This window comes from Triturus cristatus, chromosome 7 (assembly GCF_964204655.1).
Source record: "Triturus cristatus chromosome 7, aTriCri1.1, whole genome shotgun sequence".
In the NCBI taxonomy this organism is placed as follows: domain Eukaryota; kingdom Metazoa; phylum Chordata; class Amphibia; order Caudata; family Salamandridae; genus Triturus; species Triturus cristatus.
The window spans coordinates 1055662147-1055806325 of NC_140590.1; the positions used below are offsets into that span (position 1 = coordinate 1055662147).

General features: G+C 45.8%; 1 protein-coding gene across 1 annotated transcript; it reads left to right on the forward strand.

The window, feature by feature from the left end:
* Positions 1 to 4362: 4362 nt before the first annotated feature.
* On the forward strand, positions 4363 to 116756 carry YIPF5 (Yip1 domain family member 5). The gene is made up of 6 exons (XM_085618124.1): positions 4363 to 4497; positions 16135 to 16242; positions 55969 to 56141; positions 62566 to 62711; positions 100480 to 100661; positions 114826 to 116756. Exons 2-6 carry the CDS (start codon positions 16142 to 16144, stop codon positions 114986 to 114988), a joined length of 765 nt encoding a protein of 254 aa, XP_085474250.1. The 5' UTR covers positions 4363 to 4497; positions 16135 to 16141; the 3' UTR covers positions 114989 to 116756.
* The last annotated feature ends 27423 nt before the right edge of the window (positions 116757 to 144179 follow it).

The window sequence follows — 144179 nt, forward strand, 5'->3', positions numbered from 1 at the left end:
CCGGGTCTGTGGGGCTGCTTGGTGGTGCTGGGCTTGGCGGCCTTTTGTCCCGCTGGGCGCTCGTCTGGGCTATTCATGCCCTGTTGGGTCCTGCGGCTGTTCTGGTCATCCTTGTGCGTGTTGTTTCTGGTGGCATGGTTGCTTCGGCCCCCTTTCCCTTCAGTGGCTTGACCTTTGGGCTTGGGGTCTCTGTGGTTTGCCTACTTTCCGGCTTTGGTTTTGTTTGTCCTTGCCTTGTCCCCTTCGGGGCTGGCTTCCTTCTGCTTGACGGTTTTGGGGGTTGGGCTCAGTGGGGCCTGGGTGCCCTGCTTGTACTTTTCCTGTGGTTGGCTCCCTCATTGGTGTCGTTGGTGCCTTCTCCTTCTGGGTTCCTGATTCTTCCGGGCCTTGGTTGTGTCCCTGTTGGTCTGTCCCTGGCTTTGCTGGTGGGTCTGGCTGTTTCGTGTCCTCTTCTGCTGGTAGCCTCCTTGGGATGGTTGGGTGCATTGCTGACTGTGTACTCCTGCCTGTTTTTCCTGTGGTTCTCCTGTTTGCCTCGCTTGGGATGCTGCTTTTTGATGTGGTGTCCTGGGTGTTCTTTGGGGGTTCGGAAGGCCGGGTTTCTAGCTTTGTTATGCTCCATAAGTAAGGAATGGGATGAGGACTGGAGGAACCTGTGGGTAATGCCCCTTTACTGACAGGTAATCTTCTTTACTCCTGGTCCCGTTGTCCTCATCCCATTCCTTACGCCACTCCCTCCCGGATGGCTGGCATGCCTGTTGGTGGCTTGGCAGTTCAGGCGGAATGCAGGGTAAGTACTGGTTAAGTACTCCCAGTGGAAGAGGGGGTGGGGTTGGGGTCCCAGCATTCCTCTGTTCTTTTTTCTGTCAGGGAGATGGTTATCTCCATTAGTCAGGAATGGGACGAGAACAACGGAACCCGGAGTAATGAAGAATACCGGTAAGTAATAGGGCATTCCTGTGCAGTGTTGCCAGATTTTTAGACCCGTCCCAAGCCCAATGCAGCTCAAATACAAGCCCAAAATAAGCCCAATCAGACCAGTTCCAGCCCAAAAACCAGCCCAAATTAGCAAGTGTCCAATTAAGCGCAAATCGACATCAGAACCAATTTTAACGACAAATATACATTCTATTCAATATACAGATGGTGGGAGGGTGTTAACTGGGCACCTGCCTTAATGCTACTCATTTTTAAGACCAGTTCTCTCTGTGACTTTGTCATGTGAAACAGGCACTTCTCAGAATACAATAGTCGAAAACAGAGGCAACAATAAAAAATGTCCAGCGAACTGGTGATTAATGATCCTGCTGGAGAGCAGCCCTTTGCCTGTTTGTAGTTTTGAAATGCAGATAGGCTGTATTTTATTTGGATAGCTCAGTGGGTTACTGCCTTTGTCACAGAGATTCTTGTGTTACTTGCAGTTCAGAAATTACAATCCTAACATAGGACAGTGACTTATGAACTGTCATCAAAGAGCTGCATACAAACATGGATGGTATAGTTAGACCTTTTTTTGTGTTACTATATAGTTAGAAATTCCCCAGTCTTTCATTATTTTAATGTTGCTCAAATGAGTTTGGGCCGATATACATTTTTATTAGTAAAGCCAACCCCCAACCACTGGGTATGCTTTAAATCCAGAGTTTGTGCTTTCCCAGCCCAAACCCTGTTAAAATATACTGCTCAACATTATGGATGACATTTAATTTCTTCACCTTGTAATCCTCATTGACTTATGTGACATTCCCTATAGACTGAATGACATACTTGTATGATTCATTGTCTCTATATATTGTGTGTGTGATGTAAAGTACTGTGAGTGACACCCTAAACTGATATGAATAGCGCTATACAACAAATGAAATGCATATGATAGGGGGCTACAGAGACATGAAGGCACTGTTGGAGGTTAGTAGCAATGGTATCTGCTGAAAAAGAGGTAATTGATGAGGCGCCAAAAAAGACTTTCGCACTAGCGCTAAACACGATTGTGTCATGATGTCTCACTGTCACTTACCTGGTCGCTGGTGAGTCACGCGGTCACTGGTGGTGGGTGGCTGGCAGACTGGACTGGAAACTAACGCTGCCTGGCAGGCTGGCAGCAGGCACGTGGCAGTGGCTGGGCCTGGGCCCGTGGCTGGGCCTGGGCGCTGGCGGGCCTGGGGGCTGGAGTGACTGCTGGGGCTGGAGTGACTGGGGCTGGAGTGACTAGGGGCTGGGCTGGAGTGACTGGGGCTGGAGCTGGAGCGAGGTGGGCCTGGGCTCGGGCGGCTGGGCCTGGGCCTGGGCCTGCTGATGACTGCACTAGTCGGAGCCGGAGGAGTCTCGGTCTCTCTGACTCGTCGTTGTCTCTCCAGTCCTACTCCTCCTAAGTCACACACAGTAGACGTGACGTCACGTCTTCACTGCCTGCGCGCTGCGCTGTGTGACTGCTGCCTGTGCTGCACTCCGCACTTGTCGTCGTCGTCATCAGCAGCATCAGCAAGCATGAAGCAAGCAGACACTGTCACTCTCATAGATCGCCGCCGCGCCGCCGAAAAGACCGTGCTCCTCCGGTCAGCCCTCGCATTATATGGGAACCGCGGGGGCTGACCTAAAATTAATTCCCAGGGACGTCATTGGTAGCGTTTTCGCGCGCTACAGCATGACGGCCCTAGAGACCCCCCACATTGGCTAATTATTTGCCACGGCCCACGAGGGGTACGGTAAAGTTAGGTGGTGCCTGCAGCCTGCGTGGTCTAGCTGAGGCCAGGGGCGCCTCTCGGTGTGACGTCACATAGTGTGTGTGCACTGTGCTGCTGTGCAGACTTGGCAGGCAGCAGGTGCCGCGCCCGGCAGGCAGCAAGTGCAACAATGTAACAACTAGTCAAGTCAACTTTGCCAATGGCAATGGCAACTGCAACATTGACCAATGACTTGTTGCGTTGCCGACCGTTGCCTGGCTTGGTTCGTTGTTGCTTGACTTGAGTTGCTACCTGCTGTGGCTGGCTGCTGGCTGGCCTGAAGAAGACGTCACGTGCTGCCTCTCTCTGGGTAGGGGGGTGGGCGGCCGCGGGATTCGGGAATGATGATTGCTAAATGCTAATGCTGACTGTTGCTGGCCTGGGGCTGGGCCGCTGGGCGGGGCCCGGGAGGATTAAACAACTTTGATTGAATTGAATGACCGCCGCCGGCGCCACCGCGCGGCGCGCAGTTTAGGTAGAGGCAGGAGCAGGAGCGATCTCATGCATGTTGTGGCGATGGTGGGCGTGGGCGCCCGCCCCAGGCCAGTATTTCCCGCACAACTACATAAATCCAGCCCAAAAAGTAGCCCCCCGCCAGGCATGGGTTTTTCCCGCACAACTGGGGAAAAAGTCTCCCAATTGTGCGGGAAATAGCCCAATCTGGCAACCTTGTTCCTGTGCGTGTGCCAGGCAAAGTAGAAACAGCCTCTCATAAAATCAGAACGTAGCTGCCCAGCTGCACTGGATCATCCTCACGTGTCTCAAAGTGGCCGGTGGGGCCACCAGAGGGAGTACAATTTGATTCTGGCTGAAATAATATTGACTTTGCTGGTAACCATACCAATGAGTTTCAAGGCCTGCAGACAGGCTAGATTGCTTTAGCAACAGTACAGCAATGTGCAGATTAAGTGCTGTGTGCAAGGCTGCTTTTAGGAGGGCATTGTGATCAACAAAGGTGTCAGAGAGCTCTGCATGTGTACTACGCATTTTAGTGCAGTGATGCGGACACCAGCAGAATGCGATCGTCTAAAGTCTGATGCTTGGTACTTGGCAGGGCGGCTCCGTGACACACTATGCCAATCTACACTAATCTATGACACACTGTGTCACTCCACTCTACTCCACAACAACCTACACCACTCTACGATACTGCTCTACGCCACTTTCAGCCATACTGAACAGCAGCCACACTGGAGTACAACATGGCTAACACATTAGCAAAGCTATTACCCCTTGTATAGGCGAGACCTACTTGCTTTGCTAATGCTTGTTTACCTTTGGATATAACCACTGTCACTGAAATTGTTCTACGCATCACTATCAATGGAAATGTTTAGTCCTACTTCTATGTTTAGAAAACAAGCAAAGACGACGTTAGATTTCAAAGTCTGGTCCCCTCCCACCTTTAATGCAACAGTTTTTTGCTGCAGCCCTACATTGAAGCCACATTAGTTGCGTGCCTACAAAGCGCGCGCCAGAAGGATATGTACGCGGCGTCGCGGCGCCGTCCGCCCCCGCTTACGATCTATAAGTGCTTCCCGTGACCCGTCCCTATTCTCAAACGGCCAAAGGTTCTACTACCAAGATGGTCGATATTTTAGCCTACGGGTTGCTGTAGTTACAGTTCTAGTCCCGCACCCTTGCCTAAGGCAGCTGTGTAGGTCCGCTGTGACCCGGAAGTGGAGAGCTCTCGCTCCCTGACACGTAGCAACGAGAAAGTGAGCGGCTGCTCAAAGGATTGTTAGGGCTGTGGCGTGCGTGCGGTGTCTGGCCGGTAATGTGTTTTCATTTCTCTTAGCTAATATGTTTGTGTTATGCAAAACTTCATCACGCGACGTCATACACTAAGCCCCATCACCCTTGTCTGCGCATACCGGTCGCACACACTTAATTCTCCAGCCCTCTTGAGACCTATGCTATTCCCGTTGACGCACATCGTAAATATCTACTTTGTCAATTTACGCTGTTCACAATGCTTTCTACTGCCTCAAATCATAACCTACCCGCACACGATCTCAATATTCGAAACGTACCACAACTCCTTTGCTGTTTATCAACGTAGAGCCCACACCACTACATATAATCAGTGTATTAATTCATACAGTTGTCTGTAGGGATACCTACGAAGATCTCTTGAAAAACATAGAATGTGACTGCTTGGTGCACTGGAGTGTGGACATTGCAGCTCCCAATACGCAGCACGTTAACAAGCAGGAGAATGGTTCTTATTCCTCACAAATGGCTGTTGATTGTGTCTTAAAGAGGCTTTATTGAAGGAGACCAAAGGCAGAGGAGTAAATTGTTCATGAAGCATATTTGGACATGCTTTGGAGTTTAAGGAATTTGGTTCAGGATACGACTTCGTTTTTTTGTGGTCACCTCTATTTCTTAGAACACGTTTTCACCTTGTTCCAGCGCCACGTTCTTTTTATTTTTTATTTAAAACATTTCGAATTAAATTCAATTACGTTTTTGATGTAGGGTTACGTTTTCAGATGCAGGGGAGAACTCGCCCTCAGTGGAAAAATCACGAGATGGTTCGTCAAATACGTGGCCTAGATTTGTCATGTATTTTGGTTATGTAGGCTAGAAATGGCCTTAAGTGTTTTGCAGGGAAATGTGCAAAGAAGGACCAGTGAATAACTGGGAAAGTCGCCGCGAGGTATACTAAACGCTATTCTTAGGTTATAGCTGGCAGGTTTTCAGACTGCTTATGTCTGCTATTCCGGTTTTTAGAGTGTGCTTATGTGTAACATTTTAATGCCCTGTGTGAGACGCTTTGAGGGACATTTTATCCCAAGTGTAGCTATGCAGTTAAAGCAACGTAATTGTATACAGTACAGACATGACACTCTTGTACAATGTAACAATCTAAAAGGCAGCCTCAAAACATTTGTAACACAAAGACTAACCTTTCTTCTCGTTTCGAATGTGCTCATTCTGGAATTTCTACCAGATAATCTACTTTTAAAACTAGGAAGTGCAGTGATTGTAACGGTGCTCAAAACGACGAAGCCAGATTTAGTGCCATTGTGACTGCAGGCCAGGCTTCACAGGACGTATGTCGTGGCTAGCTAGAGCCAGCCCGAGCAGTGTAGGACAAAATAGGCCTGGGGTGGCTGTGCAGATAGTGTGACCTGATAAACTTATCATCCAACTCGACAGGGCATAGTTCAAGATCCATGCTGTGCGTCCAGGGCAACAAGGATGAAGCCAGACTGTAGAGCCAGAGAAAAGCTCAGTAGCCAGTGCGATAGTAGGCCAGTATGTGCAGCCAGGGCGAAAGGTGGGGATTGGGGATGTGGTGGGGGGCAAATTCATTTGCCTGTTTGATAGGACAGACTGTGCAACCAGTATGGCAAAAGGGCTTAGGCCAGGCTCTTCTCACTATGCGATGGGAGAAAGTGTTAGTATGTCATAGAGTTCAAGAGAAGCCATGTATTGCCTTGACTGTGCCTCCGTGTCATAGAGGCCAGCTTTTCATCTAGCGTGGTCAGTAGGATTCACAAAGACATCCTCTGTAACCAGGGTTACAGGAGAGATTGCTGCAGAGGGGAGGTCCTGCGCAAATATAAGTCAAGAAAGAAGCGCATACCAATAGGTGTCACCTATACTGCGATCTTCAATACCCGGTTGTGAGGATAATGGTATGGTTAACACAGGGAATTACGGCGCCTACAGTGTGTCTATTCGTCAATTATTACATAAATGAAACTGTGCAGCAGGTAAGGGAGAAACTCCTAAAACCATCCAATGAGGACTACGAGGTCCAAAATGTAAAGCAGTCAAATCCTGTGCACATGCGTTCGTGTGGTTTGGAAAATCTGATCCAAAGTAGAGAGGCAAAAAAAAGTCTAGTCTCAATACAAACGTTCTTTTGTTCCTTTTTTTTAATTTCGGAAACTTCACAGAGCCCAGCCAAAACGTGTTTCGTCTTTGGGGTGTAAACCCTAGACTTCTTCAGGGCTGGAAATGACAGAAACAGGACTTGTAACATATGAGTGTATTTCATAAAGCATATCACAATTGGTGCACACTGTAAAACCATGTAACCCAGAGGTGTCGCACCACAGCTTCAGGGTGCTAAGTGATAGATCTCCCACAAGGGTGGGAGATCTCATTTGGAAGAACATGGGAACAAAACATGAAGTGACCCCAGGGGTGTGGAGAAAGTGATTGGTGAGTGGACGGCAAGGCTAAGTTAAAAAAAAAAAAACAGGATGTGGTGTCCTATACTGAGTGTTAAAGATGTAAGTCAAAACAGAGGACATGTTGGCCCACGAGGGAGAGGTAAAATGAGACTCCCACACGGGTGGGACATATTGTCAAGTGAGTGCAGTAGTGCATGTACGCACATCTTATATTTACAGTGATCGAGGAGCACACCCAGGACGAGAGCACACCTGTATGGCTATCCAAGTTGTGCAGTTCTACGCCTGTAATGCCAGTAAATAAACTGTGTCACTCTACAGTATTATAAGCGGAGAACTCCAATTAAATCAACTATTTAGATTAGGGTGCTAAATAGTAGCATCTCATCTAGTATCCGGTTATAATTCCTACCCAGCTAGGTCTTACCAAAACATGCGTCTCATGTTCCAAAAGAATGTCAATCTATTGGGATAATAAATCCCAATAATATCACAGATAAACAATGTATTCAGGCCACCAACAATCAGCCACCATGCTGTTATTCTCCTGCAGTAAGCTTCTTACCTCATGAAAGTTTAAAATTCTCAAGTCATATGAAATATGTAGATTTTTGAGGCATAATCCAAATACAGTATGTGTCTTATATGCCTGTTAAAGACCAAAAGACCCCAATTTTAACTTAAATAAACCGGTAAACAGGGGCTACACATAAAGTAAAAGATTGCAACAGTAGGATTTCACTCTCAAACACTGCGAGATGTCCATGTGCCCTATATGATGTCCACTCCATGAATATGACATGCATCAACTTAAAACTAACATGGACTGTTTTGATGTTTTAGGTTCACCGATCATTTCATTTTTATACTAGTAATATTGACTGTGCATTGTTAACCATGTGAATGATTATATGTGCTGGTCATCCTGAGAGGACTTAGTGTTTGAAGCTTACTGCGTGAGAATAACAGCATGGTGGCTGATTGTTGGTGGCCTGAATACATTGTTTATCTGTGATATTATTGGGATTTACTACCCAATAGATTGACATTCTTTTGGAACACGAGACGCATGTTTTGGAAAGACCTAGCCGGGTCGGAATTATAACCGGATACTAGGTGAGATGTTACTATTTGGCACCCTAATCTAAATAGTTGATCTAATTGGAGTTCTCCGCTTATACTACTGTAGAGTGACACAGTTTATTTACTAGGACTTACAACAGTGGAGCGCACTCCTATGTTACTAATAGTGTCCGCGTGGTAAGAAGGGGTAGGTGGTGCAGTAGGGTGGGTCCTCCTGAGAGTGGGGATAAAATGCATATTACGCGTTCACAACCCACGAGATGATCACACACGTACAGCTTTGTTTCTAACACTGTTTAAGGCACTACGTTCTCTCAAGTCCGAAGGCTTTACCCAGAAGCAACGTACAGGTTGTCTGTTAAACCACCCCTGAAGAAGGGCAGTCCGCCCGAAATGCATTGGGCATAGACAAACCTTCGTTTATTACAAACTCTGTTATGAAGTAGTAACAAATGTAAAAGAATGAACGAACAAAAGAAGAAATAAATGAATAATACTGAATAAAAGTTAAAAATAAAAAAAACTGTGATAAGAGTTGACTTTATAAACCGTTTCTCCGAGTGCACTAGGGAGCCGCTACCACTGTGAACAGTTTATTTACTGGCATTGCAGACGTAGAACTGCACAACTTGGATAGCCATCCAGGTAGGCTCTTTTCTTGGGTGTGCTCCTAGCCTATCACTGTAAATATAAGATGTGAGTGCATGCACTACCGCACTCACCTAACAATATGTCCCACCCGTGGGGAGTCTAATTTTACCTCTCTCTCGTAGGCCACCATTTCCTCTGTTTTGACCTACATCTTTAACACTCAGTATATGACACCACATCCTGTTTTTTTAACTTGGCCCTGCTGTCCACTCACGAATCACTTTCGCCACACCCCTGGCGTCACTTCATGTTTAGTTCCCACTTTCTTCCAAATGAGCTCTCCCACCCTTGTGGGACATCTATCACTTAGCACCCTGAAGCTGTTTTGCGACACCTCTGGGTCACACGGTTCCACAGTGTGCACTAATTGTGATGGGCTTTATGAAATACACTCATATGTTATGAGTCCTGTTTCTGTCATTTCCAGCCCTGAAGAAGTCTAGGGTTTACACCCCAAAGACGAAACACGTGTTGGCTGGACACTGTGATGTTTCCGAAATAAAAAGAGGGAACAAAAGAACGTTTGCATTGAGACTAGACTTTTTTGGGCTTTCTACTTTGGATCAGATTTTCCAAACCACACGAACACGTGTGCACAGGATTTGACTGCAGGATAATAAAGGATTGCTGAATGACGAGAGAGTTGCATATAGTGAGGGATTGGAGGATTTTACACAAAAGAGGTTGATGGCGAGAAGAGAGTTGTGTGATAATTTGTAGGGTGGCTTTGGGGGCGTACTCACATCTTCATTCCTTGCTGTACTTAAAAGGGATCTGCTCAAATGAAAGATGTCATAGAGTATGTAAATGGAGTTGAATTTATTGTTAATCTGGCAATCTGAAGGATTGTGGCATACCTACGAAGAAAGCGTGGTCATTAACATCCTGGTGCACAAACATACGGGGACATTCTCATGATGTTTTAGGCCTGTTTCAAAAAGGATTTGTGTTAAATAGTTCTGTCTCACTACATGCTCCTAAATGGGGAAGCAGGAAAGGTTCACTAAGCAAATAATGTAAACTTCCTCTGAGAAAGTGGAACAGAAGGCTTTGCGAGAGAATGGATGAATGAGTCTTAATATAGCAGACAGGAGGACTTGTTGGATGCGGTGTATGAATGGGTAGTTCTGTAATTTCTTTATAGGTGAAGATGGTCAAACGGCTGTAAAAAAAAAAATATTGTTAGGAGCCTCAAGCAGTGATTAGAGGATTTTAGAAATGTGTAATAGGTAGGGGAGAAAGGAAGAGATTATGTGAACCTGTGAACAGTGCTTGGATGGTATGAGATTAAAGAACTACCTTGCCAATGGATGCAATCTTGGAATTATATTAATTTGTCAACTCGTATATCTAGTTGTATGAGAACAGCAGAGATTTGACTGGAACATGGTCTTTATGTCAAGAAGAAGGGACTCAGGCAAATTAGCTTTTTGACATAGTTAATGTATTGGTGCTTGATGGCAGCATTGTGCCAGTCACATGTGTGAACTTGTAATGGTGGGATTTGTTCTCGAGCTAGCAAATTTTGCTGAGTTGGAATGTTCACAAGAAGATAATCAGTGTCCGTGTTAAGTTATATTAGGGCTGTTTTTAAAATTAACCTTGGCAAGTGGGTTGGCATCTTAGTCCTGGAGATTGTATCCTAATCACATACAAACGTTAGAATAGATCAGTTATTATTATGGAAATAGGCATGTTCTAAGCATTTGCCACCAATGTTGTATATGCACAACCGTCCTTCATTCCTTGGGTGGGATGATCAGTGGTCTCTTATTGGGAAATTGATGATTTCTGTATAAAATGTATTCTTTGATTATCCCTATCAAAACTATGAGCCTAACCTCTGAGGTGCAGTGGGATATGAATATTACTGTATGCCAGTGGTAGTCAGGTCTAAGAATGAAAAGGGAAATGGTCATATGATCTTTGCACTTCAATATCAGCTGTGAACATGCCATAGGAGAGAGGAGTTGGCCTAACGGCTAGGGCGGTCGACCTTGAATCTGGGGAACTGGGTTCGAGTCTCTGCAATGACGCTGAACATCCTGTGATTCTGGGCAAATCACTTAATCTCCCCGTGCCTAACAAAAATAAATGAATGTGTCCTCATGTAACGCAACTGGTGCTATGTAAAGCGCTCTGATACCTGATTCGGGTCAAGATCGCGCTATATAAAACTCTGTTAAAAAAATAAAAAATAATAATAATTTGTATACTCTGAAAAGTCTGAATCAGATATTTTGGGCCATACCGACTAGTGCTGTTTTTGAACTTAAGGCAAGATATGACACCTGGTATAAAGGGTTGGACTAATCGCTCAAACATAGGTATTTAAATATCTTTCTGACCATACTCAAATGAAAAACATTTGATCCAAACATGCTAGTCACCGATGCAGCCTTTGAAATTAAAAAATTCAAGCCACTCCATTTTTCTTACCTTATCAACTTGTATGGTGAGACTCTCAATTCTCTCTGCCACATATCACTAGGCCACAGTATACCACCCTGTTCACCACTATGATTTCAGACATGTCTGGGTTAATTTTTACTGAGTTGGCCCCTATTTATTAATACATTTTTTTTAAAAATCACAGGATCCAAAATGTGGTTTACTCACCATGTCTAAAAAACATATCTAGTCCAATCTAGAACTGTAACTTGAAGCCTACTTTTCCTGGGCCTATTAAAAGTTTGACAGTCAACACAGAGCAAACGTGCTTCAGGATTTCTGATGCCTCTTCCATTCATATATATATATATCATCCATATTACCTGTCAGCATATTCTGAAATATGTGGAATTTAATCATGGCTGGACAACACCAAGAAAAACATCTGGTGAAAAAAAATCTTTGGGAAAAATCTATGAGACCAGATGACCAGTGTAGTTGGTCAAGGGTTGTCTTCTGTATTGCTCCTGATTTCACTAATACTAACATTTTCTTATTCAGGCCCCATGCCACCAAGTGTCAATTGTTTCCTTCACGTCCCTTTTGGAAAAAATGAACATTCGACCTTCAGACTGAAAATGTATTAGGAAAATTACTTATTTACTTCACATCTACATGTTGTTTCAAAATATGTTCTGGAAGGCTACCTTCCTAGAACTGGTTGGAACTGATGAAAGTGAGGCTTACTGCAGTTGTGTGCATGAGATTGAGTCAGGGGTTTGTACATTAATTCTACAACATCCGAGTAAGGATTTTTTGGCTTGCCACCCGCCTTCAGGACAAGCAGTAGAGGAGAGAGAACAGGTATCCTAAAAGACCCAACATGCAGCATTGCCACCTACTCTTGATTCGATTTCTTCAGTTCTGCAAGCTCTCCCCCTTTTCATTAGAATCACATATCGCCCTCCTTTTCCCGCACAGACAAATTAATACCCCTAATGGAAGTGGTATATGTCTTGCCTGCTCTTTTCTTGCACACTCAAAGACAACCTTACCAGATCTTAGTCCATCATATTTGTAACTTTTAAAAGGTTAGTATTGCAATATCACACAACATGTTGAAAGAGGAAATGACTAATGTTATGTTGCAGTGGTGTGAAATGAGTATGCAAATAATAAGGAATGTAATTGCTTTAGTAGACCTGAGTACATTTCATATTTTGTGCATTGCTTTAGTGTTACCTGGTCATAGGATAATTGAGCACTCTGCAAAGTGCTTACATTTTAAAATAGAAGTATAAAATATTGATAGAGTGAACACATGCGTAGTTTTTACCGCGCCTTCTGATCATATTATTTTGGCTCCAATAGCACATGCAAAGCTCACCTACTTGTAAACTTGAAATATTTGGCTAATTATAAATAGAGCTTCTGTTTTCCGTTTTTACTGATTTTTACAGATAACTACACACAGAAAACATTGTGTTTCCTGCCTGTATTAATTTTTTTTAAATTGAAAAATACAGATATGACTTCTTTTGAATGACTCCCCATGCCAAGATTAATAAATTTCAGGCCAATAGCTGTACATATTGGAAGCATGGGGAGTGAGAACCCGGAATGAGATTTGCTTAACTTCCTGCATATCTCAACAGGTATGTGTGCTATAATGCTAATTGGTTTTCATGTAGGTTTATTATTTATTATATTTTGGCTGTGTATTGTGCTAAAACCAGATAGGCATCAAAGTTTGATTGCACGTTTATCCGTTAAATAAATGAGGAAATATACGAGATATCACTTCTTCTGTTGTCAAAACGTAAATTAAATCTGGATAAGTACTAATAAGATGGCTAAAAAATAAATCTGGATAAATACAGACGGAAATGTTTAAAAAATAAATACCATGAAACCGGGAGCCCTAATTATAAAGCATGTGGAAATTCAATGTTGACAAGCAAGGCCATGTAATACACATGGGTGTAGCTTCAGGGGGATGTTTGGTGGGTTACACCCTCATAATATATTTTTATTTTTTCTGGTAAATTGTTGGGTACAGGTGCTTTCAGTCAGGGATGGTGAGGTGTCTGTTAGATTTTACCTGGGATTTTTACATACACAAAGACAAAAAAACACACACTTTGCCCTTCACTGTTTTTAAAAGTCTTCAAAAATGTTGGTAAGTTTACAAAATATTGTGTTTTCGTGAACTTAGGTCCCCTACCAATCTGCATTTCTCTCCCATTCTACTGCCCCCTAATGTCCTCTCATGCACCCTGCCTTCTTATAATATATTGTAACCTCATATGCCAGAGTGATTGTCGGAATATCTGAAGCTCACACCTCCCCAATCGTACTGCCCAAGCTACACCCCTGGTAATACAAAGTGAGAAAAACGCATTTGCCAAAGATTGCATAATGTAGTCAAGTGTAAAAGGTCGGACTGTGACCTATCTTTTCAATCATAAGTGTACTCTGAGTTTATATACAGTTACGATTTAATTTTAGTTGAATGCTTTGGAATAAATATTTCCCTCTACAAAACTAATCCCAACACCTTCCCCACAAAGTGAGGTACGGAAAATAGCCAGGGCATAATTAGAACACTAGCATGTCCAGAAATATTGACAGTAAGAATTTTTGCTCAGTGAGCATGGTGACAAAAATACTTGCATAAATAGAACTGTGTTTTTTGTTTGTTTCCCGGATGGGAAAAAACAGGGTGCTAGGGAAAGGGAATTTGCAATCACTCAGCAGAGTGTTGGCTGAGCAAACGGTCACATGTATTTGCTCATGCAATATTGAAAAGGTTGCTAAGGGTACAATTTCTGGACCTGCAAACTCAGTGGAAGAACATATCTTTGTGGATGCCCTTTTGTGACCTTCTTTCAGAACTGGGCCCCTAATATACTTTCATGTCACCCATGTCTTGCCCATAATGGGTTTACATATATTCTCCATTATTTACCTTTTTAGGTTTTTCCTCTGAGATAGACTTAGTCTGTCCTCTCAGACGGTTGTTTTTCCTAACAAACATACACCATATCTCTAGTCAGAGTAGATTTTGATAAGAGGACTTCATCCATTGGTTTGTTGAATGGTCACTCACATTTTGCTTCTGCCCACCATATCGTAGGGTAGTGGGTCCTATCACTTAACTCATTGGATCCCTTCACCTTGAGTGACTGCATAAAGCCTGTGCACATTGTTCAGTTCCACATAAAATACTTCCTTTAAATACCAAAAGGTTATTTTGCCTGCACTTTGGGTGCCCAGTTAGATAGCGATTTTATTTTTTCGTCTTCTTTTTAAAGTTGTAAAACTTTTAAGGAGCATTGAGGCTCCCTGCGTTTTGGCTGCTTGCTTATGTGGTAATTTATTCTAGTCTACTTCGCAAATAACATTAATAATGAAATGCATGGCACAACTGAAAGCCTTGTTATGAAAACTCATCACTAGTAAAATGGGCTCATAAGTTAATGTATTTTACATGTAAAAGTTTTTATGCACGAATGTTGCAGCCAGATTTTGTTTTCTTTTTTTCTTTTTGTGGTATATGCTTCCAATAAAATGAAAAATAAAAACATTGCACAGCTTGCCACGGCCAGGTCTATTGTCTTTTCCAGTGCTTGTGTTAAATATTGACATTGCCCAAACCAGTTTTTACTAACGGGTGCCTCAAGAGAAATGGTATTTAAAGTTGCACAGTAGTTTAGCTAAACATTTGTTTCAAGTTGCAGCTTTTTTGTTAACCTTTAAATGTATTTGAGGGTCAATAATAATTTACCATTTTAGAACTTTTTATTGCAAGACCTGCTTTTGAGTGGAAGGATCATGTTTATACGTTTTACTTTTATTTCCTTACAACCTACTGCTCTTCGGTTTACTCTTCAAATTTCCTGCACTACCAGATGTGAACGTGTGTAGAGCAGCAGTTAGGTAGATTTGTTCAAATAGCTATAGCAATCGGAATTAAACGAATCACCGGCTTGCTATTGTAAGAACTTTAGTTAGAAATCTTAATTTACTGGTGCTGTCATCCCATGTAGAATAGGTTTGCTGTTCCTTCACGCAGCGCTCCTGAAATAGACAACAGGCTCTGCACAAGAGGTAGAAATCATGATGCCAGATGTTGTATGTTAGAAAGTTGCTTCTTCCTTGTTTATAAATGAACATGTTATGTTACGTTAAAGGCTGGTTGCTTGTGAGTGCATAGTGTGTGATAGCTGTAGTATGTTTTAATAATTTATTCTAATAGAATCATAGGGATAACATTTGAAGGCGTTTTTTTCTGAAATGTTGGCACCTATTGCAGAGTTCCAGTAAAAGCAAGAGAAATCTGCCAGCAGCTCGTGAATTACTGTGGATGTTTTAAAGTGGCGTTCTAAGGCATTATCAGAGTGGTCAGGGACATTCAGCACAAATTAGATAATCGCAGAGTACTAACTACGGGTCATATTTGCATTACCTGCACTTACAATAGCACATAATTTACAACAAAATGATAAGTTGTAGGATAGGCAGTCTAGTATTGCACCAATCTAGTGCGCCAGTCTGTGCAAGCTTTGACGGATGGCATGGCTAAAAATAGTTATTTTTAAGAAAATGTATTTGAATAGAGAATATTCTTTGAATATGTTGCTTGTCCTAATCCTAGAAGTGCACATTTGGAAATGTGTTCCTTTTGCACATCTTTTCCTAAGGTAACGGCTTGAATCCTACACTCCAACGGGCACTGACTGAGACATTTGCAATCTGTGCGGGGTCTGGTGTAAATCTCTGAACACACCAGCAGTTGCAAACTGCACACCCTCGCATTAGCTTAAACTAAACGTTTTGGTTTGTACTGTTTTTGTGCTCGAGTCTCATTCTACAAGCTAGTTAATATAGATGCGAATAGAACGCAAAACTAGTCTTAAAATGGCCTAAACACGTTTCGTGGATTCCATTTTTTTTAAACAAACCTGCATTTTGCCCATGCATTTTTAACCAGTGTATTTTTACTGCCTTTGTATGTTGTCCCTATGAGCACTATTCCCATGAAGATACATTGGGAAATTCAGCACTATAGCAATCTCCTAAACTGTTTTACAACATGCCGGTACAACTAATATTGTGTTTTTCATTTCTTATAGGTTTGCAATGTCTGGCTTTGACAGCTTTAACCCAGAATTTTTCCAGACAAGCTATAGCATTGACGATCAGGCGCAATACCATGAGAACCACGCTGCAGAATACAATAAGTATGTTTTTTAATTATTTTAATCTGTTGATTTACTTAGTCCAAAGCCATAGCTTGCCCAGTCAAATGTTCTGACATCTATATCCAAAGCAGGTACCGATACAATGTATGCTACAAATCATCTACTTCGAGTTTTTATGTTTACTTTATTACATAGATTTGCTGCAGAGCAATATGGAGCATGAGCGCAGACAACAGCCTTAAGCCATATAGTGTGCCTAGTCCACTGTAAAGTTATAAGCTTGTTATGCATGGCTCTCATAGAGAGCCTCTGTTGTTTATTAGTTTCTTATAGTCATGCCTTCTTACTACAACAAATCCAAAAAGAACTATTGATGGACAGAATGTAGAACAATGTCATACATTCACCCCAGTACAGAGATCTGGGCCTAAATCCATCGTTTTTTTGCTCGCCATTCCAGTTTGGACCCAGCCATACGCAAATCAGTCTTGACCCTGTGCCCAATGGGAACAGTCCAGCCCGAACTGCCAGGCCAGGTCCTCCCTGGACTGGAAACAATCATCCTAGGACCGGTTTCGGGGTTTCACCCCTCTTCAGCCAGGATAGCTTGATTCCAGTGACATGGAGAGCACGGGACTCGCGTCTGAGCATACCCGTCCCACTCGGGGTGACAAATGCAAAAATAACAGTTGATGGACAGAAGGCAATGTCATACATTCACCCCAGTACAGCGATATGGAATCACTGGAATCAAGCTATCCTGGCTGAAGAGGGGTGAAACCCCGAAACCGGCTTGGCAGTTCGGGCTGGACTGGACTGTTCCCATGAGGCACAGGGTCAAGGCTGGGTTCAAACTGGAACAGCATGGTGAGCAAAAAAACGATGGATTTAGGCCCAGATCGCTGTACTGGGGTGAATGTATGACATTGTTCTGCATTCTGTCCATCAACTGTTGTTTTTGCATTCTTACTACAACAGCACAACTGGTGATTTCATAACTGATTATAAATTGTTGTGATATCATAAAGGCTTTTCAAGCCAGGTGACCGGGCTTTCTGAGAGCCTCTTAGCATAGCTCTGCTTTTCTGCTTTGACTGTACACAGAAAACACAGCTGTAGGAGTGGTAAGGCATGGAAGGTAGTGGGTTTTGGCTAAATATAGCAGGTAAAATATTTGTTTCATGTTTGCATCAGGAAGGAGAGGGCAAGTTATGTATATCTCTACCATTATCCTCTACCCCTGCGCAGGGCAGGGGCAGACGGTTTTGGGGGCCATACATAACATAAAATTATGGATGGGCAAAAAGTGAATTACAGGGATGTTCCTCATCTCCGGGTTCTGAGTGACATCATAGACAACTTGAAGTTTGCTCTCGTTGTCTATTTGACGTCACTGAGAACCAACTCCTCTGTGAAAAACATCCCCGTAATTCACAGATACCCATCTATAATTCTATGTTATGTATGGCTCTAGTAGAGAATCACTGACTTGAATACTTGTATTCAAATCCAATAACACACATCTATGATGTAGCAACAGTTGATAACAAAAGGAGTTTCCAACTTTTGCCAAGCCATGAAGGAATTCAGGCTACTCTGACTGGACCATCTATGAACTTGTCAGAATATATACATATATATATCTATCTATCTATCAATCAAAAAAATACCCCTTCAGGCATAGAGTAACAAATAAATTATGCAAAAAAGATGCCTGAAAGGGTATCTTTTTGACTTCTACTCGGTGCTCCCTTGTGTCTGGACAAAGCTATACCTCTCTGAAGAGCGAAAAACTGTGTCAGGGGTTGCTTTTACTCATTTCAGGTTGGCTTGGTTGGTATTTTACCAATTCAAAGCTGTAATACTGTGCCTGGAGTGGTAAATGGCTTTTTTCATTTTACAGCTTGGCAAGGAGAGCACTGTGCTAGTCCTATGCTTAAAGACTTTGCTGTAGAAATGGCAAAAGACGTTGTCCTTTTCTATCTCGGCGTGGATGGCACTGTGCTAATCCTATGCTTAAAGACTTTGATAGAAAAGACATTTGAGGTGAGCAGATCTAGAGTGTCGTTGGTGTTGAGAGTGCTCTATACAGGAGCTGATTTCCACCTAAACCTGAGGACTACCCAGAGTTCTCTGCTTTTTTTTTTTTTGCATATATATATATATTTGTAGAAAAGGTTGTCTCTCGAGATGAAACGCACTCTCCGGTAGGTAAAATCCACTTTAATGAAAGTTGCAGCGATATCAACAGCCAAGACACAGGATAACTTCAAACAATGGCCTGACGCGTTTCGGGCTTCTGCCCTTGTTTACAGGCCGATTCAGAGCAAACAGCGGCACATTACAGTCACCTGTTTTATTCAAATCAAAGTTCTGCCCCCAGGGGGCCTCCTTTGTAGACGAAAAGCATTCTGGTAATGGTGGTTCTGTTTCGCCCTTGTGGGTTTGCCGCCGTGCCCAATTATTTATTACAGTTCATTACCCCAGTGGGCTGATGCCGATGTCAAACTCCTGAACTCGCTGCATATGTACTGGCCTTCATTATGGACCTGCCGTTCTAATATCGGTTCCAAACGAATCTCACCATAGATCCGCTTCTGCTGGCGGCGGTGCGTTTCCACGGCTGGACTGGCCGTGTAATGTTTGTAGAAAAGGTTGTCCATCGAGATGAAACGCACTCTCCGGTAGGTAAAAACCACTTTAATGAAAGTTGCAGCGATATCAACAGCCAAGACACAGGATCACTTCAAACAATGGCCAGAGCTGTTTGCTCTGAATCGGCCTGTGAACAAGGGCGGAAGCCCGAAACGCATCAGGCCATTGTTTGAAGTGATCCTGTGTCTTGGCTGTTGATATCGCTGCAACCTTCATCAAAGTGGTTTTTACCTACCGGAGAGTGCGTTTTATCTTGAGGGACAAATATATATATATATATATATATATATATATATATATATATATCAGTTTGGGCACAGAACGGAGGCCATTTTATATACTAGGCTCCCTCGTTACTCCCAGCACGAGCATATGATTTTGGGGCCATACATTACATAAAATTATAGATGTGTAAAAAAAAAAAAAGATTGCATGGATGTTTTTCAGCTCGGAGTGACCTCATACACAACTCAAGCTTCACTCTCATTGTCTATTTGATGTCACTCAGAACTCCTCTGTGAAAACATCCCTGTAATTCACTGTTAACCAGCTATAATTCTGTATGTGAAACCATGCCTTGTTGTTGCTAATGTCTATCCTCAAACATTTTAATGTGGCTCAGCTGCATAAAGCCAGATCTAAACACAACTGCCTTGGAGTCTCAAATACAGTTCTCTAGTCCTAGTTGCAATGAATGAATTTCTATCAGATAACATGAAAAACTGAAGAAAAAGTTGTGTGAAAAGAGAATATGTATCCCTCCTTGCTCAAGTACCCCAAATGTCACTGCAGTTTGTCATCAGCTGTGGTGTCCGGATTCTCAGCAAAGCACACAGCCACCTTTGAATTTGTGAGATGAAATACTGTATAACATAAGTTGAATCAATGAGGCAACTAACCATTTAGAAGACATGTTACTTTAAGGCTTTCATGATTTCCTGTGAACCTCACCTAATCTCTGAGAGGTTTTACTGTAATTTGTATATGTGAAATTAGCTGTTTTGCTTAGAAGTAGTGAGTAATAGGAGTCGTTCTCCAAAGTGAGTTCCAGTAATAGTTCTATGCACAACAAGGTGGCAAAGCCATCAATTTCCATTATAGGGCAGAATGTGCTCACTGATGAGACTCAATTTCTTTGCTCCTTTGAATTCGGTGGTCCACAACATTTTATCACACCAGCTAAAATTCCTCATGCCAAAGAGGGGAGAACCATATTGTGGTTTAGGTAATCTCTTTGGAAATTAATCACTTTACGACATATATATATATTCGCTGAAAAAACCATAGGTTTCACACATGTTATAGTTAGCTGGACATTTTACTGATAAAAAACCTATGAAATTCCCCCGTTATAGTTAGTGCAGGCAACTATAACTCACGCGACCGCAATCCTCTGCTGATGCTAATACTGTATTTAGACACTTATTTGCCCATGTCTTCTTCCATTAAATTTTAGCTATACATATATTACAAATATTTTTTTTTCATAAAGACACATATGTCATCAGCAGAGGATTGCGGTCGCGTGAGTTATAGTTGCCTGCACTAACTATAACGGGGGAATTTCATAGGTTTTTTATCAGTAAAATGTCCAGCTAACTATAACATGTGTGAAACCTATGGTTTTTTCAGTGAATTTGCAAGGTTTTTTAAATGCTAATTCCTAACTATAACGTGTGTGAAACCTATGGTTTTTTCAGTGAATTTGTACGTTTTTTTAAATGCTAAGTTACTTTACGCCATTCGTGGCGTGCGCGCCCACTTAACGCAGTTCGTTCTGTGCGCGCACGGTGCGCTTCGCGCACCGTGCGCGCACAGTGAGCACGTGGTGCGCTTCGCGCACCGCGCACCCACTTTACGCAGTTAGTGCCGTGCACGCACGTTGGGCACGCGGTGCGCGTAGCGCACCGCGTGCCCACGTTACGCTGGATGGGCCATGTACGCACGATGCACTTCGCACACATGGAGGGCATATTATGCGCTTCGTTGTGCAAGGTAAACTTTTACATTTTTATTACTATTTGATATGCCATGCTCAAGTGGTGCCCTTCGGGCACCATTTGCACACGGGGTGTGGAGCGTATGGTTAATTTTTTTTTTTTTTTAAATTTTTTACCGTACACGTACGGTAAGCGTAATCGGCGATTTTCCCCCCCCAAAAAAATGGCTTTTTGGCCTTGGGGGTGCTTTAGGGACACCTTCATCAAGGCTAGGTGGTTAGGAGCAGTCTAAACAGCCCCTTTACATGTTGTTTGCCTTTGTTTTTCCTCCCCTCCTCAGAGTGCGAGAGAGAAAATGGCGGCCGCCGCTTCCTGGTTTCGACCGATTCGAATGTTTACTAAGATCTAACAGCCAATCAGAATCGCGCTCGCGCACGTCACCGTACGCGTACGGTAAGCTTACCGTAAGCGCACGGTAAGCGCAACGTAAGCTGGCTCAGATATATATATTGATTTAAATGCTATTTTCTCAGGATCTACTGAACAGATTTACACCAGACCTACAAAAGGCACTTCCTTGACCTGAGGACTACCTCTCTGCCAAATTTCAAGTAACTCTGTTCGGCCGTTCGGGCTGTAGCTGTGTCTAAAGGTCCTATGGAAAAATGCATGGGAAAACGCGTTTTGGGACCCCCCTTTTTTCTCAGCCCCCGCTTGACGAATCCCCCCGAGACTTTCAGGGTAGGAGCGGAGCGTAGCGCCCCACCTATTTTGAAAATTTCGCGAGGATTCGTCGACCGGCGCCAAAGTTATTCAAAATAGAATGTTGCGGTTTTCCTATGGAAACAGGGTCCTAACTATAACTATCTACTACCGCCTGGCGGTCGCCAGTAGATAGTTATAGTTAGGACCCTGTTTCCATAGGAAAACCGCAGCATTCTATTTTGAATAACGTTGGCGCCGGTCGACGAATCCTCGCGAAATTTTCAAAATAGGTGGGGCGCTGCGCTCCGCTCCTACCCTGAAAGTCTCGGGGGGGATTCGTCAAGCGGGGGCTGAGATAAAAGGGGGGTCCCAAAACGCGTTTTTCCCATGTATTTTTCCATAGGACCTTTAGACACAGCTACAGCCCGAACGGCCGAACAGAGTTACTTGAAATTTGGCAGAGAGGTAGTCCTCAGGTCAAGGAAGTGCCTTTTGTAGGTCTGGTGTAAATCTGTTCAGTAGATTCTGAGAAAATAGCCTTTAAATCAATATATATATCTGAGCCAGCTTACGGTGCGCTTACCGTACGCGTACGGTGGCGTGCGCGAGCGCGATTCTGATTGGCCCTTAGATCTTAGTAAACATTCGAATCGGTCGAAACCAGGAAGCGGCGGCCGCCATTTTCTCTCTCGCACTCTGAGGGGGGCAGCATAAACAAAGTCAAAAAACATCTAAAGGGGTAGTATATTTAGTTCTTAACCACCCAGCATCGATATAGGTGTCCCCCAAAAACCCCCAAGGCCAAAAAAACAATTTTAGTTTTTTTCGAAAAATCGCCGATTACGCTTACCGTACGCGTACGGTTAAAATTATTAAAAAAAAAAAATTATCCCCACTTTCCCCACCCCGTGTGCAAATAATTGTGAATTGTATATTAAAATTTCAAGGAAACTAAAAATTAATACCTTTCACAACGAAGCACATAATATGTCCCCCATGTGCGCAGGGTGCGCGAAGCGCAACGTGCGTACATGGGCCATCCCGCGTAACGTGGGCACGCGGTGCGTGCAGCGCACCGCGTGACCACCGTGTGTGCACGGCACTAACTGCGTAAAATCGCCGATTACGCTTACCGTACGCGTACAGTTAAAAATATTTAAAAAAAAAAAAAATTATCCACACTTTCCCCACCCCGTGTGCAAACGGTGCCCGAAGGGCACCATTTGTGCATGGCATATATTGTTATCAAGGAAACTAAAAATGAATACCTTTCACAACGAAGCACATAATATGTCCCCCATGTGCGCACGGTGCGCGAAGCGCATCGTGCGTACATGGCCCATCCCGCGTAACGTGGGCACGCGGTGCGCGCAGCGCACCGCGTGACCACCATGCGTGCACGGCACTAACTGCGTAAAGTTGGTGCGCGGTGCGCGAAGCGCACCGCGTGCTCACTGTGCGCGCACGGTGCGCGAAGCGCACCGTGCGCGCACGGAACGAACTGCGTTAACTGGGCGCGCACGCCACAAATGGCGTAAAGTAACTTAGCATTTAAAAAAACGTACAAATTCACTGAAAAAACCATAGGTTTCACACACGTTATAGTTAGGAATTAGCATTTAAAAAACCTTGCAAATTCACTGAAAAAACCATAGGTTTCACACAAGTTATAGTTAGCTGTACATTTCACTCGTAAAAAACCAATGAAATTCCCCCGTTATAGTTAGTGCAGGCAACTATAACTCACGCGACCGCAATCCTCTGCTGATGACATATGTGTCTTTATGAAAAAAAAATATTTGTAATATATGTATAGCTAAAATTTAATGGAAGAAGACTTGGGCAAATAAGTGTCTAAATACAGTATTAGCATCAGCAGAGGATTGCGGTCGCGTGAGTTATAGTTGCCTGCACTAACTATAACGGGGGAATTTCATTGGTTTTTTACGAGTGAAATGTACAGCTAACTATAACTTGTGTGAAACCTATGGTTTTTTCAGTGAATATATATATATATATATATATATATATATATATATATATATATATAATATAATATACTATATAATATAATATAATATATAATATAATATAATATAATATATAATATAATATAATATATAATATAATATAATATAATATAATATAATTTATATTTATTTTACCTACTGGCAGGCGCCAGTAGGTAGTTATAGTTAGGACCTATTTTCCATAGGAAATCCGCAACATTCTATTTGGAATAACGTTGGCGTCGATTGATGAATCTTCGCGAAATTTTCCAAACTTTTGGCCAGCTCCGGTCCACTCCTATCCTGAAAATTTCACGGTGATTCGTCAAGCGGGGGCCGAGAAAAAGGGGGGTCCCAAAACACGTTTTCCCCATGCATTTTCCCATAGGACCTTTTGACGCAGCTACAGCCCGAAGTGCTGAACGGAATTACACCAAATTTGGCAAAGAAGTAGTCCTCAGTTCAGACTCGTGCCTTTTGCTTAAATGGTGTAAATCCGTTCAGTAGTTCCTGAGAAAATCAAAAGTAAAATCACATATATATCTGGGCGGAGCCTAACCACACATCTCATCGTGAGATCTGATTGGCTGTCAGCACTTCATCCAAGAAGTGTTGACAGCCATCTTGGGACCAATATACATGATAGCACCTCATTAAAAAGCATAGCAGTTAATAGAAGGTTTTAAGACTTTAGTTACATTATAAATCATTTGTTGATGGTACCATACCCATTTTAGGAATTGTGGTGTGTTCTAAGGTGATTTTACCATGTGAAAAAGCCTTCTGCTGTGATATCATGAATCATGTTATGAGAGAGAACTATCTTCTCATGCTTTTCCCACAGAGGTTTGGAAGGTGATCTATAAGCTAAACTGAGAGCATATTTTCTGTAAATTCACATTATCTTTCTCAGTCATGTGAGAATGAAGTCTGACATTCTCAGTAAAACATGTACATCCAACAAGGGCAGAGACTGTCAGTTGATTCCTTTGTGTTCTATTGCAGCTTCTCAGAGTGTTCTAAATAACAACTAGAGCGCTAACAGTCCTACTTATGACAAACGTATGGCACACCTGAAGCCATCTTGGTTGGAATAAAGTGGTAACTCTCTTAAAACATTTAATTTAAAAAGGAACAAAATGAGGGGGTTCATTTTGGCATAGAAAGTATGATTAGTGCTGCAGAAAGAAAAATTAGGGCACATTTTGAGTGACTTCTCAAATCCTCTTCTATTTCATTAAAACATTCTGACATGCAGACTGAAACATGCACTTTCAATACCAGCAGCAGACTTCCCTTGTGAGCAGTAGCTTTACTACAGTTATCTAATAAGCAACTAGAGTGCTAACATTCTGAATTTATGGCAAATGTGTGACACATCTGAATGCCTTCTTGATGGAATCAAAGTAAAAAACTGAAAGTATTTCCTACTGAGGAGACTAGTAAATGAGGACATTAGGTAACATCATAACAACTAAGTCTCCCAAAATGGCCACCAGAGACAAGAGCCCAAATGTCACCCAGATGTAGCCCAAGTATAGCCCAATGACAGAATGTCCCAGAGTGTTCTAACGAACAACTAGAGCGCTAACAGTCTTACTTTGACAGAAGTATGGCACACCTGAAGCCATCTTGATTGGAATAAAGTGGTAACACTTAAAACATTTAATTTACAAAGGAACAAAATGAGAGGGTTCATTTTGCCATAGAAAGTATGATTAGTGCTGCAGAAAGAAAAATGAGGGCACATTTTGACTTCTCAAATCCTCTTCTATTTCATAAAAAAATTCTGACATGCAGACTGAAACATGCACTTTGAATACCAGCAGCAGACTTCCCTGGTGAGCAGTAGCTTTACTACAGTGATCTAATGAGCAACTAGAGTGCTAACATTCAGAATCTATGGCAAATGTGTGACACATATGAATGCCTTCTTGATGGAACCAAAGTAAAAACCTGAAAGTATTTCCTACTGAGGAGACTGCAGCAAATGAGGAAATTAGGAAACTTCATAACAAATAAATCTCCCAAGATGGCCACCAGAGACAAAAGAGCCCAAATGTAGCCCAAATATCACCCAGATGTAGCCCAAGTATAGCCCAATGACAGAAGTGTGCAAAACACGTATTTTTTGTGTATTTGCAGTTTTATATAGTTCAGACTTGTCAGGTATTGGAGTGCTTTACATGAGCGTTGGTTACATCACACAAGATCAAATTAATTTTGGTTGTAGACATGGGGAGATTAAGTGATTTGACCAGAATCACAGAATGTTGAGCTGAAGCAGAAACTCCAACCTGGTTCCCCAGTTGCAATGTCTGCAGCTCTGGAAGTAACACCACATCCTCTCCCCTAGGTGCAACATTTTTTTTTTTTTTAAAACAATTTTTATTAACATTAATTTTGCACCTTTCCTTATACAGAGTTCATGTTCACAACACAGGTTGTATTCATCTCTGTCAACATTAACATGGGTGATAGCACTTTGTAACGGCCATATCTGTACATACAACACAGGTAACCTCCTGCAAGCATTCCCATACGTGGACCCCATCCCCTCTAATAGTGAAGTGTACCTTCTGCATTATTCGCTGAGGTCGGACTCTGATCCTGACAACAGGGGTTCCCATATGTGACCCCTGAATGTGTTCCATTTTCCCCATATCCTCTGCCATCGCCGTGGGCAACCCCTATTACCACATACCACCTTCTCCGCTACCATGGCGCCATCTAAGTCATGACACCACCATGCGTGCGAGGGGATTGCTTGCAGTGCCGTGCAATATTCCTCTTTGCCAATACCAGTCCTATGGTCACCCAGGTTTGTTCAGCGTGGTTTAGGTCTGTATCATCCCATATATTCAATAAATACATCCGAGGCTCAGGGGGAACCTCACGACCGGTTACTCGGGAGACCGTTGCCATAACCTCCCTCCAATATCCGACAATGGCAGGGCAGTCCCAAATCGTATGAAAAAAGGTACCCTGGAGGCCGCATCCCCGCAGGCAAAGCGGATCAACCGCTCTCCCCATTTTATGTAGCGTGGATCTAGTGTAGTATATCCTGTGCAGTATTTTAAGCTGCACCAATTTTAGTTTGGACAAAACCGCCACCTCCCGCGGGGACGCAGTCGCCTCTTGCCATTCGTGCTCATCCATGTCCCCTATGTCTACCTCCCATTTCCGTTTAAGAAGTTCTGTGGGGTCTTTTTGATGGTTCACTAACTTACGATATGTCAATGATATAGCTTTCTTGGTCAGATAGTCTGTGAGTAAACGATCCTCGAGTGGGGAGGACTCAGGTGGGGTGGTCCCTCTAGGTATGGCATTCCTCAAGGCATGTTGAATTTGCAGAAATGTGAAACTTTCCGCCCGTTGCAGCTGATATTCTATCTGCAGTTGCTCAAACGGGACCATCTCACCCCACTTCCAGAGGTCACCGACCCTGGAGATGCCTATCAGGTCCCACCACGCAAATTCCTTACTTAAATGCATCCTGCCTATCGCGGGAGAGACCCATAGCGGTTTCTGTCGAGTGATCACCCCCTCCCAACCAAGCCTGCGCTGCACCGTGTGCCATATATGTTGGGTGTGTTTTGTGGGGCCCGTTAGGGTATTTTTTAGGCATTTATCGTACAAGGCACGAAGTACTCCTGTCACCCCCATCTTATGCCTATCCATGCGCAGGGCCGGGTCATCCTGCGGCGCATGCAGCCACTGATTGATTACCGTGAGCTGGGAGGCCCAGTAATACAAGCGTATGTTGGGTAGGGCAATTCCCCCGTTGTACCAACTCGTCATCAGTTTGCAGAGAGCTATGCGGTGGGGCCCGCCCTCCCACAGCAGACTGCCCACCTCCGCCTCCACCAATTTAAAGTAGGAGTCTGGGATCGGCATGGGCGTGTTTTGTAGCACATATAGGAAGCGCGGGAGGGCCATCATCTTGAACAGGGCTGCTCTTCCCAGCAAAGTTAGCGGAAGAGAATGCCAGTGTTTGACATCGCTCCGGAATCTTCGGAGGGGCGGAAGTAGGTTGCGTTCAAAGAATAGGGCTGGGTCAGGCGTGATGTTAATGCTGAGGTATCGGAAACCATTCTCCGCCACCGATAGTGTTACTCCTCTAGGGAGTTGTGGTATGGGTCCATGTAGGACGTAAAGTACTGACTTTGCCCAATTGATCAAATAACCGGATAATCTACTGTACGATTCACAGATGTCCAGCAGGCTACTGATAGACCATTTTGGCCGCGTCAGGTATACCAAGATATCATCTGCATAGAGCGAGACACGGTCGTCCCAGCTCTCAGTCCACTTCAGTCCTGTGATGACCGGATCCTGCCTAATCCATGCCGCCAAGGGCTCCAGCACTAGGGCGAACAGCAGTGGGGAGAGAGGACACCCCTGCCTAGTTCCTCGCCCCAGCGGAAAGTCCTCCGATAGCCGTCCGTTCACCGCTACCTGTGCCAGAGGCGCGCTATATAACAAACGCACCCAAGCACAAAATTTGGGCCCAAAACGCGCAAGCACTGCAAAGAGGAAGGGCCATTCCACGCGGTCAAACGCCATACTGGCATCCAGCGATATGATAACCGCATCCTCCTGAATGCAGGGCCCTCCGGCTAGTATGCCATGCAACCGTCTAATATTCATCGCTGTGTTGGTCAGGGTGTATGAGCGTCTGCAAATGAGGCTGTAGACGGGTCGCTAACACCTTCGCTAGAATTTTTGCTTCTACGTTAAGGAGTGAGATAGGTCTGTAGGAGGTGCAGTCATGAGGAGGCTTCCCGGGTTTTAATATCGCCACCAGTGTCGCGACTCTCTGGTCACGGGGGAGTATGCCCTCTTTTAAGCTGGCTTCATACATTTTCAGCAGGTGGGGAACCACCGTGTTTGTCTCTCTCTTGTATAACTCTATCGGAATCCCATTCGGCCCCAAGGCTTTCCCGGACTGGAGGCCCTGAACGGCTAGGGCGATCTCTTCTGCGGAGAGGTCAGCCTCTAATGCATCCACATCCTCCTCAGTCAATCATGGAAGACGTATGTCCCGCAGGGATGCTAGGTTGTCGTCAACGGAGGTCGTTACCACAGGGGTGTACACTTTTTTTCGTAGTGGGTTGCAAAGGCCCTCACTATTTCGTCAGGATTCGTCACAACCTCACCCGTGGCCAGCCGTATCTGCGCTACCCATCTGCTGACCCTCTCTTTTTTATCTAGCCACGCTAGTAGTTTCCCTGCCTTGTCTCCCACTTCATATATTGTATGTTGCGTTTTCGTAAGACGCAACCGGGCTGCCTCCCATAAGTGGTCCCTGTATGTTTGTTAAGCGAGGTTCAGTGCCTGGACGCTCGTGTCGGTGGGCTCTCGGGCATGCTCCCTTTCTGCCTCGGTCACCGCCTCCTCAAGCTCTAACACCTGTTGCGCCGAGTTACGTTTGTGGGCTGTAAGGGCCGCGATGGCCTGTCCACGCAGCACTGCCTTGTAGGCCTCCCAGAGGATAATGGGTGAGGCAACCGACTGCGTGTTGTCTTGGAAGTAATGTTTCGTGGTTTTATGTAGGGTCTTGCGTACGTTAGGAATTTTTAGATAGCCGGGGTGTATCAGAAAAGTGCGTCTCCGCCCTAGCAGGCCTGAGGAGCACGACAGCAACACCGGGGAGTGATCAGATATACCCCTGGGGAGGTGTTTGACCTCCTGTAGTTTCTCAATGCATGCCGGGGAAGTAAGGAGGTAGTCGATACGTGAAAGACTGTTGTGCGCGCTGGAGTGATGTGTGTATTGACGCTCCGTGGGGTGGTGTATGCGCCAGGTGTCCTGCAATCCCATCGCGTCTATGAAGTCACGCAAGGGCGAGGAAGCTGCGCTCCGCTCCCTCTGGGGGTGCCTGTCCCACTCATCGTCTACTGTGGTATTGAAGTCGCCTCCTAGTATCAGTTCTCCAGGGGGTAGGCCTAGCAGAAAACTCCCCAGAGCCGGGAAAGCAAGCGAGTGCAATGCCGGAGGGATGTATACTGTGACAAAATTAAAGCTGCGCCCCTCCGACTGCCCGCCCATCGCAGCAAAGCGTCCCTGGTCATCTGCCCACTTCCCTTTCACCACCAGGGGGCAACTTTTCCGGATGAGGATCCCAGCGCCCCTGGAGCCAGCGGTAAACTCTGAATGTGCTATCATTGTAAAACACCATCTATCGAGTGCCTTAACGGCCGTTCCACTAAGTGGGTCTCTTGTAGGAGAACCACTGACAGAGTATGCCTCTTAAGGTATTGTAGTACTAACCCCCGTTTGATTTTATTGCCCAGGCCATTCACATTCCACGACAGCACCGTCAATGGGCCACCCGGGGTCTGGCAATCAGCCCGCTGCAGAACCGTAGTTGTCATCAGAATGGTTGCTAATCATGTGTGAGTCGACCCGTGTCAGGATCAAATCCTGTAGTGTATCTACCCTGTTTGTTATAGTCTTAGTCGATGAACGTGTCTTGCGTATGTAAGTTCCCATGACCCACTGAAGGTGACTGACGAACCAAAAAACTAAAGAAGAAAACATAAAAGTCCAACAACTCCGTAATGAAAACCCTCGCCCCCCAACTACCCCCCTCCCTGCCAGACGGATCCCGAACTACCCGCCACCCCAACATAGCAGAGTGCTTTAATCCCATCAACAGTACTTGCGTGTAGAGGGAAGGAAGTCCGTGAGCCGGCACCGCTCCCCCAGCCTTCACACTGTCTCGTAACCATTCAAACTCTGCACCATCCGATTCCCTTTGTTACTCGTAGGCACTGGAAGCATCTCTCGTAAAGAAGGAGCCCCATAATGAACAGTCCCCGTGCCACTCATTTTGTCCCCTTTTGCGGTTGTTGCATCTCCTCCTCCTCATGTCGTCGGTCGCATGGCAGGCGCCAACAGTTCAGTCATCCGAGTCTGGACCCGTAGGGCCTGGCTCCGTCCCCTCCTGCCGACACGGCTGGGAATTCCCGTTCAATTCTGTGTCTTGTCGCTGCCGCCTCCTCGATCTGTTGGTACCACCCACAGGCTGCCAGCCCTCGAGCCAGTCGTGGGCCTCCTCTGGCGTTTCAAAGAACCATGTCTTGCCCTGCGCCACCACTCTCAATTTAGCCGGAAACCGCATCGAGTATGAAAGTTCCTTGCGGCGAAGTTCTTTTTTTACCTCTATAAAACTTCTGCGCTGCTTGGCCACCGCCGCTGTATAGTCCGGGGAAAAAGGAGATCAGGGAATTTTGAATGCGCAAGGGCGGCGCCACCCGCGCTGCCTGCAGTATAGCGTCGCGGTCCCTAAAATTGAAGATACGGGCCACGATTGGCCTAGGGGGCACTCCGGGCTGGGGCCTACCTCCCGGCACTGTGCGCCCGCTCCACCGAGAAAAGGGTGGACAGTCCGCGGGGCTGAAGCTTGGATTGTATGAGTTCTTCAACATAGAGGTCCATGGCGGGGCCCCCTTGGTTCTCGGGAACCCTGGTAATTCAGATGTTGTTCCGTCGGGAGCGCCCCTCCTGATCGTCCAATTTTGACGCCATGAGCCTGTTATCCGCCTCCAAACAACCGACCCTCTGAAGCAGTGAGGCAGTGTCCGCAGTGAGGGATTTTGTCACCTTTTCCACTTCTTTCACCCTGTCGGTCATTTTTGAAAAATCCGCTCGCAGGAGGGAAACATCTGTGGAGATCGACCCCACCGTGGTCTGCACGTTAGTAAGGGCCACCATGATATCCTCCAAGGTCACCTTGGGTGCTGCTCCGGAGTCTAAGGCCTCCCCCGACAGCTCTCCGCGTTCCGGCGGGCCCCTCGAGTCTTTGGCGAACGCGTATTTGTCGAGTTTTGCCTGCGCGGTCGTCCGTTGGCCCTTACCCCCCATCGCCTCCCAATCCGCCCAGTCCAGACAGGTAACTCCACCGCCTGAACTGACGCCAAGCGCGGCCTGTCGGTTTTCCCTGTCGGACGGGCAACAGCCGGGCGAAGGGGTCCGACGACACCGCCGTCTCTCACCCGCAGCGACAGGCAGGGTATAGTGGTCTCCCAGCACCACCGCGAGCGGGGCCACGGGTGGTGCAGCGTATAGATGGCCTGCCTGCCCACTCGTTCCACGGGGCCCACGCAGGCCGACGGCCATCGGTTCTGGGCCTCCTGAGCCTCCTCCAATCCAGCGAGGCTGCCGGTAAGACCCCTCCGGGCCCAACAGCGCCGACAGCCCTCGAGGGCCCCCCCAGAGCCGATCCACAAGGGGCGTCTAGATCGGGCAACCGGCGCGGCACAGTCCCGAGGGGCCACAACGTTAACGAGGCTGCAGGTGCGCCCCCCCCCTCCAGAGCCCGCCGCGCAGGAACCTCTCCTGCCGTGCACACTCCCGGGGGAACTCACTGTGTGGCCCGGTCCCAGCACGCGTCTGCCCACGAGTTCAGCAAACGCCGGAATCGACGCAGGACTCCTCCGCTGCACCCCAGCCTTCCTCGCCGATCAGGTGCGAGCAGCCAATGCCTCGACGTTGGGCCGCTGACCCGCCTTCTTCTCTCCGCTCCCGCTGTCACTCACAGGGATCCAGGGGGTTCGCGTCGCACCCCGCCGTGGGGCTGCACCACCAACGGCCAGGTCGGATTACAAATTGAGGTCCCGGCTGCAGGCTCGCACCTAGGCCGCCGCCTGTCCCTCGGCGCCAGCAGCGTTTCCCGGCACAGGGCGGCCTCCGGGTCGGATCATTCGGTGCCTCTCACCCTCCGGTATGGCTACACGTCAGTGGGGCCGGATAAATGCTCGGATGGTAGCTCGGATCATCGGGGGAACTTACACCGCTCCTGGAGCTTCGCTAGTTCGCGGCCATCGCTGGTGCCGCCAGGCCACGCCCCCTCGCTAGGTGCAACATTTAATCAAGTGGTCAACTGGATAAAAAAACATAAAGATTACAAATAATTTAAAAGTTCTTTGTCGCTTTTTGAAAACTCAGAAAATATGTCGTCATTTTAGTTTTTTAGAGCACCAACCATAATTTTGATGCAAATAAGACCCTTTCATATATGTAATTTCTAAAGGAAATACTCTAGGTATTACAGTTTTGATTACATCAAGATGACGTCAGGCCTTCCAAACTTTTGTAATAAATATAGAATGTTAGCAATCTAGTTGTTCATTGGGATACTGTTGAGAGGCAGAGGCCAGGGGCACGGACTCTGAAAATTGAAGGCAGGTAGGAGAGTGCAGATGCAACAATTTGACCACACTGGGAGGCAGGAAGGGCAGTGGCAGCACAACAGACTATGGAGGGCAGTGGAAAGGGGGGCAGGGGCAACAAACCAACAATACAGGACTGGCAAGAGAGGCTGAGGCAATAGAATAGACCATTGTGGGCAGAAGGAAGAGGCAGTGGTAGTACAACCATACATGCCAACAGACCAGTTTCAGCCAGGAAACGTCCAATGTTTTTAAGCTCAAATGGGCTTTATTTGATCTGTCTCCTATCTACAATCTCCTCTTTTTCAATGTAACTCAAAGGGGTAAATCAGTACCCCAGTTTGTTTTCAAAATCTCCCTCTTACCAAGTTCAAAATGTTCGCAAGTATGGTACATTGAATCATGGTAGGCAGGAGGAATTGGGGTAGGGACATGGACTCGGATAACAGAGGACAGGAGTGACAAGGAGAGGGGCACCAAACTGACCCTACAGGGCAGGCATCAGGGTTTGCAGCAGCACAATACACCACACAGCGCATGCAGGACGGGAGTGCAGCACAACAATCCATAGAAAGCAATAGGGAGGGGACAGGACCATGCACATGGACAACAGAGAACAGAGGGGAAAGAGGCAATAGTAGCTAGCTGACCATAATGGACAGACAGGAGAGAAAGCTGCAGCATAACAGACCATAAAGGGCAGGAGGGACGGATCAGGGGCATTACTATGGAACAGATAAGCCAGGAGGGAGGGAATAGGAGTCTGCACATGGAAACTGAGGGCTGGGGGCAAGGGGGCAGGGCAGGAGAAGCAAGATGACCATGGAGGTCAGTCAGGATGGGCACTAGAAACAAGACACACCATGGAGAGCAACAATGAGACTATGATGGCATACACACGGACCATGGAGGGAGGGGGTCAGGGGCAGCTAGCTGACCACACAGGGAAGGTGGGAGGGGCCATGGCAGCACAGAAGACCATGCATGGCAAGCGGGAGGGTTAGTGGCAGCACAATGGCTATGATGGGCAAGAAGGAGGGTGCAGGGGCATGCACAAAGGACCATGGAGGATAGAAGGGAGGGTCAGGACCTGGGCACAGACAAGAGAGTTCAGGGGATGGGGCCTCACAACAGACCGCGCGGGGCAGGCAGGAGGAGCAGTTGCAGCATAACAGACCAGGGAGGGCAGAAGGGTGTGGCAGTGAAATGGACCAATGTGGACAGGAGGAAGGGGATAGGGGCATGGCATGTGGACAGGCAGTGTGGAGGTGGCAGGGACAGGTTACAGTCATCTGACAATGCTAGGCTGGTGGGAGGGGAGTGGCAGCTCAACAGAACACTCAGAGTAGATAGGAGTGGCAGGTCCATGGAACATGGTGGACAAAAAGGATGGTGCAGGGGCATGCACAAAGACATCGGAGGGCAGGGGGAAGGAGAATAGGGGCAGCAAGGTAAGCACAGAGGCTAAGCAGGAGGTCAATGATGGGCCATAGAATTGGGCAATGGAGGGCAGGTACATCATGCTAAATGGAGGGCAGTGGCAGCACATCAGACCATGCATGGCAGGAGGGAGGAGGCTAGTCCTTTGATTCAGACAACAGAGGATAGGGAGGAGGTGGATGGGGCATCAGGCTAACTGTTCAGAGAAGGTGGGTATTAGGAACTTTATTGTTTTTAAAATGTGTGTCTGTGCGTACTACTTAAAGTATGCAGCATAATCTCACTTTTATTCAGGAAGAAGAGGACGTTTGTGACTGTGACTCCGGGCTCACTTGGCAGAAACACCCCCTGACCCTCCACCCCCCATCGCAAAATGTAATGCCCGCAAAAAGGGTAGGTGGACGCAGTGTTATATAGAACATAGTCCTGAGAGCACGATTGAAAATGAAAACTAGATATAGTATATGGTATAAACTATGCACTAAAAAGTGTGATATAAGATGAACCGGGCGTGAAATATAAAATGCAATACATGGATCCCAGATTGTAATATGTGTGGCATAGCGCTGTGCGTTATAACATAGGCATCGAGGAAGGCACGTTAGATGGGGCAATATAACCCGTGCGAAGGCAAGTGTGGCATGACATATTCACGGGGTGGTGTTACAGTGCACATGGGCTAGAGAGTGTCATAGCATACGCACTAGCTGGTGGAATACAACACAGAGGTGTGGGGCACTCGGCGGGCACTGGTGGGTGTAACACAGCATTGGGATCAGCCAGGAGCACGCTGTGACTCTCAAGTGAGGTTCGTCTCAATTCCAGAGAGTAAAATAAAAAGTATTACACATCCGGCGGTGGATGTGTGTTTTATTAACCGTGAGGGGAGTTTCTTGCATATTTTGGTTGAATTTTTGTCGAATCCCCTTTGAATGGCTTGGTGTGCATGTATATTAACTGTGCCCGTCAATAGCTACCCATGTTTGTATAAATAAACGACAAGGGTGTCTACTTGGAAAGTACCCACCGGCGTGGGCGCCGGGATTAGGCATGGTAGGGCGTCAGACACATCAGAGCTTCACTAGCGGTGTAAATACATTCCATGTGGATTCATTCTATGCATAGTCGCCTTTTAATAAATATCACGCAAATCGTCATGGTGATGGGTACATACGGTTTGTCCAGCATGTCCTAGGTTTTTCTATAAATATATATATATTTGAAATAATAAACAAAGGCCGGCCCCGTGGGATGGGGTCCCCGGGCCATAAGTGGCCTGAGGAGGGGGGCAACGCAGCCCCCTCCTAAAGAATTTTAAAAAAAGGCCATGACCCGGGGGTTGGGGTCCCCAGGGCCGATTAAGGCCTTGGGAGGGCCAAAATTTATTTATTTCAACAAAAACAATTAGGGTGCAGGCTCTGGGGGATAGGGTCCCCAGGGCCAGTAAATTAGAAAAAGAAGGGGGGGCCACACAGCCCTCCTTCTTAAAAAATAAATAAATAAATAAAAGACCGGCATCGTGCCGGAGGCCACGCCCCCTCCTTGCAGCACTCTGCAAACGCGCCCCCTGGCCAGTTGTAAGTTGGGGAATTAATTCCCCTTCAATACTGAGGGTCCCTGAGGGTCAACTAGCCCAACAGGTATCTCCAGTATGCGCCAGGGAGCTGCGTTGCAGACAGGTGTTCTGAGGCCACGCCCCTTTTTACACCTCTATGCAACGCAGCTCTGTGGCGCTTACTGGAGGTACCTAGTGGGCTAGTTTGACCCTAGGGACCCTTAGGATGCAAGGGGACCTAATCTCTCAACTTTGATCGGCCACAGGGCGCGTTTACACAGTGGTGAAGGGAGGGGACGGGGCCTGAGGTGACGTGTGCAAACACGCCCTGTGGCGCGTTTTAAGTAGGGGAAATGATTCCCTTTCAATCCTTAGGGACCCTGGGGGCCAACTAGCCCACCGGGTGCTTCCAGTAAGCGCCACTGCTCTGCGTTGCAGAGAGGTGGTGCAGGCCGGGCCCCTTTTTACACCTCTCTGCAATGGCGCTTACTGGACGTACCTAGTGGGCTAGTTGGACCCTAGGGACCCTCAGGATTCAAATGAACTTAATCTCCCAACTAAAGCGGCCACAGGGCGTGTTTACACAGTGGTGAAGGGAGGGGACGGGGCCTGAGTTAACGTGTGCAAACAAGCCCTGTGGCGCGTTTTAAGTTGGGGAAATAATTCCCCTTCAATCCTGAGGGACCCTGGGGGCCAACTAGCCCACCAGGTGCTTCCAGTAGGCGCCACTGCGCTGCGTTGCAGAGAGGTGGTCTAGGCCGTGCCCCTTTTTACATCTCTCTGCAATGCAGCTCTGTGGCGCTTACTTGAGGTACCTAGTGGTCTAGTTGGACCCTAGGGACCATCAGGATTCAAGGGGACTTAATCTCCCAACTAAAAACGGCCACAGAGCGTGTTTACACAGTGGGGAAGTGAGGGGACGGGGCCTGAGGTGACGTGTACAAACACGCCCTGTGGCGCGTTTTAAGAGGTAGTTTTAATCCCCTGCCCTATTATATACTAGGGGCTTACAGAGGAGGTCATGCTGATCACAGGGGGACCCCAACGCATAGTGTTCCCTAGTGTATGTAGGTGTTTTCACTGTATTCTGAGTGTCTTTTAACATAGCACTGGCTCTAGGACTGGCTAGTCAGACTCAGTTACCACCAGTATCCGTTTGAAAAAGTTGAGGGTACAGGATGATTTTGCAACAAGGCTTCTTTCTGCTCTACTGTTTGTTCTTTCTGCACGTTATCCTTCTTCCTGCACTTTTTTTCGTCTTTGAGGACTTCTGTTGCTTCTTTCTGCATTTCTTTTTTTTCTTTCTGTGCGTTTTTTCTTCTTTCTTCACATGTCCTATCTCTGTAGGCATAGTTAGAAATTAGCATTTAAAAAACCTTTGAAATTCCCTGAAAAAACCATAGGTTTCAGGCACGTTATAGTTAGGAATTAGCAGTTAAAAAACCTTAGAAATTCACTGAAAAAACCATAGGTTTCAGGGGCGTTATAGTTAGCTGGACTTTTCACTCGTACAAAACCATTGAAATTCCCCCGTTATAGTTAGTTCAGCTAACTATAACTCGCGCGCCTGCAATGCACTGCTGATGACATCACATATTACATCACTCATGACATGGTCAGTGACATCACTCATGACATCTCAAATTACATCACTGATGACATCATCCTTGTGATAGAGTGGCAGACCTCCTCTCCCCCTAATATAACCTTTGATACACACATTCAAAAATAGAAACTAAAATTTTCAAAACAATGGACATACCAATATCAGTTACAACAACCTATTCAGTAATTCTAAGATCCACATACACATACACTCATTCACCAACAGTCCTATACAGTCACTCATACATGTACTCACTCATCATATGTACTCATACACCTATACATCCTGTTACACAACGCCACTCATCCATAGTTACTCACACAGTCACTCATGCTAATAAAGAATCAAACATCCATTTACTTGCATATACAGTTATACACACACCACCACACTTACTTCTACAGAAACTTACACATACTTAGTCTTTTAAACAATCACTTATAGAAACACATACTTATTCATACAGGAACTCTTTCAGTCTCTCACTCTCACATATACTCACTTATATACACCAATAGTCACATATACTAGTTTAAAACATATGTAGTTACTCATAAAGACACTATTGAGACAGTCATTCACTCACTAACACACCCATGCACACACTCATCCACCCATACAGTACTGCACACATGCTGTCTTCAACACATTCAAACAGTGAGTCACTCATTCATGCACCTATGCACTACGTAATACCCCCCACCGAACCATACAGACACTCGCACTCATACTGCTACTCAAAAAACCAACTAATAACCTATATAGACACTCATGTGGCTACTCACCAACCCATGCAGCCACTTATACACAAAGTGAGAGACTGATACAGATATTTACATATTTAAACATTACTCACTAAGCCATGTATTCACTAAGATACACTTAATCAGTCAGTTATACAATCAATTTTTCAAAAACAAATCATCCATTTAGACACTTATATACCCATTTATTCTTCCTTCGACCTTGAGATATACATATATAAAACATATGTAATTTTCAGAAAAGCGCACATTCACTGGATGATGTCATCAGTGATGTCATGAGTGATGTCACTGACCATGTCATGAGTGATGTAATATGTGACGTCATCAGCAGTGCATTGTGGGCGCGCGGGTTATAGTTAGCTAAACTAACTATAACGGGGGAATTTCAATGGTTTTGTACGAGTGAAAAGTCCAGCTAACTAGAGCGCCCCTGAAACCTATGTTTTTTTCAGTGAATATATATATATATTACCTACTGGCGGTCGCCAGTAGGTAGTTATAGTTAGGACCATGTTTCCATAGGAAATCCGCAACATTCTATTTTGAATAACTTTGGCGCCGGTTGACGAATCCTCGCGAATTTTTCAAAATAGGTGGGGCGCTCCGCTCCGCTCCTACCCTGAAAGTCTCGGGGGGATTCGTCAAGCGGGGGCTGAGATAAAAGGGGGGTCCCAAAACGCGCTTTTCCCATGCATTTTTCCATAGGACCTTTAGACACAGCTACAGCCCGAACGGCTGAACAGAATTACTTGAAATTTGGCAGAGAGGTAGTCCTCAGGTCAAGGAAGTGCCTTTTGTAGGTTTGGTGTAAATCTGTTCAGTAGATTCTGAGAAAATAGCCTTTAAATCAATATATATATCTGAGCCAGCTTACGGTGCGCTTACGGTGCGCTTACCGTACGTGTACGGTGACGTGCGCGAGCGCGATTCTGATTGGCCCTTAGATCTTAGTAAACATTCGAATCGGTCGAAACCAGGAAGCGGCGGCCGCCATTTTCTCTCTCGCACTCTGACAGGGGGTTGAAAAACCAAGTGCAAAAACATGCAAAGGGGCTGTTTACACAGCTCCCAAGCACCTAGCCATGTCGAGGGAGTCCCCAACGATCCCCCAAGTGAAAAAAGGCAATTTTAATTTTTTCGAAAATTTCGCCGATTACGCTTACCGTACGCGTACGGTAAGAAATAATAAAAAAAAAAATATATCCACATTCTCCCCACCCCGTGTGCAAAAGGTGCCCGAAGGGCACCTTTTGTGCATGGCGTAATAGAGCTAAACAAAACATATATTTTACCTGTCACAACGATGCTCATCATATGTCCTCCATGTGCGCACGGTGCGTGAAGCGCATCGTGCGTTCATGGCCCATCTAGCGTAACGTGGGCACGCGGTGCACGAAGCGCACCGCGTGCTCACTGTGCGCGCACGGTGCGCGAAGCGCACCGCGCACGGAACGAACTGCGTTAAGTGGGCGCGCACGCCACAAATGGCGTAAAGTAACTTAGCATTTAAAAAACCGTACAAATTCACTGAAAAAACCATAGGTTTCACACACGTTATAGTTAGGAATTAGCATTTAAAAAACCTTGCAAATTCACTGAAAAAACCATAGGTTTCACACGTTATAGTTAGCTGGACATTTTACTGATAAAAAACCAATGAAATTCCCCCGTTATAGTTACTGTAGGCAACTATAACTCACGCGACCGTAATCCTCTGCTGATGACATATGTGTCTTTATGAAAAAAATAATATTTGTAATATATGTATAGCTAAAATTTAATGGAAGAAGACATGGGCAAATAAGTGTCTAAATACAGTATTAGCATCATCAGAGGATTACGGTCGCGTGAGTTATAGTTGCCTACAGTCACTATAACGGGGGAATTTCATTGGTTTTTTATCAGTAAAATGTCCAGCTAACACTAACATGTGTGAAACCTATGGTTTTTTCAGTGAATATATATATATATATATATATATATATATATATATATATATATATATATATATATATATATATATATTCTATATCTTTTTATTGGCGGGGGGGGGGAGTTTTATTTAGCCCAAACTAGACCCAAAGTTATCAGGGCGCTTTACATGAGCACCAGTTACGTTACAGACGGTCACATTCATTTTTGTTAGGCACAGGGAGATTAAGTAATTTGTCCAGAATCCCAGAATGTGTAGCGTCCCTGCCGAGACTGGACCCTGTTTCCCTAGCTCGAGGTCGACAACCCTAGCCATTTGCCCACATTCTCTCCCTTAATATCTTCTCAGTCTACCAGCATCTAATTTAGCTTGCAAGTAGGTTCATTGCTGTTCTTCCTCGCTCTCTGCATGATCACACTGGTGTGCCTCACAAACCTAAATAAACACATCTTTCCTAGACACCAATTTGTGATTGTGTTTAATTCAAATCTTTCTCTCTCAAAGCAAAAATATCTTGTTTGTTCCATAACATGGCTCGTCTGGCTTACTGCAACAAAGCCTGTGCAAACATCGAAAATCTCTTCACAATACTAAGAGCACCAAGCAGGTATACCAACTGTGCCTTAAAATGAAGGAGCAAGAGACTATGAAATTAATCATAAAATCTCTGTTGCTCCCGGTTAAGATAAAGATACAATTTTAAGCCTTCAGACAAGAGGTACCTGCAAACATGCAGTATATTGTGCCTTCATCCTCCAATTCCCTTCCTGGCCAAGCACTAATTTGGATCCTTACTTATGGCAATCTGTCAACTGAAATTCCAGTGTCAAAACTCAAAGGCTGCACCAGCAGATTTTAAGTCGATTTCCTATAGAGCACTCTTTCTCCCATCCTTGAGACCACAGCCAAACCAGTGTTTTAAAAATCTTCTTAAACCTAACCTGTTCAATCAGTGTTTAAACAGCTAACTAAGAATACTGGTTGAGGTTAGTGTGTACCCGCTGATAGAGGAAATCCTCCTTCTTTAGGCTACTCTTTTGCTTCCCTTATCTACACCCCATACACCAATTTTCCTTTCAGAATTTCTGGATTCCTCATTATAACCTCTTTTACAGAACTGTATCCAAGAGTTATTTTATACGATCTTTTTATGGCATCTTTTAATGGAATACAAAGGGGTCTATTTGGATGGCGGTCGGATGGCCTCCGGCAGTTACAGCCGCCGGGCCGGCGGCAGTCATCCGCCCGCGATCGCCACCCAGAAAACCGCCGGTCCCATTAGCATGGCGGTGACAACCGCAGCGGTGAGATTGTCCGCCCGCCACTTTTCCGCCGGTAGTAGTATGCACGCTTGCCTGGCGGGCGGAACTGGACCGATAAAATGGGGCCGGTGCAGGGTCAGGTTCCGCCGGCGGTAGCCAGCCTTTCCGCGGCGGTGGAACCACCATGGAAAGGCATGCGGAGAATGTCTCCGGGTGCCCATTGCGGGCCCCTAATGTGTTTGGGGGGGTACCCATGGTACCCTCCTGCATGTCCCTGTACCAGGCGGCAGGCACTCTGCAGTGCCTGCCACGCAGTGCAGGGATATGCTGGATATGCTTTTTTGCTAGCAAAATAAAGTACCTCTGACACCATAAATAAACTTTTTTTTCTTTTTAAGCAGTAGATTTTTATTTTCTACTACTTGTATTGACTGTACATGTATTTCAAAACATATTTTTACATCAAGACCTGTTGATTCTATGCAGCTGTGCCTACATAACACAAATATTTCAAAGGACTTACAGAAATCAAATGACAAACACAATGTTGTGTACTTGAACAGTCTTCACATATAAGACTATAACATCATATATTTAGACAATCTTCACATAACAGACAACATCAAGATTTAACACAAAAAATCTCCTCCTACTGTTCTTGAACAACTATGTGTTCACATCAAGTTCCAGGGACTCGTATTTTTCTAGTCCTCACAGAATGTTACTTTGTTAAGGTGCCAATTAGAGGTAGCCTGAAAAGCGTTTTGGAAACCAAGTTAGAAACACTTTTTTTTTTAGTTCCTTTCCAATACTGTCTAAGACTTTACGTCTTTCTGTTCCCTTAATTCTGTAGGGCTTGCCTCATCAAAAAACCAACGCGTTTCGACCTTCAGTGTGGCACTTATTGTCGAAGGTCTTCATCAGGGTGGACAATGGTTGAACGGAGGACTGGAGGTATCTAATTGTGTAAAGGAGACCCAATTACTTGATCAGAAAGGTGACAAATGTAATAAAATGTTTACACGTATAGTGACTCATTAAAAGGAAGGATATTCCTACGTACCACAGTCGTATTTACAGATGTAAGATTCCTGGTTCTTGTATCTCCGAGTGGGAATCTGTAGGACTAGAGCAAAAAAAAGGGCATCTAGTCTATATTGGTGTAGCCTCACCAACGCTTAGAATAATGAATTTAATTTGAAAAGTTACAACAGATAAAAGGAAAATCTAATTTTAAGGACGGATATCTCTATCTCTAGCTCCTCAAAGGAATAGTGGGCCAAAGACGTGACAAACGGGCAGGGTGAGGTTAGTTTGTATTTACATGTGCTCCGACCGGACCTCTCTTCGCAAGTGAATGGCAAAAATCACACTGGTAGTATGGAAGCAGTGACGGTGAAACAAGCAGCGTGTCTAGTGGCTGGGTAAACGTGAGGGTATCAAGGTGGTCCCCACCTCATTATCTTGCAGTTCCTAAGTTACACCGGTGATTGGGAGCTAGTGTAGGTACCCCTGTGTTGAAGGAATTACGGTTGAAGGTGTTCGAGTCAACCAAAACACCCGGGTGCTTGCGAATGCATCTCGAAGGTGTTTAAACTCCTACCTCAGAAACAGTTGTAGCGGGCGTATGTGCTCCTTTTCAGATCGCTTGCCATCTGCTACCGCGACTCAGCTCGGACGCTCGTTAGTAGGTGCAGCGTACTCGTGGGTATACGAGAGAAACCCGCTGCCTGTTTCCGGGTTTCACAAATAGTGACGTGCCTGTGGGCGTGGAAGGGGCGTGTCTCGTCGCCTTGGAAACGCGTTCGGGGTGAGCATATCTCAGCTCGAGCGTGATAAAAACTTTATTGCGACATCTGTGGGGCACTATAGAGTGACCAGTTGCAGGGGCGAACCCGGTGGCATGGTATCACACAGATGCGCAGGGGGCTTTAATTTATTTACTTCCAAGACTGAAATATTTGCCGACTGCGATCAAAACTAGCTGAAGTAGTATTCTTCTTTTATGTACTTTGGGACGGGATTCTAAACCTACATGTGTCTCGTCGGCTCAGAGACACGGTCAGGGCAGGCATGTCTCAACTCAAGTGTGGTGAAAACTTTATTAGGGCCGATGTGGGGCACTCTGAAGTGAACAATTTCTTAGGTTGACGGCAAAATGACTTTATTTGGACTTGTTATCTGTGCCTGTGCCCTTGAGTCTAATCTCGAGCCAGCACGCACCCGACGGCATGTTGTCATCAGTGTAGCTTTGAGGTAAAGTCTTTACCGACTGTGCTTTTGATTAGCTGGGAAGATATTATTCTTTTACATCTAGTGGTCCGGCACTCTAGACCTAGGGATGTATAAGTTCAAGGTTAACCCCTTCAGTGCCCATGACGAGCTGGACTCGTCATGGGCCGCGGTGGCGCTGTGCCCATGACGAGTCCAGCTCGTCATAGACCCCGCCCGCTAATGCAACGGCCGGCACTGGGCGGGGAAAGGGGCGGGCACTGAAGGGGTTAAAGGGCACATGTAAACCAAACATGTAGTTGTATACTCTGATTTTTTTTTGGCAATTTATTAATTGCAGTGCTTTATTGCAATTCATGATCCTGAAGCTGTGCATATGCCCCGTATTTTTGAAGATGGTTAATCAGACTGTTTAACATAGTACAGGTTACATATAAGGAATCGAAAAAAGTTAAAACATAAATAGCATCATTCCACAATATTATATGATAGATTTTAAGACACTATTCCATCCAACGACTTTCCAAATGTAAATATACATTTTTACTAACGGTAAATGACATGTTCTGTTGTGCTAAAGTCTACCTTTTAATCCGAAGTTCATGTTATGGGGGCTACAAAGGGTTGTTCGTTCATTAGTTTCATCAATCCTTATCTAGTGCTCAAATGGACTGTTAGTGCAAGTTGGCATTAAGGGAGGAATGAAAGAAGAGCTGTAAAGTGACCAGTTTAGAACCAATGATTCAGTTCGCTAAGTTCGTTCAATCCATTGTCGATTGTATTCAGATACATAATGGTTTTAGCTTCAAATTTGGAGAGGAGGTCATCAACATTAGCTCCATGCACATGTTTAAGTATGGTCCATTTTATATCTTTAGGGCTATGTTGATGTTCAAGGCAATGCGTTACCATTGGTGCGTTTACGATCTTACATTTAATTCTTGAACGGTGTTGAGTCATCCTAGTCTTGATGGCTTGAGTTGTTTTTCCGACATACGCCAAGGAACAAGGACACAAAGCGCAATAGATCACATTATGCGTGTTACAATTCGTGAAGGTTTCGTGTTTTACAAATTTTCACCCTCAATGGTACTCTTGACAGGATGAGCAGTTGCCACACCTCAGATGGCCCTTAATTGGTGGCAGGGATAACACCGTTCGGATTGATTGGCTAGTGCTCTTCCTTGCTGTATTTGCATGCACTAGTTTGTCCTTTATGCTGCGATTTTTTTTTAAGTGCAAAGATGGGAAGATTTTTTAGTGGTTCTAAGGATTTTACAGTTGACCAATTTCGTCGGACTATTTTCTTCATCTCGCTGGTGCGTCCAGAAAACGTGGTGACGCAGACCAAGGGTACATCCTCTCCTCGTTCTTTGGGTGTCAGTAGCGATTCCCTGGGGATGTACCAGGCTCTCTTCATAGCCTTCTTCAGTAGTCTTTTTGGGTACTGTCTCTCCACCAATTTCAGAATCAGGGCATTTGCATTTTCAAAGTAGTCTTCTTTTTTCATGCAGTTACGTCTTATCCGTAAAAACTGACTGAAGGGCGAATTTTCCCGTAGGTTTCTCTGATGGAAGCTCGAAAAGTGGAGTGTAGTGTTTTTGTCCGTCGTCTTCTTATACAGAGTTGTATAGAGGACCCCATCTTCATGTCTTATTAGAAGGTCCAGGAAGTTCATCTCACTTTTGTCATAATTGACAGTGAATTGGATATCTCTGTTCCTGTTGTTGATCCAATTTACATAATCCAGTAGTTGATCCTTGTTACCTCGCCACAGCATGAAAACGTCATCAATATAACAGTACCACATTTTAATGTGGCCGTCATATGGATTATTACTGTAGACCCACCTGTCTTCAAATAATGCCATAAACATGATGGCCATTTCCGGCGCAAATGGACAGCCCATTGCGGCTCCTTTGATTTGCACAAATTGGGCTCCATTAAATGTGAAAAAATTGTATTTTAGGCAGATTTCCGCCAATCTCCGGATAAAAGATGTAGGGACATTGTGGGGACGTTCACGCTTGTCAAGGAAAAACTCGATTGCTTCCAAGCCTTGTTCCTGTGGGATGTTCGTATAAAGGCTGACGATATCAAGCGTTACTAGATATTCCTCTTGTTCATCAAAGGGATGTCCTTCCAATAAAGTAATCGCTTGCATAGTGTCCTTTATATAGCTCACAGTGTCTTTTACCAAAGGTTTTAGGAAGGTATCAACATACTTCACTGGTCTTTCAAGTATGGAGTTCACTCCCGATGTTAGACCCGGCCCTCGTAACATAGTCAGACCTGACCCCTGCACCTCACACCAGCCCCGAGCCCCTGGCCTGGCCGATCCTTCCCACCAGAACACACACACCCGACCCGGACTTCCCCCGTCCGTAGGCCTTCCTCCTTCGGCCACCCCGGGCCCGCGTGCCCACTTCAGGCACCAAGATGGCCGCCCGGCCCCAGCGCGACCCTAGCCTACAGGCGCCACTCCGGCTGGAGGACATCGCGCTCCCCTTGGGATGAGAAAGGGAGGAGCAGTTTCCATCACACCTCTGCGCTTCCCTGGGAAGGTGGGTTTCGATCGACCCGCCAGCCTCCCCGAGGGCTGGCTCCACGCCTGCTGGGTGTCTGGGGCTCCTCCCGACCCGGCCCTGAAAGGATCAAAGGACAATGGCAGGAAACCCCCCAACAAGCGTCCCCCAGGTGACAAGACCCCTGCCTGCACAGACTCCGGACATCAAAGAGGAGTCGCCCTATAACAAGGGGTGCCCTGGGACTGTCCGGCAGATTCGCCTTGGAAACACCTGAGCCCTGCTGAGTGACTCGCGGCTCCCTGAAAGATCGTAAGACCTCCGAACTTGTGCTTGAGCCCTGCTGAGTGACTCGCGGCTCCCTGAAGATCGTAAGACCTCCGAACTTGTGCTTGAGCCCTGCTGAGTGACTCGCGGCTCCCTGAAGATCGTAAGACCTCCGAACTTGTACTCGAACCTGCTGAGTGTCTCGCAGCGCCCCCAGACTCCCTTGGTCCCGCCGGACCCCACGACGACAAGCGTATCCCCCAGCTCGAGGATTGTGAGCTGTGCGCCGGATACGCTCCTGCATTTGATCCATTCCCCCAAAGACTGTCCCGCTACCTCCTAACCCCCCTCCAAGACTTTGTGAGCCCGCGCTCTACTTGTATATATATTGCCTTGCTGATCATAAAGATCTTACCACTCCGATCTGATAAAGATTTGCTCTTAAGAACTCTCGGTGTGGTGTCTCTTTGTCGTGTGGTGCCGAGTGTACGATCCTAGATACGAGATTCCTCCCCTGAGGAGTCTCCCGCCAGTGCCCGGCTACGATACCTCAAGGGTTGGTCTCAGGACAGTCAGGGCCCCCTCCGGGCCCCTCTGAGGTCGCCTTCTAACATTGGTGGCAAGCAACGGGATTCGGGCCCATAATCTAGAGATCGTACCGTGAACAGCTGACGCACTACCGACAAAGATGGCAGAAGGAAACACCGTGGTTCTCGTAGAAGACGACGCCAGTACCGTGTTCCAGGTGGAACAGCTGGAAGAGTACACTCACAGGGAACTAAAGCAATTCTGTAAGGAACTCAGATTCGCTACCACTGGTCTCAACACCAAAGAAGATATGCAAAAGGCACTGAAAGCTTGGGTGGATTCGGGAGCCCCCCGCCCAGAAGGAGCGGTGGAGCCCCACGACGAAGCAGGACCCTCCCAAGGAGAACGCAGCAGCAACCAGGTGCGAGGCTTGGTACCAGACTGGGGCCTATCCCCGGAGGAACTCGCAGACAGAGAAAAAAGTCGCCATCACGAGCTCGAATTAGCCAAACTCAAAATTGAGGGCAAGTTGAAATTAGCCGAGAAAAAGCTAGCAGTAGAACAGTTGCGAGTGCAAGGAGAACTGGAAGAGAAGAAACTCCAACGAGAACACGAGGGAAGGAGACTTCAACTAGAACATGAAAGCAGTTTGAAGGAAATAGAACTGAAAGCAAGAAGCGAAGAAGCGCGGCCCCCGGGGAACCGGGAGGCGGCCGCCCCGACGGAACAGAAGGTCCACATCCCCAAGGATGTGGTCAAGGAATATTACAAGAATGATGACATTCAGCAGTGGTTTCGGGCCTACGAGGTCGCCATGACCTCCCATTGGGTCCCGCAGAAGGATTGGGGGGGCTGGGTTATGGGGACGGTTCCTGAGCGAAGGAAGAGACACCCTGCTTGACCTACCCACCTCCATGCAGACCTCATATGAACACATGAAAGCGGCCCTCCTCACAAGGTACGGCCTCACCCCGGAGATGTACCGCCAGCGGTTCTGGGACTGCCGGAACATCCCGGGTACCACCTGGGTGGAATATGTGAATTTCTTCAGCCGTGCCTTCGATGGGTGGATCAAGGGCAGCAAGGTAACCACCCTGGAAGAACTAACTGACCTTATGTTATGGGAACACCTGGCTGCCAACTGCTTTGTGGAACTACGCCAGCATCTGCTCGACAGCAAGCTCACGGACCCGAGAAAGCTGGCTGTCGAGGCGGATCGCTGGACCAACACCCGGGGCCCTGTAGGAGAGTACCCCCGAGCCAGTCAGGGACCACCCCGCCAGAGAGGGGGGGGAAACCAGGGAGGGCAGAGAGAGCCCCAGACTAGTCCCCCGAAGTCCCAACCTCCGCCTTTCCCGGCACCCCCACCAGCTGTATCCGGCCCCCCCCCTGAGACGGGGGCACCGGGCATTACGCCAACGACCCTGAATGCCCCATGGCCCCACGCACCAACCAGGCAGCACCCCCCGCTAGACAGATAGCCAAGGTAGCCCTGGGGTAGGAGGTTGAGGAGGCCGAGGAGTGGGAACCCGCCGCTATGGCCCTAGTGTCCTTAGGAGATAGAGAGATGGTCCCTGGGAGCCTCCTGCCCTCTAACACAAAGAAATATGGGCAGCTCGTCACGATCAATGGCCACCAAGTAGAAGCCCTCCGTGACACCGGGGCCAGCATCACCGGTGTCCTCAGCCATTTAGTCCACGAGGACCAGGTCCTCCCCAACGTATTTTGCCCTGTCATTTCAGCCGACAACACAGAAAGCCTATGTAAGGTAGCCCTGGTGCCTTTCGAGTGGGGAGGGGTGGTCGGTAAACTGAAGGTCGCAGTGAGAACATCCCAGCCCGTCGACTGTCTCCTGGGGAACGACCTGGAAAGTTCCCCCTGGGGGCAAGTTGATCGCAAGACCCTCCTAGGGATGATGGGCCTCCCTGAGTGGGTGTGCGCCACCACTCGATCCATGGCGGCTCGACTGACCCCCCTGAGGGACGTCGACGACGCCCCGACCCCTGAAGATGGGATGGTCTCGACCGAGGGCCCCCACATCCCCCCACCGGAAGAGTCGCTCGCCAGTGACGAACCACCGCCTTCCGACTCCACCCCAGACACCGAGTTAGGCGATCTGCCCGAATTAGCACAGTGGCGCCACGAAGGGGGCCCCTCCCGAGAGGAGTTCTGCTGAGAGCAGGCTACCTGTCCCTCCCTGGTCGGGCCCCGGCAACAGGCAGAGGCCCAGGCCGCAGGCGACCAGACGGGGACGCACCGGGTCTATTGGGAGAATGACCTTCTGTACAGCGAACAGAAGTCGGTGGAGCTAGGGTCCGGCCGAGTGCTGGTGGTACCCCTACGCTTCCGAGACCTCCTCCTGGGCTTGGCCCACGACGTCCCCCTCGCAGGCCACTTGGGTCAGGACAAAACATAGTCGCCTCGTGACTCACTTCTACTGGCCCAGAATGAAAGCGGATGTAGAAGCCCACTGCAAGTCCTGTCCCATGTGCCAGGCCAGTGGGAAGAGTGGAGGGAAGCGCAAGGCTCCCCTCCAGCCCTTCCCTGTCGTCAGTACCCCTTTTGAGCGGGTCGGGATCGACATTGTAGGACCTCGGGACCCCCCAACTTCCCAGGGGCACCGGTTCATCCTCGTCCTGGTGGACCATGCCACTCGTTACCCTGAGGCCATCCCCGTGGTCCTGGTCCCAAAAGCAGCCGCCCCCTGGGTCGCCCCGGAACTCCACTTTTGCGTGGACTACCGGGGACTCAATGAGGTCACCCCAGCCGATGCCCACCCCATTCCCCGAGCCGACGAGCTCATTGACCGGCTCGGAGCTGCACGGTTCCTCAGCACCTTCGAGCTCACCTGCGGCTACTGGCAAATTGCGCTCACAGAGGGAGCCAAGGAGCGGTCCGCCTTTTCCACCCCGGATGGGAACTATCGCTTTCGCGTAGTGCCCTTCGGGATGAAAAATGCCCCGGCCACCTTCCAGCGACTGGTAAATAGAGTCCTGGCCGGGCTGGAAAAATTCAGCGCTGCATATCTCGACGATATCGCAGTTTTTAGTTCCGAATGGAGCGAGCACCTCCAACACCTCCGGAGGGTGCTAACCGCCCTACGCCAGGCGGGCCTCACCGTGAAAGCCAGCAAATGCCAGATTGGGCAAGGTTCGGTAACCTACCTAGGGCACCAGGTCGGAAGCGGGCAGGTCGCCCCTCTACAGCCCAAAATCGACGCCATCCTAGCCTGGGAACCTCCCACTACCCAAACAGAGGTCCGAGCCTTTCTGGGCCTCACGGGCTACTATCGGAGATTCATCCGGAATTACGGCAGCCTGGTCGGTCCCCTCACGGGGCGCACGTCCAAGAAGCAGCCCAAGAAGGTACAATGGTCCCCTGCCTGCCAAGAGGCGTTCAATGCCCTGAAAACGGCCATGTGTACGGCCCCCGTCCTCCAGGCCCCGACTACTCCAAAGAGTTTGTGGTACAAACTGATGCCTCCGAGCATGGCATCGGAGCCGTCCTCTCCCAAGTAAATGACCAGGGTCTGGACCAGCCCGTGGCCTTCCTCAGCCGAAGGCTGTTGCCCCGGGAACAGAGATGGAGTACCATCGAGCGCGAGGCGTTCGCAGTAGTCTGGGCCCTCAAGAAACTACGCCCTTACCTGTTTGGCACCCATTTCAGGGTCCAGACCGACCATCGCCCCTTGCGATGGCTCATGCAGATGCGAGGAGAAAACCCCAAGCTTCTGCGGTGGTCAATCTCCCTCCAGGGGATGGATTTCACCGTGGATACATCGCCCTGGTACGGACCACGCCAACGCCGATGGCCTCTCCCGATTCTTCCGCCTCAGCGAAGAGAACCCCCAAGAAGATGGGTTGTTCTCTCCGGCTTTCAGCTGGGGGGGACGCGTGTTAGACCCGGCCCTCGTAACATAGTCAGACCTGACCCCTGCACCTCACACCAGCCCCGAGCCCCTGGCCTGGCCGATCCTTCCCACCAGAACACACACACCCGACCCGGACTTCCCACGTCCGTAGGCCTTCCTCCTTCGGCCACCCCGGGCCCGCGTGCCCACTTCAGGCACCAAGATGGCCGCCCGGCCCCAGCGCGACCCTAGCCTACAGGCGCCACTCCGGCTGGAGGACATCGCGCTCCCCTTGGGATGAGAAAGGGAGGAGCAGTTTCCATCACACCTCTGCGCTTCCCTGGGAAGGTGGGTTTTGATCGACCCGCCGGCCTCCCCGAGGGCTGGCTCCACGCCTGCTGGGTGTCTGGGGCTCCTCCCGACCCGGCCCTGAAAGGATCAAAGGACAATGGCAGGAAACCCCCAACCAGCGACCCCCAGGTGACAAGACCCCTGCCTGCACAGACTCCGGACATCAAAGAGGAGTCGCCCTATAACAAGGGGTGCCCTGAGCCCTGCTGAGTGACTCGCGGCTCCCTGAAAGATCGTAAGACCTCCGAACTTGTGCTTGAGCCCTGCTGAGTGACTCGCGGCTCCCTGAAGATCGTAAGACCTCCGAACTTGTGCTTGAGCCCTGCTGAGTGACTCGCGGCTCCCTGAAGATCGTAAGACCTCCAAACTTGTGCTTGAGCCCTGCTGAGTGACTCGCGGCTCCCTGAAGATCGTAAGACCTCCGAACTTGTACTCGAGCCTGCTGAGTGTCTCGCAGCGCCCCCAGACTCCCTTGGTCCCGCCGGACCCCACGACGACAAGCTTATCCCCCAGCTCGAGGATTGTGAGCTGTGCGCCGGATACGCTCCTGCATTTGATCCATTCCCCCAAAGACTGTCCCGCTACCTCCTAACCCCCCTCCAAGACTTTGTGAGCCCGCGCTCTACTTGTATATATATTGCCTTGCTGATCATAAAGATCTTACCACTCCGATCTGATAAAGATTTGCTCTTAAGAACTCTCGGTGTGGTGTCTCTTTGTCGTGTGGTGCCGAGTGTACGATCCTAGATACAAGATTCCTCCCCTGAGGAGTCTCCCGCTAGTGCCCGGCTACGATACCTCAAGGGTTGGTCTCAGGACAGTCAGGGCCACCTCCGGGCCCCTCTGAGGTCGCCTTCTAACACCCGAGATGGTTGGTCTTCCGGGGGGGTTTTCGATGTCCTTATGCACTTTTGGAAGAACGTATAAAAGTGGTGTTCTAGGGCTATTGTTGATCATGTATTGTGCTTCTTTCTTTGAGAGCCAACCCTCGCTTTCTCCAAGATTTATTAAAGAGGTGAGTTTTTGTTTTATTAGATTTACGAAGTCCTCATCGGAACGCGTGTAATGTTCTCTTGAGTCAGCTGTCGTTCGACTTCCTTTTCATATTTTTCTCTTTGAAGGATAACGATAGCCCCACCCTTATCCGCAGGCTTGATGATGATCTCTTCATTCTCCATAAGTTTGTCCAGAGCTGTTTTTTCATTTTTGGACAGATATGCTTTTTTGGACATCGCGGCGGTGCTGCTGGCAGCAGCAACCGCCGCAATGTTAAATGCCGTGATCGTACCGCCGCGGTTGGATTTCGACTGCAGAGCATAATAATTGGACCGGCGGTTATGCCGCGGTCCTAGCGGGCGGTGTTTTCCTGCTACCATGGCGGTCAGAGTGATTTTCCCACCGCTATCCTAATAGACCCCAAAGTCTTTGAAATAACTGCAACACAATTTGCGTGGGATAACAAGGAAAACATTAATTAAATGAATCAACATAAATGATGAACGCGGCCTTCTTTTAAAACCCCTTCCCCCGTGGCCTTGAAGTATAATTTTATATTGCACATCACGAAGTCTTTGTGATACAAGTCAAAAACTTAGTTGAACACAATAATGTGGGGGTTTTTTTGTTTTGTTTTTTTAAACAAATAAATGTGGAAAGTAATAATGGCATCTTTCACCACTGAGCATTTGGTTGAAGTACCATAATGAACATCTGTGCGTGTTATAGGAGCAGAAGTGGAAAAACCGTGACATCTTTGAGAAATAAGAGGTTAATCAGTGAAAGGCCTGCCCGACAAGGTTTACTGATAAAATCAATGCTTGGGTCATTCCGCCTCTCCAGAGGCAGAAGTCTCTAATCTTGAGTAAAGAACTCAAAGCAAGCAGCTAAGCATTATGTTCCAGCTTGCTCACTGAATTAGGCTGACGTGTTTCTAGCTCTACAAGTGGCTTAAAACCCGTTCTTTACAATCATTTTGGGCATTGTGACAGGATTATCGGCCTCGGAGGGCCAGTGCAAATTACAATGGATGGAACAGTTTGTTGGAATTCTCTACTGTGCTATAACATTTGAGAAGCCTTGTTCTGCACCAACTGCAAGGGGTATCTTTGCACATGTGGCGAGATGCAAGCAGCAGAGCATTCCATGGTACTGACATTTCATTATTACAACATGCACCTGTCTGTACATGCCAGTCCTCTGACAAGAAAACGCCTATGTTCAGGAACTGTTTAGCTTGCTTGAGCAATAGGATGCCAACCTACTGCTCCAGCCCACATTCAAGCTATAAAGTCAACCACCTCCGTTTTAACAGCATTTAGTTTCAGATTCACTACTTACTCCATTAAGAGTTGTAGGAACATAAGCGGCCGTAAGCTACTTTTGTCACTGAAGTTGAAATGGGGGTTTGCAATGTCGGAAACGTATGGCAAAACGTTCGTTGTAACAACCGACAACATGAAGACTAAAAACATTCTAAACAGCAAAAAGAGTAGGAAAGGTAACTAATCCCACATAATTAACATAGATGAATATGAAAAGCAGAGTGTGATGAGATGTGACAGGACTGTGACCACATTTTGTACCTAATGCGTAGGAAAACTGGAATTTGAAAAAGTTCTTAATTTAATACATAATATATAGCTGCCACAACAACCAGAAATTACAGTAAACAAAGTTGTAGTCTTGTGGGATTTCCAACTACCAAGGGACCATGGGAAATCGAACATGGCAGTAAATTGATGTAGACTGAAAGGCATTTTGCTGAAGATTTGCCCACATGAATCAATTATATGTTTATTTTGTGTCAACTTTTACTGCTTTGTTGTCTGAAACAAGAAATGTACTCCCTGATGTACAAAGAGACAGTTTGCAAAATTGTAGTAAACAATTAGGCACTGATCATTTATGACTATTTAACAATGCAACCTAAGTATTAATAGGTTGAATCACAAAATGTCCATTTTCAGGGCATCACAGAATGATTTGCAAAATGAATGTTAGGCATGTCGCTATTTGTTACCTCTTGTTATGGACTACAATCACAATGATAGTGATTTGCAAGGAACAGCAGACCACCATCCCTGCATTTGCATTTCCACATGCTAAATCCTTTTTCATTTTTCAAAGCAACCCGTTTTCCTTAAAGAAACAGGTGGTGCTTAAAAAAAATTTAAAAACAATGTTTCCAGTTTGGCAAAACATTGGAAACAAAAGAAAGAGGTGCCATGGGCCACTTTCTACTTCCCCGGAAGCTGCCAACACCATTCATAAAGGGGAAGGTGTCCCAAGATGATGCAATACCAAAAAGTGAAAATGAAGGAATGCACCTTAAAAACTGTGAGTTGGTACGACTCAGTAAACCCATTTTGCGAGTCGGAAATGCTTTTCCAAGCATTGAAATTGGTTTTATACAGAGAAAAAAACATTTTGTGGTCTCAAACCCCATGATTTTCTAAAACGCACAGGTTGCAATTACTTTTTTTTTACGTCAGGCCCACAGCTTCATGGAAACTGAAACAACCAATCTCACCATCATTCTTGTGTGGATTCACTTGTAAACGTCAGTACATCTTGAATTTGATGCACTTAAATCAAGTTGAGTGAATACCATTTTGGAATATGTAATTTTTAATTTGAAAATTTTACACAGCCATTTTGATTTTGCAAATGGTTGCATTAAAATGTTGAATTGGGCTCAATCTCTTTCATAGCATGTGGTGACATCTGCTTATTACATCCTGCTCTGATACATTTGGTTGGGAATATAGAAATTGGCATTACATGTCCCTTGTGAAAGGAGAAATTCCTTAGCAGTTAAGATGATATACATATGGCTTGGATATCTCCAAATTGTAATGGAATGTTTGTATTCTAAAGTGAAGCATTAGAAGTAGATAGTATGGGAGTGGATGTGTATTTGTGTGGAGGAAAAGAACTGTAGGATAATATTGGTGTAGGTTAAAATATGAGGTTAATATTGGTGTAAGTTAAAATGTGAGGTTAAAGTTGCACTGTCGAGCCAGACCTAAAAATCCATGTAGTTTAGTGACTGCCTTCCTCCCAGCTCTCCTGCGTCCAGAGAAGAACACCATAAATGATCTTATTATCTAAGACATGTCAAAAGAATTACAATGTCATGTGTGTTCCCCTGAAAGTTCAATCTCAGGCAGCTCAATGAATTAACAAAATAATCATAGCTGCAGGGATGGCAGGCACTTTTTTGTGGAAGCAAAAAATCTCTGCCCACTTAAAACATGTACTCTTGGCTCCTAACGTTTCGGCGGAGCCAAAGCCCTATCTCCTTCCTGGTGATTCTCACATAATTGTCTTGCAATAGCTGCACTGTCACGCCAGACCATAAAAATGAGCATACTGCTGGCAGATGAGCCATCACCAATCCACATCAGCAGTCGTTTGATGCAGTAGTATTTTGATTATGGTCACTTTCTGTTACCCCCGTCACCCCCCCTAAAACTAAACATTCTCATGCTTTTGAGATATACTAACGTGTAAGTTATGCAGTTGCTGCTGTTTGATTGATAATTGCCATTATTGTTACTCAAGTATCCCCCTTGGAAAAGTGCATTAAACTTTGATGGGTCATCAGATGGGGTAGCAGACCACGTTGCTGTGATCTGATCCGAGAGAGGAAGAGCCATGGAAAGTTAGTTCTAATTAATGTGCCTCTGTTGCTTAAGCCCAAAATTCAGCATTTTTACTTTTGGTATATAATAAGGCGAGCAGGACATTTGAAAGCAGAATTCTATGTGTTGGGAAGCAGTAAAGCGTTGAGTTATCGTTGTGGAATCCTAAGCATATTACTTGAATTTGCACGTCCGTGTTTTCTCCACTTTTAATAGGTTCTTAAAAAATCCATATGCTAAATCTGCACAGGTTAAATATGTGGTCTTTATTTGTAAGCCTTTCACTTTTCTTTGTTATGGAGATTTTGCTTTACTTTTTAGGCAGTACAGTGCTTATGGATACCCGCAACAAGGCGGGTATGTTCCCCCCGAGATGATGCATCAACAGCAGCCCTACTCAGGGCAAATTTACCAGCCATCGGCGACATACACTCCAACTTCACCACAGGCCGTCTATGGCAGCAGCTTTGAGGATGAGCCACCTCTGCTTGAAGGTAGCCATGTGCATGTCTCTGCCACAATTGTGCATGGATTCTTGTATTTTAGCATTATTTTGGGCAATCCAGCAATATGGTCCCTTTAGAAGCTTTCTTATGCTCGGCGTCAACCTTTACGTTTGAACAAAGGACACACTTATTTACAGCCTTCAGAAGTACAATGTATCAAAGATTTTGCCCAGATAAAATGTTTTGCCAAGATATAATTTATATGTACACTTTTTTTTTTTTTTAAATGTCCCTTGTGAAAGGAGAAATTCTCTAGTGGTTAAGGCAATATATATATATATGGCTTGGACACCTCCAAAATAATGCACAACCCCCTTACTATTTTTTGCCGTTAATCATTGCACTAAACTGGCGAGAAAGTAATTCATTAAAGCTGCTTCATTCTTAGACTGCACCTTTCCCCATATGTAAAAAAAAGTTGACAACGCATATATGTGTGCCTTTAAAAGAATGTTGTATGGTAATGTGAAGCATTAGAAGTCCATACTATGAGAATGGATCTGTATTTGTAGAGAAGCAAAGGACTGTGGAATAATATTGGTGTTGTTTAAAAGGTGAGTTCACATTTGCACTGTCGAGCCAGAAATAAAAACCCATGTAGCTTAATGACTGCCCTCCTTCCAGCTGTACTTCAGCCAGAGAAAAACACCATATATGATGTAGTTATCTAAAACACTTTAGTAGAATAACAATGTACTGTGTGTGCCCCTGAAAGTTTATTCTCGGGCACCTGGTTAAATAAAGAAAATAATCAAAGCTGAGTGGAGGGCAAGCACTTTTTTGCTGAAGCGCACAACATATGCCCACTTAATACATGTACCCCTGCCCCCAAAATGTGGGTGGAGTCAAAGCCCAATCTCCTTCAGAAGATTTTGCTGGTTAAATGTTTTTGCCCAGACTGTAATTTATATATGCATTAAAAAAAATATATATATTTATATATATATATATCTATCTCCTACTGGCGGTCGCCAGTAGGTAGTTATAGTTAGGACCACGTTTCCATAGGAAATCCTCAACATTCTATTTTGAATAACTTTGGCGCCGGTCGACGAATCCTCGCAAATTTTTCAAAATAGGTGGGGCGCTACGCTCCGCTCCTACCCTGAAGTCTCGGGGGGATTCGTCAAGCGGGGGCTGAGATAAAAGGGGGGTCCCAAAACGCATTTTTCCATAGGACCTTTAGACAGGGCTACAGCCCGAACGGCTGAACAGAATTACTAGAAATTTGGCAGAGAGGTAGTCCTCAGGTCAAGGAAGTGCCTTTTGTAGGTTTGGTGTAAATCTGTGCAGTAGATTCTGAGAAAATAGCCTTTAAATCAATATATATATCTGAGCCAGCTTACGGTGCGCTTACGGTACGCTTACCGTACGCGTACGGTGGCGTGCGCGATTCTGATTGGCTCTTAGATCTTAGTAAACATTCGAATCGGCCGAAACCAGGAAGCGGCGGCCGCCATTTTCTCTCTCGCACTGAGAGTTAGGTTTTAAAATAAAGCCAAAAAACATGTAAAGGGGCTGTTTAGACAGCTCCCACACACATAGCCATGTTGAGGGAGTCCCCAAAGATCCCCCAAGGCCAAAAATGCAATTTTTATTTTTTCGCTAATTTCGCCGATTACGCTTACCGTGTACGCGTACGGTAAAAAATTTAAAAAAAAAAAAAAAAACTATCCACACTTTCCCCACCCCGTGTGCAATTGGTGGCCGCAGACCACCAATTGTGCATGGCTTATAAGAGGTGTGATAAACTATAATATTTTAAACAAAAATAATAAAAGAAAAAATTATCCACACTCTCTCCACACGGAACGAACTGCGTTAAGTGGGCGCGCACGCCACGAATGGCGTAAAGTAACTTAGCATTTAAAAAACCGTACAAATTCACTGAAAAAACCATAGGTTTCACACACGTTATAGTTAGGAATTAGCATTTAAAAAACCTTGCAAATTCACTGAAAAAACCATAGGTTTCACACATGTTATAGTTAGCGGAAATTTTACTGATAAAAAACCAGTGAAATTCCCCCGTTATAGTTAGTGCAGGCAACTATAACTCATGCGACCGCAATCTTCTGCTGATGACATATGTGTCTTTATGAAAAAAAAATATTTGTAATATATGTATAGCTAAAAATGTATGGAAGAAGACATGGGCAAATAAGTGTCTAAATACAGTATTAGCATCAGCAGAGGATTGCGGTCGCGTGAGTTATAGTTGCCTGCACTAACTATAACGGGGGAATTTCACTGGTTTTTTATCAGTAAAATTTCCGCTAACTATAACATGTGTGAAACCTATGGTTTTTTCAGTGAATATATATATATATATATATATATATATATATATATATATATATATATATATATATATATATATATATATATATATATATATATATATATATATATATATATATATATATAGATCACAACTAGTGTACAGAACAATAATGTAACCAAAAACAACTTTACATGAGTAAAGCTAACAAGTAACATAGGGAATACCTACAGGAAGAGTGGATCCAAAATTATACCCCTTTATTAATGGAGTGCAATTGGAATGTTTATGGAACATTCCCTCAACAGACGGCAGTCATAGAACGGAGAGTATTACATCATTTGAAACCTGAATGTGCATGTAATTAGTCAGTTCCTTTCTAGTGCGATGGATTATAATGTAATAATCCCCACACTGTGACTTCACTATCTGCATCTTTTTTTTTAATCCACCATAAAAAAGGTTTTATAGTATGCCCATCTTGTATATTAAACTCATCTGATGCTGTGATACTAAGTGCAAATCACTTGTTTGCAGAATACCTTGATTGAGTTACAATTGGCTGTTAGGCCCAGCCCAGTGGTTCTGGTAATCTTCTCAATAATTAAAAAGAAATCAAAATTGCACTGTCAAAAGCAGTTTCTCATGCCTAAACTTTGAAACTGCCAAGAGCAACTGAGCAGAAAGCCTACTGACTTATTTTTCGCTTCCATTTCCAGTGACTGCCATGTCATCTTGCTCATACCTAGATCTCAAAAGTAATGTTGAAGAGACTAGCGCTGCTTTTTGTCTGCATTTTAGACTATTGCGAGTAGACTGGCTGCACATTTTCCCCCTTTTTTGCCATATTAAGAACTAGGTTTAAGCATCTAGTTAAACTATCCATACAATAGAACCTTATCTGGGTGCTTACTGTAGTTTTTCTTTTGGTTCTCCTTGGAAGGCACTTTTCATACTCTTTCTGTGTGTAATTTTGACGTAATAAAATGGTCCCTATGTGCCTTAATTCAACAGCGCTTTTAACCTGTCTGTATGTGTTAAGGCTTTAACCAGCAACTGAGCATGTCCACTCAAGAGTTGCCCACTTGTCAGTCGTTGGCGGTAATGTTTACATTATACCACATGATCCTAAAATATTTTGTGATGACCTCTAGACAAACCTGGTTGGTATTCAGTGACAACCGCAGCCCTCACCTTAAGAAGAACCTTGTCTGTTTTTACTAAAGTGTTACTTGTTCCACAGAATGCCTTATTTGATGAAGAGTAAGTACATCGGCTAAGACAACCAAACATGTACAACCAGCATTACATTACTAAACCGGCTTCAGATAGTCACTATTAAAGTCTTTGAATAAGGATTGGAGTATGAAGATTGACGACCTTGCACCAGAACCCCGCAGTGTGCGTCTATAGTCTGTCTTTCTCCTAGGTCTCAATGCACAAACCAATAGATTTATCAGGTAGTTGTTTGCTATACAGTTAGAATTAGCCACGTTAAATGTTAACAATTTCTGCAATAGAATTGTAAGGCGGGGAAAAATATGGTAACTGCCAGTCACTAACTACTTTTACTTAAACCACATTCTAATTTCAGTAAAGCAAATCCCCCAAAAAGAGGCAACTAGGTTATCATATTCCTATTGTGCAACAACATTGGAAAATAAAAATAGTTCTTTATTACTGTTGATTTTACAGTTTGTTTTTTCACATGTACACCTCAATGATTGGGCACGAATATACTATGCTTTCTGATCGCTTTAATCGTGATGAAATGAAATCAGTTTTTCTCTTTGTTAAATATAGACCTGAATCTCTTTAAAGGCACTTCCATAACTAGCCCATGACCTATTCTTACCTACGTTTTAATTCAGTCACCTATGGTTTAGATTTAGATGAATTGTACAGCCCATGGACTAGAGTAGTGCTTCTTAACCTTTCAACTTCCTTAGACCCCCACTTAATCATTAGTGGAACCTGGGGACCCCCCACTGAGTAAATACTGGAAGCAAGGGCCCTGACTTCAGCATTTTCGATAAATTGAATCTTAAAACAACACATGCAAAATACAGTAAGAAGCATTCATCAAAATAATATACACACTATTACATATTTTATTTAATTGACAAACTAATATTAAAAAAATAATAATAACAACGGAAAGGTTGGAGCTTTTCTAATTTTAATTGAGGCCAATGATCGTCCATACAATAATCTGTTTGATGCTCTTGCACTGCTCTCATGAATCAATCTGGGGATGCTAACTTAATTTTTAGCCACCATTTTCAAATTACTTCATATTTACTGACTGTTTTAAAATGTTCAGTTGTGCAGTTTGCTCCTTTATTTTTATACACTTCATTAATCTCTTAATATTATTTCATATTCTAAGCAGTGACTTACCCCTGCGTGTGCTTCACAGACCTCCAGAGGCCCCTAGAACACAATTAAAAGCCACTGGCCCAGAGGTAGCTGGCCATTATTGCAACCGCACAAATGCCTAAAGTTAACTGAATGTACTACATTGCAGCTCAATGGCCTGGAGTTAGCCAGGCAATATTGTGGGGTCCAACCCATGGCCTAGATTTAGCTTGCCTTCAGTGCTGTCCAACCTTCGGTCTACAGTCAAGAGCTTTACTGCGGTCCAGCCTGTGGCCTAGAGTTAACTGAGCAGCAGTGCAGTCTAACCCATGGCATATTTCATGCTGCTGCTTCACGGGCTATAATTCTGCGCAGTTGAGCAATACTGCTTTTTAGTTGTTTAACAGCTGCCCATTGCTTTCTCGCCCGTCCTTGGCCTGAGCCAACTTAAGTATTCTTATTAGCCTTCAACAGAGGGAATAGTTTATAAGATGCTTTTCTTTCCTATGAACGACAAATTCTAATTAGTCGAATGATGAAACAAAACGTTTGTACTATGGCTGGAAAGGCATTATGGGGCAGAAAGCCTTGTTTTAGTTAGTCACAAGATGATCGTATGGTGATCTTAGGATATTTTAACTCCATAAGCTAGAAATAGATGTGCATTCCTTCTATGGCATTGCTAGATTTGTAAAAGTTATCGTGTTCAACTGTATTCGATAATGGGCTGCTAATCTCCAAGCCTCAATGATAGGCACCTAGTGCAGAATTTCTTTCATGTCCTTACCCGGTTAGTATGTATATTAGTGAAATTTGGTGTTGGTTCCTTGTGAGTAATATAACTTCTATGATTGAAATAACAAATGCAGACGATGGATTTCAACTCTGTTTCAATTGTCAGTTTCGTTGAAGATATCTCGAGGACGACAGATCAGCAATTATTTTTTTTTTCAAGTGCAGTTCAGCCTTTGATGATCTTGTTCGTGAAAAGGAAGACTTCCGAAGATCTCATCCTGAATTTTATCCCAACAATCATTGATTACGATTTTCTACTGTTTCACCAGAAACAGCAGCTCATTAGTATTATGAGGGATCCAAAAGAAAAAGGACACTTGTTACGAAACAGGGTCATGCGTAGGAAGCACTATAAGGTAGGCTGTAAAATATTGACAGATGCAACACTTTGCAGTAGCTCCCTTGTATGGGATGCTGCACGCTCAATGGGTGGAATGAGACTCGAGGTCGTTGTTCCAAGCTTTAACCACTAGCTCTCTGAAATCTCCCTCACTTTTCGGTCACTTAACTTGGTACCACTGCATCACGACAGAATTGAGCTTGCTCCGAGACCTTTGGGTTTGCTATGGTTTCAGTGGCCGGTGTTGGAAAGAGACTGAAGAGTTTGTTCTTAAAAGTGTAATGGACAAGTAGTGGCCTGACGGCGAAAAGCATGATTGAGATCTGGAAATTAAAAACGCTACAAAGCGAGTACATTGTCTGTTCTACTTTGATCAGTATTTACGATTTTGTGGCTGTTGGTTTAGATCTAAGTGGTAATTAAAAAAAATCCTATTGCACAGAATAGCAACTCAAAAGTGGCGTATCAGCAAGTTACTAAGTCCGGTAAAAATAAAATAAGGAAATAACAGAACTGTTTCAATTTAGTTGCACTGTGAGCTAGAACAGCACACATTTGATACCAACAACACACACGAGAATTCATGCAAAACACAGGGAGAATGTTAAATTATTTTCTACATTTGTTTCCTGCTGTAGAGCTTGGGATCAACTTCGACCACATCTGGCAGAAAACCCTGACTGTGTTACACCCTTTGAAAGTAGCAGATGGAAGCATCATGAATGAGACCGACCTGGCTGGACCTATGGTTTTTTGTCTCGCTTTTGGAGCCACATTATTGCTGGTGAGGTGTTTGCTGATGCCGTTTCTCTTCTCCTCTCACAGACCGACTTTCATCAGAAGAAACGTTTGCTTTTTCAAAAGTGTATTTAATTAATTTGTTATTGGCCTGCATTAATAGACCAAATTCCATGTCACACACATTGTTTTACAATTTATACAGTTCCCAAAAAGTGCAATAATGACGCTCAAATATGTGGTCTAAGACAAGTTAGCTAGAACAGAACGTAGGTGGGGAATTACACTCTTTTTAGGTACCCCCTGAAAAGATTACTTTGAGTTTACCTAAAATCAAGCCGTGAAATAGTTTTTTGTAAGTCCATAGCAAAACAAGCATTGGCATAGCAAATAGGTCTCGCCTTTGGGACCTTGTAAGTGTTTAGCCAAGTAGCAGAATATCAGACTACCCAGTGCGTAACAAAACCTAAAATAATTAAATGAAAACAGTCTGATAATCATCAACTATCTCCCAGAGAAAGCATGAAGCACGCAATGAGCTTGTAGCACACTTTGAACAATCAAAAGTATGTTACAAGTTCTGCTCATGCAACGTGAGAGCAACATGGTGGTCACACACAGTTTACGTTTTACTCTCCATGTCAAGCCACCAACAACCAGCATTTACAATGCAATAGGTCTCGCAATGACATTGTTTTGAGCTATTGGCATTGAAAATGTTATTGTTTATTTTTTCCCCTCCGTGAAGCATTAATTAAGTAATGGCGGTGTAAATGACAATGTCTTTTACCCCCTGTTGACCCCGCAAAGCTCAGCATGTGCTCGTCACGGTTTGCTGCGCACCCAACAAATCCAGAATGGACAGCTGTTTCTCCCAGTGGAGCTATTTCACGAAACTAGCTTAAAAGGCCATTAAGATTGTATTTTAAGTGCGCGTTTACTGTATATTTGGACCAGTGGCTCAGCTATCAATAGTGCAGAGTGGAGGGGGCAATGAGGTGCGCACCTTATCCAAATAATAGCAGTTTTTTGTTATTTTATAATTTCTACTTCCAAACAATGCTTCTGAGGGTGGAGGGAATGCAAGCCTAGCTGACAGCCACACCCTTGCAGAAGGGCACAGATGCCAGTCCCTGGCACTTGGCAAGGGTTGCAAGACAGCACAACATGGAATAATGTGCTGGGTTTTGGCCAAGCAATCCCCAAGTGTGCACGCTGTGTGTGGCTGTGCCAACTCTGCAAGAGAAAACACTTGCTACTTGTTAAAGCTGTAACGTTCTGAACCGGGCCAGTCGCATATATATGATTTTGCACTAGAATTTTGAATAATAAGTTGCTTGTTATTGTAGAATAAGTGAGAATCTGCCAGTTTTGGCTGACACAGTGATATACTTGGAAGTAGCTACAAAACAATAAAGACGTCATAAGACCAGACCATTACCTGCCTCCAGCTCCTCGCCACTGCCAGACTGGCAATGCCAGTAGAAGCATTAATATAGCTCCACGTTGTAGCCGCACATTATCACTACAGACCAAACACCAAGCAAAGCGCCAAGAAGCCAAACACTGCGCTTTACAAATACTCAGTAACGAAACATAACACCGCCAGACTGCTTGTGAATTTGCAAAGAATGTAGAGCTATTCCTTGGAAGCGCCAAGTTTAAGGTGGGTGCATGTCAGCAGCCGCAGTCTGTGTCTGGGCTGGCATAGCGCACTGAAGGCTGTGTGGGGGTGGGAAGGAGGGCTTGGGTGCCGACAGGGACTGTGTGGGCTGAAGACTAGTTGAGTGCACTATAAAGTAAAACAAAGTGACTGACTGAGGTCGATTCATTTATAGAAGTTTGACGTGTACGCCCCGGTTAGGAAGACTGTGATATTTCCAGGACACGTGCCTAACTACAGTTATGGTACATATCGAATAACGACAATTTGTGCAGTAAGCACCCCACTTCCCACAGTTACCCCAGTAATCTTCAGCAGGTCAGGCCTTCGGGAACTTAGCTGGGAAGAGCATAACCTGCAAATGTAAGACCTGCGGTTTTTGGCGTGGAAAGCACCGAAATATGCATGTTATGGCGCCATTTGCCGCACCCGATAAGTCCATATTGCTCTATCAAGACCAGAGATATGGCGCCCGCCTCTGGGACGACTGGAATCCGGGCGATAGCAGCAGATAGCGGACAGAAGCGGGGCCTCAAAGTGCAAGAAAGTCCACCAGAACAGGGTGGGCTCAGTGCCTCGAAACTGCCGGTCTCCGGACGCAGCTCTGAAGCAAGAGTGACACAAGAGCCCTGGGACATGCATGCGCTGGTGACACAACCCGCTTGTTGTGGTGCCCGCAGAATACACAAGAGCTCAGTGCCTCGAACACAACCATTGATGTGACGGTCACGAGTTCGAATCCGTGCAAGGCTGACTCACCCTTTCATCCTTCCGGGATCAGTAAATCGATCACCATTAAAACTGGATGACATAAACACCCGTGCTTAGAAACGACAGAAGGGCATCCTGATGCGCTAGCACGTTATTAAAGCGCTTCATACAGCTTCGAGTGATGCCTCAAAGCACTGGGTTGTGGGGCTCTGTATACAGGGTTCTGGCCTTGCAATAGGCAGCAGATCATGTGACGAAGAGTAGAAGGTCTCCCTACAGCTAAGCACTTAGAAATGTGCCTGACCCTGGGACAATCGACCACAATTCCGAAGAACCGGGTGAAGCAGTTATAAATACACTGTCTGTGCAGCAAGGAAACTCCTCGCCGTTTGGGGCCTAATGCCACCTTCACAACATGTTCAGAAAGTGCCACAGTGTAGTGACCGCTTAATTGAGTCGTCTAGAAAGTGTGATGGCCCAAGTTCTCTCGCAGCACCAGGAAGGAGGGGTGGATGTTGCGGGGTGCATAAAGAATATTTAAGAAGTTGGCCTGTCGTGCTTACAAGGGCGAAGGCAACATGTCTCGAAATCCAGGCTGAACAGATGGGAGGCACGACTTGGGACTGTTTATTTTCAATTGCATATAGCGCGTGGAAGACCCGAGTGTATTCGGAGCTATTTACAATGGGAAAATTGAAGATATGGTATTGAAAGAGATTGCAATGCCAACAGCGAGACGTGTTTTCAATTATTGCGATTGAAAACACATGTCAGCAATGCACGTAATAGACACCAATAGGCCATGGGCAGAGCAATGCGCCCGCCTTTGGCCAATTGCGTGCGGTCTTTAATAAAAAGACGCACGCAAAGGCCAATAGCGTGGGCCAAAAGGAAAAGCACACGCACGAGCATGTGCGATTCCTAGGTCCATTTCCAAACCCCCCTACAAAAAGTCTCTTGCTGCGTGAGCACAGTATGCTGTGGCCCTCGCTCTAGGGGGATCATTTGCGTGCACCTTCCACACTCGGCTATATTCAGTCTATCCCGATACTCATATCGGATGATGTGGAAGGCCACCCTCTGCCTTTTCTCAAAGATTTTGCCCTTTTGCAGTCTGTGTTCCTCCCAGTCTAAGGAGGGGTTCAGATTCCTGTGTATCGCTAGCAAGCCGCATTTTTAAAGTACAATTGAAGTAATGAATAAAAGGGCAATGGGAGGGCTTTAATCTCACAGAGTGAATGAATACAGCATGTCTCAAAAAACAGCACATGTGCTCCCTAGGCTTGATTTAAAAATAGAATGACCCTGCTCCAAAGTAGCAGTCCAGTGTTTGTTCTATAGTCAGAGTTAAGTAACCCAAATGCACTGCTCTCTTTTTGGCCTTCAGGAATGTTTTTTTTTTTGAAGGACAGTGAGTCTCACAACTGAATACTCCAGCTGACTGGATCCTCTTGAGTTATTTTCCCCTACCTTGTTACTCCTCTTGTCTGCTGATGTTGAGTTCTCTGGCTAGACAATGGTCTCTAAGCTTCCTGAGTAAGAGGAGTGGTGAGGGTGTGAGTAAAATGAAGAACGGAGGGGTAAAAGAAACACACAAGACAACAGTATAACAAGAGCGGTGAAGTAGAGGGAGTTAGATATGAGGTAGAAAGGTGAGGTAGGGTAAGACATAACAGAGGGAGAGAAAGATGAGGTTGTCAAACTGAAAGGTATAAACAGGTAGAAAAAGGCAGATAAAATAGAGCTAGAGAGATGCGTATGTTTTGTGAGAGAGGTACAGAAATACAGATGAGTTGAGGTAGTGTAAACGGGGGGAGAAGCGTGTTGTGCACCAGTGGATGAGGTAGAGCATGGGTGAGGCAGGCTAGAAAGAGAGGCGAGTTAGAAACAGCTAGAGGCAGACACAGGATGCGAGGTTAGATATTTAGAGAAGTATAGAAAGAGCAGTGAGGCAGACAGACCAAGAACATGAGCAGATGTATGGAAGGACAAGTTATGTTGAGATATTGGTAAGGCAGAGAGAAATGTAGAGAGGGGTGAAGGGTAGAAAGACAGTTGAGGTGAAGAGAGAAAAAGGGGGGAAGTAGAGAAAAAGGGGTGAGGTAGAGAATGAGAAAGGAGGCTAGTTTAGAAAAAGTAGAGAGGATGAGGGCAAGAGATAGTTTTGATAATATATCTGGTAAAGAATAAAGAAATCAGACATATGGTTGAAGTGAAACATACAGAAGAAAGATCCAGGGAGCTGGGACGGAAAGTAGAGACAGTAAGTGAGATGCACGGAGAGGGTAAGGTACAGGGATAGTTGAGTTTTAGAGTGTCTTAAGAGGTATAAAAGATGTAAAGGTAAGATCAGAGAGTCGTGGAGAGAGAGTTGAGGTTTAGGTGGCGTCTAGAGGAGTATAAACCATGTAAAGGCAAGACTAGAGACTGGCAGGTAAAGAGAGCTTCGGTATAGAGAGCGTCTGAGAGGTATAAAAGATGTAAAGGTAAGATTGGAGAGTGGTGGAGTGAGAGTCAAGGTTTAGAGAGGTATTAAAGATGTAAAGGTTAGACTAAAGAGTGGTGGAGAGAGAGTTGAGGATCATAGAGCATCTAGAGCGGTGTGAAAGATGCAAAGGTAAGACTACAGAGAGGTGAATTGAAAGTTGATGTTTAGAGAGCATCTGCAAAAGTATAAAAGATGTAAAGGTTAGACAGGAGAGTGATGGACAGAGCTGACGTTTAGAGACCTTCTAGAGCGGTATACAAGATGTAAAGGTAAGACTATAGAGTGGCAGAGAGTTGAGGTTTAGAGAGGTATAAAACATGTAAAGGTAAGAGTAAAGAGCGATAGAGAGAGAGTTGATGTTTAGTGAGCGACTAGAGAGGTATAAAGATGTAAAGGTAAGACTAGAGCATGGTGGACGGACAGTGGAGGTTTAGAGTGTCTAGAGAGGTATAAAAATGTAAGGGTAAGGCTAGAGTGTGGTGGAGAGACAGTCCAGATATGGAGAGAGTCTAGAGAGGTATAAAATATATAAAGGTAAGACTATAGAGTAGTGAGGGAGAGTTGAGGTTTAGAGAGCATCTATAGGGGTTTAAAATATGTAAGGGTAAGACTAGAAGGTGGCAGAGAGAGTAGACGTTTGAGACCGTCTAGAGGGGTATAAATGATAAAAAGGTAGGACTCTAAAGTTCTGACAAGAGGTAGGTTCATGAGAGGAGGCTGGAGAGAGGTGTACTGAGACAGGTAGATATACGTAGGTGAATTAGAGGGTCCAAAAAGTGGGGGGAAACAGTGACATAGAGGCATGCAGTGATATAAAGAGGGAGGATAAAGGTAAACGCGTTTAAGTGAATTCAAGAGAGAGACACGAGACATGGGGTGGACAAGGTGCCTCCTGGTAGTGCCCGTAGGACCCCCTGGTAGTGCTCATGGGGGTCCCCTTGTAGTGCCCATTGACTCAGACACCGAGACCACTACCATCGGCATCAGAAGCTTCTTGGGTGAAATGATCATGTGCTATTATAGGCACTAAAACTTGGGCCTTAGGTGGGCATGGGAAGGGCCAAAATAGTAGTACACGATTCACCAGTTTACGTTGGAGCAACTTGCAGAACTATAAATGACCCCTTTGGTGCTCTCCTTTGGTCAACTACACCTTAGTTAAGCGTCAGTGAAGGGCATCTACATTCAGGCCCTGTACATCTCACTGATTAATGTTATGAATATGAGCACACGGTGCTCGGACGTGGTGTCTCTTTCACACCCACCACATCCGGAAAACTCCTGCTGACGTCACAGGAAAACTCCTGCTGACGTCACAGTGTGTGACTGATAGAGGAGGGCCTACAACATGTCCAATCTCTTTGGTACTTAGCTAGATTAAGACTGGAGACAGATCATGATTTTGCAGACCCCATAGGCTGGCAGAGGGTATTTCTGATTATCATGAGGTGTGTCATTGGTTTGCCTAACTGTCACTTAGGTTCTTGAGATTAACAGTGTTGCCTTCTTTATTATGCAGCACAGACTCTCTGAATGAGATGCTTGGCTACACCTCTGAGAGCCACTTTGAGGGTGCTAGTGAGCTACCAGTAGCTCCCGAGCTACTCGCTGGAGACCTTTAATCATATAAATGCCCTTCGTATCGCCCGCTTTCTTTAATAAACTTAGATGCCAAAATATACGCCAATCTTTTAACGAACAGGCTGCAGCCCCTTCTCCCATTAATAGCACGACCGGACCAGTCGGGTTTTATCCCGGGGCCGTTCGACGGCACATAATCCTCACACAATCTTCGCACTACTTTGCCCCGCATGTCCAAGCTATCGCGGCCCTCTTAGACGCCACTAAGGCGTTCGATTCTCTTGAATGGAACTTTCTATTCACGTTACTAACCCGTCTAGGACTGAGTCCCATTTTCATAAAGCAAATTCAACTATTATATACCAAACCCACTGCGAGAATCAAAGTAAATGGTCAAATTTCAGAGCCCATAACTATAACGCGGGGCACACGACAGGGCTGCTTGTTGTCATCGCTGCTCTTTGCGATTGCAACGGAGCCCTTAGCAACCCGACTCCGACAACATCACGTGCAGCGTAGTATTGGTTTCACTTCCAGAGGATTGCTTATCTCAATGTACGCTGATGATATGACGATATGTTTAGTAAACCCGGAAACTAACTTTGCGCCAGTAATGAGAGAACTGGTGAGATATGGAGGTCTGACGGGGATTCAGATAAACTGGGCCAAATCCACGATTATACCACTAACAGATTACACCACTCCGTTCGATACAGAATTCCCTATAAAATAGTGGACTGAACCGATCAGGTATTTGGATATGTATAGACCTGCAGGAGATCTGGACGGCAAATTATGGGAAGGTGATTGATTGGCTGGAGGGGAAAATACAACAGTGGAAACACTTGCAGCTTTCTCTGATAGATCGAATAGCATTAACAAAGATGGTTATCCTCCCCAAATTCCTATACCTCTTTGTAAACATACCGATGCCCTGAAATTCATATTTTTTTACGAGACTCCGTTAGACTATCCTGGAATTGATATGGGCTGGCAGGCAACCCCGCGTCTCTTGGGATATTCTAACACTGCCGTTTTCGCAAGGGGGGGCTGGGTGCACCCGATTTTAAGTTACATGCATACTGCGCACAAGCACAATATCTACACTACTGGCAGCATCCCACGCCTTTTCAGCCCCATGTGGCAATTGAATTGGATAAGGTAGCTCCCCTCCCACTAAATACGGCAATCTATCAAAAATATAAGCGCCCTCACCAAGAGATAGATACGGTTGAAGTATTAAGATGGGCATGGCAGGATCTAGGGAAAAGAGCACACCAGAAGGTACTATTTGCACCATCAATGCCAATAGGGGGCAACCCGCTTATTTCACCATCACTAGACAAGGCCGCCAAGCACAGGGCGGCATCATACAAACTGGAAACCGGAGGTGATTTATTCCCAGATGGTACATTTTTAACATTACAACAGATGTGCCCTTCGACACCGTATATAGCACTAGGTTTCTGTTATACTACCAGATTAAAGCGGCATGCAAAGCTAGATATGAAGAATTTCCGCAAATACCTCCCACACTACCGGCACTAGAGAACATTCTTGCTGTTCCCTCACCGCGTAAACTGATCACCCGTTTATATAGCATTACACAGCGGGAGTCACCAATTAATGTAGTCCACTCCAAAGCTGAATGGGAGGCTGATGCGTGCATTACCATAACTGTTAAACAATGATCGTTTGTTGTACACAACTGGAATACCTTCCGCCGAATTACTGACTCCGATTAATTCATTTAAACTATTTGCATCGATTATACCGTACACCTACGCAGTTACATCGCATGGGCCTTCACCCAGACACAAATTGCTGGAGATGTGGCTCCCAACAGGCCACCTTTACCCATCTGGCCTGGAAGTGCTGACCGATAGCTCAGTATTGGAAATCAGTAATTACCCACATGGCGCGAATGACGAGCTATCCTTGGCTCTGCTCTCCACTCGTAGCCTTACTGTGTTATGTCCTTAATTCACCCAAGGCAACGAGAAAACTCACAGCAATCCTGTTGCTCCTGGCAAAAAGACGGGTGGCGATACATTGGAAGAAACAATCACCCCCCACTATTACAGAATGGGTTAAAGACGCGACTTACTGTAAAGACCAACTGTCACATTATTGGGTGCACATGCCTAGCAGATCCCGACCAAAGGATATCTGGGAGCCCTTTGAAACCTGGTTGAGAGAGGGAGGAATGGAAGCTTGTGGGTACAGAGGATTGATGGGACACCGAAAAAAGGGATACCGATACCCCCTATGTATAGAGATAGTCATGGGTTGCAGCCGGAATACCAAACAATGGTGTAGTGATGCTTGATATCGTGGATGTTACTAGTGTAGATGTAAAGCTATTGCCATGATAGGCTATACTCTCACGCTAAAGATTACGTGTGGTAAAAAAAACAGTGCAACAGGGAAAAGGCAGATGTTATTGTTTTATATTAGTGTTGAATCGAGTTTATTGATTATGTAATGGTAATGCTACCTTATGTCATTGCTATGTCTTCTTACGAAAATGTGCAGTGCTGGTAAATTTAATTACATTCAAAAATCTCAATAAATAAAACATTTTTTTGTTAAATCATTTAAATGCCCTACAATAGAGCTTAGCAGCTGGAGTCATGAATATTTAAACAATTATTATTACCCCTCAAACCTCGCTTATGCGGACATTGTGTCCTTGAGGGATCTGAATCCGACAGACTTGGGAGCGGGTGAGAGGGGTTATTACCTTGCAGGCTCTCCTCCCTCCATTAGGCAATGTATGCTGCCCTGGCTTCCCTGCCCCCTAAGTGCTCCTCTCAGGGGAGTTAGGAATGGTGATGCCCCCCTCACCTCAGAACTCCGCCTCTCCACTGCATTTCAACAGCAGTAGCCGCAGAGATGTAGCCGCAGAGATGGGATTGGAACAAGTGTCCCCAAGAGGGCTCAGCAAGTTAAATGCTCGCCGCTGACATCTACTCTTCTGAGAGTCCCCCGTGATAATCCTCAAAAGGCCACTTCTGCTTACCATCGTTACGAAGTCTGGTCATTAAATACCCTTAAACAGGGTAAGAATACCACCCGTTTTTCACAGCACTTAGAAATAGCTCTGCTACACTATCAAGCACTTTGTAAGACACAGGATATTTTAACGCACCAGTCTTGACACTGAAGGGTGATGCTGGGTCAGTCACTTCAGATTCATCTCTGAAAGACAGAGTGATTCAGTGGAATTATTAAATGTTAGACTGCGGTCTGTAGGGCTGGGGCAGGGTCCGTGACTTACCAGAATTCCTCACTGAAAGGGCAGTGGGAGGCTTTGTTGCATGTTTTAAAAGCTGCCAGGGCTTGGCCCCAGCATTCAAGTGCAGACATCTGTCTAGGAGCCTGGAAGGCTGGGAAGAAAATGTTCAAGGGTAAGCTTCTTTCAAGCAAGAGCTGCAATGCAAGGGGGGCTCTGGGCGTGTTCATTACAGCCTTTATGCTTGGGCACAACAAATCCCCTTCTGGAAGCATCTTAAACATTAACAGGGACACCACTGCGCAGGAGCCCCCAGGGAGACACTCATTGAGCACCTTCTCCCTGAAACTCTCAGAGCCTGAAACTGAACGGTGCCCAGGAGACAGCGATGGGAAACCGCTGCCCTCGTGAGAGGTCATATGTTATGTAAAACTATTATTTATATGCAAATTTTTGTATAGCTCCCACAATTTGTGTTTTTCTGGATCAACCTGTTGTGGCTGTGCATGCGTGTCACAGCTGCCTTTTTTATGGAGATCTGTGCCTCAGCGCTCTCTTATGAATAAGGGTGGCGTCCAATCCCTTGGAGAGCAATTGTCTTTAAGATAGGGGTGTGGTGTCTGAGCCATGAAGAGCTGGGAAGGAGGTCACAACCGGAACCCAGCACCCTTCACCCCCTCCCCACATCCTGTGATTCTGGGCAAATCACTTAAAAAAAAATTATATGTCCGTCTACAACAACTGGTGCTCATGTAAAGCACTCTAAAACCTTTGGGTCGAGTTCGCACTATATAAATCTGCAACAACAAAAAAACAGCACCTAAACTGTACCGCATTGGAGGTATGTGTAGGGTGATGGATGAGTGCAGAAAGTGTCTGCCGCACTAAAAGCAGAGTGATAGCAGAGGTGCAGATGGCAACTGCAGAGGGGATAGCATGGTGAAACTCGCCAACCACAGAAAACACCGGATTCCTGTAATACGAGTGAATGGAAAACAAAGTAGTGCTCGCAAGCAGCAGTCCTGCCAAGTATCACGCATCAGGCGTTAGACTAACGCATTTCAGTGTGGTGCTCCACATCACCGCACTGAAATATATTGTCACGCATTATAGGCATAGCCTTTAGCTGTCAAGCCGTTTGCACTGTCTACCATGCTAAAGTATAGCTGAAGTGTCTAGCAGCGCTCTGTGACGAGGGTGCCAGGGGCGTAACAGGCTCCCGCAGCCCCCACGTTGCGGGGGGCCCCCGAACTCCAGGGGCCCCCTGAGAGAGCAGTGCGGCGGAGGGGGTGGTCTAAAGGGCCTTGACCTTGATATATCACAAGGTGGAATCTTGGCTCCACCTTTCTTGTAGCTACCCAGCGTGACAAACAACTGAAAGGGAAAAGAAGGTGTGGGCATCACTTCATATTTCCCCATACCCGGAAGAAATTAGTGTTGCTTGTGAACCAAATGGCATCTTAAGAACTATTTTAACTTTTTATAAATGATTAATGTTTGAGTTCTCTGCCAGCCTTTCACTAAACCAGCAAGTATATAAATGCACTGCAGTGTTTTACGACAGTACTTCAAGCAGCTCGAAACGTGAAATTCTTTGTACTGTGCAGCTTTCAGAAGTTTGGAAATAAGCAGTAACCAAGGAAGTGTTACTGGCCTGAGTACAATTGGGCAGGATGGAAAATAGTTATAGTAAAGATGGCATGAATTATGTGCCAATTTAAAGTCAAATTATGACGCCAAGTTGATTAAATTATGCAGCAAAATAGGCCAATTAAGCGGTATAATGCTGCGTATTCTGGGGCAGTATTAGTTTGCTACTTTTGATATTTTAATGTACATTAAAGCCTCTCTAGGCAGACTCAGGTTTCATCTCATTTGATACCTGAATACAATTGAAAGCATTTGGAAGATGAACTGGTAAACTTTTCAAAGCGCCTGCCCATGCGTAACACTACAAGTGGCACTTACATTTTTTTTTTTATAATCCAATGGAGTTAAAAGAGGTTTAGTTGAAATCAGCACATTAGGCATCAGTTTGTGGATTATATACCAAATGTGGAAAATCCTTCATTAAGCGGACATCACCAAAGAATCGCATAACTCTAGGAGCCATTACTGTAGCTTCGTCTTTGTTGAAATCCAGTTCCGGATAGGCTACGTTAACAGATGGTGCTGCAGAGTATTTAAAAAAATCTTTATCTCTTGCAAAATGAAATTTGCCCAGTTCTCTGCAACCCTGCCGTGCACACACCTGAAAATGTAACAGGGTGATGCTAACATTGTTACACTTGGGAATTTAACGTTACTGAATTAATAGCAAAGGGGGAAGTAAGCCCTAGGATTGAAACAGATTGTTGAGTGCATAAGAGAAGTATATCACAATATCATTTACATACTCCTAGCCCAGCCGCAAGCAAAGAAATCAACAAATAGAGTTGTCACGCAAACATTGAAGTCGGGGAGATTTTGCACTGACGCATCTATTTTCACAATTATCCCACTCAAATTTTATATATTTAAATACGTGTGTGTGCGCATTTCGATTCCAGATACTATTAAATAAGATAGTCCATGTACTGATCTCCATGTACTGATTTCAGTCCCTTTTTTAATAGTGTGTGTGCTTTTTGTTGTATGTCTGTTATGTCTAATGTTGTATGTCCATTTGTCACACAGTGCCTTCATCACAGATCACGTGATAACGTTACGGATAGCGTTAAGAGACCAGTACTCTTCACCTTTTTTTACAGATCACCGTACTCACACGATGGATTGAACTACTTCCTATGTAATTAATACGCCTTTTATCTTATGTTTATTCCCTCTAGGTTAATAGGATTATGTAAGACCTATCAAGGCATTACGACATCTTGGAGGCTATTTACTTCCTTTTTCATATCATTTTCTCACATTTTTTGTTATTAACACAACACAGTTAGTGGCAGGAAGGGGTCCTTAAGGTCCTGACGAAGAAGCATGGGGAAGCTTCGAAACATGTCGACACCACTAGGAGACATAGCTCATTGAGGCATACACCCTCCTCACCCCACCTTTTAATAATACCAGCTCGAACGGCAGAATAAATTTTCCTAGACCTGAGACCCAGGTATTTTTTAATTCACTCCTTATTCACTCCTGACCCTTCCTCTCACACCCCCGCATCACACATAGCTGTCTCACCAACAACATTGCTCCAGCGCAAACGTAGGTCGTAGCACGCCCTGTCCCGTAGAGGGGCAGGAAGACCCCTATGATGAAGCATGACACCAAGGGCCCTTTTGGTGTGTGAGGGGTATTTAAACAACTAATGTGTATTCTCCACGACCGTGGGATACATATTGAGTAATCGGGTGATCTCTTATACTCGTGGGTGGATCCCTTTGTTTATGTACAATTGACTGGGAGGTAGTATCCACCTCCACCACTCGCTGAGTGGTACCTCTCTACTCCTTTCCTTGTTTTCCTTTCTCTGATCTATCATAGACTGATACGTTCTGATGATACTGGCTCATCTACATTTAGACACGGAGATATTTTACAGGTAAGTAAAACTTTCACACTAATGCGTTTTTACGTGGTAATGCTTTCCCATGGAGAAAGAAACATATACTGCATACAGGTACTTTCAAGCATATTTCAGGGGTCTCCCTTAGGACTTAAGGTGCTAGGGCGCCCAGGGGCATAACACAGGCCCCTGCAGCCCCTGCATTACAGGGGGCTCCGAGCTCCAGGGGCCCCCTCGGCACACAGTATATTTGCCGACAGCAGGGTCTGTCTGGAACGTACATTTAAAGTAACTCCCGCCGCCGTGCCTCATAGATAAACCGGCGTGTACGTGATGAAATTTTGTGCGGCACGCAGCTGCGTGGTTTTCAGCCTCCGCCCTCCGGGTGAGGCATAGGGTGGGGCAAGGCTGGGCCAGTATTGTCATGCGCAGCGTAACCTGCACGTGAGGCTGCCGGTGGGTCCCAGGCAGTGAGACGGAGACCATAATTTAATAATTGCTGCTCCTGGTCTTCAGCCCGCCCCTGCCAGCCACCGAAGCTGCAGGCCTCAGGTGAGCCAGTCGGAAACAACTAGCAGTGGAAACCTATGCTTGTTCTTCTTTTAGGCATAGAGGCATTGGGCGCACTAATATTGCAACAGACAACTGCATTTACCAGGGGTGGGGCCAGTCGCAAGTGGAGGCTGGGACCTGTATAACTGGAAGAGAAGGGTCATACAACGGTGCACTACCGTGTCCTGGTGTGTTTTTAAAACTGACCGTCACAAGTAGTGAAAAGCAATTAAGGCCTTACTTTTCCCCATCATAAGGGAGTCTGGTCCACTGGTTATTTCTGGGCACTTGTTATTCAAAAAGGCGTCTATTCACTGGTGGATGCACTCTCTGTAAGTGGCAATATTCAACCACAATATAAGCATATATTAGTATTATGTGCTTTGAATGCGCCACTAGTCGCCACTAATGCCACTAAATGTCTTTGGCTCATTTCTCTCTTTCTCCTTAAGAAGTATTTTGATTTTTCCCAGCCCACGTGACTTTAGTTGTGTGATGCTGGTGGCTTGCACCTGCACTCTGCCTAGTGCAGAAGCGGTCATCTGATCCTCCCCCCTCCAGCGGCTGACCTGCATCCTAGCGCCTCCTCACCAAGAACTCTGGAGTAACCGTGTTTTAAAATCATTCAGAAAGCACCTATCCTTCATTACCTTATTCACCCCTTTTCTTTACACTTTTGCTGAACGCGCACCTTGTAAAAGTTCCTGACAAGTGTCTCCTTTTCTCACCTCTGCCTACCACGTTTGACAGTCCTGTGTCAAAGCACTGCTTGTGACACCGCTGTAGGTGCGGCTGTCTAGGCGCTAGAGGAGTGAGTGGCTCATCTTATCCAAGCCCTCTGCTGTGGTTGTTGATGCCCCTCACTCTCTCTTCTCTTCTCCCTGACAGCCCAGCCTCGGGCCGTTTTCTCTTTCCATCCGCACCATCTGCCTCGGTGACACCAACCTCTTGTCTGGCTTATCTCCCCCTCTTTCTTTCTACACCACCACCCTTCCTGACACCGACCCCTCTTCTGGGTTATTACTCTCCTCTTACCCTCCACACTCCACCTTGCAGTGATATCAATACCTCTTCCGGATTATCTGTTCCTCTCTATACCACCCTCTCACTGACACTGACCGACCCCTCTTTTGGGTTATCTGCTCCCCTATATATCCCCCCGGATCATTAACTCTTCTTTTGGATTATTACTACCCTCTTACCCTCAACACTGCTCCTCTCAGTGACATTGACCCCTCTCCTAGATTCTTTGCCCTCCTCTTCCCGATACTCCCGTCGTCTTCGCCTCCCGTCCTCCGCACCCTGAGGCTGCCCCGGTACCTGCCCCCTCGTGGGCACTCCATGTTGTGTGTCCTGCCTCATTTGTCTCTACAACCCTCGCCTCTTCGGTTGTCCATCCCACAGCCCCTCCCCCCTTCTTCCCCACCCCTTCACCCCCGCATGACGTAAGAGTCTTTTACCTCCTCCCGGGGTCCAGAAGGACCTCTCCGCACCTCCCTCTAGACCGCAGGTCACTCATTAACAATCAGGGGTTGAGTAAACCAGACTGCTGCGAGAGCCGTGCACTTCTGCCCTCCCCCCGGCCCCCACCTGCGACAACACAATTAGTGTCACTACAAGGATACTGATTGCGAACCCCACACCGTGGCAAATCACCCCCCACCCCCCACCCCCACCCTCTCTGGCTTTGGGCCCATCACGCCCTGAATGCCCCCTCTCCCCCATGGGTACATGGGCCCCAACGCAAGCAAGGAGACTGGATAAGCCACTCCCTGGTTTTATAGTAAAAAACAGACACTAACTGAGGTGAAGCGGCTCCCCATGTCGCTGGGTCCCGGTGCCACTGCACCTGGTGCACTCTTACATAGCCCACTCCATGTTCAACTGAACCGAATCCCGGCTTCACTAAATGCCCATGAGGCTGTCTTGTGCCCCTGTGACCTGCAAAGCTTTAGATTGAAATACATATTTTAAGCGTGAAAAATACCCGAGGCGCAATAAAGGGCGGCTCTGGAAACAAGTGAAGGGGCGATAGAGAGTCTCACCGTTAGTTATAACTCTGAAAATGTGTAAATATAGAAGCAGTCGGTACCTACTAGAGTCTGCAAGGGGATCCCTGGGATAGTCAAGGGGTTGCAGTGACAGATTATTCTAAGGACAGACAGCATAACAAAGGCCGTATGTGCCGATCTACAGAGAATAATATGTACTTTATTGTCATTAATGAGGGAGAGGCGGGGCATCTCATTCTCATGAATCATTTAACAAGGAAAGTCAGCCTAACAAAGGCCATGTATGCTGATCCATAAGGAAGAATATGTACTTCATTGTCATTAATGAGGGAGGGGCATCTTATTCTAATGAACCATAACAAAGAAAGCAAGCGTAACAAAGGGCACGTATGCTGATCCTCAAAAGGGGCCCTTGTTTTACTGCTCTGTAGCCTCCCTCTTACAGGGTCTTTGTCTCCTTGAGGAGGGGGGGCTGCTCGCTGGGCTCTGGGGCGCACAGCCCTGCATGTTCTGCCCTCCAGGGGGTTCTGCGGCCTCTATCCGCACAGGTAGGCACCTTCTGGGACAGACGTTCACTCGAAAGGCGCGGAGACCTTTAAATAAAGCACCTTTGCCATTGTTCCCGCTTCTGAAGGTCGCATAATCAGTCATTTTCCTCTTGTGCATCAACCTCTAATATTTTGTGGCCTGGGTCACCTCGGCTACGAAGGATGTGGTTGTGTAGAAGAGTGATTGATGCAGCTTCACGGCACTATCATTTTACCCCCCTCACAGGCTCTTGACAGGTGCCTGGACCGTGCCTGCCTCTGCGCCTCTCTATGGTGTGCACAAGGGAGCCTCGGACCCCAGTGCAGGCGAGGGAAGAGGGCCACCCTGCCCCAGCCATGAGCGGGGGGGGTGAGGATGGACAGTGGGCCCCTAACAGCCTAGAACATGTGGGTGAACGCTCAGAGGGCTCTCTTGAAGGGGGCCACTGAGAGTGGAAGACAGCCCCCTCTAGTCCGCTGCACCCCTTGCTTCTGACCTGAACCCACAGACTACAACCCTTGAAGAAGCACCGACAGCCTCGGAAGTAGACCTGCGGACAGTGGTGTAGCCAGACCATTTGTCTCCACGCCCCGCCCCCACCCCCCCAACCCCCAAGACATGTACCCTGTGAAAGTCCTACATGAAGAGGTCAACCGGAGGAGCCCCTTCTATGTATCCTGCAGGGGGCCCCCTCAAGTATCGTTAGGCCACTAGAGGGTGCGCTGTTCCAACAGGCTTGGAGAGTCAGCTGCCTGAGCTAGTAGCAGCTGTCTGTTACAATGTAGCAATATAGAAGGAGACTTCATGCCGCGGTGCCGCTCTGACTGACCTCACCTTGTGTGATACAGTGCGAGACGTCTTTAGGTGCCAAAAGAGGACGTGACGTCACCTCCTGCTAGTGCTGCTGCCGGTGGGAGACTGGCTAGGTGTTTGGAGCACATCATGATGGCAGCGCTGCTTGCCCCACCGTGGTTGCAGCACATTTTCAATGTTGACCATCAGCCCACCGCGAATTGCCGAGGGAGTGATGTTGCTGCGGCCAGGAGTGGACTGAGGAGGCGGCCGGCCCGCCGCCGCTGTAAACCCATTGCAGTGACTCGCGGCCTCGTGAGTAAGACTGCCGAGTGTGTACAGTGTGTTCATTTGGTAATGTGAAGATGACCGACGCTACATAGGTTTCTGATTGCAATTTCTTCTCTGCACGTTGGGCAAGATAATCCGCCACTACATGTATATTAACTTACTGTCAATGTGTTCGCTTGGTGGCAGTGATTTCATATTAGGCTCCCGAGTGTGAGTGTACAGTAGTTCTAAAGATCGCCTTTGCTTTTGTAAATGATTCTCATGACTGCGGAGCCACATGTGCCCCAGAGAAATACATACTGCGTGCAGATTAGCCTATACGGAAACCCGCAGTTAGAGTGACAGATATGTGCTTTAGCCTTTTGAAAGACCAGTAGAGGCCTTTTATTCACGTCCTGCCACGGGACTCCTCCCACCACAGTGGTACGGGCTGCCGGTGCCCCAGTCCTTTTTGGACAGTCTTGCTCTGGAAGCACTTAGTGTGCTGAGTGCTCTGCCACATGGCCCTTGGCTCTCTGTCCATCAGAAGAACTGCCCGTGAAAGGCTCGGTGGCAGCTGATGGATGAGCGGCGACCCTCGCTCGGCCTGGTCAGGCTCCATCTCTTATCCTGCTGCCCCTCTTCTGTCACTGCTCCTACCCTCGCACTCAGGACACTGACCAAGCCATTGACGAAGGTGCCCAGGTAGCCCACCCCTGCTCGATACTCTCGTCCCCTCATCATCTTAGAATGTAAATACAACCCAGTGGAGAAATATTCCTTCTTCATTTGCATAATGTGCTAGAACGTGCTTACAATGGATTGTATGGAAACTCTAAATATGTAAACGTGTTTGTAGGCCAGTTTATGAGCTACTGTTCATTTTGCCTCTTAGATTCTTCTTGAGGTATACTTCGATCTTCTCTGTTGCTGCTAGCTTTCCAGTTTCATGTTTCTCCTCAGCTGTGGAGAAGTAACTGCTGCAAACATACTATTAAATGTAGTGGTGCTTTGAAGCAGTTTTAAAATCTTATTAGAGTTTCTCGCTCCTCAAATGGGTGTAATTTCTGAAATTCACGTTTCCCTTGTCTTCACTACTTGATTTTTTCTTGCGAGAAAGTATCACTCATACATTGAATGTCACTCATAATTACAGTGAAATTATGAAAATGTCACAGGTTAGCATTCTGAAACCTTGGCAGCTACGAAGCAGCATAAATTGAACAGTGGTGCAGAGTTAATTTAAGAGGGCCAGTCGCCATGGGAGGGGACCTGCACACTAAGGAGGGACAAACCCAATGAAAACACCAATGAAACGGGGGCATTTCAGAACGGCACAAGCAATAACCTATGGATATTGATGGGCGTGTCAAGAGCCCATGGATGAGATACACCATGTCGAGAGACGGCGCATGCGTGCTGCCTCGGCTCGACCTAAAAATTCTAAACTGACACTCCTGAATATAAATAGATAAGAGGCCATCAAAGTCAAGGTTTTTCAGTTTCATGCTCTTGGCTGCTAAGGAGCCACAAGTCTCTTATTAATTTTAAATGAATTAGAAGGCTCTTCGGTTGAATAGTTTTGTTGGCAGTAGAGGCCGCAATGAATGCTGTTCTTTCCCATTCTGGGAGCCAAAGAAATTACAGTATCTTTGACATATTGATACCATCTGTTTCCTAAAGAAGTGGGATCATGAAAAAGATTTAGTTTTGTAACTCAAAAGTTTCAAAGAGGAAGACATTTAGTGGCCTCAGACGGGTATTAGGAAAGCTATTGCCACACTTCAGGGAGAGGAATGCTTGTTAATTGTTATCCCAGGCCCTGAATATAGTTTTTATTGCACAGTGGCAAGTCCAGACGTTTTAGCTACCGAGCCACATACATATGCATTATCAGTGTTTATAAAAAATATGCAAGACACAGTGCCCTCATCTCAGTGTATGCCAAGTATGTTGAAGGCCCTGAGCTTTGAAAAAATAGCAGATTCCTTATGTTAATACATGCATTGTATAGGTGTGTCTTAGGCGATACATTGGAGTAATTTTTATTTAATAAAAATGCTGCAAGTACCCATGGCCGCCATATCTACCAATGGCCTCATCTCCCCCTACTTTAATCTAAACAAGGAGTACGCCAAGGATGCCCCTTGTCCCCTTTTCTTTTCAATTTGGCCTTGGAACCCTTTCTCTCAAGAATACGCCAGAATAACTCAATCACAGGTTTTGTCTCGGATCCTCAACAAATTAAGCTGGCAGCATATGCTGACGATATTTTAGTTTTTCTCTCCAAACCACAATCTTCACTTACAGCTTTCATGGGAGAGGTTGAGGCCTATGGATTGGTATCGGGCTATAAACTGAATAGAGGAAAATGTGAGATATTACCCTTAACCAAATACACCTTTAAAGATGATTTTAAGATCTCCAACTTTACTTGGAGCCCTAAACATATAAAATATCTTGGTATCTGGTTCTCTCCCTCTATAAAGACATCTATCTCTTTAAACATAGACAAATTGTTAGACCTGTCAGCCCTTTGGGTGGTCCCTCCTCATCATTATTTATTTTGTCCCACTTTTGCCTCAAACCCTGTTAGAATTTTTCCTTTTTGGGAACCACCAGATTTTTTAGTGTTGCTGCAGATTCAGGGAGCCATTTTATCTACCCCTGGAACTTCTGTCTGTGGGCCTGGAGCACAAATTGGTGGCCACCTGTGACATCATCAGCACCCACTGGAACCTACTAGAACCTTCTACAACATTCTGGAGCCCTGTGACAGTTGGAGGTGGTTTAGAATGTTGGGAAGCTAAGACAGAGAGTTGGCAGTTGGAGCTGGCAGTTGGCACCTGACTGGTGAAGAGTGAGCAGCAGAAACCTGAAGGAGGAAGGAGTGAGGCAGCAGGGGTGGAAACTTGTGCCTGGAGTGGGGTCCATAAACCCACCCTTGATACTAGTCCCTACTGACTGAGCCCAGCCTGGAGCCCTGTGTGGGAAGAAGCAAGAAAAACCATCTTAAGGACCTGGACAGCAGGAACAGGCCTTAGAATCCAAGAACAGCAAGATCCTGACCTGGATACTGGTTTCCCTGGAGTCCGACGTCGAGAAGCCTGAGACCCGGAGCCCGAGGTGGAGAAGCGGCGCTGACTGGAAAAGCAGACGTCGTACCCGGAGCCGCCAGAGGTCGAGAGAGGGCGCCGACGGAGGTCGAAGAGAGTACCAGAGGTCGAGGAGGAAGTCACCCGAGGTCGAGTGAGCGGCGTCGACGGGGGAGTGAAGTCCGCCCTCCGGAGTCGCCGGAGACCGAGGTGAAGCGTGCCGGAGGTCGGGAGTGGAGATCGCACTCCGGAGTCGCCGGAACCCGAGGAGAGGAGCACCGGAGGTCGGGAGTGAGGATCGCACTCCGGAGCCGCCGGAAGTCGACATCGAGCCAAGGCCGGCCGACGTCATCGAAACTGAGGTCGCCATCGGACCGGAGCCGCCCGAAATCGACATCGAGCCAAGACTGCCCGACGCCATCGAATCGGAGGTCGAGATCGAACCGGAACCGCCTACCGGCGTCGTCAAGAACTGACATTGTGCCGAGGCCGCCGACATCGAACCGGAACCGCCTCACGGCGTCGACACGACTCCAGCGGCGTCGGAGCTTCAGAAAAAGGGCAGTAAGTGGAATAGAGGGCGCCTAAGGCCCTGTGGAATCCTAAGAGACTACCCTAGGGGTTAGAGAGGTGCTGGAACCAGATTGACTGTGCCAGGGGTGAGCTGAGACTAATTCAGAGGGGTTGTGTAGAGTGAGAGAGCCAGGTCTCTAGTATTCCCCCCTTGATCTACCTCAGTTTAGGCCTCAGCCTTGACCAAGCTAGGGAGCAGACACCCTCAAGCCATCCACCTAACCACAAGCTGTGCCTGGGCCAAATCAGCCCATAGTAATCTCAAATGTGATCTGATTCTATAAGTGTCACTGTCAGCTTTTAATTATTTATTGAGAGCACTGTATTTATTGTATTTAACCTATTTATTGCTTCACTGTATTTATTGTTCCACAGTATTTATTGTCGCACAATATTTATTGGTTTACAGTATTTATTGCCTCAGAATATTTAATTGCCTGTATGTAGTGCACTTATATTTATGCCTTAATTATTTATGATCACCCCTATTTATTGAACCATTAAGCCAGTATTTATTTGACCTGCACTATTTAAAAAGCCTTGTATATTGTGATTGTGTTATTATTTATTTAATCAGCAACTAAGAGAAAAAGAGGATAAACAGAGATATTTTCATAATTTTTACGGTGTAGAGTCGTTTTTGGAACGGATGCACGCATGGTTATTGTATGGGTATGACGTATGCTTAGCACGGTGCCTGATTCCTGACCACTCGAGCCAAGCTACCACTGTGTATGTCTGGAGAGACCCCGTTACCACCACCCTTTCCGGTGTGGGAGTGGAGAATTTCCAACATAATTGGTGTTCAGTGGTGGGATAGAGCTGTGCCTACGTATACTTGACAATAACTGTGGGTAGTCCATAGGCCTACACCGGGAGTTTTCTCAAAGCGGCCTTCCTAATTGTGAGCTTTTGTTTTTCCAAATTTACTCTGGTGGTGGGAGGAGGTATTATATAAGGTACCCCCCTGCATAGTTACTGCAAGTAACTGTCCTCTGACCTGAGTGGGCAAGATGGAGTTTGTACTGGAGAATTTAGAAACGTACACTGTGGCCCAACTCAGGGAGTTTTGTCAGCGGGAGGGGGTGTATTGTCCCCCAGGAGCAAAGAAGGGTGCACTCCAAACCAGCTTAAGGGCCTGGGGGGAGGCACGCCGAGAAAGCAAGGCTGAGGAGGAGGACAGGGATAGAGAGCCCGACAGTGAGGGAGCTGGTTTGTACCAACCTGAGGTGGGGAACCTGTCAGCGGGGCCCAGGACACTTTCCAGGAAGGGCAGCGGTGGCTTGTCTGAAGTGGAGTTAACAGACCGGAGGGAGAAAAGACAGCTCACATGGGACTTAGCAAGGCTGGAGAAAGAGAAGGAGGAACAGAGGATGGCTCATGAGATAAGGCTGAAAGAGATAGATCTTCAGATCCTGAGAATCGGGGCACACCCTGTACCTAACGGTGGCAGCGAAGAACGAGAGTACACCAGGGAACCCAAACCCTACCTGCCAAAGGACATAGTAGCTAGCTATGGGGTGGGTGACGATATCGCCAAGTGGCTAGCGGCCTATGAGGTCTCGTTAAGGGCCCATGGGGTTCCAGAGAAGTACTGGGGAGGGGGATTGTACAAGTACATGCCTCCAGCTGGTAGGGATGCTTTATTGGCCTTAGAGGAGGATGAGCAGACCCACTACCCCACCATGAAACTGGCGCTCATAAGAAAGTTTGGACTAACACCCGAAAAGTACAGACAGAAGTTCAGGGGTAGTCACAAACTGGGCACACAGAATTGGGTGGACTTCCTGGACTATGCAAAGAAGGCACTAGAGGGTTGGATTCAGGGCAGTGAAGTGAGGAACTACGAGGGGTTGTTTGATCTAGTACTGAAGGAACACCTGCTCGAGAAATGTTTCCCTGAACTGCGTCAACACCTGGTGGATAGCAAGCTGACCAGTCCCCGGAAGCTTGCTGAGGAGGCGGACATTTGGGCTAGTACCCGGGTGTCCACAAGGGGGACTGGAGGGGATACTCAAAAGGCCGGACAGGGCGCCCCCCAGAAGAAAGAGGGAGGGGAAAAGAAAAAGGAGTTCTCCAAAGGCCCCCAAAATAACTTCCAAGGGAAGGGAACAGGATTCACCCCTAGGGCTAACCCACCCAGAAACCCTAATCCTGGCCAGAGTCAGCAGCCAAGGGTTGTCCATTGCTACGAGTGCGGTGGCGTTGGACACTACAAGGGAGACGCGAAGTGCCCGAAACGACCACCCCCTCCCAGTGGAGGAAAGACCCCCGGAGTAGCTAGTGCAGTGCTCGGGGAGGAGATGCCCTTAACTAAGGGAAGGGAGTGGGCGGGTGTCACTTTAGTGTCCCTGGGAGAACGGGAGATGGTTCCTAAGATCCAGGTGCCTGCAAATACCGTAAAGTATGGGCAGTGGGTCACCATCAATGGCCAAAGAGGGGAGGCTCTGAGAGACACAGGAGCCAGTTTGACTATGGTACGTAGTCAACTGGTGTCTCCAGAGCAGGTAATTCCCGATGTACTCCACCCAGCCGCGATGGCTGACGGCAGAACAGGCCACTATCCAGTGGCCGAGGTTCCCTTTGAATGGGGGGGGGGGTTGCAGGTTCACTTCGAGTTGCCGTAAGCCCTGCCGTGCCAGTCGATTGTCTACTGGGGAATGACATGGAGCACAACGCTTGGAAGGAGGTGGAATACCGGACTCACACTGAGATGCTGGGTACACCTGACTGGGCCTGTGTGAGCACAGGGTCCGCGACTACCCGGAGAGGGAGTTCGTTTCGGCTGGAGCCTGGAACAAAGGCCCAGCCAGCTGCCAGTCAAGGGAAGAACCGAGGACAGGAGGAGCCTGCCTCGGCGTCCACACCCCGTAGGACGGATAGGCCACCGGAGGTGGTGGACCAGGAGTCTGCGGGGGGGGGGCGTTACCAAACTGGAGGACCTACCCATCCCGGCCGAGTGGCACGTGGAGGGAGGCCCGTCCAGGGAGGAATTCTGCCAGGGCCAGAGGGAGTGCCCTACCCTTGAGGGGCTAAGGCGTCAGGCCCAAGCCCAGGCAGCAGGGAACGTGGAAGGGAACTACAGTGTTTACTGGGAGGATGGCCTCCTCTACAGTGAACCCAAGGCACCACTACATGGATCGTCACGAGCCTTGGTAGTCCCTCAACGTTATTGAGCCTTCCTTCTGGAGTTGGCTCACGAGATCCCATTGGCAGGACACCTGGGGCAAGACAAGACCTTCGCCCGTCTTGTCCCACACTTTTATTGGCCTCAAATGAAAGTGTCGTCCGATACCTACTGCCGGACATGTGTGTCTTGCCAAGCCAGTGGGAAAACAGGGGTGAAGCTGAAAGCTCCCCTGGAACCACTTCCTGTCGTTAGCACCCCCTTTGAAAGGGTGGGCATCGACATTGTGGGTCCGTTAGATCCGCCAACATCAGCTGGTCACAGGTTTATCCTGGTTCTGGTGGATCATGCCACACGGTACCCAGAGGCAATACCTCTGAGGACCATAACAGCACCTGTTGTGGCTAGGGCCCTGATGGGAATCTTTACCCGAGTGGGTTTTCCCAAGGAAGTTGTGTCCGACAGGGGGACCAACTTCATGTCAGCGTACATGCGGGCGATGTGGAAGGAGTGTGGAGTGACCTACCGGTTCACAACTCCTTACCACCCCCAGACCAATGGTCTGGTGGAGAGGTTTAACAAAACCTTGAAAGGCACGATCAGAAGTCTGCCTGAAAGCCTGCGGAGGAAATGGGACGTCCTCCTACCCTGTTTACTCTTTTCTTACAGGGAAGTGCCACAGAAGGGAGTGGGCTTCAGCCCCTTCGAGCTTTTGTATGGGCACCCTGTACGTGGACCTCTCAACCTGGTGAGAGACGGATGGGAAAGAACTCCCAGAAAGCTTCCCCAGGATGTGGTGAGCTACATGCTGGCCTTCCGGAGCCAAATGGCTAAGTTGTGGAAGCAAGCTTCTGACAACTTGGAAGCCAGCCAAGCAGTGATGAAGGCATGGTATGACCACAATGCTCACCCGGTGGAGTTGGAGCCTGGCCAGAAGGTGTGGGTGATCGAACCGGGAGAGCTTAGTGCCCTCCAGGATCGCTGGTCAGGACCCTTTGAGGTGTTGGAGAAGAAGGGTAAGGCTACCTACTTGGTGGACCTGAAGACCCCTCGTCAGCCCCTACGGGTGCTGCACGCCAACCGCCTCAAGCCCCACCATGAGAGGCCCGAAGTCATCTTGATGATGGTGACTGACGGAGCAGAGGACGCGGAAAGCGAGCCTCTCCCTGATTGGTTTGCGTCTCAAGAGAAGGATGGGTCGGTGGAGGGAGTGATTCTCTCCCCATCTCTAACTCCTGAACAGCAGGAGGACTGTCGCCAGGTCCTGGGGCAGTACTCTTCGTTGTTCTCCCTTGTCCCGGGTAGGACTCACCTGTGCGTCCATGACGTGGACACAGGAGACAGCCCACCTGTGAAGTCCAAGATCTACCGGATGTCAGACAAGGTGAAGGCCAGCATTAACAGTGAAGTCACTAAGATGCTGGAGCTAGGAGTGATCGAACCTTCTAGCAGCCCCTGGTCCAGTCCGGTGGTACTAGTACCAAAAGCTGCACCACCGGGTGCCCAACCGGAACTGAGGTTCTGTGTGGACTATCGGGGACTGAATTCAGTGACCAAAACTGATGCTCATCCGATCCCTAGGGCGGATGAATTGATTGACCGGCTGGGAGCTGCCCAATATCTAAGTACCTTTGACCTTACTTCTGGGTACTGGCAGATCTCTTTGACTGATGGAGCAAGGGAAAGGTCAGCCTTCTCCACGCCCAATGGCCACTACCAGTTCTGTGTGATGCCCTTTGGGCTCAAGAACGCACCTGCCACGTTTCAGCGCCTGGTAAACCAGATCCTCACCGGAATGGAGAGTTTCTCTGCTGCTTATCTGGATGACATAGCCGTCTTCAGTAACAGCTGGGAGCATCACTTGCGTCACCTGCAAGCTGTTCTCCAGGCCCTGAGACAAGCTGGATTGACGATCAAGGCCAGCAAGTGCCAGATCGGGCAGGGGTCGGTAGTGTACCTTGGACACTTGGTGGGTAGGGGAGCGGTGCAACCCCTCCAGGCGAAGATCGAGGCCATCATGGCCTGGGAACCCCCCAAGACACAGACTGAGGTCCGAGCTTTTCTGGGCCTCACGGGATACTACCGCCGCTTCGTGAAGGGGTACGGTACCATTGTAGCCCCCCTCACGGAGCTCACGTCCAAGAAACAACCTCGACGGGTAGTCTGGACGGAGGCTTGTCAGCAGGCCTTTGTGAGATTGAAGAAAGCCATGTGCGAGGCCCCGGTCTTAAGGGCCCCAGACTTTTCCAAGGAGTTCATTGTCCAGACGGATGCATCAGAACATGGCATTGGGGCAGTGTTATCGCAACTCAACGAAGAGGGTCTGGATCAACCCGTGGTCTTCCTATCCCGGAGACTACTTCCCAGGGAACAGAAGTGGAGTGCAATAGAGCGTGAAGCCTTTGCAGTGGTATGGGCTCTGAAGAAGTTGCGGCCATACCTGTTTGGCTCGCACTTCCTAGTTCAGACCGACCACCGACCCCTTCGTTGGCTGATGCAAATGAAGGGGGAGAATCCCAACTTGTTGAGGTGGTCTATTTCCCTACAGGGAATGGACTTTCAGGTGGAACATCGGCCTGGAGTGGACCACGCCAATGCAGACGGTCTCTCAAGGTATTTCCGCCTTAGTGATGAGAACTCCCAAGGGGTTGGGTAGCTCTCCCCACTTTCAGCTGGGGGGGACGCGTGTCAGACCTGTCAGCCCTTTGGGTGGTCCCTCCTCATCATTATTTATTTTGTCCCACTTTTGCCTCAAACCCTGTTAGAATTTTTCCTTTTTGGGAACCACCAGATTTTTTAGTGTTGCTGCAGATTCAGGGAGCCATTTTATCTACCCCTGGAACTTCTGTCTGTGGGCCTGGAGCACAAAATGGTGGCCACCTGTGACATCATCAGCACCCACTGGAACCTACTAGAACCTTCTACAACATTCTGGAGCCCTGTGACAGTTGGAGGCGGTTTAGAATGTTGGGAAGCTAAGACAGAGAGTTGGCAGTTGGAGCTGGCAGTTGGCACCTGACTGGTGAAGAGTGAGCAGCAGAAACCTGAAGGAGGAAGGAGTGAGGCAGCAGGGGTGGAAACTTGTGCCTGGAGTGGGGTCCATAAACCCACCCTTGATACTAGTCCCTACTGACTGAGCCCAGCCTGGAGCCCTGTGTGGGAAGAAGCAAGAAAAACCATCTTAAGGACCTGGACAGCAGGAACAGGCCTTAGAATCCAAGAACAGCAAGATCCTGACCTGGATACTGGTTTCCCTGGAGTCCGACGTCGAGAAGCCTGAGACCCGGAGCCCGAGGTGGAGAAGCGGCACTGACTGGAAAAGCAGACGTCGTACCCGGAGCCGCCAGAGGTCGAGAGAGGGCGCCGACGGAGGTCGTAGAGAGTACCAGAGGTCGAGGAGGAAGTCACCCGAGGTCGAGTGAGCGGCGTCGACGGGGGAGTGAAGTCCGCTCTCCGGAGTCGCCGGAGACCGAGGTGAAGCGTGCCGGAGGTCGGGAGTGGAGATCGCACTCCGGAGTCGCCGGAACCTGAGGAGAGGAGCACCGGAGGTCGGGAGTGAGGTCGCACTCCGGAGTCGCCGGAACCCGAGGAGAGGAGCACCGGAGGTCGGGAGTGAGGATCGCACTCCGGAGCCGCCGGAAGTCGACATCGAGCCAAGGCCGGCCGACGTCATCGAAACTGAGGTCGCCATCGGACCGGAGCCGCCCGAAGTCGACATCGAGCCAAGACTGCCCGACGCCATCGAATCGGAGGTCGAGATCGAACCGGAACCACCTACCGGCGTCGTCAAGAACTGACATTGTGCCGAGGCCACCGACATCGAACCGGAACCGCCTCACGGCGTCGACACGACTCCAGCGGCGTCGGAGCTTCAGAAAAAGGGCAGTAAGTGGAATAGAAGGCGCCTAAGGCCCTGTGGAATCCTAAGAGACTACCCTAGGGGTTAGAGAGGTGCTGGAACCAGATTGACTGTGCCAGGGGTGAGCTGAGACTAATTCAGAGGGGTTGTGTAGAGTGAGAGAGCCAGGTCTCTAGTATTCCCCCCTTGATCTACCTCAGTTTAGGCCTCAGCCTTGACCAAGCTAGGGAGCAGACACCCTCAAGCCATCCACCTAACCACAAGCTGTGCCTGGGCCAAATCCGCCCATAGTAATCTCAAATGTGATCTGATTCTATAAGTGTCACTGTCAGCTTTTAATTATTTATTGAGAGCACTGTATTTATTGTATTTAACCTATTTATTGCTTCACTGTATTTATTGTTCCACAGTATTTATTGTCGCACAATATTTATTGGTTTACAGTATTTATTGCCTCAGAATATTTAATTGCCTGTATGTAGTGCACTTATATTTATGCCTTAATTATTTATGATCACCCCATTTATTGAACCATTAAGCCAGTATTTATTTGACCTGCACTATTTAAAAAGCCTTGTATATTGTGATTGTGTTATTATTTATTTAATCAGCAACTAAGAGAAAAAGAGGATAAACAGATATTTTCATAATTTTTACGGTGTAGAGTTGTTTTTGGAACGGATGCACGCATGGTTATTGTATGGGTATGACGTATGCTTAGCACGGTGCCTGATTCCTGACCACTCGAGCCAAGCTACCACTGTGTATGTCTGGAGAGACCCCGTTACCACCACCCTTTCCGGTGTGGGAGTGGAGAATTTCCAACACAAATGTTCTGCCAAACTTAAAACTTTGGTCGCAAGATGGCATCCCCTTCATCTTTCTTGGTGGGGTCGTCTGGACACAATCAAAATGATGTTGACTCCGATAGTTTTGTATATCCTTTCTAACATTCCACTTTCCATTCCATCTAAATTGTTTCAAAAGATTAATTCTATTTTGACTTCTTTTTTATGGAATGCTAAAAAACCAAGAATGGCGTTACAGAAATTAACAAGACCAAAATCTGAAGGCGGTGTCAATTTCCCCCATTTCTCCAATTATCACAAAGCCTTTCAGTTACGACAACTATCAAATTGGATCACCAATCAATCTGAAGATAAACCTCTCTGGGTGGATCTTGAGACCTCGTTTTTAGCTCCCTTTTCATTTCAGGAATATCTCTCCTTTACTCGCAAACCACAAAAGCTCTCTACTCCCATAATTAAGCAATCCTGTAAACTACTATCCACTGCACCCCACTTAGTAGTACATAATTTAGACACTTTTCTCAATTCCACAATTTGGCACAATAAACAAATCCTTCTCAATAGGAAACCTTTATTTTGGAAGGCTTGGAGAAATAAAGGTCTACTCTGGGTTCATCAATTTTTAGATCGGGGCGCACCCATTCAATTTACGCAATAACAAACTCTTTATCATTTGCCTTCTTCCTTTAAACCTAAATTTTTAACCTTGCAGAAAGCAATACTTGATACTTATGCTAAACTCAAATCTTCACCTTCCTCACCCTCCCGCCCCCTTTTCCCATGGCATAACCTTTTGCACATAAACCCCAAAGCCCCACCATTTATTCCCGTTTAATGGTACCTCCTGAGATCCGAGACAAAACCAAAGTGGAACCCTCGTGGGAATCCGATCTGGGAACAAATTGGCCTATCTCTTTTTGGAACAGAATTTGGACGAAACTTAGGAAATCATCCAGAGCGGCCAGCACAACACAAACACTCTTTATTTACAACAGATTGTTTCTTACTCCCACATACCTACATAAAATACACAACACAAATCTCAACACTTGCTGGACATGTTCCCAGGTTCACGCTGATCTCCATCATATGCTTTTCACATGTCCACATGTTTTTATATTTTGGAAACAGGTCTGTCACCAAATCAACACTATATTTCACACCACAATTCCACTCTCCCCTACAAACATTTTCCTAGGTAGTTCAACACCGGACCGGAAAACAAGTCAATCCCAGTTACCACTTATTGATTTGTTAATAGCTATAGCTTTTCAGCAAATATCAAAAAACTGGAAAGATTCCTCTAAATTGTCCTATTTAGCTTGGTGGTATGCTGTATGTCACAATCATCGCCTTGATACAGCACTCGTTCATCCTATCTCTCTTGCTACTAAACGTTCTCACCTTTGGGGCCCACTCACACAATTTCTAGACGATATCGTGAAGAAAACTCCTTTACCTGCTCCCTCACAACAAGAAGTGACCAAGCCTCCTTGACCGCCTATTGTTTATTTATAATTATATTTAATTTATCATTACCTATAATATATATATATATATATATATATATATATATATATATAATTGTGTATTTTTGACATGTACTGTTATTTACGATTTCTGTGAACCTTTGCTTGTATTCATATCATCTTCTATATTATCCTTTTACTATTCTAATGGATATTATATATCGTTATTGTTCTTTATTACACCTTCATATGTATTAACAAATAACTGCATATATGAAGTATTGTTTTAATGATCATAATAATCTTTCCAATAAACCTTTTCTTGAACTTTAAAAAAAATGTTGCAAGTAGTAGAAGGCTTCTTGTTCTGTCGTTTCATTAAGGTTTTTTACAATGATTGCACCTTTCCAGAATAGTGGTGCTGATTAAATTATTGCATGGAGAATGCTCCTTTTGGCTATAAACTTTGGCCTTTATACATACCCTGTGCTGTGGTGTTTGTATGAAGGGGGGGTCACAAAGATAAATATGTTTGCACTGCGCATCTTGAGGTGTCGCATGGCTAGAGGGTGAATATCCACCCAAAGTGCAATTACAGTAATGTTTCAAAAATACATTTATTTACAGTGCAAATCAGAATCAAATGTAAACAAGCATTGGCAATGCCAACTGGTCTGGTTTGTGAATGAAAAAAGCCTTTTGTTCTTAGGCACTCCATAAGTCATATACATGCACTCGGTCACTTATCTTTGCACTCCTGCATACCTTCATCCATCCTCTGACTCATTCTTGCATTCACCCTCTGACTCAACCGCTATCAAAGACACACAAACAACATATGCAAGACAAATTGAAAGAATACAAGTAGAAAATAAAAAACGTCACTGTCTAAACAAGGTGGGCATATCCTTGCAATAATGAACCCAAACATACCAGTGAGGGCCCGTCTTGTAGAGGTACTGTAAATAATCTGTTGTTGTTTTCAAGTTCTAACATGGCCGCCACATTTAGAATTAATGTGTTGGCCCTCATGGGATGGTAGCACAATGATGCACTGTGGACAACAGCATTCCACATTGGGCCCCTAATTTTGAGTGTGTGAATACAAGGGATGTGGTGGAATGCTGATTAAATGAATGGAAAGCAAGCAACTGGTTAGCACGGCCTGGAGAACTGTAGTATCCTCTTAAACGTTAAAGAAAAAAGAGAAGCAAAGAAATGAAAGGGGAACATAAAATGAGAAATTTGAAAGCTAAGTGACGACCACCAGCCCTCACCGTGAAGCACACTCATTTTCAGGTGGATGAACACATGTGCTTCGAAATGGCAGTCATTAACAAAGAGGCAATGACTGATGTGGACTGACACGGCCATGGCTAGTGCAGAGTACTCGTGGCAGAACAGAGCTAACTTAAAGGCCCTCAATGCCTCTGTATGGATATATTTATATGTTTGTATGTATTTTTTTATCACAAGAGGTTCTAGCAAAAACTTTTAGAGTATTTATGTTCAACCCTAAGGGTTTGTCAGCACCAAAATTTTTCCCTACAAAGGTAATCTCTGGCATTTCCAGTAGCAAAATACCTATCTGTAGCCTTTAATACAGAGAAATAACAATATACCATTAAATGAATATTGATTTAATGTATGCTTTTTACAATCAATATTTCAGGGCTACCATGTTTATGCTAACTTTTCATAATAAATAGATCAGACCTATAATATCAGATATATGTTTTCCTAGTGAACAAATCAGGCCTTAAGTTTCTTTTATTGGCTTGTCAGCATAACTGTTTTTAATTGTATTATCAAGTACAAAAAGTATTGTTCATGGATGTTTAAATCTGTCAAGCAAGACCTAAACATCTAGCTAGGTTAATAACTGCCCTCCTCCCATCTGTGCTGCTGCCAGAGAAAAACACAATAAATGATCTAGTTATCTAAGACAGTTTATTAGCATTGCAATGTTATGGGTGTGCCCTTAAAAGTTCAAGCTCAGACAGATGGATAAATAAACAAAATGATCGGAGTTGTGTGAAGGGCAAGCACTTTTTTGTGAACTCGCACAACTTCTGCCCAATCAAAACATGTACTAGGTCCCAGCAATGTGGGTGGCGCCAAAGCCCCCTTTAGTGATGCTCACATAATTGTCTGTTGCTTGCGAACGCTACACTGTGAAATGGAGGCTCAGAACCCACAGGGAGAACTGGATTAGTTTATTTTGAGTTTGCAACGCTTGACTGTTCATGATTCTAATAATCGTGATTACTGAAAATAATCCGTGGTATTCGCACATGCAGATTTTCGGTGGCCTACAAGAAAAATTAAGTGTCTAAGTGTTTGAGAACGTGCATTACTGTGATTGTGCAAAATATGCCTGTCTCTATCTTTAGAATGTGATGGTATCACTCACTAAAAATGAGCGTAGCTCTCAACTTGGTGGTCAGAAAGGTTACAGACTGGTGTCTCCTTACTCGGGATTATCCACCTTGATTCCGAATGGGGCAGACCACAGTGTTACAGCAATGGTAGCCCCACACAACCAAATGTCTTGCATTGTACTACTATACCGTGCTCTCTCCATCTGATTGACTTGCAAGCCCAGTACCTACTGCACCTCTTCCATAACAGAATAAGAACATTATTCATTAATATGGGTTAATGTATATTAGCTGGTCTTTCGTTTTACCATGATTCAATGGAGGACGGTGGTGCTCGGCAAAGGAAGCTTGTATGCGGCCTTTGTCGATCTAAGGGCCGCTTTTGATCTGGTCCCTCGACTAAAGCTATGGTCGGTTTTACAGAAGCAGGGCATCCCAAACGATTTGTTATCTATGATAATGAGACTCCATGAATCAAATTATGCAAGAATACAGTGGGGTGGCTTAGGCTCAGTTACCTCAGATTTTCCAGTAGAGAGGGGCGTTAGACAGGGATGTTCGATGGCCCCAGTCCTTTTTACACTTTATATAAATGATGTTGTAGCACGTATGACTTCCGCCCAAGTGGATGCTCCTTTTTTAGATGGTATTAAAATTCCTATTTTAATGTTCGCGGATGACACACTCATCCTAGCTAAAACGCCAAGTGGATTGCAGTGTGCTTTGTCAATCTTTGACCAATTTTGTAAAGAGTATGGCCTCGAAGTAAACATTACAAAAACGAAGCTGATGACTTTTAATCCCCATCGTAGTTTTAAGACAAAAATTACCTTAAACAATCGCCCGCTGGAGGTAGTTAACAATTTTACTTATTTGGGTATGCATATATCCAATGCGCAGGCCTGGCGGCACCATATTGAAATTGCAACAATCAAACATAGGCAATTGGCAGGCGCAATCAGCTCAGAACACAGAAAATCATTCACTAAACCTATGAAACCTGTCTTACAGGTTTATGAAGCTAAAGTTCTGGGTTCTGTACTTTATGGTGCTGAGTTGTGGGGGTTTGAAAAAATGCCGGCTCTTCAACTTGCAGAGAATATATTTTTTAGGGCCATTACAGGCGTTCCCAAAAGCACCCCGCTGCTGCCCCTTAAGTATGACTTGGGTAGAAGAGCCATTGTAGATATGGCACGGCTCCGCCCAATATTGTACTGGCGCAGGTTATGGACCACGCCTGCGCTTTCCCACTATGCAGGGGGCTTTCTAGACATCATAAGAACTGACCTCCACCATAAAATAGGCTGGCTAAAAGCGCTTAGGGCATCCTTGCTTGAGCTTGGTTTGAGCACACTTTGGGAAGATCCTGCAGGAGCAACCTTCCCTTCTAAAAGTACGATCAAGATCATTTATTGGGAGAAGGTTGCCCAGCGGAACTGGTGTAGCCCAAGTGTTGGTAACATGACTAGAGAGTTCCTAGAGGCCAAGATGTACCCCCATCTTGAGCCTTACTGGGATATCATAACCAAGCCAAGAGATAGGAAGCTTCTCTTCCAACTAAGAGCTGGAGCACTTCCCCTTAGATCTTTAACAGTAAAATGGGAAGTGGGAAATAGTGCTGTTTGCCCTGCCTGTGGTACAAAAAATGAAACTATTGGTCATTTCTTGTTTTCTTGTGAAATCTATGCTGCTCCACGGCGTATATGGCTTACTCCAATGTGCAAAAATCTAGGAACTACTAGTGGCACTGTTGCTCTACGCATTATATGCACCAGCACATTGCCTTGGATTTCAATTGCCACTGCAAAGTATCTAGGATGGGCGTGGATGATTAGATTGAGACTGCTAGTCAATTGACTATTCTCTTGAACCGGGGGAGACTGCTAGTCCTTTTACTATTCCCCCCCCTGCTAACTCTTAGCATTTTATCGTATGTAATCTGTTTTAAAACTTTTAATTATTTAAATATCATTGTTTTAACAACAAGTATCCACTGTTATTATCGCGGAATGTCTAACCCAGGGCTTCAATTATGTCAACCCGCATGTGATTTGAACAGCACCGCTGCCAAATGAAATAATGTCTCCCTTATGGATGTAATTTAACCAGATTTTGTTAAAGTATGTAGTATCGAAATGTATTGTATTTAATAGTATTTTAATGTATCTAATGAACTGTTATTGTATATTGTATCTTGCTTTTATGAATATCCTTCGAATAAAGCATACTTTGACTTTGACTTTGTATATTAGCTGATTATCATTTTGGGGGCCAAATTTATCTCCTGCTTATGTTACATACAGAGGCACTTGGCAGCAAAAAAGAATAAAATCCGAATTTATTTTCACATCAAAATAAAATGCAATGAACTGTTTAGGTGCTACATAAGCCCAGTCAACAATTAATATTTTTTCACAAATCATCATGTTCCCAACATTCTCCAAAAGGCATAATGTTGGTACTGGAATAAATACCCTCACCATCTCATTAAGCAAAAGTGCCTGGTTTTTCATCCTCTTCTGTTGTACATTAATAATACACAGCCCGTTTGGCACGGAAGAATACTGTTTGGGTCTTCTTTTTTCTAGGAGTCCCCTTCACCAGGGCAGAATTTTTTGAAAACTGTTGACAATCGCATAAAAGTGCCAAAAGTCCACAGATGTCCAGCTGCATTGTAATTTGCAGTCTTCGCAGAGCATGACTTGTTTTTTTATCATTTTATCGGAAATTGATTCCGAACCTTTTAATGACATTTTTCACATATCTTTTAGAATAGCATCCATTTTTGTCCATTAAGCATGCTCTTGGTTTTATTACACTTCTATAACAATGGCACAACCTATCGGTCCATCTTAAATACAACCATCTCCCAACATCACTAGACTTCTTATTCTGGCTTCTCCGACTGTTAGCCATGTTTGCTTTGGACTGGCGATCGGAAACTGCCAACAAAAGGAATCTGGTGGTGATGTGGCCACAGCTACTTTACTAAATATTGATAAGGCTGCATTAGTACTAGTGATGCACACTAAAACGAAGACCATGCAGATCAGACGGCATCCACATGAAATTTTAACATTCTGAGCAATGCCAGTTAATGCTTTCAAAAATAGATTGTATTTCAGTTTATCGAATAAAAGTATTTTGAGATGCCACCATCTCGAAATTACTGCTAAAGAGAATACCACTTCTGAGAATGCCACTCTATATAATGAGGAAAGAGAGTGAGTGCACCCTTACCCCAAGTCTAACTCTAAACCTTATCGCAACACAAAGTCTAACCCTAATTATAAGACTAAGACCACCGGTAATCTTCCCTAAGCATAGCCCTGAATGTAACACTAACCTTAACCGAGCACTCACCTTGTTACAATAAGTGCTATCAGTGGCAGTAATTTCCATGCAGCGACTGTGTAACTGTACTGAATTGATGTAGTGAACTCTCAGTATTAGAGGTTGCACCACAATTCATACTAACAAGTCTGCTTTCGCTCACGTTTGCCTTCGAAAATTACTTTTTTTTGTTGTTTAGTCGAACTTTATTAGGTTCAAGCAGAAACTTATGCAATAAAGTTGATACGAACATTGTTAATGAAGGGGAGAAATGCTCATACAATAACTTGATATGAAATGTACACCATCCAATTTGAGTAAAGCTATCACAATAAAATACATGCTCAAGAATGAATGAAACCCATTGAGCCTACATAAATGAATGAGAAGACTTTGGTAACCGTTTACCACTTGGGGGAGCTGTCGCCTAACTTTAACACCGATGCCGGGGAATTCTAGATGAAAATAAAGCGTTACGTTTTCCAGTTGCGTTGTACATTGCAAGCTGGGGCCCTTGTTGTTCCCTCTGCAGACGGCTGAAGTATTCGGTGCTGTCGTGTTGGTTAAAACATCCGTTTTTGAAAATGTAAAAAAGCATCAAATATAAAAGCAGAATATATTTATATTATCGAGTAGAGAAACGTAAACGTTATTTTACGAGGGGCACAATTAAATAAAGCTACCATTATAATAATAATACCCTGATGGGAGCAGGTAGAGCCAGGTCTCCAAAACACTTTTTGCTGGTTTTGTATCGCTCTCCGTTGTTCACTGCATCCCGGTACCAGTCCCCTCGAAATATAAAAATGTCTGCATCCAATTCATATTGCGTTGAATCTGTAAGCTGTAGTAGAGCTCACATATAGGCTAAATTATCAAAACTGTCTTGAATAATTAAATCACTGTAATGCTTGATTGTCACCCTCATCACTTTCATCTACGTTTTTAACCCCCCCCCCCCCTCTTTTTCAATTCTGAATGTTAAAAAAAATACTTTTACTTTCACTTTTTGCGACCTCAGGCTGAATTCAAATATTCAGACCAAAATAGAAAGATATGCATTTTTTTAGATTTGGTTTTTTCAGATGTAAGCATCAGTTGTGATGGAGTTTGTTAGTATTGTGCGAGCCGCCTGTGTCGAGGATGCACCAGGAGACGTTGGATAACAAAGATGTCCCTACTTGAGAAAGTTTCTCTATGCAGTGTTTTAAATAAGAAAGTTAAAAAGACTTTGTCAGAGAGCAGATGGGTGTGTGTGGAAATGTACAATCATGACCACATTCCCTCGAATGTTGAAAGGAAACCATTTCAAACACTAGTTCAATGCCTTTCACCTTATGAGTACAGCCTCAAACATGAAAAGGTCAGTTGTAATGGAACACTATTGTCACCTTGAACTTGTCTCGTGGCATTTCTGCAACAAGTCTTTTCGTCCATTTTGCTTTGGGCAGAAGTTGTTTATGATTACTCCACGTAGAAGCCTGAAATCCTGTGGAGATTAAGCAGAGTTCCAGCCTCTTTGGTGAAGTTGTTTGTCCTTTGGTTCCCACCCTCCAGCAGATTTCTGAATGAACAGGCTAGTGCACGGAATTCACTCAAGAATGTGAAAGCATTTTAACTCCTTATGACAGCTGTGCTATATACACCTATAAAACTTTATGCAAAAATCCGTAAACTATACCAAAAAGTTCATGTCAAATCACTGTTGTAGCGCGCACTATATAATTTAGCTGTGCTATATACCTCACACAAGGCTGAGGCAACTTTTTCTGTTACACATTTGCTACGAACTTTATTTTCAGTAACACGTTGCCTCTGTTTTTGTTTTTAGGCTGGTAAAATTCAGTTTGGTTACGTGTACGGGATCAGTGCCATTGGATGTTTGGGAATCTTCTGCCTACTGAATTTAATGAGCATGACAGGCGTTTCGTTTGGCTGTGTGTCCAGTGTCCTTGGATACTGTCTTCTTCCGATGATTATCCTCTCTTGTTTTGCAGTAATCTTCTCTTTACAGTAAGTATCCACACATTTACATAGAAGTAATATAAAGTTATGCTTTTCGATTTTTACTCTCAACTTAAAGTTTTGTTTCATGCCCAGTGTGAAGTAATAGAGTAAATAAATGTTTCATTTACTATTTGCAGCTGGTTAGTGCATCTTCTCTGTCTTTTGTCTACTAAACGTAAAATGGCCTCCGTATCGAAAATGTTTTTGAGCACAGGTCTGATCAATCGGTTCCATCCTCACTTTCTGTATTAATCGTTTGCTGTAAGATGGTACAAATGTTTTTAGTGCGTGGAGAAGGTGAACTCGACGTTAAAGGCATGGAGACCATTTCAAAGCGCCATGGCACTGAGCTTGCGAAAAAAGAAAACATGCTACTTCCTCATAGAAAAATAAATTAATTAGGAACTCCGGTGTGGGAAAGGGGGAGGCGCGTGAGCTGGTCGGAAAAGTGGCACACAAGTAGACAAAACTTAAGGCAAGAGCCACATTAGGTATTGTGAAGGTAAGAATGTCTCAATTTCCTGGCTATATTTTGACTATTGGTGTTGCCCATATTAGAGGAGTGATATCCTCTCCCACTTTAGAATTTTTATTGCTAAGTTCAGCGGGGAGATGATAGTGAAGTAGCAGTTTTCCTTCATAGAATCGACTTAAAAGAAATTGTCAAATTACTACTTGAGCTGGTCACTCCTGTTTCATGGTTGTTGATCATTTATCGCCCTTAGGTATGGTGAGTGTCCTCTGAAAGTAGCTGTGAATGTCAGCACTGATCTGAAACTACACACAAGGACATGCAGCTATGGGGCATGAGCATCGATGCAAAGCCAGAAATAAGGCAAAGAAACTATTACCTATGGAAACAAGGGCACTTTCTTATTAAGGAATGCAAAGATGTTTTCAAAGCTAATTGTGCCGCTGAAGTTGCATGCCCTGATAATGGTGGTCCAGAGCTTACGTACATACTTATGTTCTAATGCCTCTGTCTACACTTGCCAACAGATATTGTCATTTTGGTCACACCAACTTATGTTCTTGTGCTTCTCGTTGTAAATACGTGTGGTGTGGCATCCTATGTTCGATTAATTCAATTAGATACTCCAGCCGAAGAGGCTGGGTTGTGCCTTTTCTCTTATGCTGATGATACCCAAATCATCTTTTCCCTCTCTACGGAAAAGATGCCTGGACCTTCAGTTCTTCAGACTGGTCTGAGGAATATTGCATCTTGGATGCAAGCAAATCTACTCAAGCTTAACGGCGATAAAACGGAGGTCCTAATTTTGGGTAAAAATTAAAATCTCTGGGGTCCCCAGCATTGGTCGAGTGAAATGGGTGCTCTTCCTCAGCCCACTGATGATGTCCGTAATTTGGGAGTCATCATTGATAAACTTTCTACGAAGCAGCAGGGAGTAAAGGTGGCAGCGACCTGTTTGACCATTTTATAATGGTTGAAAAAAATTATTTGGATGCTTCCGGTCTCTACTCAGAAAACCGTAGTCCAGGTGCTTGTGACATCTAGAATGGACTACGGAAACATCCTTTATTTGGGATCATACAAGGATGTTACACGGAGACTACAGGTGGTACAAAACTCTGCTACCAGGCTGCTCTGCCAGCTCTCTAAACCATCTTCCACCTCCAGTGCTTTGAGAAATCTTCATTGGCTTAAGGTTGAAAACCGTGTTAAGTTCAAGGCCCTGGGTTATATGTACAAAATCAAGGTTGGCTCTGCTCCGAAATATCTGCAAACCCTAGTTCACCCCTACCAACCCCCTCGTTTACTACGATCAACCACACAGGGAAAATTCTTGGTGCCTAGGATTAAACTCACAAGAATGGGAGGACGCTCCTTTGCCTGTCTTGGCCCATCCATGTGTAATTCTCTTCCCATTGCACTTCGCAATGAAACTTCATACATGAATTTTCGTAAACTTTTAAAAACTTGGTTATTTAACCTATAATTCACTTTTAACTGCATTCCTTTGTTTCCTTTGTTAGGTCTCGCCTGACCCAGCGCATGCGCTGGTCTGGCAAAACTTTTTGTGAGGGCTCAAAAAAATGCTACCATGGCCAGCCTAGAGCTACAGTGCATGTGTGCGGGCGCGAGCTTAGGAGCAGAGGCTGGCAAACCTCGTCATACTCATTAAGCGCCCGCGATCACTTTCGCGGCGCCCCTTTGATGTTCTCGTTCAAAGAACATCAAAGAACATGTTGTGTTAATGCTTTGCTGCGCCCGTTTGACTTACAATGTGCTTTCTCTTTCCACAAACTCGATGTTTGTGTTCCTTTATTTTTAGATGCTTTTAGTATTACTGTTTTGTGACTTAAAGAACATTAAGGAAATGTTACTGTGAACCTGGACAACGTTCACAGTGTTTATTTCTTATCGCAGCGGCTGCTTCATGTCCGTGTCACCATTCAGGGAGTCCTTTCGTTGGCGCTTTCATGAGGACATGATGAGGAAGCTGGAATCTTTTGGCACATTCCATTTAAAAGCACAGCATGTTGGCGACTGGTTAATCGATTAGACCTATGTAGCGCTTTAGATCTCAAAGCGCTATGGTGGGTGCAGCAGTTACAACTCATGAAATATGGGGTGCAACTCACAAGGAGGGGGCAGGTTTGAGTGCACATTGGCTGCAATCGAACTCTTAAGATGATGGGCTGTGTGTATCCATTATCAGCACTCAGTATTGGCTAAGTGATCTTGTTTGTTTTGTTGTGTTAATGCTTTGCTGCGCCCGTTTTGACTTACAATGTACTTTCTCTTTCCACAAACTCGATGTTTGTGTTCCTTTATTTTGAGATGCTTTTAGTATTACTGTCAACACACCCACAACCACACACACACAACCACACACACAACGACACACAACAACCACACAACCACACACACATCAACCACACAACAACCACACACACCTACAACCACGACACACACACAACCACACACAACCCCCAACCACACACAACCACACACACAAAACCACACACCACACACAACCCCACACACAACCACACACACAACCACACAAGCAATCACACAACCACACCCATAACAACCACACACACAACCACACACACACAACCACACACACACAACCACACACACACAACCACACACACACAACCACACACACACAACCACACACACACACAACCACACACACACAACCACACACACACAACCACACACAACCACACACACACACAACCACACACACACACATACACACAACCACACATACACACAACCACACACACACACAACCACACACTCACTACCACACCAAGCATTGTCATAGCCAATAGGTCTCGCCTTTGGGACCTTATAAGTGTTTAGCCACGCAACAGTTGATGTGGTTGCACCAAGGATATTGTGCTGCATAACTAAATACTTAGAAGGTCCCAAAAGCGAGACCTATTGGCTATGCCAATGCTTGTTATTTTTTATGTTTTTCGTCAGGGTTTAGCGCTGGGAAACCCTTGTTGGGTAGCTGTGCGTGTTATAAAACTAATTTAACATAACATAACAGCCGCCTCTCGTTACATCCTGGCTTCTTGTTTTCAGTTTCAGCTGGCCTTACATGCACGTTAGTGTGCCATGTAAAGATCCTGCATCAGTGAAATAGTCCAGAGAACAGGCTGGGTCATGCCAAGTTGCTGTGTTCACCAGTCTTGAAAGGGAAGAATCCTTTCTTGGATTCCTAAAAGAATAGCACCTGTCACAAAGGAAAGAACTTGAACAGTTGATATGTTTTGTCCATACAAAGGCAGTCATGATAGTTCTACATTATTTAGTACAGCAGACCCCCAGGGTCGGACTAGGACCGAAAATAAGCCTACCACAAAAATAATTGTAGCCGCATTAGCGAACCAGATAGCTAAAAAATTGGCCTAGATTTGAAAATCGGGTCAATTTTGAACTTGCATAAGTGTTTGGCAAAATATGGAACAGGTGTGCATTTGTGCTTACTGGGGCAATTGAGTAATATCAGGAAAATCGGCCGTAAAAACCGACCAACCACACCATAAAACCGCCCCACAAATAGCCCACAATATCGACCCACACGCTTACCTGTCAGACCAGCCCTTCTGGCACTGCCAGATTGCCCTGTATGCCAGTCCGACCCTGCACACCACTCTAATGCTAGACCTCCTTGGTCAGTCCATCCCCCTAGGTATCTGGGGATTTTGTTCCTTTGTAAAGATCATTTCAGAGAGAGCCCGCGACTCCGAGATCCATTCTGACACCAAGAGGATCTGTTCCTTGTAAGAAGTGAGGCTTCTGCCTAAACTTCGCTGAACTCCCTTGAGATGGACAGTGAGTTGTAATGTTCTAGAGCCGCCATAATCGTGCCAGCCAGCAGGGCCGGATGTCGTTCTGTAACTATCTTGAAATAGCAAATCTAGCACCAGATCCTGAGTGATCAAAGGCGTTTTGGAAGCCGAGCTGTTCACTGCTCTCCTGGGCAGCAGTCGATCTCTCTAGCATGCCAACCCCTAGAATTGCATTATTTCTGTTTATCTGGCACAAGGTTTCTGCGGATAACAGAGCTTTTCTGAAGTGGATTGAAGTCTTTGATAATGTTCCTATCATTTTTTTTTTTTTAGCAATTTGGCTATAGGAAATCATGTGTCCGTTATGGAAGCCTATAATGAGATGAATATTGAGGCTGATAAGAATTCGTAAATTTGCTGACCTGGATTGACATATCTATCTAGTTGTTGCAGATACCCAGCTTTACTCGCAGTGGGCATTTGGTGTGCCACACTTGAAAAATATATTTCTTTTGCTACAACATGTTCAGCCGATTGTGGTGAGTCCTTCTCCTTCAAGGTGCAACAGCCCCTCAAGCCCATTCGAGGGAGCGACAGTCGGCACCCTCCTACCAGTGAGAGAGCCATTTCCCAGTGGTAGGTGCTATGGCTAAGCTTCAGTCATTTATTTTGTATGTACTTGTTCTATAGAGTGCATGCTTAACCTCTGTGCGTCAGAGCGCTTTACACATAACAGATAACGTGGAGAAAAGAGCAAGGCGGAGGCGGCACTATACATTTAACTAGATTTAACATAAAAAGAGAAATTAAAAATTTGATTTGTGAGGTTTACAGCATAGACACAAAACTAAGGGAAGAGGCAGTTGACAGAGAATTTTAGCTGTGTATAAATTAGCACCTATAAATACCTTCACTTATTTAACACAACCAACATACATTACTTTCTCTTCTATAGTTAGACGATAATGGCTGCTCAAAGGAGCTGTTCTCGAACACCGCTGATGTATTTTAGTATCGGCCACAGGGTGGCGCTGTTGTTACATATTTCTAACGGGGACCGTGGAACTCTGAGACAATTCATAGTACGGTGTACTTCAGGCTACACGACTTCGACCGTCTCAAACGTTGAATCGTAGAAGATAAAACACCTTGCCTACTACTGTTTTTAATTTGAAATATTTATCATAAGAAAAAATATAAGCATGAATACCAATACAGAATAAGGCATCCAGCTGAGTACAAAATGACTAAATAGCACTTTGCCTAATAAGGATCGGAACCCACCCATACAAAACATCGTGGGGTAGTGGGCATGGGAGGCACTCCTCTAGGAGGCGGCCAGTTCCACAAAAGGGATACAGGAAGATCGCCACATGAGCCAAGCGACTGCACACGTGATTTCATGGTGTGGTCGATCACGTCAGTGACGTTTACACAGGTTGGCCGTAGCGAGCCAAGTATCTAGCCAGCGATGCTCTGGTCACGACATCTCAGAGAGATTCAGTATATCGTAAAGAATGGCGATCTGGGGACTGGGAGAAATCGGGAGAGAGCTATATTATCGAAGATGCCTCCAGTCATTTACCCCATAGGCTGAAAGAGCTGGCCTGAACCCAAGAATGTGGACAAGGTCACAGTGATCAGCGTCGCGTCTTCCGCAATGGGCATGAGTTTCCAAGAAGACCAGTACCAGTCATTCAAGATTTTGAAATCTAAGAATTTAAGTCGAGACTCCCGAAGGACTCTGTCATGATCTGGAAGCACAGATGCTCACGTCTTATATTGTGGGCCTTCCCCAGGAGCCGACGCCACATAATTCTGGCTGCTTTGAGTGAGGGAAGTGAGTGTGAGTGTAAGAGCCACATGTAGGTCAGACACCACACCCTGTATTGCATTATCAGAGGATAGGCGACAGATGCATCTCCAGAGGGGGTGCTCCAAGTAGAGCTGAGGCAATAGACCAATTGGTGATAATGCCATTGATCTGTAGGGCGGAGCCCATATTCTGCCCGCAAACTCAAACACTGTTTAAGCTGTACCCCGTTGAATATTTGGTCTATCCTTTAGTTTACTATGTAGCCTGAGAGGCCAGAGAAATCATTAGTGACAGACATCACAGCAGTTGTGGAAGGCCGTGGGGGAATGATAGGAGCAGGATATTGCTGGCATAAAGCAGGGCCTTAAACTGGCCTGCTTTAGTGGAAATCCCTTCCTCCGCTGTTAGCTAAGGATGAATGCTGCTAAAGGTTCTATAGCGAGGAGGCAGAGCAGAGGGGCAAAGTGTATCCCTGATGAGTACCGAAGTCCATCTGGAAGGAGTCCGAGAGAAATCCTCCTCATGACACCGCCACCATGAGATACTCATCCCAGAGGTGGACCTTGCTGATGAAATAATCACCCAGACCCATACAGGACATGACTCGGAAAAGATACTGCCACTCCACCCGGTCAAATGCTTTCCCCATGTCTAGTGACAGAGCCAGCATCTCTGACCAGGCTTACCTCACACACCACAGGAAGTGGACAAGGTCCGCACGGACAAGCGCCACCCGAGAGTCATGCATAAGTTGGGGAATGGCGTTCCTCAGGCCCACTGCCAGTATTTTACACACAATTCTGAGATACACATTGAGCAAAGACATCAATGCAAGATTGAATACCATGGAGCAATGAACAGACAGCTACTAGGTTGTCACCATGCCTACTCTGAAATAACTGTTCTGTAATTTTAAGTACTATCTTTCTATTTTTGCCTAAACATTTGTGGCATTGTTATAGATGTATCGCTCTGCAATTGTAGATCTTTTCGTTCTGTTCCAAGCACCTCTTGAATCTGCAGTGCCCCAAAGTATGAACTTGCACATATGATCAAATTCATGAACACACTGTGGAGTCATGTGCTGCATTTACAAGTAGGGTTGAGCAATCATTGAGAGGCGTTTCCAAACACTTGGTAATGCATATTATGAGAATGTCCAACGCCTAGGTACCCTCCTGGGTGATAAGCTGAACTATGCAAATTGCCATAACATAACCATAACATAACCATAATTATTACCTACAATATTTCCAGATGCAACGTTGAATCTGTGCATTCTGATACAAGACTCCAGCTTTTGCTGAACTGTAAAATCCACGTAATGTCCCACCATACGCTTCCCTCCTTCCCAACTAGTTAGCAACAGATACGACCATCTCCATTCCAACCCTACACATGCATGATCCCTGCAACCCCACTGCTGTTTTTTGTAGCTTTGGGGTTCGAGATAGGATTCGATTTCCCGATGCTCCCCCTTTTCAGTGGTTGTTCACAAGGCAATTTGCCGATTTCTGTCGTAGAGAAGCTGTCTGGTTGCTAAAGACCCATTGCCGGCTTACCAGATATCACACTGGGTTTAAAGCCTGCCCATTCCTTGCCATTGGTTGACATTATTGTCTTTCATTTGCTTGCTTCATATTTGATGGCTTGCCTCGCCCGTCTTGTGGCTGTTCTTCACCTAGAGCTTGTCCTTCTACTGCTCATTTTTAAGGAGTAACTTTTTTTATTATGCTTGGACACTCTGAGAGTCTACGTGTTTTTCAGTTGTCTTCTTCATGTGCTTCCCCCCACTCCATTTTGCTAATCCGTATGCTCTTTCCCACCAGCACTGCTCTTTTGTTTTTTTTGTGCAAGTCTCGACATGTGCTTGTGTTTTCCAGATGTCTCCCTTGTGTGCTTGTCTCTCCTCCCATTCCTGTTTCTCTCGCGTGCCTGTGCACTTCTCTCCTACACCTCACACACTGCTCTCTTTCTCTCTCATCTGTGTTTCTCTCCCTGCATCCTGCGCTCTGTGTTGCTCTCTCTCGTCCTTGGTGTTCTCTCAGTTGTGCTGGTTTTCCCCTGTTCCTCCATTACCCCGACCCTCATTCTCAAAACCCTCTGTGAGCTTTTAAAAAAAAAAAGCGGTTTCTTGAATATTGTTTTTTGCTTTTGTTATTTAATTATCCAAATGGCATCAGCCCTTCATGGATCGGTATATAAAAATAAAAAAAATTAAGTGGCACCTATGTCATTTTGCTGAGGCGTACATGTGGAATAGTGGAACTGTTGTCTCACTTTGCAATATAGAGCACCAGCAAAATAAATTGGCGAAGGCAATAGGACCCAAATACGAGACCTATAGATTTATGCAATGCTTGTTTTTGGGTGGATTAATTTTTGTTTTTTTGTTTTAACATGATCAGTCAACTTATAATAAAAAAAAAAAGTCGTTCTTACTTCTGCCATTGCATATAGTTTATAAAGACACACAATTAGTGGTGTCTCTGTCCCACCCCAAACAACAGAAAGCTGATCTCTTCAACTGCCTCACGCAGGTCCATCACTGGATGAATAGATCAGCCCTAAAGCTAAACGGGACAAAAACTGAGGTCCTTTTACTTGGCCCAAAAGGAACGTCACTCCCCCTGGACATGTGGCCAACCTGTCTAGGTCCTCCCCCAGACCCAAAGACTGAGGTGAAAAGTCTGGGTGTATGGATAGATTCTGAACTCTCATTCGCCCCGCAAGCAAAGAAGGTCGTAGGGACCTGCTTTGGTCTTCTAAAGTCCTTGAGGAAAGTCCTGCCCCTTCTTCCTCCTAAATCGCAAAAATTACTAGTCCAAGGTCTTATAATATCAAGACTAGACTATAGTAACGCGATTTATTTGGGCGCACCGGAAGCGACTCTGAATAAACTGCAGAGAATTCAGAACACGGCTGCCCGGATTATCACCAACACCCCGGCCAGATCATCGGCCAAACCCGCTCTCAAACTCCTTCATTGGCTCCCCATAAGGGAGAGAATCAAATTTAAAGCCTTGTGTCTTGTGCACAAAACTTTGCACAACCAAGGCCCCCCAGTCCTCTGCAATTTTATCACCCCTTACATAGCCACTAGATCCCTCCGTTCCAACGCAGAAAATCTCATCAACACCCCAAGATTTAGGAAAGTCCGTTCAGGAGGAAGACGTTTCTCGGTACAAGCGGCCCGTCTCTGGAACTCTCTTCCTCGTGACCTACGTCTTGAACCTCAATATCTGCGTTTCAGGAAGTTGTTAAAGACACATCTGTTTCCCTAGTTCCTATGCCCTCCCCGTGAACTCAGCCTCGGTCCTCAGATTTTACTGTTTTAGGGTTCTCTATCGCTGGGATACCTCCGGGTGACTATGCGCTTTATAAAAATAAATAATAATAATAATAATAATAATAATAAAGAGCTTAAAGCGGAGCCTAGAATTCTGCACTACTACCAGTATTTCATGGTGCTGGCCCACACTTCTCTCAGTCCGTGTTTCATGTTTGTGGCACCTGCTTCTCACAAGCTTGTCTTGTGTACTAGAAGTTGTTGTTGAGAAACTGCTCCATCCTGTGTCCAGGAATAACTCCACACTGACATAAACCGAACCCTGTAATTAATAGCTCAATGGAAATGATTGCATTTGAGTCAGATTCTTGTTTGGGGAGTAGGATGGGGGGGGGGTGGTTAGCTGGCTGAACACGCTTGCGAGTACCTATCAGAGGAAAAGGAGAAAGTTGAATGATTTGGCATAGTGTGATAAGATATGGCCTTCTTATATGGAATGTAATGAAAGGTACCACAGAGTGGAACACCATGAGCAGAATTTGAGCATGCTTCAGCACATTAGACTTGTAGAGCCGAATCCCTTAATGTCAATAGTCCCCTGGCCAAATCCCTCATTCTGGAGGTTGAGTTTGCCTCCCTCCAATTTCCCTTTGCAACTTCCACAATCAGCAAGGCAATGGATAGAATGCCTGACTTAATCTCAGCCACTTGTGATTGCTCGGGCCGCATTCTAGTCCATCTTTTTTTGCCCACTTTGCCACTCTAGACATTAGGGCCGCCTTATGCATATCAGTACTGACCCTGCTCTTTATGTGAACAGTCCATCTAAAACTGCCAGGTGAAACTCCCTCCAGCAAGGAACACAATCAACACTAGACCAATGTTGTCATATTTGAGCATCTTCAGTAGAGTGCAACTTGAGTCCTGTTGCACAGTGAGCTTGGGATCCACGTCTGGGCATGCTAGTCACACTTAAAGGGTCAAATACAACAGGTAACTGGAATTCTTGGCTTGATCTCAGCCACAGGTGATCGGTTGCCACATTGCAGACCAATGTATTTTTGCCCATCAAGCCACTCTAGAGAGACCCGCTTTATACAAATCACTACTGACCATGCTTCTCATAGGAACAGTCCAACCCAAACTGCGTGGCAAAGTCACTTGTAGAAGGGAACTCAAGCAGCCCCAAACCAGTTTTCTGCAATTTCACCACCACTAGTGTCAACCGAGACTGCGTCCTTGCACCCACATTCTTGAAAGTTAGTCCATCTTCCTGATTTGTTGCTTAAAGTGCTCCTCTCTGTGTTGGATAGCAAGGTTTCAGAATCAAAACCAGTGCCAATTTAGGTACCAGTATCTGCTTAGGGAAATCCTTAATCTGGTATATCCTTTGAATATAAGCAGAAGGCGGTTTCCAGAGATTTCAGTCTTCTGCATTGAGTCCATCCTTTTTACTTAGTTTGGCAAGGAATCTAACAGAAGCAGTACTTAAGTAAATCTTGCCCCATCTAGTTTTCTTTTAAGTAGGTGGCTATTTGTGTAACTATTTGTGATCCATTTCAAAGTCTTTAAGAAAGGTCTGGCCACTCACTACTCGCAAGACAGGACACTGACATAGATTGTCCTGATTCTGATCTCGAAATCAAGTTTTTGTATGCTACTAGTTGCTTCAATCTGTAATTCCTAATGCAATGGAAGCATAGACCGTAATGACACCTGTCAAGCTTGTTTTATCAGAACCTAGTTTCATTCAGATTGACTCAATCTGCTTCCATAGAAACTTTGCTTGGTTTGGAGTCCGGTGATGGAGCAGTCCATTGTTACTTGATACCGGCAATTTCTGAGCCTGCCCTAATAAAATAAATGCATGCAGGGTTTAAGGGTGTCCCTCTTGGTTAACTTGCCGTTCAATCTGCCATGGATGCTCTGTTAGGTAATGACAAACCTGTCACCTCCACCATCATGTTTTTCATGAGTTCCGAAACTTGAGATAAAAAAGTTAACTGAACCCCTGCATCTCGCAGCAACATGTATGCAGCTTGCATTGTGGCAGTTCACAATTCTGCAAAATTACACCCTCTGGCATTTGGTTTATCAAAGGTTATAGAAAGGAATCATTACAAATTCGGATCTTTGTTACGTTCGGTTTGTGAGACCTTTATACCATAGGAACATTTAAAAGAAGAAGGGGAGTATGACATGAAGAGTTCAGTAGTGCAGGATACATGCTCGTTTTTCACTGGTATATACAGTAGATGTGTTCGCTTTAGTGTAATTGTATATAAATGTATGTAGATATATTCATATACTCTGTCGTGGAGCTGATTCCTCCTCCTCACCCTATGACATCTGACCTATTCGATGTCTAACATACAATTCATGCGTGTTTTTTTTGGGGGGGGGGGGGGTTTACTACTTGTTGTCGACTTTGCATTTATGTCCTTCCTTCCATCCTAATGTAAAACTCTCTGAAATCACCCTGGATCTTGTTCACGCTATATAAAACTTTATAAATAAATAACATTCATTTGGCCTTGACTTTTTCTTCAAAAGATCACAAGACATTATTGGTAGGAATTGAAGAACATATTATTTCTACTGAAAATATGAAATTTCATATCTTTCTAAGTTTGCTGGCACTGCCTGCAGGCATGTTGTCTAGCTGGAGATGTGGAATTGCATGCAGACTTCCCAAACATGGTCTCTCAGGTTAAAGTTAGAGGGAGTTCACAGATGATCATTCAGTCGCGAAGGGTGTTCAAAAATATATCAATTTACTATAGTAAAGTATCTCACATTTATCTCCTGATTAAGGTTATGACAGAAATATATTCAACTCGAAATCGCACTTTGTCATATACACATTTCTTCAAGTGTGAATTAAATGTATTGGAAGGCCATAGATGTAAAAGCCATTGCAATGTTTTTGCTCAAATTTGGGTTCAGCTTCATGAATAGGACAGGGTGGGGGATGTGGGAAATGGAAATTTTCACCCTGGGCCAGTGTCTCTCGCCGTTGTGTCTGCCCCTACAAGGTTACAACATAAATAACTAGAACTTGGATGAAGTATACCAAGTAATCTAGGAGGCTCTGTGATTAGTGCCCCAATGGCGTAGTTTTCAGTTTGACTTTGAAACAATTTGGTGTTTTGGCAAACCTTTAACTCATTCCTCATTTTGCAGTAGGGCTGTGCTTGATAGCTCTCTTCATCTCACTAAATCACTAGTAACTTTCAGGGTTCATTTTCAGGCTCTTTTTAGCTGTAGATAACAAATCGGAAAGGGGTTGTCATTGTTGGGTTAAGCTGCCAGATGTTCAGTAAGAGAAGAGACCATAAGCTGAACCTGCTGTATACCTTGTGAGGACCACTGTCTCAGTGGAATTTTATGCTTGTCTGGTGCGTCTAACCTGCCCCTTTTAGCATGTTCATTTCTGACAGAGACCGAATATAAATGGCAACCTTTTAAAAAAACTTTTACCAAATTTATAGCCCCGTTGTCAGTAGGATCTGCAAATCTAGAGGTTGGGTCATCTTTCCCCTACCCGTGGACATTTAATGCTCGATAGAAACAGAATGTATGGTTTACTGGCCGTAATTGTTTTTTTCTCGGGTGCCATCGAAGCAGTGTATCATACTTGTTACTTTGTGAGATTGTCACTCAAAGTCAAGGGCCCTATTTAGTTTTGTAACTCAGTGAGACATTTCCTACAAATCTTGGTGGACAGTACTTGGGGAGAAAGGTCCACCGATGACCTTCAGCGTGTATTATCTTTGGAGAATCAGTGCATATGGTGTGTTTATAATGATTGGTTCCCAGTATGTAAAATGTGTTCAGAATCCTTATTTTGCTAATGCTTTTAGTTTGTTACTTAAGTATGTTACCGACATTTTCAAAACATGGCTCCAACTGGGAGAAACTGGCTTTGTTTAAAGGGAAAATAGTACACGTAGATCTTCCACGTTATCTAATATTATGCAGAGCTGTCTAGTGGGACACTATTGATTAGTGCTATACTTCAGGTAAAAGTGGGCTCTGCTACAAGTGCTGTAATGCCCAACTCACCAAAAGTTTCACTAGATTCAAATCTTGATTCGATATCTGTGTGAATCTTTTAACCTTGAAGTGAGAGAACCACAGATGAGCTGTATTTGTTTTAATTAGCAGATTGTTTTTTTGTCATTTTCAAGATATTAATTGAAGGGTTGTACAGCGAGTTGCAGCAGCCCAGCTACTGTGGGGGATTGTTCCCAACCCCTTTGCCTGTTCAAACAAGACATTAGAGAAACGAGTGTCTTTTGAGTAGGCAGTTAATGGGTCCATCATTTTTCCTGTCTGTATTAATGTCTTTCGAGATCAACAGACCCATTGGATATAATTTTAAGATTCTTTGTATTAATTTGTTCCCAAGTGATGTTTGCAGCAGTGGTATGACGAACAACCATCGAGTGACAACTTTAAGATCCAAGAATACTAGTGTAATTTTACCTCCTTCCAGAAGCACGCAGACGACACCCAATGGCCAAATGGATATTCTTATTTAAAGCTGTGATGAATGTGCTTGTTGTCACATTTAAATGTAAAACTACACCACACTTTTAAGGTCAAGATATCTACTCTAGACATTGAACACGGTCAGTCATAGGCCTGGCTCTTGTTAATTCTTCATATTATAGTTTTGTTTTTATCACATCAGCTACTGCCATAGGAATATATAGGGGAATACCTCACTAAGCTTCTTTTTTGGCAAAGATTCATTTGAATATATACTTTTTTTTATCTTTCAGGGGGATGATGGGCATTGTTCTCACTGCTTTAATCATCGGCTGGTGTAGTTTCTCTGCCTCAAAGATCTTCATATCTGCCCTGGCTATGGATGGACAGCAGCTTCTTGTTGCGTATCCCTGCGCTTTGTTATATGGAGTCTTTGCTCTGATATCTGTGTTTTGAACTCGGACTCTGCAGCGTTGGTATTCAGTGGGCCAAAGGAAAGAGGGAACACCATAACTATTTAAACAGGACCAGGCATCTGCTGTGACGTCTTTGTAGCGTGAATGTTCATTGACCATTGGAGTCAGCAGATAAATGTTTTTCTGTAAATTTTTATGGAACTTTTAAAATATCGAATTGCCATGCAGTGTCTTTAGCTTTAATAAAATGCTTGTGCTTTACAGTAAGTATTTTCTTTTGTGTTGTGCATAAAACTGCACATAACCTTTGTTTCTATAGGTTTTGTTTCTTGTGAAAAGACTTCCACAAGGAAGAAATTGCTATAACATTTACAAAATTGCTACAGGTTTATTTTGATGAAATCTAACAGCAGCTGAACTCCAATGATTTAAAATTTCACTGAGTTGTAGTGATTTAAAGTACCATTTATCACAAGCAGAAAAAACGTTGTCCATGTCGCAGCTCTCTGTACATCATTGTCCACTAATGGAAAAAATCGGCAACAAGTCTTGGCAAACAAAATGCAATTCCACATTCACATTTCAATCCTTTCCCAATTTAGCATGCTATTTATTAACATAATGTGTTTGTATCTGATTTCGTTTCCAATCCCTGTGGGATCATTTGTCATATATTGCTTCATGGGCAGTACCCAACCCTGGTTTAACCAGTTACTGCATCTTACAATGTATAATCTATTCTGCTTAAGCTAACTTTGCACAACGGAATTTTTCCATTGGTCCTCTGTTGTATGTGCTTCATTTCTCTGGGAAGTTACTGCTAGTAAACAGTATGTCGTTGCTATTGCTTCTTTTGGCACCATTAGACACAACGTTTGACTTACTCCACTTCACGAACATAGACTCGATGTACTTTGGTATGAGCCACATCCTTTTCCAAGTCAGACTTAATGTTTCAATATCAGGTTTATGTGCACGCTGGTCAAATATACTGTTGAGTCTTGGCTTTTAGCTGCACCCGCTATTTGTCCGTTAGCCTTTCATACTTCTTCCACTTGCACCACCTTCACATACTAACGTTCACACTAAAAAGCACCATCTTGTCGGCAATCACTGGGTGCTCTGTTAGGAATTGCGCTCAAATTCTCTGCCTGTGAAGTAGAAGTGGAATGGTTCGCACACAATGCATTTAGAGTTCATTCTCGGTTGCACGTAGGGCAATGATGTAATTTCTCTGAACAGAATTCTGTGGCCTATTAACCTCAACCATAAATGTCATTTTTTTCCTCACCAACATGGTGCAAGCAGATCCTTTAAGAGCTCAAGTTTCAAATAAGAACTGCAACAACATTCAATTAGCTCCTTTGTTTCCAAACATTTAACATTTTGTCACACTTCCAGCAATTAATCTTATGGGTGTCAGTGTTTTGACTACAAAAGTAAAATGATATACAAGATAATGTTCATGTTTTTTCAATGCTGTCTAGATTAATGTTTTTCTTTTTTTCAATTATAAAACTAAATAAATACTGGGTTGTTGGTAAATCAAAATATTTTTTCCCAAAAAATATCTAAAATAGTGATATTGTGTTCAACAACCTTTTCCCCAGTTGGAACGACCATTTTAAGAGAGACAAACATGTGACTTATAGCAACTTGTTAGTAGCGATTTGCCTGTAAAGACGTACAGAGGTGCTCCTGATACAAAATGGTAAATTGTGCCCATTTGAATGTTTGTTGGTGTTTCCCTTGGCAAGAAATAATATCCATGCTCTTTGTATTGCACAATAAACGGGTTCTGTTTTTTTTACTTTTGACTTGTATTTGTTTATATTTAGCATACTTGTCAAAGTGTAATTTTAAACGTGACTTATAGCATTAATTTTCTCGTAACCTAGGAGGACAATTAAAAAAAAAAAAAAGGATCTTTAATACTCGGTTAACAAGTACCCTCTTTAAGTATTTGGGAGCTTACGTAACTTCAATGCCCCTGGTCCTTCTCCAAGGGCGGAAATGCATTTGTTCACTTTGCCCAGCGTTTGCACTTCATTCATGTGCCATAAACTCCCTCCAGTGACATCCTAATAGACGTCTTTTTAATGTGGTTTCCTACAGTTAGAGATGCTGGTACGTAAGACAAAAGATGTTTTTCATGTAGTAATTAAATTGTTTACAAATAAAGTGACTCAGAAAAAATGAATGGTGCATGACTGCACCCAAATCGCATTTTTACTGTTAAGATTATAGCATAATAAACATATTGCATCATTATATTTAATTATTGCTTTGCATTTGTGATAGATTTGCATTTGAATGAAATGTACCATAAGTAAACATTTTTCGCTAACAGAGCAAAAGCGAAAATAGTCAAAAAAGACGAACCTTATTTAAGTTATATGCACACACTCAACTGGTTATGTTAATGAGTTGAAGGACAACTAGTAGTTCTTATCACGAATATCACCTCACTTTTTCTTGACAAAGTAGTATCTCTTCCAAATGTAATTGTCTTAACCTTTATGTTGATTCTCAGCATTGAGTATTTATGTGAGTTTTTCAAGATATCAATTGCCATTTGGTACATGTACAGTGTAGATCTCTGACTTATTACTCCTGCACCCTGGCTTAGGCCATCGAAGCCTGGGCAATGCACAAAAGTCTCCTTTCTAGAAGCATTTAGTCTATCGTTTTTCACACTTGTCTTTAATCCCAGTTACCCGATGTGAACTGCTTTCATTACAGGGCGAATAGTACACCATCTAAGAGTTTTGTGAGATCTTTGTCTTCAATGCTTGATTCTAAATTCTACATATAAACATGAAATGGTTAAGAAAAAAGCTTTGTTATTAAACATGTAAGACTGTGTATTTGACAAAGGGGGAAGCAACCAGTTGGATCAGTATCTGTTAAAAATTAGCAAACCCTAATGTAACTTTGTGTAGTGGTCTTTTGTTTAGTGGTTATTTAAAAAGACATCCTAAATCAGTTTGAACATTTCCAGTTGCCTTTGTAGATTAAATGATACTTTCTCCATATGTACGAGTTTGCCATTTCTGTCAGCCATGTATCAATTTACAGGATTTATTTTTTACAAATTCCTTTACAGGCTCTTTTTTAAACCAGCATAACATTCAACGGTTATTATGTACTGTTGGTATTATAAGGTTCAAGCATGTATTACATGTTACAGGATATAAACATTGGTCCGCCAATTTTCATAACATCATCTTCAAGTACTGTAATTTTATATCCAACAGACATCTTCTCAATGTAGACCAATCTGCCAAGCATGATATCCCCTCATGGGGCTCACCCATCAGCGTCATATTCCCAGCACCCCATATCCTCCAATGTTTGGAAAGGCATCCTCTGAGTTTTGTAATAAAATAATTGACATCATTTTGTAGTATTTCTAGAAATCACCATAGAACGTCTCTGAAGCCATATTTGCTTGAGTGTGTCCACTAATTGCCAATCTTCGTTATTTTGAAAGAGTATCTATCCCCTTTGACTCAGAAAGCAGTTTCACTGTCGAGGGCAGCATTATTTCGGATATTGATTTCTCTCCACCAGCCTGAAATGAACACTTTATGAGCTTGTGAAGATAGCTTTCCTCCTGCTTCACACATCTCCAATAATGCCTATATTCAAACAGTCTGTTTCACCATCTTTTGTGGAGTCTAATAAATACCGCCTAAGGAGCTAATCAAAACATTTTGTCTTGAGAAACCTCTGAAACTATTGGAACCCTTCGGATTATGCACAGCTGTTCATCCCAGAGTGAAGGATCATCTACCGATAAGCCAAATGATGAGCTGCTATTTTTGTAGATTATTAAACTGGATACTTGGGGATGGATTTATTTACTAATGAATGCACACGTCTGCTGAGCAGTGAATGCGTTTAATCATTGGAGGTTTTACAGAATTCCAGAAAATGTAATATGCCTTGAAACCCTTTGCTACATGTCTGCCTACGTCAGTATCCAAAAACCTGTTCCATTAAAACGATGTAGAGGGTGTGCGGGTATTGTGAAGAGGTGAGGGTGGGTCACTTATTTGGGTAATACCCTTTTTTTGTGTTGCAATTCTTTTTGGGGAAAACCAAAAAAGCAATACAGGGGAGCAGTGCAGGATGGGGGGTGGGGGGGCTACTGCCAGGAGGGAACACCGCATGCATTGACCTAACAATCTTTATACAAGCGCAGTAGGTTAGGGTGTATCCAACAGACCTAACGAAGGGTAGCACTGCACAATATGTGTCAAACAGAGGGGGTTCACATTCCCATACAGGGATGGAGGGGGGTCCCATGTTATTGGCAGGGGTCGTAGGAAGGGTGGCATGACTAGTAGCACAGAAGGACAGGGCATAGCATGTCTGGGGGAGGGGGATAGAACAGAGGCAGAAAGGTAGATAAGAAAGAGGGAGGTGGGGGGAGTGTCCAGAAGATTGGGGGGAAGCTCTCAAAGTTGAGGGACATACCATCCAGAGCAGTGGACTAGTCCCGGCACCGTCATCCAGTGGGGGAAGTTTCGGTGCGTAGAAGCCTTGAAGGAGTGCGCCCATGTCTGTAAAAATATCTCTGCTCTATCATCTTTTCATGGAAGGCTGCCTGTAACATTGCCACCAGCCGCTCTTCTTGTGAGGGAGCACAAGTGGCGGAGGATGCATATCTTGGCTGTTGCCAGGGCCCTGTGCAAGAGGTGATGCTGAATGCGGGTGAGGTCCTGGAATACCCCCGGGTCATGCAAAAGAATCGGTGTGGGCAATGAGGGTTCCTGAGCTGCAGGGTCTTAATGAGCATTGTCCCTATCACGTCCCAAAAGGGCTGGATCGAGGGACGTAGAATATGCATGAGATAGCAATGGGTGGACGGGCATCACCAGCAGTTTGCTTGGGGTAGGCAGAATTTCAAACAAGCTTCCCACGTCCCTCGGTCAAGTGCCTCCAGGAGTGCCAAAGTGTCTGCCTCGTACTCCATCCGCAGCCGGGTTTGCCATTTGGTTAGGAGGTTGTTAAGGGGAGAGGAAGTGAAAGTAAGTTGCAGTTCATGAGGTTGTAGAGCCCCACCGTGACCGGCCCCATGTCCTGAGGTAGGATACTACCGGGTAGGCCTGTAAGGCCCAAGGCCGCATTCCCAGGCTGCGTCATAGGCAATGCGGAAGTTGGAGATGCTGCCACGACTGTTGTGGTGATGGGCCGAACTCCTTGCTTAGCTTATCGAAGGGTTTGAGGGTCCCGTCTGGGATTACCTGGTTCAGGCTGTGGATGCCTGCCACTCAACACTGTTCCCAGTTGAAGACCTTCCCTGCGATGTGCAGGCAGGCATTGCCCAATAGTGGTGCGTTCACATAGAGAAGGGGATCCACTCCAAGGAGGCGATGCCCCAGGTGGCAGGAGTTCCGCATGACCTGCAGCATCAGATTGCCAGGGATCATTTGGGGGTGTGCCTCCCTTGTACAGAGGGTCAAGTCCATGCTGGCTTGACAGCAATGAATGCTCTGCTGATACCCACTGTGGCATGACTGGTGTCTCAGGGAGCATATATGCTTTCTGAGAGGGGGGAATAGCCAGGGCGTACCGCTCGACTGATGGTAGGCCCAGGCTTCCGCACGAGCAGCGTGTCTAGAAGTTTGGTGTAGGCCTTCAGGGGCGAGAAGACCCCCAGACAAAGGAGCAAATCCCAGCATCCACTAAGCGCAGCGTATACAGGGGGACCAAGAGGGGTAGCATGCCAAAGGCATAGGTAAACTACGGGAGCACAACCATCTCTACTGCCTGTACATTCCCACACATAGATGGGCCTATCCGGGACCAGGAGCCGTGAGGGGCAGAGTAGAACGAGTAGTTTCGAACCATTGGGTGTTTTGTGCGCCAGGGATTCGCCAAAAATGCAGGCTTCAATAGTGTGGTAAGGCTCTGTGTTGCATGTGGTTTTGTGCTACGTCCTGGGCTAGTAGTGTCTGCAATGGGGTCTAATGTAAGGTTGAGGTCACCACCCATGAGTGTATTGCCAGCGTCAAGGCGGTCAATCTGTGCAGCAAGTTTGGAAAACAAAAGTCAGAGTTGTCTACGTTTGGTGAATATACGTTATTTAAGAGAAGTGACTCCCCTCCTACCAGGCCTAGCACTAAAATATATCTGCCCTCGTCATCCGCCACAACCTCGGAGACCTGAAAAGGGAAAGATCGCTTAACTAATATACATACCCCATGCGATACGAGCTATAGCTTGAAAAGAAGCAGTGGCTGCCCCATGACAACGCAAATCTGTGCACCTGGAGCGGTGCATAGTGCGTCTCTTGAAGCAAGGCAATTTGGATAGTATGTCTTGTCAAATAAGCTAGGAGCTGATGGCCTTTTTTGGGATTACACAGCCCTCTCACATTCCAGGATAAACATTTAAGGCACAGACAGGAGCTGTGCTCACCTGGAGGAGTCATCTAAACTACGCTAAGTATTCCACTGTGTCTTGCAAATACGTAAGAGTCACACCATGAGTAATACAAAGAAACTTTTCTCCGTACCAACAAAAACCAGATCAATAAACTGAAAAAACAACCCCACACTCACCCCCCGCCCACATCAGATACACAAAAGGAAGCACCCGGTAAATCCCAATCGAGAATCAACAGAGAGGGGAGGGAGAGGAAGAGAGCAGGAGAACATCCTGAGGGGGTAGGCAACACTCCAATGGAACCGTCTATGTATAAAAGACATAATAAACTGGATCGTTTCCGCACAATATATAATTGTTCTGCAGTTAGAAGCATCTAGCGCATGGAAGTTCTGCAAAGTACACCCACAACCTACAGGCCAAGTGTAATGTCTTCCTGCTGCCTCAAACAGTTTACCGGCGTCCTTCGTTTCATGTCGATCATTAAGGGTGTTCCAAACACACCAAGTCAGGAGGCGGTCACCAGCTGTTAAGAATGAGGGTCTTGGCTTTCACCATGTTCATGTTGCCTGTCTGTGATCTGCTGCTGTTTCCAGAATTTTGCAGCGTCTTTAGGGGTGTCGATGATGTGTGCTTTACAACCGATTTGGATTCGGAGTCGGGCCAGGTATAGCATGGCGTATTTAATATTTGCTTTTTGGAGGGAACGCTTAATGTCTATATACTTGCGATGCGCCTCTTGCACAATTGGTGTTAAGTCCGGGAAAGTTGCGATGTTCGATCCTTGGTTGCTGAGCGAGCCGCGCTCCTGCGACATCCGGAGAACATCATCTCGTCATGGTAATTAAGGACTCTGGTATTAATTAGCCTTGAAGTCACTCCTGGCGCCGGGCGGGCCCCTAACGACCGATGTGCTCGTTCAACCGCAAATGTGGCAGAAAAGGCCTCTCTCCCAAAGCTGTCCAAGAGGACAGTTTCAACGAATTTTGCCATGGGGCCCGTGTTTGTAGAATCGGCTATACCTGCGATGCGGATATTAGTTCTGTGCGAACGCGCTTCTAAGTCCTCCGTCTTGGTAGCGAGTTGTTTAAGCAGGCCCTCGCCCTCTCCAGTCACCTCTGAACAATTGGTTGCGCATCTTCCAGATCGGAAATTCATTGCTCAGCGCTCCTCAGTCTCCTCGCGTCTAGGGGACTTTCCAGCTTCAAAGTTTAGCTGGTGGTGTTTGGGATCATTGTGCCCTATTTTGTTCAGTTGAGATAGGTCTCGTGTCACCTAGGACGGAGCACAATAGGGGTGGTGTTTCGAAGTATTGCACCAATTCACCCCCAGCACACAGGTCTCGGTGCCAATTGTCCACAAACAGATACCCACCATTAAGTAATTATTTAGTGCAGGGGGGTGCACGTCACTAGAGCGTCTGCCTGGCAGTGCTGCAAATGGTGGTTTACAGGGTTGAGCAGGCCAATAGAATAGAAAAAGCGAGGGTCTAATCAATCAACATTTGCAGGTCACCGAAGATCATAATAATTCTTCCGTCTCAAAGAGCGACTGCAGGGAGCACGTCAGGCGAGAGTGGTCGCCCAACCCTGCAAGTGCAAGCATCGTTAAAGATTTGCAGGGAGGAAGGGCCGCCCGGGTTGCAGGTCACCTCCTACCTTACAGTGCGGCCAGATCAAGAGAGCACTCCCCAGCTGGCGGTGTCCACAGCGGGAAGGTTCAGCGCGGTCCCCAACTCATCTGGATCGGCCCATTCATCGCGTCGAGGCTACCAAGCTGGTGTCTGGCTGCGGTCTGCCTTGCGCTTACCGTGTTCTGCCCTCAGGCTCACCTGAGACACCTGTCGTCTTTGGGCCTCCGAGGGCCACTTCAGGCCCGGGTGCGCGCTCGATCAGATGTCGGCATAGCGGGCATCTTATGGGACCGCGATCGGTCCGTTCGGGTGTCTGGTTCTCACATCGCCGGCATCTATGCAGGAATCTGATCTTCGGCACTCAGTACAGGGTAGTGGAAGAAAAATCGGGCGACGGCTCTGGAGCTACGGTGTCAAGCAGCCATAGTGGTCGCTGGCTCAGCCACACCCCCGTGGAGCTCCAATTCAAACTGCCATTTTCTCTTGTGGCCAGAGCACTCCCCCTCTAGGTAATACACTTTTGCCCAAGAAGTATTAAAGTGGTGTAAGGCATGTGAAACTCAGAGGCTGAAACATGACGTTTATCAAACTTGTGTGAGCCCCCTCACCCAAAATTGTACAAATTGATATACTGAGCTTGACGAGCTACTCAGTAGCATGTCTGCAGCATGTTGAGTTTGTGGTCTTGTTGCTTGGATGCGTGTGGGTTTGCTCCACCAGTACACCTCCATCAGTTCCCTCTCGCCCAGTCAGTGAAAGGCTTAACTAGTGAAGAACCCAATACATGCTACCCTACATTGCCCACTGTTCTATCCTGCTGTTCACTTGCTTAGAGTGTGAGTAAAGCATAGTCTCCTGCACAGGGATGCAGAACTTCCCGAGGGGCACCTGAAATAATATACTTCATACGTCTAGCCTTATCTCTTAAAAGGGACAGTTTGTAGGCACACAGTATAGACCTTGCACAATTTCCTCCACACTGTGTTCAAGAGAACGAAAAAACCCTGAATTAATTGGTGTCGGAACTTGGGTTATGAACGGAGGGCGTGACCCCCCCCCCCCCTCCAACCCCCCCACCAACTTAATACACATGATGTGGTTCACTTAGAACATAGCTTTGAGAGAATATCTGTTTAACCACTGCTGGCTATAGCACAAGCAAACCACAAAGAAGTGTGTGTTACGTTCAAGGAGTGGCAACAATTTTAAAGTAAAGAAGGTAACCTAATAAAATCCCCAAACCAATTTATGAATAACACCAGATTAAAATGTTTATTTTAAAATCCGCAATTCAGTGCATACAATATGAACAGTGAATACACAGAATAGAAAAACAAGAGCAGTTTGACATGATCAGCAAAAACCAACCGATCATTTCTAGCATTTTAGTGAGATGTTCCGAACACAATTTCTATGTGCTGTGCGAAATTGTAGCTACAGCATATCTGCCTTTTGAGTTTCTGATGGTTCGCACATCATACCATTGAACAGCTAGTTTAATCTATTCCTTTTCAGAGCTCAACCAGATAAGTAAGAATGTGTTCATTTTTCATAGCTGCTAAAGAGGTCAACAAGGAATGAGATCCAATTATAATTTTATTTGTGCAATAACTTGTACCAGCTGATCTTTTAATAATCTTTTGAACATTGAGTAATATGATCTTAAATCAAGGGACTCACTAACCATGTTGAAATGTGAAAGGTGCAACAACGTTTTTACTGCAGAAACACGTGTGATTCATTCCATACAGCGATCAAGCAAGTGCTTAAGTAAACAAGCATTGGCATAGCCAATAGATCTCGCCTTTGGGACCTTATAAGTGTTTGGTTATCCAGCACAATATCCTTGGAGCAACAACATCAACTGTTGCATGGCTAAACACTTATAAGTTCCCAAAGGCGAGACCTGTTGGCTATGCCAATGCTTGTGTAGATATGGTGTCAGTAAAAATACTGGGGGGTTTTGCTATCTGTTTTTATTAATTTTTTAATTTTCAACATTTCGGCAACCGAATATACATACATTGTAAACAGATCATTAAGTAGTTGACATGCATTGGAAATTGTGTCAGTGAGCATTCCAAATCAAACATACTTGCAAGTGTGACCGAAACAGTAATTTTTAACATATATAGGGCTGAAATGGTTATATAGAGGTCCTTGACAATGGTTATTAGTTTCCACTTGCTGCCAGTAGTGCTCATTTATACTGTGTGTATCGGCGCTATAGGTCTTTGTTACATATTCTCTAATGTATTTCGGACCTGGTTGATAAGGTAGCGGTGCAACTCAAAATATAACAGGTGGGTGCATAACTATGTTAAAGCTTTCCACCGATTTCCCCCGTATGGCGTGTTTCGTGTATTGTTTTATGCAGCGAGTACTTCAGCATGTGTATAAGGGATAGTGTTGGGTGATGAGTGCTCCCATATATTGTCGTGTCTGTTCACTCCATGTCCTGGTTCATGCCCTTCCTGCACTGAGAGTGTGCTTCCCTATGCTGTGGGGCTTTCTGAGGATATGGTTTCTATATTGGTGTTGTGAATGTGTAGCAGCGCAGTTAGCATCACATCCCAGCTTGCAGCAAGTGGGATCTGGCGTATACCCGTAGTGTCTTCTCGGCGAAGTGCAATGCCTTCGGCCTTGGCCCATTCGAGCATGGATCGTCTCCATGCCAGTATATGAGGTGGGTCTGTTTCATCCCATCTTTTTGAGATCAGTCTCTTTGCGACCGCCAATCCCAAGTCTAAAAACCTGGAGGTCACTGTATTATTTTGGCTTCTGCGATAGAGATGCAGGATGTAGATGTGCCAGTCAAATGGTAACATGTGGTCCGTGCAGCGAGGCCATATATCTGGGACTTCCTCCCAGTAGGCGCGCAGGCGTAGGCAGCCCCACAGCATATGCTTTTGCTCTGTGCCCCTAAGGGAGCAGTGGGGGCAGACAGCATCCGTACTGTTGAAATATCTATTGATTTTGGCAGGTGTAAGATATGCCCTTTTTGTGACATAATACTGTAGTTGACGTAAGCGCATATTTCTGGGGATGTGCACAGGACTCTGGAGCACTGAGGTCCACTAAGAATCTGTAAATTGTCGTTGCATAGCTCCATTCCAGCGAAGTCAAAGGGGAATTAGGCTGACTGCCTTATGGCGTCGCAGTGAATCGGCGAGCCACCGTATAAGATGCCCTCTCTGTCCCATGACAATCACATATTGTATTGTGAGGTGCGTTGGGAGTTTACTACTTACGTCGTCCCACCTAGAGTTGAGAGCGGCCAACAATGATCGATGTAATATAAAGTGGCTTGAGGGCAGCTCTCCCGATATAGATCTCCTATGTCTTGGATTCCCGCTTCACACCAGCTTCTTAGTTCGGCAGCTGTAGTCGCAGCCTGACCTCTGGGTGTTCCCTCCAATGCAGCGTACGGAGAGACAGTTCTGAACGGCGGCCTCACCTTGACTACAGGGAGCTGGCCTCACTCCCACACATTTTCGACCTTCAACAGCTGAGTGTGAGTACACATCCTGTGAAAAATCAGGGTCATTCCTCGAGCTACTGAAATAAAAGTAGGAAAGGACGGCATTGTATAGGGGATCTTGCTGTCCTGACAAATGCCGGAAAAGACCCTATAACCAGCAGAAACATGTCAACTTAATTGTAGAGAGGAGGGGTGAATGGTTTATAATTGACCCCATCGCCATCGTCCTCCACTTCAAGTTTTAATCGTGGCCAGGGAATCTGGGAATAAAATAGAGAAGTGGAAATCCCCGAGTTAGTTTTAGAGTCTACTATCTGCACATATTATTTCCTTTGCATGATCCTTACTCTTCTTTAAGTTTGTATTGTTTTCCCTCTCCCTATTGCTCCACCCCAGGCGTTGGCCTGCACAGGGGTGTTGTTTAGCAGCGCAATGATGAAGCATGCCACAATTTTATGAGTAAGGGCAATTTTTCAAACATATTAACCTTGCTGCTAGGTTCTTGGTGTGAGACATTGTTTACTCTTATTTCTTTTTGTGTGTTGGATATTTAGAATTGAGGTTGAAGATCCTCTTCCCCCTTTTTTAAGTGTGATTCTGAGCCCTCCAATGGTAACGCAGTTGCATACGGTGTAACATTCCGGGTAAGAAATAGGTTCCCTGCGAAAGCATCTGTATGCTACATTAAGTAACAATGATTCTTGTTGCTTGGTCTTCGCAAAAGGGTGGAACAGTCGTCTCAATTTTGCCAGTGTATTGGGCGAGTGTGTAGTTGCGGTTTCTTAACGATGGTGATTCACCATCCATCTGCCCACCCACTGCAGTTGGGCAGCCAGGTAATACTTCTCCAAGTTCAGAGCCGCTACGCCTCCCCTATCTGTGGGCAGACAGAGTTTTTTTAAACACTACTCTGTGCCGGGTGTCTCCCCATATAAAGTCTCTAATCAATTTGTCCAGTGGACGGAAGAAAGAAAGGGAGATATATAATGGCAGGTTTGTGAAGTAGTAAAGGAACCGTGGAAGCATCACCATTTTAGTGAGAGCTACTCTACCTGTCACAGACAGTGGAAGCTTACTCCAGTCATTGCTCTGTTTAAGTTACCTTCAAGCAGGTCCATTGGTTGTCTATATACCCTTGTTCCTAAATATCGGAATGTGTCCACCTGCCATTTTACGCGCACCCCATTGAGGACATAGCCTGGGTCTCTACTACGCTTCATTAAATGGGTAAAGACAGGATTTAGCGGCATTGACCATCAGCCCTGAAAAGGAGCCAAAATCTCTCAGGATATGTGTCAGTTGTTGAGGAATCGGACCAGTGTCTCTAATGTATACCAACAGGTCATCTGCATATAGTGATATCGTATGTGTGGTATCTCACAGTGGGATGCCATAGCTTATCTGAGAGTGAACTATTACTGCTAGCGGTTCAATTGCCATCAAGAAAAGGAGGGGGAGAGAGGGCATCCCTGTCTTGTCCCACTTCCCACCAGAATCGGGTCAGATATATATGGGCCTGCTCTCACTTGGACTGTTGGTGCAGTGTACAGTAGTTGGACCATGCGTATAAACGTGTCTCCTAGGTCATATCTTGCCAGTGCAGTAAATAGGAAGTCCAATTCCAGGGAGTCAAAAGCTTTTTCGAGGTCTAATATGAGGCAGCCGGACTTTGGCCAGTTAGTCACAGAGTAAGTTGCGACTCTGAAGAAGCGTCTTGGATTAAGGGAGGTGCTTTGGGAAGGCACAAACCTATTTTGGTCCACAGGAACCAATGGCGGGACTATTTGCACGAGTCTGACTGCCAACATTTTATATAATATTTTATAGTCCACGTAAGGAAGGACTAGCAGTCTATAGTAGGTTTGATCCGTGGGGTCTTTGTGATGTTTGAGTAGGGACACCAAGTTCACTTCACGCATCGACAGGGGGACTTTTCGCTCAGTCAGGGCTGTGGCATAAAGTCCGTTCAGCTGTGGGATCAACAGCGTGGCATACCGCGTGTATTTTATGTTGTGTGTATAGTGTCTGCCCCATCTCTGTTTGTGAAATGCATATGGGCTGGCAAGGATGGTCCTGACACAGGAGCCATGCCAACATCTGTCCCTCACAGTCTGCTATGGCATATGTGCTTGCAGAATGTGCTGCATAGTTATGACACCGAAGCCTTTCCAGTAAGTCAGTGTGTTCTGTACGCAGTTCCTCTAGACGCTGGGAACCCTCTGCATCTCCCTTCCCCCTCCGTCTCATGGTGTAGTAGTTATTTCTCTACCCTACTCGGTGTGTCATTCAGCTCATTGCGTATGTTACAGGTGACCCCCAAGCAGTGTCCCCTAGTGGTTACTTTGAAGGCATTCCATTCTAACAATGTGTCCTATGCGGTACCTTCATTTACCTCAAAGAATTGTAGGATCGCTGTTCCCAGGAAGTAAGAGAATACATGGTCCTCCAGTGCTGCTGGCTGGAGTCGCCATGTAGGGACTGGGGGGGGGGAGTGGGGGTGCCTCCCATGTAGGTTGTAGCAATTGGGGGTTATGATTGGAGTGTGTGCTCCCTAGGTATTCAACCCTTTTAATGAGTGGTGAGAGAGCATGTGATCCCACTATACGGTCTAGCTTCACTTGCAATCCATGAACAGGGGAGTAGAATACGAGTGTTAGGGGTGAGGGCTCACCATATGTCGTCAACGACCAGTGAATCAGCCATTCAGTTAGTGCCTGTGCATTAGAATTCACTGTGGTTCTCGTCAGCGGTGGGAAGGACCTGTCTAAATCTACATCTAGCACATAATTAAAATATCCCCCTAGAAACCACTGGATTCTGCTCCACCTCGCCAACACGCAGGTTAACTTGTTAAATAGTGTTTGCTCCCCATTAGGAGAGTATATGGAGCCTATGATGAGCGTTAGGCCATTTAACCTACCTTTAACAAACACATAAGAGGCCCCAGCTTTTATCCATATTAATGCCCCTCGTGCCTGGGACGAGTAGTTAGTACCATATACCTGTCCCCTCCATTGTTGGCGAAGTCGCTTATTTTCCGTCTGGGTCAGGTGTGTTTCCTGCAGGAGGGCTATGCTTGTAGATCTGCGCTGCAGGCAGGAGTATATGGAGTATCTGCGTGTTGGTTTGTGCATTCCTCTCACATTCTACGTAAGTATGGTTGTCTGTGTCATGGTTAAGTTACATCGCCTTTACCTTGGAGTTTGGCTAATGCGGGACGGGGGAACGGTCGGTCAACTATAGCACCTAGGGGTAATGTAAAGAAAATGAGAACAAGGGGTTTAACCACGTTATTCATAACTGTATGAGGGCAAATTCAAAGTTGAGATTCCTTCAAACTAAGATGCCGAATGTGGCAACTGTTATGTTAGCGCGTCTTTGGCTGTGTGGGTGCGCAGTGTGGGCTTATGTGGTTTTGTCCCTCCCTCGATGTTCCATCCCCATGGCTCGGGCCATGGGGATGGTGGGCCCCAGATTGTCCTCCCTCCTGTCAGAGAAAAAACTGATCTGTCTGTTCGTCAAGCATGTGTCTAGAGGGGCAACAAATACAGATAAAACACTGTGTCATGTGACCACTATTCACTAGAGCGTAAATCAGACACCCTCACTGGAAGATTACGCATGCTATTGTTTTTAATTAAGAGTGGGACCTTCCTTATTAAAATTTGCTATTTAGGATCTCCACTACTTATTTTTAATACACTTAGTCTCACACGCACATCACAATAGGGCCCTCACTTGCACTCACCAACCGGCAAAAAATGGAATAAAGATCTCCACTAAAAGGCGCCTCTGAGGTCGCCGATCGGGGATTGCAGCGCCGCCCCGATTCGGAGCAGACCTGATGATGATACCTGACATCTGGGCCACCTGCTGACGATATATGACAGCTAGTCTGCCGGATGTGTGAGGGTCTCTTTCCTAAAGGAGGAATCTCCTCCTGACTCATACTTTTCTACAATCTTTGACAGCCTTTATAGGAACAGCATACCTCTGTGCGTTTAGATTCATGTGTATATTATGCCATAGCACCCACCTCAGTTGATTATCTATAAATGTTTATATAATATCATCCGCTGTCTGCAGGGTGACATCTGGTGGATGTATGGAATCTAGGTCTTCTGATCTGGCAGGTGTCGACCCAGCTGTGCTTAACGAATGTGTGGATATTTGCAGCCAGTTGAATTGCTTCCTCTCTTTCCATTAATCTTTGCTCTAGATCTGGGACTGCCGTTAATGACTTCACATGACTAGGGCTTCTTTTCCCGCCGCGACGACTGGCCCTCCTAATACTCGAAGGTGCCGTGTTCTCTGCGGGTGGCTTGGTTCCTGTGAGCAGGCCTGACTGTTCCAGTCAGTCCCAGACATCAGCAGGTGTGTCGAAGAAGCAGGTGTTACCCTTTGTTGTTACATTGAGCTTGGTAGCGAACATCAGAGAGTAGCGGATGTCTAGTTCTCTAAGCTGGCATTTCACTTCAATGAAGGACCCTCTCCGTCTCTGTACCTGGGTGGTGTAATCTGGGAATAGCATTATGTGGCTGTTTTGTATCTTACCGTCCGGTATTTTGCGCACCTATCTCAGTATTGCGTCCCTGTCTCTGTAGTACAGCACTTTAAAAAGGAATGGTCTTGGTCTGGAACCTGGAGCCAGTTTACGGGCCGGCACCCGAAGTGCCAGCTCTACCACAAATTGAGGCGACAGTGTGTCTTCTGGGAGCAGCTCCCGCAGCCACCATATGGTATATGTTATGGGGTCTAGTCCTTTTTCCCCTTTTAGGAAGGCCCACTACGCAGATATTGTTGTGGCGTGAGCTTCCCACTGCATCTTCTAACTTGTCTTCTAATGTATATACGCAGTCCAGGAGGTCTTGCAAAGAGGTTGCATGGCTGTGAATGATTGGCTTCAGCTCTGAAATATTTAGTTTGTTAGCTTGGACTTTCTCTGTTAGTTTGCGGTGGTCAGCTTGCATTAGCGTGAAATCTGAGGTGACTTTGTCTATTCTGGACTCTAATGATGTCTTGCTCTAGCACAGTTCCATTTTTTTCTACTGCAGCCAAAACAGAATCAATTTTAGTGGTAAGCATCAAGTGTGCAACTTCAGATGTTGCGTCGTTCTCTGAATTTGGGTTGTCTTGCGCTTCTGAGCATGTGGTTGATGGCTGTGTTTGTGCGTAGTCTGCCCATGACTAACTTTTGTGCGTAGGCCATGCAGAGGTGCTTAGTTTGGTTTTCTCAGGGCTGGTGGACTTGTTGGGATCTTTGGGTTGAGAACTGAGAAAAGGCGAGGTGTTTATTAACAGTTGTTGCTTCGCTATTAAGCTCTTGATTGTAAGGTGCGTCTTCAGTTATTGGCAAGGGGGAATGCTCACAGCACCTCACCGTTTGTGTCTTTGATGTGGTACAGTGGAGCCACCTCAATCAGTTCTGATTTGGCACCTAGGAAGTTCATATGAATTCCCTTCTGGGGCTACATTCAGGCTCCACTGAGCCATCACAGTCGCACCCTGGCTTCTTCTACCTAAGGTTCTTTTTCTTACTTGGTGCAGTATGGGGCTCAGTATATTTTCCCTTCAATGCATCCAGATCTCCCGAGCTGATGCGGCACTGCAGCTAATGGCCTATATGGATGCTTCGGACAGATTTACTACTAGGCGTGTTTTGGGGCGTTTCTCAGACCGGTTAGTCTGCTCTCGACAAATGAATGCTTGTATACAGCTCTGACTATTTTCTGTGCTGTAGGCCTGGTTTCCCTAGGCTGAGATGGCCCCGCTTGTTCATCTGTCCATGAGAGTATTATTATTGCTTCTCACGAGGCCTATCTCTTCCACGGTGCTCGTTTCTTAACTCATGTTCTGGCACCAGAGGTTTTCTTTTGGGATTTTTCAGGCTTCGTTTAGTTTCAAGGCTGTCCAGCCTGTGATCGTGTGTCTGTACACGTGCATGCTTTTTTATGTGGACCAGTTGTGCTCGCTCACGGATCTTCTGTGGCCACTCTGTGCGGCTTTTAAGTAAGTAATGCCCTGACTACGCAGGGGTAACGTCCACTCACCACCATGCGGCCATACCCTGCCGCCACGTTGGAGTTCCTGCCAGCTCTGAGCAAGGCCGCTGTTTAGAGGCCTCTCCTGCCATGTTTTTGGACCTGCTGTTATCTCCTGTGTCTTCTCCTCCCCGGTTTTTGAGGGGATTTCACCCGTTGGAGTTCAGGTGCAGACATGGCCCCCGCAACAGGCGGGCTTTCCACGATGGGGTCTGCCGACACGGCAGGCGAGCAAGGCTGATCCTTCTCTGATACAGGGGCAGTGTTCACCTGCCACCACGCGGTTCCGGTCCCGCTTTTAAGCTTCAGCTGAATCTGGACAGTATCGCTAGCCTCTGCTCTGTCCTTCTGCATTTACGGCCCCGTATCTGACTCCCGCGTCTTCTCCACTCTGATTGTCCAATGAGCTTCAACCCGTTTCAGCCCAGTTGTGCCCTCAGCCTCACCATGCGGTCTTGTTCTGAATCCTCTACCTGCTCTGGTCAGCGCCATTTGTTTCAGGCCTCTCCATTTGTGTACCGGGCCCATCGCTGGTTTCTTCGTCCTCTCCTCTGCGCTTTTTAGCCTTTCCGCCACTTCCCACATCTTCAGTTACCCGTTTTTTAGGTCTCGCCTGAGCCAGCGCTTTAGCGCTGCTCTGGCGAGAGCTTTAGTAAATGGGGGATTTGGAAGTGTAAGCTAGTGCTTTTCAGGACTCCAAATACAGTGCATGTGCGCCGGTGTTCTCAGTGAGCCGCGCGGCCACGGAGAACATCAAAGCGGCCGCGAAAGTGATCACCATTTGCCAGCCCCTCCCTTATCCCACTTCCTGCTTGTTATTTTATACTTGCCTCGTTCCTCCGTTGTTAAGAAGCTTGCTTTCTTTTGCCATTTAGTTCGAGCCAATGTTTTGGTTTCAGCGACAGCTCTTCCGCTGTAGCAACAGCTTTGCTTTCGTTTTCGCCACAGCATTCGTCAAACTGCATTAGTAGTGCTCTGTGCCTCATCATCAACCCCCTTAGCGGTTCTTCTGAGGCGATGTTTTTTTAAACTTTGGCATTTTTTTACGCAATAACAACTGCTTTAATTTTCATGTGTTTTTCATTGTGTTTTCGCTACGGCTTTTCTCCTCCGCATTTTCAGTGTATTTTCTTCCACTATAGCTAATGCTTTGCTTTTGCCGTGTTTTTAACTCCGTTTTCACAACTGCATTTTCTCAGCCCGCATTATTAGTGCATGTCCAGTTAACGTTAAGGAGCTTCAAAAATACAACTGCGGCGGAAGCACTAACCTCTGGGCTTCCATTGGCACATATGCAGCATTTACTTTGAGGCTGTTTTTTATGGGTTTCAGGTACAGCTCCCCCCTTGTTTACATTGATGCTCTGTGTTTGCCGATATTGATCCTATACTTATACACCTCGGCAGCGGGGTTACAAAGATACTTGCTTTACTTTCCCTTTTCATTCAACACAATGTTTCACTTTCAGGTACAGCTCCAGTGACGTTTACATTGGTGCTTGCTTGCTAGCAGCTTGTGCGTTCTGCAAACACAACATTTATGTTGCTTATTGACAATTACAAAGTATATTAGCACTAAAATATTATAAGCCTGCTACATTTGTGCCTTTTAACCAAAAGCCAAGTATTTTTTTTTTTTATTAGCAGATTTTTACTTCAAGCTATTATGTGCTTCCTCGGCGCACAAACCTTTTTTTAAATTAAGACTACGTTACTGTATGCCCTAACGTCCGTTTTGTTGTAGCCACAGCCAAAACATTTACAAGACTTTTTCATTCTGTACATCTCTTTCACAATACAAACACATAATTCGACCCTTGCTGGTTGACTTGGTGTTAAAGTCGCACCAACGTACTTCGCACGTCTTCTTCACAGTGTGTGCTTTAGCGCCGTAGGAAAAACAACAAGCATTGGCATAGCCAATAGAACTCGCCTTTGGGACCTTATAAGTGTTTAACCATGCAACAGTTAATGTTGTTGCACCAAGGATATTGTGCTGTATAACTAAATACTTATAAGGTCCCAAAAGCGAGACCTATTGGCTATGCCAATGCTTGTTTGCTGGGTCTACCGGCGCGGCAGGGCGAGCTTGACCGATCTCTCTCCAGTGGCATGGGGTTAGCGCAATTTCGCCACTGCTCGGTTCTGATCCCACTCTCAGCCCCCTGCCAGGTCTGGGCAGTACCCCTGGTCTCTGGCCCCTGGTCTCTCCTTCTGCGTCTCAGGCCCGTCTCTGGCTCCCAGCATACTCCACGTTAATAATTTGTTAAATTACCACCCGCTCGAGCCCGGGTGTGTCCGTGGCCTCTGCAACGAGTGGAGTATCTGCGATCAGGACTGTCAATGTAACAGGTCCGTTCGGCTGACTCTTCCCCAGTGACACAGGGTGGCGTTCATTCACCACCGCATGGCTCCTGATTCGCTCCGAAGTCTCCGCCAATTCTGGCCAGTGCAGCTAATCTCAGGACTCTCCTTCTGTGTTCTCGGGCCCGTCGCCAGCTCCTTCGTCGTCTCCTCTGAAGCTTTTCACTGGGTGTTCACCTGCTTGTGTTTGGGCACACTTAAGGCCAGTGCGGCAGGTGGGCTCTCTACGATCGGGACAGCCTGTTCGTCACTGCCGCGATTCCTCTTCTCACAGCAACCACGATCACCAGGCTGGTTCTACCCGTGATCCGAAAGGAGGTAGGATACAGGTTATAGGTTAATGCAGTGGTATTACTCCGCTTTTAACAGGATAATCGAGGGTGCGTTAGCGGAGCGTTAGAAGCTCAAGTCCACCATCTTAGCCAGCTGGCCACGCCCCCCCCCTTGTCGGTTAAAATACTGTTTATGAGTAGTAGTGTATCTACAACATACTTTTTTTGTTACATTTTGGTAATGTTTGATTTATCAACATACATTTGTCAGAAAGAGATTTCCCACCTTTGAGTTTCTCAGAAAGGCATACACGTGTAGGGCTTACAGTAGACTTCACCCACGTTATGTAATCCAGCCCATAATGTTTAAAAAAAAAATGTTTTTATTGAACGTGAGATGAAAATTCATCTTACTAATGTAATTCTTATAATGATTAGTCAACATACATTGTTTTAAAAATATTATAAGCAATTATATATGGCCGAAAGTACAACCAACTGTACACTATAAGGATATGGAAAGTCCTATTTCAAGTCATTGAGGTGTAAAATCCCATAAAAATGAAAAAGGTGCAACGATTTCTTTTTTAAGGTCATGGCACACTGAGGTGACCTCAATACCATTATCTCCCAGCATTCACCATTACTTGTAAATACATGGTCATTTTTCCCAAATGCAGTAAATTCAGCTGATCAGAGTACTTGCATCAAGTTTAAAACATGTGCCTATTCTAACAGTGTGAAGTGACAGCGCCAGTAGTAAACAACAAAATAGTGACCATGTAGCGACACAAAAATGTCCCGATCTGACACCCAGGTGTTATCCTAGCCCCCTGACATCCATTGAGTCGACCGATCCACATTAGTCATACCTATTCAATGTGGACGTCATTGAGTGCAACAGTTCCATCCACACTTGTCCGCTCCCGAGCCCAGATGATAAACTGTTCCCAAATGTCTTGGGGCCTCGACGTGGCATCAGTTCCCAGAACGTGGACAGCTGTGTGTGACTATATGTGACCTCCTTAATCCACTCCATGATTTTGTGTTTTCCTCCTCCTCCCCCCCGCCCCCCCCCCCGTGAACTGCAATTTGGAATTTAGCGAGTAGTAGCAGTATAGCATGTAGCTTTTGTTTTTTTTACATGCGTCTCCTTAACATAACCCAGCAGCCCCATCCGCGGGGATGGCGATAGGGAAATGCCCAGAATTTGGTTTATGGCCTCAAATATCCTGGACCAATAGTCACTGAGTGCGGGGCAAGTCTATGCCATATGTAAAAAGGAGACGGACGCTTGCTCACACCTCCAACTGCAGTCATCTTCCCGCAGCCCCATACGGTGTAAGCTTATCGGTGTTCTGTAGTATCGGTGGAGGAACTTGAAATGGATCAACCGTAGCCTATAGTTTGGGGATAGCTCATTTAACTGATTACAACAGTAGGCCCATTGGTCATCGGTCAGTGTGTGTGGGAGCTCCGCATTCCATCTTAACAGAGCAGTAGGTGTAATCACCGGGGCTGTGTTTTGCATTTGTGTGTAGAGTCTGGTTATAAGCCTACGAGACGAGGGTGAGTGAAGTAAATTTTCTAGGGCTGCCAAAGGAGATGGCGGGGCTGGGAAATCACTATGTAACGCGTGGCAAGCAAGCCGTAACTTGTGATAGAGGAATAGTTCCCCAAATGGCACCCTCCGGCCCTCCTCTGCCGGGGGGCCTCTAAAAGTGTCCCCCGGGTAAAGATCCGCAAACGTGTGTAGTTGCATCGTCTGCGCAAGCGATTTGCTGATTTTGTCCTTAACATTGGTCAACATTGGATTCTGTGCTAAGGGGATTGAGGGGGCATATAAAATTCGGGCTCCCGCACGCCACCGCAGCCCATCCCAGGCCCAACGCAGGGTTTCGGGGGTGTCGAGGCCCTCTGTTGGCCGATGATACGGTTGGTATAGCGCTACTTGGAGTGGAACCGGTGCTACCTCATCTTTCTCCACAGCCACATGTGGCATGAAGGGTGTAGGATAAACCCAATAGTGCAGAAATTGAGCCTGCGCGCAAAGCGCATATAGCTTCATGTCTGGGGCACCTAAGCCACCCTGTTTAAGCAAAAGAGTTAGCAGCTCCCACGAGACTCAAGCCTGCCCGCCCACCCATACCAAAGAGATCATCAATGAGCGCAGCGTGCGGAAGAATGGTTGGGTGAGCATAATCGGTTTGTTGACAAAAAGATATAAAAATTTAGGCAGAACAACCATTTTCGCCAGTGCTATCTTCCCTGCCACTGATAAGGGAACTTTGGCCCATAGAGCTACCTTGTCCTCCAGCCAATGTATTGCTCTCCCATAATTCAAATTCCACACCTCCTGGAGGTCCAGACTAATCCATATCCCCAAATATTTGACTTTGTCGGCCTCCAACCTCAGTGAGAATTCAGAAGTTACAGCCCTGATGTTATCAGTCAAGGGAAATATTACTGACTTAGACCAGTTGATGGAAATGCCTGCCAATCCTTCGAATCTAATGAATTCTCTCAGGACGACGTCCAAGTTCTGCGCGGGATTTAGAATATACAGCGTAACATCATCTGCATAGAGTGATATCAGGAGGCTCCGGGAACTGAAGCCTATCCCTCTCGCCGCATGATGTTGTCTGATGCGGGCAGCCAGCGGCTCCATTGCAACCGCGAACAGCAGGGGAGATAGGGGGCACCCCTGCCGTGTACCCTGCGTTATCGGATAGGAAGGCTTTAGCACGTATTCTAGCTGTTGGTTCAGTGTACAATAATCGGATCCAATTGATGAATAGAGGACTAAAGCCTATCCGCTGTAATATCCGGATTAAATAAGGCCATTCGAGCTAATTGAAGGCCTTGGTCGCGTCGAGGAACACTGTCACAGCCTGCACATCCGGGTGCAGTAAATGCAATACCGAACAAATAGTGCGAAGGTTATGGGAGGTAGACCTCCCCTGAATGAATCCCGACTGGTCTGGACGTGCTATAATAGGCAACATGGGCTGTAATCTATTTGCTATTAGTTTCGCCAAGATCTTGATATCTACATTAATCAACGACAGAGGGCGATATGAATTGAGCTCAGAAACCGGTTTGTCAGGTTTCAACAGAGTTATAATGATCGCCTCTCGCATTGTGGTGGGTAATATACCCGATTCAAGGGCCTCTTCATATACCGCTAGGAGCCGAGGCGCAAGTTCCTCCAAATATGCTTTGTAAAAGGACGTTGTCAGCCCGTCTGACCCCGGGGCTTTGTCCAAGGGAAGGCTGCCAATCACGTCGGCCACATCCTTCACCGTAAATGGTAAGTTCATATATTCCTGATGCCTGTTATTAAACCAAACTAGTTCTAGGGAGTCTAAAAAGGCCTGCATACACTCCAGGCAACTAGTTTGTGTAACCGTATATAATTGAGAGTAAAAGGAGGCAAATTCATGAAGTACTTCTTCTGGGCCTCTCACACTATTGCCCTCCTTAGTGACCAGCTCGGGAATAAAGGCCGAAGATCGCAGAGGACGAATCACCTTCCCCATATTTACGCGCCTCCATGTATTTCCCAAAGAACTTCACCTACCTCTGCGCTTCGTCATCGTAATCTAGGATTTTGGATTTCAACAAGGCTAGTGTGGTAGGGGATTCATCAGAATAAAAACGCGTCTTGAGCTCTCTAATCTGGGCCTCAATGGACTGCAGCGTGCTTCTAATTGCCTTAAGCACCCCAGCTTGCCTAGCGATGCATAGCCCGCGAATTACCACTTTGAATGCCTCCCATAAAGAAGCTTCAGTGGCAACTGATCCTGTATTGAATGAAAAATAGTAATGTCACTGCGGATTTCTTCTTTAAACGCCTCATCTAATAGCGCATGCGGGGGCAGTCTCCAGGAGAACATTCTAAGCGCTGAATTAGGTAGTGTGAGTTTCAGGAGACATGGGGAATGATCTGAAAGTGTTCTTGGGAAGTGTGACACCTCAGCCACCCAGCTCGCCAAATCCCGGGACGCCAGCCAATAGTCTAGCTGCTACCATGCCTTGTGATGCTCAGAAAAGCATGTGCCCTCCCTAACCTGGGGGTAGCGTGATCGTCACACGTCGACTAGGTCCCCATCATCAATTATGGCATTCAGGGCTTTCCCAGCAGCGGGATGTAGAGGCCATGTCGTGCCCTGTCTATCCAGTGCATCATTCAATATCGCATTGAAGTCCCCCCCACAATATCGTGCTGCAGCCAGTCGCCTTAACTTTAGCCCAAATGTCTTGAAAGAAGGTTGGAGAGTCTGTGTTGGGTCCATACACAGCCACTAGTGCTAGTGACACCCCGCCCAGCGGGCCCACCAAAATAATGTACCTGCCATCCGGGTCCATGTGTAATTCTCTCTCCCGTCAATACCCCGCCAAACCAACACGGCCACTCCACGAGCGTAATTGGAGTAAACCAAGGAGTAGATAAAACCCCAACGTTTGTTTTTTAGTTTAGGAGATAGACGATCATGAAGGTGAGTTTCCTGTACATACATACATCTACATTATGCCGTACGAGATATGCATGAACTAGCCTGGCTTTTCTGCTGTCATTTAAGCCTCCTATGTTCCAAGATAAACAATTCACACTATACATGTATCAGACACTAGGGCATTGTAAATAAAATCATTGTGTGCGAGGCACCAATTGTCAATCCCGATTCTTACTATGTACTTTTTCTGAGAGCTTGAAGATACACCGGCAAAACGTTTAACACTATACCCATCCCTCCTCCCACACCAACCCCCCAATCAGGTTGAATTCCCCCCCAACAGAACATTATACAGCAACATAAGTTAGGGAACACTCCCGTGGAGGTGTATGAGTGCCGGCACATTTCCCTACCAAGGCAGGGTGGCCAAGAATCTGCAGAGAGTGGGGCCTACTGCACACTAGCATAATAATCGTGCAACTACATAGAAAAGGAATTTGCCCCCGCAGATTTACGTGCACTTCAACTCCAGTCGAATCGGACCTGTATGGGGATTAAGTACCATCAATTGTGAATATCTCCCAACCCACCTAATAAAGCAAATTCATGTCCCCGATATTGTTTAGTTTTACATAAACAAGAACTCAAACTGGAACATTCTGCTACCGCATCCTTTTGTGTGTAACGTGCGAACAAGGGCGACCTTCAAATGTAGGACCAAGGTGACCCGATCCCCCCCCTCAGAACCCAAGACAATATAACCCCCGTATGCAGCCAGAACATGTCAACCTCAGTCATTGTCACTTAGCTGGTTATCCATCTGGCCTTCCAGTCTTGGACCTCTTTTAACCTGCTTACCACCCACATGTTTAGCAAATTTCATGGCGGATTTTGCATCCGTGAAGAAATGTGAGGCGCCATCGTGGGATATCTTGAGTTTAGCAGGGTAGAGTAGCAAGTACGGGATTTGTGCCTGCAACAAGATCTGTTTTACCGGCAAAAATTTGCATCTCGCCGCTTGTGCCGCCGGTGTAAAATCCAGATAGAAGGATATGTGGTCGTTCTGATGCATAATTTTCCCCAGTTCACGCGCCTGATGCATTATCACATCTCGGTCCTGGTAGTTAAGAAGTCTTGCAAGGATGGGACACGGAGGGGCGCCCGCCTGGGGCCCAATGCCCGATTAGCTCTCTCTACCGCAAAAACCGGTGAGAGATGTGCTGCAAATATGTCCTTTAGCATATCTGACACAAATGACTCCATCTTGGTGATTGCCGTAGTCTCCAGAATGCCTGTAATTCGGAGGTTATTCCGGCGGGACCTCGCCTCTAAATCTTCATTTTTGGCCCTGATGACGCCCAAGAGCTTATCCATCTGCAGCAGTTGGTCTTTCGTCTCAACCTGGAAATCGTGGAAATCAGTTTGCTTATTTTCCAGCACATCTAGCCTGTGCTTGTGAACCCCAACTTGGGCCTTAACCGTGTCTAGTTGGGCCGTCAATGTGTCCAATTTGTCATCAAAATTACAAAGGCTAGATCTCATTTCGAGCATTAATGTGCGGAGATCTTCACCCTGATCCCCGAGTTGCCACTCAGCACTACCTCCTGCGCTCGTTTCAGGGTCAGATTCTGTCAGGCGGGTCGTCCTCCGCTGCTCAAAGTTAAGTTTGGGCTGTTTGGCGTCCTGTTTGCCCATGATTAGGAAGCTATACTCCCCCAATCAACATAGGAGCCTTGGCCACCGCCTCGCTCACAACTCCCGCCCATGTGTCCTCTACAGTGCCCCAGAAGACCGACAGAGGGCGCCGACCAACAGATTAGCGGTAGTACGCCCCGCAATGTCCAGTAGTTGCCACAGCTCTCTACGTATATATTCGATGTTACACTGGTGCACTTTGCTCAGGGCTCAGTCCCGTGGCATATCCCAAAATGACCATCCATCAACCCTTTAGATCAGGCCTCCAACCAATATTCCGGCGGCACCCTCACTCACTCCCCAGAAGCGTACCTCAAGATATGCGTATCAGGAAGCGGTGCGCAGCCGCATTCAATGCACGGGCCCTCCTCCAGGTGTAGCGTGCTCTCCGTTATGTAGAGGAAGGGCGAAAATGGCACCAGTTTTAACCAGGGTCAGCACGAGCTCTCCACCAGTGTCCTAAGCTCTGAATCGCGGCGTTGCCCCCAGGAAGTGCACCCCAGGCCCTCACGGTCTCACCAGGCAGTCGTCAGGTGTTTGGCCGGGCACATAGCCACGGGTCCGAGCCCCCGATCTCTCTCGTTCCCAAAATGGCACCCACCGGATCGGAAGGGCTCCGCAGAGACCACCGCAGCACCGCTCAATCCTCCCCTTCTCCTCACCTGTCATTGTATCCCATCTCTTAATTCACAGTCGGCTCCAACAGCAGCGAGGTAAATACGACCATCAATGTTTAATGCGCAGCATTAGTCAGTGCGTGGGACCGCCACCAAGTACAGCCAGCACTCTGTCCTGCACAGGAAAGTCAGAGTTGGCGCCAGTAGTAAGCAAGGGCCTCACAAGCACGCTGACAATGCCTGTATCTGTGAGTCAAGTCGCTGCCCCTAGAGAAAGCGCCACAAGCCCCCTCTGGATCACAAGTCCGGCAATTAGGCTGTCATACGGGCATATACCGCCGATCCAAGTTCTGGACTGCCTCGATCCTGAAATGGTGCCCACCGGGTTAAAAGGGCCCGCAGCTCACTCCGTGGCACCGCGCAATCCACCCCCGCACCTCACCAGGGGGTGTTTCAGTCTTCGGAGTCTGTCACTCAGCTCACAGTCAGCTCCAGCAGTAGCGGAGGGTGGATTTCGTCAAGGCGAGGCCTTTAGCACTGAGAAGTCCCCGGCCTCCAGTAGTGGCAGCCGCCTCCACGTATGTACGTCGGGTCCACCAGTTCTCCCACTGGGCACTCTCTGGCATTTAACTCAGCTCCAGGGCGGCTCCTGCTCCCGATGTCTTCACTGCTCGTAGCTGCAAGTTTACCGCTCCTTCCAGAGCATGTTTCTCTCGACTCCAACTCTCTATTTGTGCGGATATATGCAGGATAAGATCTCGGCCGGTGGAGCTCTTACAGAGCGGCCATTCCGCAGCACGGCAGACCACGCCCCCCTCGTCTCTGGAATATTTAAAATCCGCAGATTGTTTATCCGAGAATGGTTTTCTATTCTTTCCAGATCCTCCCTGAGGCTAGAGTTTTCTTTAACCAGTGCCTCAATGCCTTTTGTGTGGTATTTGAGATGTCCTTCCGCATCAAGCTTACTTCCTCCTCAAGCTTCCCTGTTCGAGCGGCGACATCATCCAATTTTTGTGCAAGTACTGCGCAAGGGGCTTGAATATCTGCTTGGTTCACCTCTGGTGAGTTAAACCGGTTTCTAAACTCTTCCTTAAGATCAAGAAAAATAGAGGCCAACGGGGCATCTGAGTTTTCTGAGGGGGATTGTACCAACGGGCTTGAAGGGGTTAACTGATTTTTTGGTTATACCTTGGGGTCTCTTCCACCATTAGCCTGCTGCTTCTCCAAAATCTCTTCGTCTTGGAGGACACTAAACCTATTCTGCGTTGTTACTTGAAAGCGAGTCTCGTCATCTCCATGGTCTTCTCCTATTTCTTGGTCCCCTTTTACCTCCTCTCCTGAGCTAATTACGGGCATAATGGGGTTGACCACCAGCTCTGTCAGTTGTTTCTGGACCCCCCGTAATGTTACCTCCAGTGTCTCCTGATGCCATTACGTGTGTCAGCACTTTATAGTATGATTTAAGTGATGGAGTGACTTTGACTTGACTTACCCCGTGGGCTCTTCCCCTGATGTTTTACGGTTTTTCCTACTTTTGCAACCTTTGAGGGAGCTGTGCCAGCAGTGATAGCCCCAGGGGCCACCTTGGCCTTGGCTGGAAGTAATTTAAAATCGTGCCTTACCCCTATTGAATTCTCCAAAGTGCCGAGGGCCCGGGTACGGAGAGTATACCTCGAAATCCTATCCGGATTTACACCGGAAGTCTCACCTTTCTTCTCTGCAGGCATCGAACTCTCCTTCTCCATAGGGGGGAAAAGTTGTTTTACAAGATCTTCTTTCAAGCCTTTCCAGTTCTTGCCATCTTGTTGGGGTCCCCCTAGGTGGTGAAGCCGGATTGAATTCCCACTCTGGCAGCTCAGAGATGAGGAATGCACCTCAGGGAGTCTTGTTTTGACTCTTCCTCTGTGCGCGCGCTGCTCGAAGACGCCGCTGCAGTCCTGCTGCCCTCAGCCATGTCGACGTTCTCACTGCGTCTCTGAGGCTGGCGCCACCCTCGCAAGTCGGCTGGGTCAGTGTCTTTCGGATTCGGTGAGTGAAAGGAAAAAATGAAAGATATTTATCTCTACTTCATAATCGCTGCTGCACAAAGCATCATATTACGGTGGGAAAGGGTGGCGGGGGACGCTCAAAACTCCGATAACACGCACCTCCTTCCCCGGCGGTCCGCGACCGTTTACCTTGCGGCCGCCATGTTCCTCCCTGTGCTACAGAACATTTTATTTGAAATTTCGTAAGATAAATTGACTCCAATCGATACTTTTCCTTAAATTCATTAC

Bases quoted from the DNA above. Each gene is read 5' to 3' on its own strand.
- YIPF5 (XM_085618124.1), top strand. From the start codon at position 16,142: ATGTCTGGCTTTGACAGCTTTAACCCAGAATTTTTCCAGACAAGCTAT. The intron at 16,243-55,968 runs GTATGTTTTTTA...TTTACTTTTTAG, and splicing joins CACGCTGCAGAATACAATAA to GCAGTACAGTGCTTATGGAT. The intron at 100,662-114,825 runs GTAAGTATCCAC...TTTATCTTTCAG, and splicing joins GCAGTAATCTTCTCTTTACA to GGGGATGATGGGCATTGTTC.